The sequence below is a fragment of the Phocoena sinus genome, chromosome 1 (genome assembly GCF_008692025.1).
Source record: "Phocoena sinus isolate mPhoSin1 chromosome 1, mPhoSin1.pri, whole genome shotgun sequence".
NCBI classification, from domain to species: domain Eukaryota; kingdom Metazoa; phylum Chordata; class Mammalia; order Artiodactyla; family Phocoenidae; genus Phocoena; species Phocoena sinus.
The window spans coordinates 18,261,226-18,401,597 of NC_045763.1; the positions used below are offsets into that span (position 1 = coordinate 18,261,226).

The 140,372-nt window shown below is 47.9% G+C and overlaps 3 protein-coding genes, 1 long non-coding RNA gene and 1 other non-coding gene across 11 annotated transcripts; 1 reads left to right on the plus strand and 4 right to left on the minus strand.

Annotated features, from left to right (window-relative positions):
* Positions 1-7,849: 7,849 nt before the first annotated feature.
* Positions 7,850-24,397, minus strand: ZNF436 (zinc finger protein 436). 5 transcript variants are annotated; one of them, XM_032625150.1, is made up of 4 exons: positions 22,666-23,187; positions 21,740-21,866; positions 18,032-19,321; positions 7,850-8,546 (listed from the first exon to the last, which is right to left on the minus strand). In XM_032625150.1, exons 1-3 carry the CDS (start codon positions 22,696-22,698, stop codon positions 18,069-18,071), a joined length of 1,413 nt encoding a protein of 470 aa, XP_032481041.1. In that variant the 5' UTR covers positions 22,699-23,187; the 3' UTR covers positions 7,850-8,546; positions 18,032-18,068. The 5 variants fall into 5 exon arrangements, with proteins under 5 accessions (XP_032481041.1, XP_032481033.1, XP_032481025.1 ...); XM_032625142.1 differs by lacking the exon at positions 7,850-8,546 and adding an exon at positions 11,730-12,287; XM_032625134.1 differs by lacking the exon at positions 7,850-8,546 and adding an exon at positions 23,394-23,434 and having other exon boundaries at positions 15,338-19,321; positions 22,666-22,760.
* Positions 24,398-32,060: 7,663 nt separating this feature from the next.
* TCEA3 (transcription elongation factor A3) lies at positions 32,061-68,294 on the minus strand. Its single transcript, XM_032622408.1, has 11 exons — positions 67,942-68,294; positions 62,936-62,998; positions 62,073-62,178; positions 61,457-61,592; positions 54,160-54,222; positions 45,741-45,904; positions 45,513-45,569; positions 42,126-42,280; positions 36,771-36,917; positions 35,048-35,119; positions 32,061-32,837 (listed from the first exon to the last, which is right to left on the minus strand). Exons 1-11 carry the CDS (start codon positions 68,008-68,010, stop codon positions 32,829-32,831), a joined length of 1,041 nt encoding a protein of 346 aa, XP_032478299.1. The 5' UTR covers positions 68,011-68,294; the 3' UTR covers positions 32,061-32,828.
* Positions 39,907-39,979, minus strand: TRNAG-CCC. The gene has a single exon. It is a non-coding gene; the product is annotated as a tRNA-Gly (tRNA).
* On the plus strand, positions 67,116-69,437 carry LOC116748882. Its single transcript, XR_004348420.1, has 3 exons — positions 67,116-67,154; positions 68,660-68,941; positions 69,191-69,437. It is a non-coding gene; the product is annotated as an uncharacterized LOC116748882 (long non-coding RNA).
* A 2,548-nt stretch (positions 69,438-71,985) lies between these two features.
* Positions 71,986-118,709, minus strand: ASAP3 (ArfGAP with SH3 domain, ankyrin repeat and PH domain 3). Of its 3 annotated transcripts, none has more exons than XM_032622341.1 (25): positions 118,485-118,709; positions 94,147-94,219; positions 93,912-94,057; positions 90,969-91,043; positions 89,741-89,790; positions 83,366-83,477; positions 83,047-83,132; positions 82,524-82,599; positions 82,253-82,339; positions 81,966-82,075; positions 81,012-81,081; positions 80,617-80,704; positions 79,243-79,291; positions 78,939-79,129; positions 78,727-78,860; positions 78,343-78,437; positions 77,982-78,159; positions 76,959-77,044; positions 76,684-76,799; positions 76,021-76,088; positions 75,819-75,926; positions 75,472-75,667; positions 74,383-74,608; positions 73,719-73,809; positions 71,986-72,781 (listed from the first exon to the last, which is right to left on the minus strand). In XM_032622341.1, exons 1-25 carry the CDS (start codon positions 118,611-118,613, stop codon positions 72,707-72,709), a joined length of 2,715 nt encoding a protein of 904 aa, XP_032478232.1. In that variant the 5' UTR covers positions 118,614-118,709; the 3' UTR covers positions 71,986-72,706. The 3 variants fall into 3 exon arrangements, with proteins under 3 accessions (XP_032478232.1, XP_032478228.1, XP_032478239.1); XM_032622337.1 differs by having other exon boundaries at positions 75,472-75,670; XM_032622348.1 differs by lacking the exon at positions 74,383-74,608 and having other exon boundaries at positions 75,472-75,670.
* Positions 118,710-140,372: the final 21,663 nt, after the last annotated feature.

The following is a 140,372-nucleotide window of genomic DNA, read 5'->3' on the forward strand; positions in this document are numbered from 1 at the left end:
CGGCGTTCGCCCCAGACACGCCCACCGCCACGCGGTCCGGCCTCCCTCTTGGTCGTCTTTTGGGCGCTAGTTAGAACACGGTGTAAGGATTTGGCTCGTCTGTTTTGTTGGAGAATTTCTTCGTGTAGAAAATCATCCCATGGAACGCTCGGAAAGCTGACTCCCGGGCTCTCTTCCACACACCGTTGGGAGCAGCTCAGAATGTGAGGGAAATCGCTAAAGTGGGCGTTTCTCAAGAGCAATGTTACCTACAAATGACAGAGCAGAGACCTTTCTTCACGGGGTTTGGAGCTAATGAATATTCACAAGGTAGATAGGGCAGATGTATGCATCTACGAAACCAAAGGAGCCGTGCAAGGAAAAGGGCTCATTCCCAAAGGAGACTAATCCCGTTATTCCTAAACATTTCTCACCTTCCACCCCCTACTGGTTTGTTCCCTGTCTTGCCTTAGTCCAAACCTATCTCATCCCACGGCCCTTCCTTCCCGACCCCATCTCCACTGCCCCATCCCTCTCGGGAATTGGAGGAAGCCAAGCGGGGGTCTGCAAGATTTCCAGATAACTTCGAGGATCGTTTAAATTTCCCAGAAGCTATCAACCAAAAATTAATTATGGAAAACCTATGTGCCCGGTACTGGGCTAAACATCACGGTGAATTCAACTTTTGTATTATGGGGTGTGAAACTTATACAAATGCTGGGATCCTTTAGAAAAATAATATAAAATGATGAGTACAAATTTAGGAAGTCTTGGAAGGGCATGGTAAAGGGACTTTGAAGCTTAACCCTTATTAGCTTCACATAAATCTGCTTCTAGCTCGAGGGTTCTTAACCTATTTTGTGCCATTCGACAGTCTGGTAAAAGCTACGGATCTTTTAGGTTTTTAAATGCATAAAACAAAGTAAAATACATAGCATTACAAATGTTGAAATACAATCAGGAAATACTTTTTTTTTTTTTTTTTTGTGGTACGCGGGCTTCTCACTGTTGTGGCCTCTCCCGTTGCGGAGCACAGGCTCCGGATGCGCAGGCTCAGTGGCCATGGCTCACGGGCCCAGCCGCTCCGCGGCATGTAGGGATCTTCCTGGTCTGGGGCACGAACCCGTGTCCCCTGCCTAGGCAGGCGGACTCTCAACCACTGCGCCACCAGGAAAGCCCGGTAATACATTTTAAAAACTCTTGTGACATAGTAATCTTTTTCTTTAAATATTAAATATCAAGATCGTGAAGCAGGTCGAACAACTACTGAAATGTAAGCAATGAGATATTTCAAGAAATCCCACAACTATAATGTGTATGAAAATATCTGTGATTCCTATTGGTGACAGAGTGAAAAGTACTGCTAATTCTCTGGTTTGTTGCCTACATTCACAATGGGGAAAAATGCTTAATTTTGGCAGTATATTAGTGAGAATAAAGTTGTTATTTCATTCCCTTCCAAGTTGAAGGGCCAGTGAATTCCATTCAGAGATTCTTTTAAGTCCGTTTAACACAGGATAAGAACCCCTGGACTGGATACTGTAATTAAAGTGATTCTATCATCCAATATTTTCTGAGATAATATTTCAAATATTCACCCATATGGTCCTCCTAAGTATTGTAAGGAACGGCACCAAGAAATGGAGGAGAGCTTAAACAAGCTTTATTTGGGAACGCTCCCGGGCGAGGTTCACTGGTCCGAGTGAAAGGGCCAGAGAAGTCGCGCCCGGGCGAGGGTTTGGGCAGAATTTATAGGGGAAAAAGGGAAAGGGGTGTGGTGAATCCGGGAGGGCGCAGGGTATTCCTTATTTGGTGGTCTTTTCGGGTATCGTGGCAATATCTGGTGCCGGTCGCATCAGTCTTGGGACCGTTAGTCCCGCCCCTCGAAAGGCGGGAAGGCTGGGCCGGGTGGAAAGTCCCCAGGTCAGTTCCTGGAACTGGGTGGTCCGGAAAGTCTCCAGGTCAGTTTCTGGAACTGGGTGGTCCAGAAAGTTTCGGTCTGATGCAACCTGTGAGTCTAATTGCGTTCCCCTGCCTCGGGCCAGTTGGCCTTACAAGTATACTACACCTTTTCAGACCATATATCTTGATTTTTTTGAATTGGAAAATATGGTCATCTGAGCTCTGCATTTCAAAAACTGTGTGTGTGTGTGTGTGTGTTTGAACGCAGTACTATACAGATATTTGTTGTACGCCCTCTACATATAAATCACTGTGTTGAAAGTAGGAAATATAAAATGAATAAAACAATCTCTGTCCTCTGAGAGCTTACATTCTAGCTGACAAGTCAGGACAAGTATACAAATAGATATAATAAAAATGAGTTGCTAGGGAGAGCTCCAGCTATATCTCTTAACCTTTTTTTTTTAAACTAGCTGTATTTTTTCAGTAGATGTTCTTTTATTTTATTTTATTTGTCTGTGCTGGGTCTTAGTTGCGACATGTGGGATCTAGTTCCCTGACCAGGGATTGAACCCAGGCCCCCTGCATTGGGAGCGCAGTCCTAGCCACTGGACCACCAGGGAAGTCCCAGTAGATGTTCTTTATTACTTTGAAGAAGTTCCGTTTTATTCCTAATTTGTTGAGAGTTTTTTAGAATGGATGTTGGATTTTCCCAAATGTTTTTTGTCTATTGATCATGTGGTTTTTGTCCTTTATTAGTACAGTAAATGACTTTGGATTTTAAACAAATCTTGTATCCAATTTGTTTTTGAGCTTCTCAGATGTGTAGATTAGTGTTTTCTATTAATTTGGGGATTTTTTTGGCCATTCTTTCTTTCCTTATTTCTTCTTTTTTTTTATACAGCAGGTTCTTATTAGTCATCAATTTTATACACATCAGTGTATACATGTCAATCCCAATTGCCCAATTCATCACACCCCCACCCCCACCCCCCCCGCAGCTTTCCCCCCTTGGTGTCCATACGTTTGTTCTCTACATCTGTGTCTCAATTTCTGCCCTGCAAACCGGTTCATCTGTACCATTTTTCTAGGTTCCACATATATGCATTAATATACGATATTTGTTTTTCTCCTTCTGACTTACTTCACTCTGTATGACAGTCTCTAGATCCATCCATGTCTCAACAAATGACCCAATTTCATTCCTTTTGTGGCTGAGTAATATTCCATTGTATATATGTACCACATCTTTATCCATTCGTCTGTCGATGGGCATTTAGGTTGCTTCCATGACCTGGCTATTGTAAATAGTGCTGCAGTGATCATTGGGGTGCATGTGTCTTTTTGAATTGTGGTTTTCTCTGGGTATATGCCCAGTAGTGGGATTGATGGATCATCTGGTAATTCTATTCTTAGTTTTTTAAGGAACCTCCATACTGTTCTCCATGGTGGCTGTATCAGTTTACATTCCCACCAACAGTGCAAGAGGGTTCCCTTTTCTCCACACCCTCTCCAGCATTTGTTGTTTGTAGATTTTCTGATGAAGCCCATTCTAACTGGTGTGAGGTGATACCTCGTTGTAGTTTTGATTTGCAGTTCTCTAATAATTAGTGATGTTGAGTAGCCTTTCATGTGCTTCTTGGCCATCTGTATGTCTTCTTTGGAGAAATGTCTATTTAGGTCTTCTGCCCATTTTTGGATTGGGTTGTTTGCTTTTTCAATATTGAGCTGCAAGAGCTGTTTTTATATTTTGGAGATTAATCCTTTGTCCGTTGATTTGTTTGCAAATATTTTCTCCCATTCTGAGGGTTGTCTTTTCGTCTTGTTTATGGTTTCCTTTGCTGTGCAAAAGGTTTTAAGTTTCATTAGGTCCCATTTGTTTATTTTTGTTTTTATTTCCACTACTCTAGGAGGTGGATCAAAAAAGATCTTGCTGTGATTTATGTCAAAGAGCGTTCTTCCTATGTTTTCCTCTAAGAGTTTTATAGTGTCCAGTCTTACATTTAGGTCTCTAATCCATTTTGAGTTCATTTTTGTGTATGGTGTTAGGGAGTGTTCTAATTTCATTCTTTTACATGTAGCTGTCCAGTTTTCCCAGCACCACTTATTGAAGAGACTGTCTTTTCTCCATTGTATATCCTTGCCTCCTTTGTCATAGATTAGTTGACAATAGGTATGTAGGTTTACTTCTGGGCTTTCTATCTTGTTCCATTGATCTATGTTTCTGTTTTTGTGCCAGTACCATATTGTCTTGATTACTGTAGCTTTGTAGTATAGTCTGAAGTCAGGGAGTCTGATTCCTCCAGCTCCGTTTTTTTTCCCTCAAGACTGCTTTGGCTATTTGGGGTCTTTTGTGTCTCCATACAAATTTTAAGATTTTTTGTTCTAGTTCTGTAAAAAGTGCCATTGGTAATTTGATAGGGATTGCATTGAATCTGTAGATTGCTTTGGGTAGTATAGTCATTTTCACAATATTGATTCTTCCAATCCAAGAACATGGTATATCTCTCCATCTGTTGGTATCATCTTTAATTTCTTTCATCAGTGTCTTATAGTTGTCATTGTCATTTGTCTCTAGGTATTTTTTGATTTCCTCTTTGATTTCTTCAGTGATCTCTTGGTTATTTAGCAACGTAGTGTTTAGCCTCCATGTGTTTGTGTTTTTTACGTTTTTTTCCCTGTAATTCATTTCTAATTTCATAGTGTTGTGGTCAGAAAAGATGCTTGATATGATTTCACTTTTCTTAAATTTACTGAGGATTGATTTGTGACCCAAGATGTGATCTATCCTGGAGAATGTTCCATGTGCACTTGAGAAGAAAGTGTAATCTGCTGGTTTTGGATGGAATGTCCTATAAATATCAATTAAATCTATCTGGTCTATTGTGTCATTTAAAGCTTCTGTTTCCTTATTTATTTTCATTTTGGATGATCTGTCCATTGGTGTAAGTGAGGTGTTAAAGTCCCCCACTATTACTGTGTTACTGTCGATTTCCACTTTTACAGCTGTTAGCAGTTGCCTTATGTATTGAGGTGCTCCTATGTTGGGTGCATGTATATTTATAATTGTTATATCTTCTTCTTGGGTTGATCCCTTGATCATTATGTACTGTCCTTCCTTGTCTCTTGTAACATTCTTTATTTTAAAGTCTATTTTATCTGATATGAGTATTGCTACTCCAGCTTTCTTTTGATTTCCATTTGCATGGAATATCTTTTTCCACCCCCTCACTTTCAGTCTATATGTGTCCCTAGGTCTGAAGTGGGTCTCTTGTAGACAGTATATATGTGGGTTTTGTTTTTGTATCCATTCAGCAAGCCTGTGTCTTTTTGTTCAAGTATTTAATCCATTCACATTTATGGTAATTATCGATGTGTATGTTCCTATGACCATTTTCTTAATTGTTTTGGGTTTGTTGTTGTAGGTCCTTTTCTTCTCTTGTGTTTCCACTTAGAGAAGTTCCTTTAGCATTTGTTGTAGAGCTGGTTTGGTGGTGCTGAATTCTCTTAGCTTTTGCTTGTCTGTAAAGCTTCTGATTTCTCCATCGAATCTGAATGAGATCCTTGCCGGGTAGAGTAATCTTGGTTGTAGGTTCTTCCCTTTCATCACTTTAAATATGTCATGCCACCCCCTTCTGGTTTGTAGAGTTTCTGCTGAGAAATCAGCTGTTAACCTTATGAGAGTTCCCTTGTATGTTATTTGTCATTTTTCCCTTGCTGCTTTCAATAATTTTTCTTTGTCTTTAATTTTTGCCAACTTGATTACTATGTGTCTCGGTGTGTTTCTCCTTGGGTTTATCCTGTATGGGACTTGCTGCGCTTCCTGGACTTGGGTGGCTATTTCCTTTCCCATGTTAGGGAAGTTTTCGACTATTATCTCTTCAAATATTTTCTCGGGTCCTTTCTCTTTCTCTTCTCCTTCTGGGACCCCTATAATACGAATGTTGTTGCGTTTAATGCTATCCCAGAGATCTCTTAGGCTGTCTTCATTTCTTTTCATTTTTTTTTCTTTATTCTGTTCTGCAGCAGTGAATTCCACCATTCTGTCTTCCAGGTCACTTATCCGTTCTGCCTCAGTTATTCTGCTATTGATTCCTTCTAGTGTTGTTTTCATTTCAGTTATTGTATTGTTTATCTCTGTTTGTTCTTTAATTCTTCTAGGTCTTTGTTAAACATTTCTTGCATCTTCTCGATCTTTGCCTCCATTCTTTTACTGAGGTCCTGGATCATCTTCACTATCATTATTCTGAATTCCTTTTCTGGAAGGTTGCCCATCTCCACTTCATTTAGTTGTTTTTCTGGGGTTTTATCTTGTTCCTTCATCTGGTACATAGCTCTCTGCCTTTTCATCTTGTCTATCTTTCTTTGAATGTGGTTTTTGTTCCACAGCCAGCAGGATTGTAGTTCTTCTTGCTTCTGCTGTCTGCCCTCTGGTGGATGAGGCTATCTAAGAGACTTGTGCAGGTTTCCTGATGGGAGGGACTGTTGGTGGGTAGCTATCTCTAACCTTTTAAGATGAAGTAACACAGCACGGCTAGACGAGTCCACAGCCCTGCCCCGTGACAGACCAAATCTGTGGTCTGACTGGTATGTCAATGAACAACATGCTTTTGCTTCTTAAAACAATTACAGGGCACCAGAATATTCAAACTGAAGCTTTGACTTTTACCACTTACAACCTGAAATAACAAAGAATGTTTAAAATTACCACACCTTTTTATTGGATCCTTAGATTAATCTTCATCTTGCTTGTCCCTTTCATGATTCTAAAAGAAACAGTCTATTCCTCAGACTCCAAACAAGATTACATCAATTCAGCCTCTTCAAAATGCCTTCACTTGCTACTAACAAGGTTAAGCCATCCCAGACACAGTTTGAAGTCACACACAGGGGAAAGGAAAAAAGAAATAATATAGAGGGACTTACCTGGTGGTACAGTGGTAAGGGATCCGCCTTACAATGCAGGGGACGTGGGTTCGATCCCTGGTCAGGGGACTAAGATTCCACATGCTGTGGGCCAATTAAGCCCACATGTGACAACTACTGAGCTCACACGCCTCAACTAGAGCCCGTGTGAGGTAAACTACAGAGCCCACGTGCTCTGGAACCCATGTGCCACAACTAGAGAAGAGGAAACCTGCACGCCACAAGTAGAAGCCCACGCTGCAAGGAAAGATCCTGCATGCCTCAGCGAAGATCCCATGTGCTGCACCTAAGACCCAACGCAGCCAAAAATAAAATAAATAAATAAATAATAAATGTCTGTATTTACCATTTTCCAAAATGATAGTGCTCCAATCAAGACTGGCCAGAGCTGAACACTGTCTCTCACTTTTACCTCCTAGGATTATGCTTCTTTTAAAAAATAAATTGCCATATGGGTGGCTTGCAATAGCTTGTAGTCAACCTACCCCAAGGCCTGCTTTATCATCATTTTTGTGTGCCTGCTTTATCATCAGTTTTGCATTTGTTCTTTTGAAGATTATCCTAGCTGGCCCAATGGGTTCCCTTCTAATTCTCAAATTCATCAAGCTGTTTTAAAGTGGAAAGAGTGTTTCTTCATCTTAGTGACACAACGTTTTAAACAATAATCACTACCATTTATGGAGCTCTTACTGTGTTCCAGTGTTTTACAAATGCTGTTGCTGATCCTCTCATGAAATCTTAAAGGCTAGTAATATTACCCCATTTTATTGAAGAAACAAGGCTCAGGGAGGTTAAAACTTGCTCAAAGCCACACAGCTGAACAAAGACTCAAACCGAGTTGTTGGTTTTTTTTGCAGTACTAGGGCCTCTCACTGTTGTGGCCTCTCCCGTTGCGGAAAACAGGCTCCGGACGCGCAGGCTCAGCGGCCATGGCTCACGGGCCCAGCCGCTCCGTGGCATGTGGGATCTTCCTGGACTGGGACACTAACCCCTGTCCCCTGCATCGGCAGGCTGACTCTCAACCACTGCGCCACCAGGGAAGCCCTCAAACCGAGTTTTGAGCTACTTCATCAAGCTCCTTTTCAATTAAAGTCTTATTGTTGGCAGATTCTTCGTTTGTAGAGGTAGACATTTTTATCAGTCAAAAACCCATCATTGTCAATCTGATGAATAAGTTAGAAAATACTATTTAGAGCCCAAAGCAAACTGTGATATAAGATAACGAGAACATTTTCCTTATGTACTTTGCAAATTGGCTCTGCAATGCAGTTTGAACATGTTCTGAGAAATGACAGTATCTAAGAACAAAACTGTGGACTCACAAGGTCTCAATATTGAGGAGCAACAACCGTTTGGGTAGCTTTGCTAGAAAAGAAAACATCCCATGGAGATTATACCTACATAGACTTCATAATACTAGTTAGCGTTTTAAAGCATTTGCCATGCTATCTCATTTAATTCTCACAATATATGAGGCAAGTACCAAAAGGTATCATCTCCCTTTTGCAGATGAAGAAATTAATTCCCAGGTCAGAGTTGAGACTCAGACTCTGATCTAACTCCAAATTCCAGTCTCATAATCATTATCGTACACAGCCAGAAGAGATGAATTAAACCAAATAAAGTTAAACCTTTGTTTTTTTAAGCCTTCATATTTCCAAACCTGAAGTTGGTAGTCTCTGATTTTGAAATTATTTTTGTCCTTCTTTTTTAAATGAATTCTCTGCTCTCCTTGGGTTCTGTTGAGGGAATATAGAAAAAGTGGGGGAAAAAAGTGAAAAAGAAAGTTAGCAAAATGAGCTCTCCTTTCCAATCTTCCATTTCATCAATCAAACTCAGGAAAACAAGAATTGGACTTCCCTCGTGGTGCAGTGGTTAAGAATCCGCCTGCCAATACAGGGATAGGGGTTCGAGCCCTGGTACGGGAAGATCCCACATGCTGAGGAGCAACTAAGCCCGTGAGCCACAACTACTGAGCCTGCACTCTAGAGCCCATGTGCCACAACTGAAGCCTGCAAGCCTAGAGCCTATGCTTCACAATGAAAAGCCACCGAAATGAGAAGCCCGCTCACTGCAACTAGAGAAAGCCCACGCGCAGCAACGGAGACCCAATGCAGCCAAAAATAAATAAATGTATTTAAAAAAAAAAGAAGAAGAAAACAAAAATCAGGAATTCCCTGGTGGTCCAGTGATTAGGACTCCGCGCTTCCACTGCAGGGGGCACGGGTTTGATCCCTGGTTGGGGAACTAAGATCCCGCATACCACGTGGTGTGGCAAAAAAAAAAAAAAAGAATCAACTTTCAAGTTCAATTAGGTTTGTTAAGTCCAATTTAAGAGTGATGAACACTTGGTCTTTGGAAGAATTTAACACCACATTTTCCCGCTTAGCAACAGCAGGATTCCCTGGAGACTCACCATCAGCACCTTGGTGCATCTACCCGCTAACACTGAACTCTGCAGCCGTTAAAGAGACTGGCACAGGCGGTGGCAGCAGCTGCCACCTAAAGTCCAGAAATCAAATTCTAGGAGACTGTTGAACATAATATTTGGTCCACTGAGTTTTAATTATTTTAAGGCTTCCCTATAGGCAGACAGAAGAGTTATGTGTGACAAACCTTAGGAAGTGTTACTGTAAGCTTTTAACCAAAATCCAGTAGAATTCTACGATTATTACCCATATACCAATATACATTATACTGTTACATTATACATTATACATTATACTGTTACACAAATCAGATTTAACAGGGAGTCCTGCTCCCTCAGTATAACTTACTTATGTTTGTTTTGTTTTGAAAGTGCAATAAAATAGTAAGGATTGATTATAAATAGACTAAACTAAACTTTCATTACCTTTAAGTTAAAATAACCATTAGAGGAAGGGGGAAAGTGCTCTCTAATTATCATTAATACTAACAGTAATATAATACCTATGCTTGCATGGAGTTTTTCCGTTTACAAAGAGTTTCAAATACAGTATCTCACTAGACATCTGCTACATTTGGACATCTTGAAATGTGTCACGTCCTTTGCCCTCTGACCCTCCTCTCCGGATTTTTCTCTGGGTTCTGTAATACTCCTCTCCTCTGCCCATCATTACCTATTGGTGCTCCCAGGATTCCATCCTTGATGCTGTTCTCACACTCAGTCAGGGCCACCCCATCCACTTGCATGGTTTTCACTGCTCATTTCCATACTCACTATTCCCATTTCTTTATCTACAAGCCCATTTGGGCTCCTGAGCTCTGGACTCATATTTTCAACTACCTGCTGGGCATATGGACATGTGTTTGGATGTAACAGGTGCTTCAAACTCCTCAACAAGTCTCTAAGGATGGTTTTTATCTCCCACCATTTGCCCCCTTCCTCCCTGACCTCCACCCACCCCAGGCTGGTTCCTCCAGTATGCCAACCGCTGCCTAGCACCTTACATTTGCTCTTTGGTAAACTAAGTACTTAGAACACTTTCCTCCAGATATCCTGACAGCTCCTTCAGAACTCTGCTCTAATGTCACCCGTTTAGAGAGTCTTGACCATCCTGTCTAAAATAGCATTCCCCCTTCACTCCCCTTCTCTTACTCTATTTTTCTTTATTGTACTTGTTACCACCTGATGTTATATATACCTTTGTTGATTGTCCATCTCCCCCACAGGATACAAGTTCAACAAGGGCAGAGTCTTTGCCTCATTCATTCCTATGCCAGGTACATTGTTGGTGCTCAACAAATTTTTGTTAAATGACTTAATTAATTTCTATTCTTTATACCCACCCCAGATTCCTCCTCTTTGTGTGTTCTGGTTCCATCCATAGCATACTCGTCCATCCAACAAATTACTCACCTCAGGAATCTGGATATCATAGGTTCTGACTCCTTATAAGTCACTGGTAAAAACAGTTGATAGTATGCCTGGAGGCTAGGACGAGGAGTTGAACAAGAGTACAAATAAGGGACTTCCCTGGTGGTACAGTGTTGAAGACTCCACGCTTCCAATGCAGGGGTGTAGGTTTGATCCCTGGTCTGGAAACTAACATCCCACATGCAGCATGGCAAAAAACAAAAGCAGATGAAGGCTTGCCCCCTTCTTTTCCTGTTCTGGCTTTGTCCTATTCCAGGAGGGCCCTCAGGTCCACGTGTGGCTGCAGGTCCAATCTCTGTCCATCCTCCCAAACCAAGGGCTATGGGTACACACATGGAGATCGGTTTGCCCTCAAGAGAACAAACTTGGGGAAGAGGCTTGAAGTGGGCTGTCCGGGCAAAGAATTCCAAGGTCCTAGATAGTTGAGGTTTGTGACCTAGAAGGGGAGGGGGGAGAATGAGCTCTAGATGGGCACATCCCCTTGGCCTAGTGGGGAAAGGTGCAACGTTAAAGTGCAGGGCTCAGGGAGATGGCCCTGTTGCTCTGGTATAATGGCAGTACTACCTGGGCTAAAATCCAAACTCCAGTAGAGTGGACATAACCAAATGAGGGTGAAGTCTAGAAAGCATTCTTCTTCCCTCTCTTGTCTAAAAACCAAAGATTGAAGTCTTGTAACTCAAGAACTATCAGTATGGAGATTTAGAAACGGAAATCTTGGGTAAAAATCCTATTAGAAAACAGGACTTCATCAAAATTTAAAACTTTGGTTCTTTGGGTTTTTCTTTTTTAATATAAATGTACTTATTTATTTATCTTTGGCTGCGTTGGGTCTTTGTTGCTGCGCATGGGCTTCCTCTAGTTGTGGGGAGTGGGGGCTACTCTTCGTTGTGGTGCGCAGGCTTCTCATTGCGGTGGCTTCTCTTGTTGCAGAGCATAGGCTCTAGGTGCACGGGCTTCAGTAGTTGTGGCACGTGGGCTCAGTAGTTGTGGCTCACAGGCTCTAGAGCTCAGGCTCCGTAGTTGTGGCGCATGGGCTTAGTTGCTCCGCAGCATGTGGGATCTTCCTGGATCAGGGCTCGAACCCTGGCGGTTCAGAATCAGGCGGATTCTGAACCACTGTGCCAAGAGGGAAGTCCCAAAACATTGGTTCTTTGAAAGGCACTGTTAAGGGAATGGAAAGCCAAAGACTAGGAAAAATATTTGCAAATCATATCTGATAAAGGACTTGTAAGCAAAATAAAGAACGAACTCTCAAACAAAAGATCTAAAACTTTCATTAGATTCTCAAAGGAATCTGAATCCTCCTGAAAATATTAACAACTATTGGCTTATGTGCTCAGCTTGGAGAATTTCAGAGGTTGACCAACAGCCAGACCTGCAGCTGGGAACTTAGAATCCTGCCCAAGCTTCCTGTATTGAGAGCTTGCCTTGTAACATGTCACCAAAGTTGCCATGATGTCTAATCCTAGATAACTCTCCAAAGATGACAATGATTCAAGTACTGGAGCGTGAGGGGCCGGTGACTTTATCCCAGCTTTACCTTGGGAGGGGGTGTCTTAGTTGGGCCACGTTGCCTTTACCTTTAGGTGCCTTTTTTCTCTTGCATTAGGCCTCACCAGATCTGCAATGAGAGAATATCTACCGTTTCTACAGAATTTCTTTTACAAATAGCTTGTGCAGTGACAAATCAGAAATAAAGTCACCAGTCCTGATGAAGGGAATGAAGTTTATATATATTCTCCTCTCATTTATCCAAGAAATATTTGTTGCCTGCCTACTCTAAGTCAAATATTTTGCTAGGGGCTGAAGATACAATGATGAGCAAGACAGTGATTTCTTCAAGGATATCAAAGTCTAATGGAGGAGATGAAAAAGTGAACAGGCAATTACAAAATGAATAAAGTACTTTCAGTGGGATAATCCCAGGGAACACTGAACAGAAACACCTGATCCAGTCTCATGAGATCAGGAAAGGTTCCCTAGAAAAAGTTAAGTATGAGACCTGAAGGATGAAGAGGAGTTGACCAGAAGAATGGAGAGAAAGAGATGCAGCTTGAAGAGCGTTGCAAGTACAGGGAAAGTGCAGAGAACTGAAGCTGACGAGGGCAGCAGAGGCCAGATCTTGATGACCTACAACACACTGTATGCTGCTGGCAATGGAAAGCATGAGAAAGTTGAGTGGCAGAAGAGTGGCATGAAGGGATTTGCCCTTCAGAAAGATCATTCTAGCTGCAGCAAGGGAGAATAGATGGAAGGGGGTTGAAAATAGATGAGACTCATTAAGAGGTTGTTTCAGTAAGCAGGATGTGGCTTGGTGATGGTCTGAATAACTGCAGCTAATATTTTGAGCCCCATTATTTAATTTAACCTTTGCAACTCTGTGAGATGGATATAATTACTCCCATTTTACAGATGGGCAATCCAAGGAACAGAGAAGCTAAGTAACTCGCCCAAGGTCACAGGATAAGTGGTGGCAGTACATAGAGCAGGTAGACAGATTTGAGAACTACTTAGGAGGTGGTATGTCATAAGACTAATTATTGAAGACTAATTATTCAACTAATTTTCATTATTGATTTTGGGAAGGTGGCTAAAGGAGAAGTTTTCAAGTATGATATGCAAGTTTCTAGCTTGGGTGACTATGCCATGACTGAGTTAGGAAATAACGTGAGAAGCAGGTGAGGGGGGATGGTGATAGAACAAAGTGGTAAATTCAGTTTGGGGTCTGCCTGGGTAATTTCCAAGTGGAGACCTCTACAGGGCAGCCTCAGGGGCTGGTGTGAAATTCAAAGTGAGATTTTGATGTTATCAGCCTCAGTCTCTGCCAGAGGGGAAAAAAGCACCTTTGAAGAAGCTGAAAATGATACAAACTTCGAATATGAAGCATTTAGGAAAACAGATAATACAATGGGATTCACCATGAAACCGTTTTAGGTCATTACAGGGTAATTTTCTTCTATTCATTTTACTCAACTGTTTTTCACTAACAACTTTTTATTTTCTCCAGTCCTTTTCTCTCCACTAATTTTCTCCCCTTTGCCTATTCACATATCACAGTGTTCTCTGTCCTTAAATGAAAACCTTTTCCATTGCTTTTTTTCCAGGACTTATTCCTTACGTCTTTTCATAGTCTTATCTCTCATCTTCACAAAAAGTTTGAAGTAATTTCAACTGGCTGCTTCTGATTCCTTATCTTCCATCTATTTTTTTTTTTTACATCTTTATTGCAGTATAACTACTTTACAATGTTTTTTTAAGATTTTTTTTTGATGTGGACCATTTTTTAAAATTTTTATTTAATTTGTTACAATATCGTTCCTGTTTTATGTTTTGGTGTTTTGGCCGCAAGGCATGTAGGATCTTAGTTCCCCGACCAGGGCTCGGGCCCACACCCCCTGCATTGGAAGGCAAAGTCTTAACCACCTGACGACCAGGGAAGTCCCACACTAACAACTTTTTATCTTGAAGTCTCCTATAGATAAGCAGGTCCCAGTCGGCTACTCCATTACAGAGTTAGGTATCTAACCAATGCTTCAAAGAGGTGCATTTCTCCCAGGGCGTAGGAACTCCTTTTTCAGCAGGAACACTAACCTTTGAAACACTAGGGAACCATTTAACAAATTATCATTTCAGTAGACTCAGCGGGGTCCTAATGGGCTGGAAGCACAGCCATAACAAAGGGCTAGCCTCCTAGAGAAAATTCAAAGAGGGAAATCTGCCCCTACTATAATAATGGCGAAACATTAACATGTTAAATGCCCTGAAGGAGAGGTTCCAGGTGAATTTCTCCAGCATTTTCCTTAAACTTTCCTACCCAGAAATAAAAAATGCTGAACATGTTGAAAGGAGAAAAGGAGTTTTAAAAAATGTTTACAGGAGCTCCCTGGAGGTCCAGTGGTTAGGACTCCCCGCTTTCACTGCCAAGGGCACGGGTTCGATCCCTGGTCGGGGAACTAAGATCCCGCAAGCCATGCGGTGCAGCCAAAAAAAAAAGGTTTGATAAAATCTCTTTCTTTTTCCAGTCTTGGCGATAGGGTTAATTAAAACTTTTCTTTCATATTTGTATTTTTCCCCAACTTAAAGCACTTCCACTCCCTACCTCTGCCTAGACTGGCCTTCCATTTAAAAAAATGTTTTGTAAGATAAAATTATGTGTAAGTAATTTGAAAATCATAGCCACACCCTAGTAGAACATAACCACAGCCTTAGGCAGACTGCACAATCATGTCATGAATATAGAGCCTTTGTTTCTAAGACGTATCTCTGTTCTGGGATCCTAATACTAATTTAATAGAAATTATCTTAGTATCCTTAATAGATACTCAAAAATATCTCCTTAAAGCAATATGGCCTCCTCTCATTTTTCCGTTAGGATTTTTGTTTGTTTGTTTCTGTTTCCCTTCTCCAAAGCTAATGAGTTACCCATAACAAATATTTCCATGTTGCTTTGCCACCAGCCTAATCTTCACAGGGAACTGTCCAGGTTTTTGCACTTGCCAAATTTTGGCAATATCCAGAGGGCTCACCATATGTGAAGACACGGTATTCCCAAATTCCCACAAGAACATCTGTACAAATGCATCAATATAAAAACAATTGTGCCCAATTTTAATAAATCTGATGAAAAGCTGTTTTATGAATTGGTGCTGGATTACTAAAATAATTCTCAGCTTTTTGATTTTAAAAATTATACTTTTAATTACAGGATATTGTTAGAATAATACAGATATAGATAGACACAAGATAACTGTGACCAATACCATAAGGAAAACTGCTGTACATACTTACTTGTTCACCCACTCTCCACAACCATAGAAAACAGGCACAATGTGTTCAGGGTGTGTGCAGAAGCAGCCAGAGACTTGGGAGCAGAAGGCATGCAAAAAGCTTTAGCAAAGAGAGACTGAGGCATAACTTTACACAGAGTTCAACACAGCAAATGGGCAACAATTGGCAGGAAGAGAGGAGACAGAGCTGGTCTGGCCCTTGCCCTTTTAACTTCCCAACTGAAGTGTACATGTCTGGAGAGATGGCTGGGGCACTCAGAAGCCAAAAGCAGCAGAAAGAACAGCTTGGGGGTGGGGCAGGGGAGTAGGGAAGGAAAAGGGGGTGAAATAGGTCATGGAGATGCTGTCTTCTTCTACAGCCACTCTGCAGCTGATGCCCCTAGTGGCTCACAGAAACAAGAGGAGAACTTTGATATTCATTAAAACCACCAGCAACACTGATACGGGAAAAAGACATTTGAGTTTAGTCATCAAGAACATGTAAGTCATTCAACAATTAAAATATGAATATCCAAAGTCAGCTAAATTTTGTATAGAACAAAAAACATGCTCCCTGCCCAAGTTTGTATTTAAATAAGAGTGACAACATAAAGACATCTACTTGGTGGAGTGGTTTTTCATTGTTACTTTTGAGGTTGTGTCATTTGCAAGGGATGCAGACCCACGTGGTTGTGGGTCATAATAAATCACTATAGTACACTACCCAAGGGAGACCACTGGCTCCTTTAACGCCAAGTCCCAAAGAGCTATGGCAAAAGTTTTTCAAATGTTACAACACTCACAATACAGTAGAAAAAACGTGGGGCAGGCTCAAAAAATATATATTCCTCGCTCTAGTCCCATCTCCTGGCATCAGTTCCCTCCCACTCCCACCCCCAAATGCTTGGATGAGCATCAACATTTGGGATATTTCTTAGTTCCTATTTGGGCTGAGATAAGGAGAACTGACAGTACTGGGCTTAAATTGGGTCAACTCTTACATTAACCACTTAAATCTGTAGGCTGGGAGAATGGAAATACATTCCTATCTAGTTTTATTAATTCCCTGTGACTAGGCCAACGAGAAGATAATTCAGTCTGAGAACAGGACAATCAACCTATTTGTCTGGTAATAATCTCCAACTGACCGATACATATAAGCAAGTGCTTCGTTCTGTACAAAGACAGATCTTACAGGAGAGTATACATTACAGCACTAGTGTTTCAATTTTTTTTCATAAAGAATGAAAAAAAGGACATTTCTCACATTGGAGTTATGTCTGTAGTTCTGTCACATGATCAATATCACCCAAGAACATGCTAATTCAGTGTGAATTCAGTTTCTATTGGAAAAACAATAGGAATACACATTTTACATGTACATACACATGCCCTTATGCAAGCTAAGATAAACACTGGGATGTGGCCCTTATCAAATCCTAGAGTTAGCGGTATAGGGAGAATTGATTTTTTTTTTTTTTTTTTTTTTTTTTTTTTTTTTGTGTTACGCAGGCCTCTCACCGCTGCGGCCTCTCCCTTTGCAGAGGGCAGGCTCCGGACGCGCAGGCCCAGTGGCCATGGCTCACGGGCCCAGCCGCTCCGCGGCATGTGGGATCTTCCCGGACCGGGGCACGAACCCGTGTCCCCTGCATCGCCAGGCAGACTCTCAACCACTGCACCACCAGGGAAGCCCGGGAGAATTGATTTTAAAGGGTAGAGGGGAAAGAACAGAGAAATGACCTGCATTCCTTGGGAAGGGACTCTGTTTCCTTCCCTAAAGTGGTCAATTCCACTTGCTCCTTACACTCCACCATCACTTACGGTCCTATCTTTCCTTGAAGATATTTTCCCTACAATATTCCCTACAGTGATCCCCAAAGAAAATTAATAAATTCTGATTAATGGCAATAACAGTGGGCATCTCTTGCTAAAGTCACCACTGTTGATGAGTCCTTGGTCCCCAAACCTGTGTCTCATTTTTCCTTTTAATCTGTATCTTCAGTTAGCTTCCACAAACATGAAAGCTTTAAAAAAGTTAATTAGAAACAATGAGGCAAAAAGTTATGATCATTGCCTTCATCATGCAGAATCCTGCTCTTAGGAAGACAGAAAGATACAAATGCATGAGCAACTCTAGGAGAAAGCCCTTTGAAGGGAAGATGTGTGTGCCCAGCTACCATGGTGAGTGAATACATGTGGCAATTCAAGCAAAGTCTCTGGTTGTCTTTTACCAAAGTAGCTGTGACCACCCTATCACAGGTCAATATTTCCCCTAGCATAGTTCTTTGGGCCAAGGATGGGAGAAATTACTTTTAAAGATTTACTCCATTTCCAGGCCTGAGCATTTATCAGCATTTAGCACCTGGTCTTCAGATTTCCAGTTACTTGTGGGGCTGATTTTGATGAAATAATTCATGAATATTGGGTGAATAAAAATCACTATTTTGGAGGAAGGAATACCATTCCCAAAGCCATGGATCAGAATTTCAAGTGGCTTGTCTTCTTTGATGTTCTAAACTGTGGCCCACAACAAGGAAATTCAGTACAGTAAAAGCAGCTCAGTCTTGAGAGAGCTCTTTGATATCAAATAAAATTGTACCTTCAAATGAATCATTTCTCAGTCGTAATTACAGGACTTAGTCAGTGTGAACTCTCTTATGTTTAATGAGAGCTGAGCTCCGGCTGAAACTCTTCTCACATTCGGTACATTCATAAGGCTTCTCTCCCGTATGAACTCTTTGATGTGTGATGAGGTTGGAGCTCTGGGTGAAACCTTTTCCACACTGCACACACTCATAGGGTTTCTCTCCTGTGTGGGTTCTCTGGTGTTTAATTAGGTCTGACCTTTCACCAAAGCTTCTCCAACACTCGTTGCACTCATAGGGCTTCTCTCCAGTGTGAATTTTCTGGTGTGTGATAAGATGAGAGCTCCGGCTGAAGCTTTTCCCACAGGCGTTACATTCATATGGCTTTTCCCCAGTATGGGTTCTCTGGTGCTGAACCAAGTGTGAGATGCGGCTGAAATTCTCCCCACATTCATTACAGTGGTACGGCTTTTCCCCTGTGTGGGCTCTGCGATGGCGCACAAGGTCGGAGTTCTGACTGAAATTCTTCCCACACTCATCACACTTGTAGGGCCTTTCCCCAGTGTGGACACGGTAGTGTTTGATCAGATCAGATCTCTCACTGAAGCCTCTCCCACATTCGTTACATTCGTAAGGCTTCTCACCTGTGTGGGTCCTCTGGTGCTGAGCTAGGTGAGAGCTCCGGCTGAAGCTTTTCCCACACTCCTCACACTCATAGGGTTTTTCCCCACTGTGGGTCCTTTGGTGCTGGATTAGGTGAGAGAGCCGGCAGAAACTTTTTCCACACTCGTTACATTTGTGGGGCTTTTCTCCAGTGTGGATTGTCTGATGCTGAATGAGGTGAGAGCTTCTTCCAAAACTTTTCCCACACTCATTACAGTCATAGGGCCGCTCTCCAGTGTGTGTTCTTTGATGCTGAATAAGGTGGGAACTCCGACTGAAGCCCTTTCCACATTCATAACACTTATAGGGTCTGTCACCGGTGTGGGTTTTCTGATGTCGATTAAGGTCTGAGATCTGACTAAAGGCCTTTCCACAATGAGAACATATATGATATCGGATGCTTGTATGGACTTCTTTGTGGACAAGCAGATCGGTGACTTGTTGGAGAGGATAGCTTACCCACTCTTCTGCTGTTAGATCTCCCCATTGTCTTTCTGATCTATCCCTGTTTTCAAAGGCCTCTTCACTTTCAGGACTGTCCTCAGTATTACCAACAGGTCTTTCAGATGCAGTCCCAAATTCCACATCTTCACTAATCTCTTGCTTTGGATTCACCTCGTTTTCACTCCTGATTTCAAAATCTGTAATAAAAGGTGAAGAATAATACTGGTAAACACACACAAAAATTATCTACTGTGTGCTGGGCACTGTGCTAAGTTCTTTGTTTTTTCTTTTTTATTAATTAATTTATTTATTTTGGGCTGTGTTGGGTCTTCGTTTCTGTGCGAGGGCTTTCTCTAGTTGTGGCAAGCGGGGGCCACTCTTCATCGTGATGCGCGGGCCTCACTATCGCAGCCTCTCTTGTTGCAGAGCACAGGCTCCAGACGCGCAGGCTCAGTAGTTGTGGCTCATGGGCCTAGTTGCTCCGCAGCATGTGGGATCTTCCCAGACCAGGGCGCGAACCCGTGTCCCCTGCATTAGCAGGCAGATTCTCAACCACTGCGCCACCAGGGAAGCCCCATGTTTTAAGTTCTTTATGTGAATTACCTCAGCCACCCTGAGAGCCAGGCATTATGATGATTTCTACTTTATGAATGAGAGATTCAAGGCCCACAGAAGTGACTGGCAAAAGGTCATACAGTAGTAAATGGTGAAGCTAAGATTCAAATCCAGTTCTGTCTGATAAAAGTTCATGCTCTGTATCACTACAGTTAATAGTTCCTTATGAATGTTGTATATGTTCCTGGTGTTTCAAAAGAAGAAAACCATAAACAGAAAATATAAAAGACTCTAAATTAGAATTTCTAAAAGCCAAAAGCCTAGATATTTTATATGTGAATGAATGTGTGTGTATGTGTATGCTCTTGTCAAGCCTTCTTCATTACCATTATATAATATTTACTAAGAACCTACTGGGTTAGCATGGAGAAAAACAAATTTTTATCAATCTATATCAAGTCTCGGTTGACAAGAAAAATGACTGCCAAATGTTACCTGCTACTTTTCAGTGGCTTTTTTTTTTTTTTTTGGCTGCGCTACGTGGCTTGCGGGGAACTCCACCAGCGATCAAACCCAGGCCCAGCACAGTGAAAGTGCAGAGTCCTAACCACGGGACCGCCAGGGAATTCCCTCAGTGGGCTTTTAATGAAAATAGAGGTGGGAAGGTTGGAGAAGGCAAAAGAGATGCCTGGCTCAGAATATTCTTGGCATTGAGTAGGTAAAGACTTTAAATGAAAATCAAAATATACAAAGTCACTGTCTACAACAAAATTTCTAACAGACACTGCTTTTTCCAAGTTGTGTTTCTTGGTACACTCTTCAGAAAGAGATTACTAGGTATGCTGGGAGAAAAGGGTCCAGGGATAAATTAGTTTGGTAAATGGTGCATACAACATCATCTTCTTAGAAATTAAAAATGCCTGATATCACATTAAAGGTTCTGAAGAGTCTTGAGGTAAAGAAGCCTTGTAAACATTATCTAACCCACTCCCAAACTTATATGGGCAAGAAAAAAATATATATATATATTTTTTTGGTGCTTCCATCCTTCCAAAATGTGCTCCTTGGGCTGGACCACTGACATATAAATTCACATTTCTTTAAGATTCTCATTTCTTGCTTTTGTTGGATTAAGTGGAATATTTGGGTTACTGACTACAATAGATCTGGGTAGATAACTTCACTTCTGGCTGCATTTTGAAAGGAAGGATCCAAGGAAGTTGGGACATCAGAGAGAGCCCAATTTAAAAAGGAAACCCTTCACAGTTTGCCTTTTGTTTGTTAAAAGCTATAGGAATAAAGATTTCATAAAAAGGAATAATCCTAATGAATGGCAGATGTCCTAGTCAACCATACATGATTGCTAACTTCTGTCAAGTCCTAACAGGAGACAAAGTGAGTCAAAAGACTTTCAGCTCAAGAATACACTGTTTATTCTAGTTACACCCAGACCAAAGGATATCTAAGAGAAAAGACAGGTTTGCAGACCATCAAAAAAATTAGCTTCCCTCTCTAATAGAATTTGTGATCTCGTTTAGTTCAGGATTCTTCTGAACAGCATCATCTGACACACTCAAAATCTATGATCAACTCTGAAACGTCTCTAGACAAGTACCTGCTCTGGATAAATAAAGGACCTGAGTCAAAGCTACAGCTCTGAAGCCAAAGCAAACACAAAAAGGTGGCTTTTGCCTTCCCATGAACCTGGGTCAGAACCCCTTTATCTTCTAGTAAAAGCACCATTTACAGGGGCATTTATATCCTGGCAAGCACCATTATGTCAGACCTGTTTGGTCAGTGATCCGTACAGACAGGCTGGAGAATGGCAAATGACTCAGGGCGCAAGAAATCTGAGTGTTTCTAAAATGTGCAGGAACGATCTTTCATTTTAGACCATATGACCTTGATATTCCCGCATTCAAAGATCTGCCTGAGGACTCAACTCAAGCCAAAATCCAATTAAGAGCTTTAAGAATCAACTAACTAGGTTGTGTTGACAGAGCTAAGGCATTTTTGACAGTCTCAAAAACGTGGGGTGGAGAAAGATAGAGAATACTTACCTAATGAGACAACATTTCCATAATTCTCCTGCATAACATCCCTGTAAAGGTCCCTTTGTGTAGGGTCCAGAGGTCTCCATTCTTCCCGGGTGAGATACATGGCCATATCTTCAAATGTCACAGGTGCCTGAAATCACATATCGCTTCCTCAATACTTGGTATCTAGGAGGTTAGTACCAGTTTTTCTTCTCGAAATTAGAGACATGGCTAGAATTGTTGAGGAGGCAAAAGGTATTAGGTCTGATATGTAGAGTCCAAAGGAGAAATAAACAAGCAACAAAGAGATGTGGTAAAGGAGAGAGCAATTTATGAGCTGATTGCTTTGGTCCCATGGCCAGATAACCCTGCCCCACTCCGAACCTTACCCTCTAGCAGTACTTTTCTCAATACAACTAGCACCTACATCATTCCATACCTTTACCCACAATGTTCCTATTTTCTTGGAATATCTTTCTCAGGGTAGTGAAATCCTACTGTTCCTTAAGGCCCTGTTCCAGCACCGACTGTTCTTCAATGCACCCCATCTCGCTGCTCTGCTCCACCCTTACCTCCCTCCCACACCTCAGACAGAATTAATACTCCCACTTCTTGGTCCCCACAGCATGTTGCTCCTACAGAAAATAGTGCTCTTATCATGTAGTTTCATGGTTAACCGGATGCATCTGTCTTCCTACTGATTGTGAGCAGGCAGGGAGGGCATGCCTCATGCATCTTTTGTCTCCCCAGTATTTAAAGGCAAACAGCAGGTGTTCAGTAAATGCTTGTTTGTGGCTATACTGTTCTGATACTGGGTCTCTGGAGGCAGAATACCGAAGCAAGCGAATTACTAATCTCAGGGAATTTCCCACAGAGATTCGCGGAGCAAAGAAACGCAGGAACGAGGTGGGTAAGCACAGGCAGGGTCCGAGAAGCCACCCCCGGCTTACCTGGGACCCAGCCATGAGCAGGGTGGCTGCCATCTCGGGCTCAAGGATTCGCTTCCCAGGAGAGAGAAAGCAGGAAAAGCAGCTAGCAGACAGCGCTAAAGGAGGCGAAAAGCAGGGCGTGAGGCACAGAAACAGGCCCTGCCCACTCCCCGGGTCTGGAGTTCTGGCCGCCAGGCGACTGGGGAGGGCCCTGAATCCGGGCCGGGTCACTCTCCTCCCTGACCCTCGAGCGCGACCCGCCCTCCGTGTCTCCGCCACCAAAGGGTAGAGGCTCCAGGAATTACTAAGACAGCCCCCTGGCTCGGTCCCTCCCGGGACGGGGGTCAAGCCGAGGCTGTCTCAGGGAGGAGACTCTCAGCCCAGCCCACAGAACGCCTCTGCTCTTCCATGTCGAGGCTGGGCCCTTTCCGGCAGCTGCCTCAGCCAATCAGCGAGCGAAGTGAATACAAGGCCCGCCTCTTGTAGCAAGGCCGAGCACCTTTATCACGCCTGAGCCCGCCCCCGTGGCCTGTCGGGAGTTGGAGTTCCATTCGGGCGTACAAAGGCCAGTAAGAGGCCAAAAGCCACGGAGGGAAAAGAACAAAAGGGTGAAGAAAAAAGCGCATCCTCCTAGCCAGGGCGGAGTATCTTCCGCTCTCCTCTCTTGGAGACCACAGCCGGCTTAAGCCAGGGAGGTTGCCTTGCTTCTCTTCACGTCCCTACAAGCTTATCTTGAGTCGGATCTTAACTGCGACGTCGAGCCTAATTTAGGCGCTGGCCTGTGTTGAGTTCAGCTGGGATTAGCTCTCACTTGACATCCTAGGCCTGAGAGGAAAGCAGCAGCCGCCCACTCCCCAGGGGAGACTCAGCGGCCGCGCTGGAACTTTGAGCTCCACCCACGCACTACATCACCCAGCAGCGACTGCGGCATTCTCACACTGCTACGCAGACTACAACTCCTAGGGGGCAACGCGCCGCCCGTCTGCCAGCAAGTGTGTTCCGCGGCTGAGCCAGGCTTGTGTCCCGGCTCCATCGCTGTTAACCCTGTAGGGGCGTCCTTCTAAAGAGGGCGCTCCTTGAGGGGCAGGCTGAGTTGCGCCTAGCGGAGGGGACGCAGAAGCCGGAGGGAAATCAGAAGCGAGGGTGGGGTATAGGGGCGCGTAAGGTGGAGCGAGCCAGACCCCAGGGTTGGGAAGGACCGTCCTTATCATCCCTGAGGGCTTGCCTGCCAAAAGGGTTCCTGGCGGCCTCCCGCATCGATGGGATCGTGGGCCTCTAATGGCCCACGCCCGGCGGACCCTTAGGTTGTTAGCAGTCCCTGACCAACTGAAGGTGGGAAGCCGAAAACCCGAACTGGGAACGAACAGACCTACCTCCTGGCCCGCAAAAGATCCGCTAGGTCGCCGGCTCCAAGATCCAAGAGGCCTCAAACAGATTTCAAATCCGCAGGCAGAGTTCTCTGAGACTACAGACGTTCGGAAAGATTCTGGGGGTCACTGGCAGATCCTGTCTATCTTTAGATCTGCAGGTAGATCTCGAATCCGTAGACGTGCAGGCAAAGCCCAGAGATCGTAGGCGGATCCCAAAGACTCACAGATTCCCGAGACCTCAGACTCTCAGACAGCTCAGAGAAACCACAGGCTCATAGGCAGATTCCTGAGACCACAGCAGCTAGCCAAGAAACACCACCAGCAGCTAAGCTACATTCAACTGGAGTTCTTCCGAACGGAAGGACTTGCAGCCTTCCCTTTCCCCAGCCAGGATGAGAAAATTAGACAATGGAAGCCGAGCACTAGGGAAAGCAGGCATTCTGCGTGGGGAAGAGCTCTGAGCTCGCTGTAGCCTTGGAGAGGGAAGTGATGGAAAAAGAATATAGCAGCTTATTAGGGACTCCCACCCTCTTCAAGTTATAAATATCCCCAGAACCTTGGCTACGTGCCCAGAAGCCTGTTGTCTCTAACTGTACAGGAGACTTCTCTGCCTGGGCTGGGAAAGGGGCTTTTCTTTTGTTTTGCAGATATGTCCACCCACTAAGTGACTTGAATTTTTTTCTTCAAACGTGACTCTAGGCTATGCTTTTATTAGTGAGTGTCCTGTTCCCAGTGCCCAGTTATTTATGGTTAAATTACTCAAGTGTCTAAAAAGAACTAAGACCCTACCCAGCCATGAGGCAGACTCTCCCACGCCCGCTCCTCTTCTCACTCCCAACTGTGAGGCAAGGGATTTTTTTAGATACCACAGAATTGTACCATCCTACCCCATCTAAAATTAATATGGGAACCACAAAAAGTAGAATCGCAGAGGGTCCCCAAGAGGCAGTGTCCTGAGTGGGAAGTGTGTGGGCACCAAGGTCAGAGAGACCTGGGTTGGAATCCAGGCTGTGTATCCCTTGGAAAGACATTTAATCTCTCCAGGCCTATTTCCCTTTCTGTGAAATTGGGTAATTATACCTAAGGTGGTGGTGAGCAGTAAGTGAGATGACTTAAAGCATTCGACACAGAGTGAGCACTCGCATGGTAGTTGGTATTATTATTAATCCTGCCTTTGGTGGCAGGAGAGACTTTCAGAAAGGCCTGTGGATATTTTCACTGGTTCAGAACATCTGGGCAGTCAGAGTAGCTGGATAGCTTTGAGGATCTGCTGATGACCGTATTATCCATAGTGTTTCTGCTGAAAATCCAGAGGGAACTGGAAGTTGGGCCAGTTAGTTGGGTTCAAGAAAACTGGCGTACTGAGCCGAGTAGAGCAGAGGTACTTGGGGCTGCCAAAAACCCAGCAAGGTGAGGCCTTGCACTCCCAGGGAGACCTCTGGGACAAGAAAGAGGGAGATCCGTTCAGACTTTGGCCAAGTAATTGCAGGTTTCTAACTGGGCCGAAGGTGAGGTGAGTGCCTGAGCCCCTCAGCTCAGTGGGGCTCCCTTTTCATCCCTTCTCTGACAGATTGCTTTGTAAACTTTCTTAGGCCTTTTCTTTCCCCTTGTTCCAGAGCTTTAAGTCCTTCTTTGTCCCTCGCCATTCCTTTTATTCCTCAGGCCTGCCTGGGGGCAGGACGACTCTCCAAGCCCAGCTTGGCTGCTTGCCTCCTTCTGTGAGTAAGTGCTTTTCTCTTTCTTCACCTGGGACCCTCCAGAGGCTAGAGGAGAAGAGGGGCAGAGAGCGGATGGAAAGCATGAGTGCATTTGGTGCCCCTGGGTGGGGGTGGCCCCTGAGTGGGGAAGAGAGGGAGGAAAGACAGTGGGTGAGGGGTTTCCTGTTGCAGCCTTCAGCTGGACTCTGAGAGTTGGGGGTCACTGGAGGAGGAGGTGGCTTCCTGCCCCATTGTTCAGGACTTCATTGTTTCCCAGGAATACTTATTGTGTGTGGGTTTTCAATAACCAACTTGGAAAGCTGTGTTTGTTACCATTATTCAGCAAACAATGCGCACCTACTGTGTGTAGAGGCAGCAGCACAGCCTACTACTGGGGAAAGGGGGCAGGAGTACCATTTCATCAGGGTCTCCAATTTAGGCTTTTGACATTATCTCCAAATGGGGTTTTACATTATGTCAGATCCACTGACCAATTTGATCAAAGAGCCTCCTTGTATATCCTGAAGCTTTTTTCTTATTAACAGACCACTGTGCCTGGGGAGCGCTATAAATTATTATATTTTAATAAATCCTATAATTATCTTGTGAGCGGCACAGTTATAATTTTTTGTATTGGAAGCATTCATTTGCTAGACATTGAAAAATATGCCTCAGTATTTGAGATCTTGTTTTGTTATCTCTTCATTTTCAAATATACCAGGAACACTGAAAAAAAAAATCAGGGCTTCTCTTTACCCCTGCTCAGAGCCTCATCTCAGCACAAGGAGCTGGGGACATGGGGGACACCCTGACTTAAAAACTGTTATTGCAGTCCAACTGCTAGAGCATTTGGAGGAGCTAGCTAGTGGGCTTCGAGGAGGGGCAGGCTCACAGCTGCGGGGGCGGGTAGGGGAGGAGTCTTCACAGAGGAGGTAACTTCGGAGCTCGCTTGCAAAGACTGTAGGAGTCTCAGAGGTGGAGAACGAGGCGAGGGAAAGCATTCCAGGCTTCGAGAACAGCATGTGCAAAGTCACGGAGGCGTGAAAGGACAGAGCGTGTTCCAGAATGGTCAGGATTGGGTATGGTTAGAGGGAAGAGTATGGGGGTGGAGAGGCAGGGGGAGGAAGCAGAGCAGGGACAGTCTCTTATGTCCCTTTGCCTGCCTGCCTGTTTGTCTCTGGCTTTGGCTGTGGATCAGCAATGCTGGTGATGAAGTGCAGATTGGGGGGGGGTGGCCTGGGGTGAGAAGAGCAGATTTACTCTGCAGGAGGAGAGGGGAGTGGCCAGGATTGGGAAGCTCTTTATGACCTCATGCATTTCAGCTGGTTTTCTCCTTAGAGAGTCAACATTTTCAAATAATGTAAACAATTGCATTAAAAATGCAAAACAAACTTATTTAGTATTGTTTAACCTATTTAAAGGCATCAAATAGGCCTATATTCACTGAACATATTTACTGTCTCTGTCCTGTACCGGCACTGTGCTGGGAGTTAGGATACTGCCCCCTCACAGTGACTACAGGGCTGCTGTGAGGATTAAATGTGAGAATGGCTGCAAAATGTAAAATGCACGGGCACAGAGGAGGGCCTTGTCACACAGTGGCCATCATGCTTGTAGGAGAGGTAAAATGCGTTACAGATGATTTTTCACCTCCCATCTGTGAGGTGAAATCATGTTTCAAAGTGCATGAACGGAGGCCCAGGTTCAAGTCCAGATTCTGTCTCATAGAAGCAAATTACTCTCTGAGCCTCGGTTCTTTTGGTTTGTAAAAAGAATATAATAATACAGTTCATAGAGACAAAGTAAAATAGTGCTTGCCAGGGGCGGGGGAAGGGGGAAATGGGGAACTGTTTAATAGGAATAGAAGTTAAGGGTTTTTTAAAAAATATTTATTTTATTGACTTATTTGGTTACATTTTGTTTATTTATTTGGTTGCGCTGGGTCTTAGTTGCAGCAGGTGGGCTCCTTAGTTCTGGCTCGCCAGCTCCTTAGTTGTGGCATGGGGACTGTTAGTTGCGGCATGCACGTGGGACCTAGTTCCCTGACCAGGGATCGAACCTGGGCCCCCTGCATTGGGAACGTGGAGTGTTAACGATTGCTCCGCCAGGGAAGCCCCAGAAGTTCAGTTTTGCGAAATGAAAAGAGTTCCTGGAGATTGGCTGCACAGCAATGTGGGTGTACTTAACACTACTGGACTTTATGTACACTTAAAAATGGTTAAGATGGTAAAGTTTTTGTTACGTATATTTTCTCACAATTAAAATTTTTTATTTTTTTTTTTAAATAAATTTATTTTTGGCTGTATTGGGTCTTCGTTGCTGCACACAGACTTTCTCTAGCTGCGGTGAGCGGGGGCTATTCTTCGTTGCGGTGCGTGGGCTTCTCATTGCGGTGGCTTTTCTTGTTGTGGAGCACGGGCTCTAGGCGCATGGGCTTCAGTAGTTGCATCACGTGGGATCAGTAGTTGTGGCGCACGGGCTTAGTTGCTCCGTGGCGTGTGGGATCTTCCCGGACCAGGGCTTGAACCCGTGTCCCCTGCATTGGCAGGCGGATTCTTAACCACTGCACCACCAGGGAAGCCCTCCCACAATTTTTTTTGCACACAAGTTCATTTAATCTAAAACTCACCAGTTCTCAACCCACAAATTTTTTAAAAAAGAACCTAGTTCAGGGGGTCTGAGGATTAGTTGAGACAATATAAAGTACCCCTATACTCATAACAGTAGTTATGAGTACACTAGTCAGGTACTTTGTGTCAGGTATGATTCTAATGAATCCTCACAACAGCCCTATGAGCTATGTGCTATTATTACCATCATTTTACAGATGAAAGACGAAGGCATGGATTTACATAATGTGCCCAAGATACCCAGCTAGTAAATGCTCAAAAATTAATAGATGTTATTTTTTTAATTAATATTTATTCTGGCTGCGCTGCGCCAGGTCTTCGTTGCAGCACGTGGGATCTTCACTGCAGAATGTGGGATCTTTACCTGCGGCATGCGGACTCTTAGTTGCAACATCCATGTGGGATCTAGCTCCCCGACCAGGGATCGAACCCAGGCCCCCTGCATTGGGAGTGTGGAGTCTTACCCACTGGACCACCAGGGAAGTCCCCTTAATAGATATTATTGACACTGTCATAGAAAGGAATTATTATCATTATCATGGTAGAACGCGCTGTAACTACTGGCGTTTCACAGTGCTGTGGGAGTTCTGAGGAACCACCTCTTGTGGCCAGGGTTATCAGAGAAGACTTCGTAGAAGACGTGTATCTGAGGTGAGCCTTGAAGAATGGGTAAGATGTGGACTGGGGTGGAGGAGGGGGAATCGGAATAGGCAGTCACAGTTGGGAAGGTCCATCAGGTTTTCAAGAACAGGACAAATACCTCCCTTAGGCTGGAGCATGAGGGGCAGCAGGGGTGGAAGATAAATCACTAAAGACAGGCAGATGGAAGGGAACTTTGAAAGTCAGACCAGGTATAGCTGGTGAAAATCCACTGAAAATGATTGGGGGAATGATGCTCAGAGCCATGCATGGCTCATGCAGGTAAGGTAGGGACTGTTTTTTGTTTGCTTGTTTATTTGTTTTTGTTCTTTTGGCTGCACCATGTGGTTTCTTAGTTCCGAGACCAGGGACGGAACCTGCGCCCCCTGCATTGGAAGCGTGGAGTCTTAACCACTGGACTGCCAGGGAAGTCCCGGTAGGGAGTGTTTTGAGTTGGGAGACCAGTAGAAGGCCTTGGCATCAGTTGGAGAAAAAAGAAGACCTGAGAGAAGATGTTAATGGTGATGGCAATGGAGGGAAGGATTGGGTAAGGTAGAGACTATAAAATGATAAAATGAAGAGGGCAAGGGAAAAGGCTCAAAGATGGTTCTAAGTAATGAACTAGTTGACAAATAGAAAAGACAGAAGAGGGGATTTAAGAAAGAGAAGATGTGAATTCAGTTTGTGATTAATTGTATTGAGAGGGCCAGTGGGGTACTTGGAGTAGATATCCAGATAGGCACTTGGTGACTGAAGTCTCAAGCTCAAAAACATAAAAAACCTCAGAGCTAAAGACAGAAATTTGGTAGTCTGGATGAGACTACTAAGAAAGACTTCTCTGTAGTATTTCAGGTTTCTGTAACATTTGAAATCCTCTTTTAAACTGGTCATAGGATCTTTTTTTTTCTTTATTGGAGTATAATTGCTTTACAATGGTGTGTTAGTTTCTGCTTTATAACAAAGTGAATCAGTTATACATATACATGGTCATAGGATCTTGACTCTGGTTTTCAAGGTCATTTGGCCCTAACATTCCTGGTGAGACCTTCTTTCCTCCATCCCAACCATGTTGCTTCTCTGTTTCACCTAATGTCGTCTTTTTCCTCCTGTAAGGTAGCAGCTATCTCCCTCCCCCTAGGAAGCCTTTCAGGGAGGTAGAGTTAACACTAACTCCCTTGAAGCTCGCACCCTCTTCATCTTTTTTTTTTTTTTTTTCCTCTTCATCTTTGATATTAGGGAGGCGATGGGGTTAAACCATGTATTCTGGCCAACAGCATGTGCAAAGCCTGTGTGACGAGGAGGAACACAGCACGGCCAGTATGGCTGGAGCATAAAGTGTCGGGGAGAGGCAGAGGCCAGCCCTGCAGGGCCTTATAGGCCCTGCCAAGAGTAGCGGGAAAAAATGGAAGGTTGCAAATGGGGGTGGTGGAGTGGTGGGGCAGGGGCTGTAACATGATCAGACTTGCCATTTTGAAAAGCCTATTCTGGTCAGCGCAGTGGAGAGCATGAACTGGAGGGGGTCCTGGGCGGACACAGGAAGACCAGTGGGGAGGGTATTGACGCCTGCTGATGTGAACACAGTCTGAGGCCTATTCATGCTTTTCTGTGTCCTTTTGCGAATGTAGATGTGTACTGTATAGATGTGCGAACTGGAGCCAACTTGTTCTTCTGCTGTTTAATCTGACTCATGTCCTTTGTAAACAGTAAGGTTATTGAGTTTTGTATTTTTTCCTATGCTGTAAATCCATGTGACACCGGGAGCACAATGGACATTTAGACTGTGACTATTGAAGATCGCCCCAGGGTGGCATATTTAAAAAGCCCAAAAGTAACATTTATTGATATTATTATATTAATAGTGGTTGCTATTTTGTTCTGCTTTTGATTTCTAGACGTTTGGATGGAGGAATAGATAATGCAGAGAAAAATCTGGATGTCTCAGCCAGTACTCCTCAAGTGTGGTCTGTGGACCAGCCGCATTGGCATCACCTGGGAGCTCGTTAGAAAAGAAGAACCTCTCAGGCCCCACCCCAGACCCACTGAATCAGAATCTGCGTTTTAAGATGATCCCCAGGGGATTCCCACCTATATTACAGTTTAAAAAGCACCTGGGTATCTAAGCAACATCCTTCTATACTTCTGTGGGTAATATTCATACCTCAGGCTTTATCACACCCCATCTGGTATGGAAGTCTCTACCTGTGGCTTCTTCCCCTGCCAGGCTGGGAGCTCCTGGAAGGTAGAGGCCGAGCACTGTGTATGGCCCTGGATTTCTCATAGCATAAAGCACAATGACAGGTGGCAGGAGACCTGGGTTTCCATCCTGGATCTGCCATTTATGAGCTGTGTGTATTGTATCTTCTGTGAGAGGATTTTCAGTCCTTCCAAAGGACCCACCCCAAATCTGACCGCTGAAAACCTGGAGATGGTGGCAGGTTTCTGTACACAGTTTATTTACAGGCTTCATCTACAGGAGGAGGCACTTGGGTAGAAGGAAGAAGGTGATAACCAATTCCGCCAGGGCACGTAAGAAACTTGGGCTGAAGTTACCCCAACAGCTACCCTAAGTGTGAACCAAGGCAGATGGAAACTCTATGAAGCAGGCACTAGTACCACTCCCATTTTTGATGGGTAAGGAAATGGCTCAGAGAGGTTAAGTGACTTGCCCAAGCTCCCAGGAGTTCACAGGCTCTTACGCGTTAGTTATTTTAGAAAACACAGTCCAGGAGCCTCAGCCTGGGGCTGCTGGAAGGCCAGGGACAGTCAGCGACTGAGACCCAGGACAGACCCACCAGACCTGCCCCCAAGGCTTTTCCAGAAGGTTCCAGATTTGCCTAAAATTCCTATCAGCTTAAAAAGCAAGCCAATTGGGGCTTCCCTGGTGGCGCAGTGGTTGAGCGTCCGCCTGCCGATGCAGGGGACACGGGTTCGTGCCCCGGTCCGGGAAGATCCCACATGCCGCGGAGCGGCTGGGCCATGGCCGCTGAGCCTGCGCGTCCGGGGCCTGCTCCGCAACGGGAGAGGCCACAACAGTGAGAGGCCCGTGTACCGCAAAAAAAAAAAAAAAAAAAAAAAAAAAGCAAGCCAATTTCATCACGGGAGAAACACAACAAGGGCCCTTGTGCACTGCAGACTTCCTCTGTAGCTCAGGCCACAGTAGAGCTGTGAGGAACGCATTGCCTGGGCCTGGATGGGTTCCAAGGCTCAGGACCTCCCAGGGGCCACCAAACTCGGCTACCACTGTACACTTCACTCAGAAACCCTCAGCTCAAGATGATGTGTCCCCTGCCTAGAGGGACCAGGTCTGGAGTCCTCAAAGGCCCCCAAACAAGCTAGGAACAGGGAATAGCAGAGAGTCTGGGAAGAGATGAGGAGTGGGGAAGAAATCTTTCTACACGATGTGGAAGTCATATCTGCCTAAGCCAAACCATGTGCCAACTGTTCTGCACGTGTGATTCACGGTGGGGTGGGTAAGATTTGAGTCGGTCTGGTAGTTTCCAACTCAGAAAAGGCCAAGAGGTTCAGATGTGAAGGAAGGGACTCAAAGCAAAGGTCTACCAGTCACTGTCAAAGATACGGCACCTCAGCTCTGAGGCTCTGAGTTTCTACAAGAGGTCTGTCAACACGGACTAAGCATTGTACCCCAATTAGCCTCCCCCTATTAGTCAATCACTATTAATAACTGATTATTAATTTGTAAAAGAATTCTCCCTCTGATCCCTAATGCCCCATTCAGAGTTAAGTACTTTTCTTCGTTTTAATTTTTATTTTTCTCCAGTTACGATGGCTTAGTGCTTTCTCTTTGTTCTTCCTCACCTTGTTCACTGAAATCCTGGCTGGTGGTTCTATCAGCAGAACTACAAAACCAAAAAGGCAACAGTGTTTTAGAACTTTCTTTGCCGTGACTCAGGGAGGCTAGAGGCAGGTGGAGGGACATGAAAAGGAAGGTGGGGTCTGGAGCCACACAGACCAGAGTCCAGATCCCAGCTCTGCCATTATTAGCAGTGTGACCCCGAACAAATCACTCATCTCCATAACGGGATCATAATGCCGATCAACGCAGAAAAGTATATCAAGTAATGAATGGAGATGCGATGGCGGACATGCAGTAGGCTCTCAATTTATGGTCAGAAATAACACCGTGATTATTACTAATAGCTTGGTTAGACTTTAGGTCTCCCACATGGCAATGGACACTACCTGAAAATTTTGTCAGAAGCCATGTAGCTGCCACCTCTAGTGGGACCTGCCTCTCCAACTTCCGAATTCCAGTTTCTCTCCAGGAATCAGGGAGGAGGAGCTGGGTTTGGAGCTTTTGCCCAATAGTAACACAATAGCTACAATTGATTGAGCACTTACTCTGGGCTAGGCGGCATTAACGTATATTAACTCATTTCATCCTCACAGCCACCCTGTGAGATAGGCACTGTCATATCTCTTCCATTTTCACAGGTAAAGAAGCAATTCAGACAGGTTAAATGACTTGCCGAAGCTCCCATAATACTAATAGGTAACAAACTCACAATAATGAGAATGGTGGTTTCTATGTACCAGGCACGTATGTGCTCAGGGCTTTTTTGTATGGCTGTACAGCTTGTTCACTGCACAAGAGAGCTTGGCCAAAGGGGCAGGTTGGGGCTGAAACTCAGCCCCTGCTCATTGCCAAGCTCTGTACCCTGGTGCAAGGCTGTGTCTACGTGGAGGCAATGACACTTCTTTCTAATTTGACAAAGATACCACATGAGCTATCAGAGGCCCTGTTAATTCTTTATGTGTATTACCTTCTCAATCCTCAAAACAGCTCTGTGGGCTAAGTATTCCTACCCTTATTTTATAGATGAGGAAATCCAGACCTAGAGAGTTCAGGTCATTTGTAAGTCATAAAGCTAGGATTTGAGCCTGATACCAAAGCCCATGCTCTAAACCAGTAGGCCATTATACTGGCCCCATCCCTAAGTGAATAAAAGAAAAATACATAATTGTCTGACTTTTACCCTAAAATACATGGCAGTTCTTATGAGGCCCCATGGCTGTTGAGGCCCTACATAAAGTTGTAGAAAACTCAATCGATCAGGAATGTGGAGTACTGTCTTTCGGTGCTCGAAACTCTGTGACTTTATGCTTGTTAACCATTTCAGTAGCTCAATTTCCTCATCTGAAAATGAGAGTAATATTATAAAGGAACATTTCTCTTAGTTGTTGCAAAGTGTGTGTGCATATGTAATAATTGTCACATCACCCATGGGAGGAGAGTGACACGCTCAGGGTCACCCAGCGAGTAGGGCAGAGCGGAGACCTGAAACCAGGGCTCCTGACTCCCAGTCCCACGCTCAGTCCTTGCTAAGTACCTTACAATTTTAAGAGCACCTGCAGCCTGCCCGGTGGCCCAGACATTACACAGCACACATGCAAGTCAGATGGTACTGTAACCGTACATTAACCATGTGACCACACTCAGTTGTTTCAGAAGACGAGGCAGGAAGGAGCACTGTGAAGGGAGTCTTTGCTTGGCTCCCATGCCTGAAAACAAAACCGCTGCCTCTGCAGGGGCTGGGGCCCACCTGGGTTACAGCCTTGGGTAATGTAAGGCTTTTCCAGAGCTGCTCTAGGAGGGGAGGATGACCTGGGAGCGTCTGGGGGCAACGCTGTCTCCTCATCCCTGGCTGTGACCAGGTTCAAAGGAAAGACCATCTGTGGAACCACTTTGCAGAGAGGCGTGGTCCAAATGCAGAGTGCTATTGTTTTCCCTCCCCTCTGTGGATCCCAGGAGGCTGATTCCATCTGTGTTCGAATGACAGACTTGCCCTTCCTGTGATAAAATGCGGGCTGCTGTCCCCACCCCAGCTGGGTGCTTTCCAAAAAAAAACATGCACATACACATGTACAGTGTCCCCACCTCCCCAAAACAACCCACCACTATCTCCAGCTCTGCAGGCCTGCTCTGTGGAGGCTGGCAAGCCCCCCATGTATGAGGTCCCTTTTGGGCTGTGGGCATCCTACTCCTTATGTGGGCAGCATCTGTGGATGACAGGGAAGGAAGAAAGATACAGATACAGATAATACAGACCTTCCAGCGATTGCCACATTCATTGCATAAGACAAAGGTAGTCATGGGCTCATCAGCACTGCGTGTCTGCACCTGAGAGAAAAAGAGAGCAGAGACCACTCATGAAGTCACTTTCCTGCTCTAGGACCTGCTATGGCTCCCACTGTCTGTAGAAGTAGGTCCAAATCCCAGAGGCTGGCACCATTACTCCCACTCCACTTTGGCAATTCCCTTATCACTAAGAATTCCATTGTGTATTCATATGTTTTCCATCAGCTCACTTCCAGTATCTCCCTGGCTCAACCTGACCTTTGCACTCTCACTCTTTGTTGTTGATTCTTCCGAACTGATCTGTCTTCTCTTGCTTCAAGACTCATCTCCTACTGGAAAAATGAACACATCCTATTGGATGTACCTCTCTGATCAGAACTGAGTGAGCTGGAAGCAACCTTAGGGATCATCCAGTTTGTTGTTTATTTTACAGGTGGAAGAACTGAGACCCAGAGAGGAAAAGGGATTTGAAGATCATTGGGGATATTTAATATTGTTTTCTAGTTTCTCATCCCCTTAACCAGACCATTCAGGCGCAGAAACCAGGTTTCCCACAGCAAATCCCTGGTATTTCCAGATTTGACAATTGCTGTTCTGATTTTCTGCAGCCAACCCTGGATGGCCATGACATGTAGCAAGTTGTTGCTTTGTGGACACTCAGCTATGAACATGTCAGCTGGAGTCTGTGGAGTGGGGGGAAGTCCCCCTTCTAATGGGTGAGTCCAGCAGTGGGCCAGGAGGACACAGCCTAGCACAGCCTTGTCACTGCAGAGCAATGACACCTGAGGAAGGATACCACTGGGGTCTCTCTGTGGAGAGAGAACTTTGCGAATGGGCATTTGGCTTCTGGTGGGAGGCAATGCACAGGAGGCACGTCACTCCACAGGGAAACGTGCTTGGAAGGGAGCAGGAACTTGCACACACATCTCCAGATTCCTGAACTAGAATTCTCCAAGAGACTCCTGAAGGGCAAGGCTCACTATTTCTGCTGTAGCCACAGATCCCCAAGGGCAAGGTGCTCTGATAAATCTTGCTTGAGAGCAGATGGGGGAATGAACAGAGTTCTAGAGTGACAAAGCACCAGTTAGAATCCAAGAATATCGGTGCCCCAAGGGCATAACACATACAACCCAGAGACAGCTTTTAAGTCTCAGAGAAGAGGCCTCCACAGCCTCCCACGGCTCCCCATGCCAGGGCAGTGGTCTTCACCCTTACCTTACGACTCGGGGCTAAATCCCTTAGGCTTTACTACCAAGTTGGCTGTATTGCAGGCAGAAAGGTCTGGATCTGGGTTTATTAACATCTCTGCCACGGTCTTTGCCGCCTTAGACAAAGCCGCAAAACTTGTCCCCGTCTGGACCTCGGCTTCCTTGTGTGTAAAGTGAGCGACAGAGTTTTTATTGCTAAGTTCCCTTCCAACCATTTGTGACTGTACAGTTGTTCTGTGCCCTGTGAGTCTGGTCCCTCTTATTCTTGCTTCAGGGCAGGCCAGAACACGCTGGCCAAGCCTCACAGACTCAGATCTGGGTGCTTCTGCATGCATCTTTTCTAGAAGCCACAGATGTTGGTGTACCAAGACTTGCCCTTCTCTCTGCAGCCCAGGGTTTTAGCCCTTTCTCCCCGCTGGCTTGTCCCTAAGCTTCTCCTGGCCCCTGTCACCTCCTCCCCCACTGGCCCCTCCCCCACCCCATACCTGGTTATAGGTGCAGTTTTTCTTCTTGCATTTGCTGCACTGGAAGAGGTCGGTGGTGGTGCCGCCTGTCTTGGCCATCTGGTGCTCACGGATGGCCTCTTGGGTCATGGCGTTCCTCAACTCCCTCAGCTCATCACTGGCCATTTCCTGGAGAGAAATGAGTCTGCCCTTCAGGGCCAGGGAGCCCCAGGAGCCCTGGCCCTGTCCCAGCTGGGAAAAGCCTTTATCAGAAGAGTCCCCATTCTGCCTTTGGGTGGAAGGTCAAACTCGGGTGCTCCAACTGGGCCAAGTACAGTAGGGCACATATAGGAGGGTACAAGGCAAACAGCTTCCCCCAGGATCAACACTCTTGTGTACATCTCCTCAGGTACTCTTGTGTACCTTCCTGCTTAATCTGACTTGATTACTGACCACCTGATCTATGATGTTCCCCTTGTCCTTCCAGTCTGGACTTGACCCACTGCCCGTCTGAGCTGGGATCCCTGCCCGGCCAGGCCATTCTGCCTGGTGGGAACCTTGGTCTCGACTATTCATGACTTACTGCTGTTAACCCCACCCACGCAGGACCTGAAGCTCCTGGGTTCACACAACTAACTGCTCACCTGTGATTGCATCATGGAATATCTTTTTCTATAAGTTCCTACAGAACAGAGCCTCCTGTCTCTCGTCAGCTCACTGTAGGCACTTAGTGTCTGCATTATCCAGGTCCTCCCCTTTTCTGTCCCTCCCCTGGCCATTTGACTTGCCTTGAACGTCTTCCAGAAGAGAGCAGAGAGGGAGACACTCAAACTGGAGAGAGCTCTAGTTAGTGTTGGTTTGGGGGGAGGAAGATGGCTGAAGCTAATTTTTTTCCTTTTTAAGATTTTTTTGATGTGGACCATTTCTAAAGTCTTTAATGAATCTGTCACAACACTGCCTCCGCTTCTATGCTTTGGTTTTTCGGCCGAGAGGCATGGGGGATCCCAGCTCCCCAGCCAGGGATGGAACACACACCCCTTGCACTGGAAGGCAAAGTCCCAGCCACTGGACCGCTGGGGAAGTCCCGAAGCTAATGTTAAAAGATTTGGGGAGTTCCCTGGTGGTCTACTGGTTAGGATTCACTGCTTTCACTGCTGTGGCCTGGGTTCAATCCCCGGTCAGGGAACTAAGATCCCGCAAGCCATGAGGCACGGCCAAAAAAAAAAAAAAAACAACGAAACTTTTTTTTTTTTTTTAAAGAGGATTTGGCACTGGCTAAGCATTTTAATTATTGCCATCTAGCATGACCCCTTAAACTGTGGGGAACAGAGTTGGTACAAAGGTCAAACACATTTAGTATGCTGACTGCTACATTATCACCACTTGGGTTTCTTGACAAAATGCAGATTCCTATGAATCCAAAACTCTAAGGGCAGGTCCAGGAATATGCATTTTTATTAGTGCCCCCAAGTTATCCTAGTACACACACGAATGTCCTACTGTGTCAAATTCAAGGACTAGGTCCTAACCAATGGCAGGGGTATATACAAAAACAAGTCAACCCCAGGCCATATAAGCAAAACCAGCTGACTTTAATGTTGGGGGACTTTCCAGAGCATAATACATTTATTCATTCAAAATGTATTGGATGTCAATTTCTTGAATGCCTTTCACTGCACTGGTGTGCTGGTAGACTGGCTTTGGCTGCAGTGGTGGCTAATTTGTAGCATTTACCGATTTCCATGGTGTAAACACTCCCACCATGGCCATTTTCAAGCTACTAATGTGATATAACTGAATGCAGAGTTGGGAAGAGCTACACATAAATCATCTCTCCCGAGCTGGTAGGAGCTGGCTCCAGCCTACCACTGCCTCTAAGCCCTAAGGATTCAGACCTGATTTGGTTCCTGTCCCCAGGTAATGCTAATCTAGTAGAACAGCCAAACATTTAAGCAAGATTGCAAGATAGTGTAGGAGGTACTAAAGCAAAGGTATACAAAGTGTAGGGAAAGCCCATATGGGGGCAGGTAGGCTCATTAAAGAAGCTGACACCTTCACCAGTCTTGAAAGATAAGCAGGACTTCCTGAGGGGGATGGCACAAGAGAATGATAGATGCCAGAGATCAGAGGACAAGAATAACATGTTTGGGGAAGGGTACTCAGTGTGGGTCAAGGTGAGGAGTGTGGGAGATGTGGCTGTGGGTCAGACTGTGCCAGCTGAGAAATAAACCGGAAATCAACTATGCTTCAATTAAAAAAAAAAGAAAAGACAAGAAATAGAGCTCAGGAGAACTCTATCCACTTACCAATCCATTTACCTATCTCTTCCTGCCTCATTTAGGAGGCAGCATCAAAGACACACGGGGTCAGTACAGTAATATAGAAAATAAGGTCGAAAATGAGGAAAATAAGTGTAGAGATGACACTGGATCTTCACGTCATGTACAATGTGAATTTGCTAAATATTTGTTGAGTACTTATGACACACCAGGCACTGGCTTTGACGCTGGGAACAAAACCCCTCTCCTTGTGGGCTGCCAGTATGTCCACTCAACAGCTCTAATGGGTATCTCAGAATCTGCCCCATTCTTTGAATCATCTGGGTTTGAGAGAAAAAGAGAGGAGGAAGAATGAGGGAATCAGGTGGACCAGGAAAGAGACATAAAAAGGGAGTTAGGGAGACACAGGAGGCAGAGAGGGATGTCCACGCACTCACACAGGCATCAGCTGCCCCAGGCGCTGCCTGACGGGAGCCTCTGGCCTCTGAGCCACAGCACAGCAGGCAGCCCAACCCCAAGCTATTATTTTTCTTTTTTCTTTGTTTTTTTTTTTTTTTTGCGGTAAGCGGGCCTCTCACTGTTGTGGCCTCTCCCGTTGCGGAGCACAGGCTCCGGACACGCAGGCTCAGCGGCCATGGCCCACGGCTCACGGGCCCAGCCGCTCCGCGGCACGTGGGATCCCCCCCAGACCGGGGCACGAACCCGTGCCCCCCGCATCGGCAGGCGGACTCCCAACCACTGTGCCACCAGGGAAGCCCCATCTTTTAAAAAATATTTATTTATTTGGCTGTGTCGGGTCTTCGTTGCGGCACGTGGGATCATGCACTCGTTGTGGTGCACGGGCTTCTCTCTAGTTGTGGCGCATGGGCTTAGCTGCTCTGCAGCATGTGGAATCTTAGTTCCCTGACCAGGGATCGAACCTGGGCCCCCTGCATTGGGAGCACAGAGTCTTAACCACTGGACCACCAGGGAAGTCCAATCCTCTATTTCTTATAAAAGCTTCCTGCCTAGAGCAAAAGTTGACCCCAGGAAGGAGGGCTCCTGGGCCTCCGTTGCCTGGGTTGCGGGCAGGGGGCTCCTCAGCGGCTGGCATTGGCAGTCCCTGTGGAGGGCGTGATGCAGTCCTGGCTTGCTGCCTTTGGCCTGGTCAGCCTCTTCTTGGGCCTGTGTTGATCACCCGATTCTCTTGCCCTGTTCTAGTGAATAGTCCTTGGATGGGGCCAGACTTGGCCGGTTCCTTTGCTGAGACTTCTGGGGCCTGTCTTTGTCCTAATTCAGTCACCCAGCTCTGTTCTGGCCTCCAGCTTCTGGGAACTTGCTGGGTTTGGCTCACACCTGTGCCTACACCTTGCTCTTGGTTCTCCGGGGCCTGGTTTCCCAATGTTTCTGGAACTGCCTGTAAGACAGTCTCTTGATAGCATTCCCATGACACACACACAAAGAGAAGCCGAGGGACCCCAGAGCCACAGGGTGAGGGCCAGAGAGAAGGAAATGCAGGCTGGATTCCCATCAAAGTCACAGCTTCACCTCACAGGGAAGGATAATACTCTGTTAAGCCAAGTTGCAATTTGTAACTCTGGGTATATGTTGTCATTTGCCTAAAAAGAGCATATATTTTAGATTAAGCCAAAAGATATCCCTGTCCGCCGGTGCCAAGTTCCCCATTTTATCCTAAAGCCAGGGCTCTTTGTAAAATTTTGGGTATTTGAGGAAAGCAGCAAACCCTCTTCTCAGAAAAATGAACACGTACGTATTACATAACACACACAGCACGCACCTGCATACACCACACACTAACCACAGACACCACACACACAGACGCTACATCACACAAACCACACATACATACACATCACGCACACCATAAACACACAGAGGCACACTCTTGACAATAGTTTCAGAGGGTTCCCAGACACCCCAAGGCACACCCAGACTCCAGGACGTCAGTGCGTCTCCCCTCCCCTTCTCGGGGCCGCTTGGATTTAGTAGCGCTTTTGCAGTGCCATTGCCACGTGCTTGCGGGGAATCCCCTGAGTTAGCTCTGGCGGCAAAGAGCCACTCATACCTGAGGATGTACAAAGGTCTTTCCAAGACAGAGACTCTGAAATAAACAGATCTGGGATCAAATCCTCATCATCACTTATGAGCTGAGGGTGGCCTCAGTTTTCTCATCCACAAAATGGGGATAATATTTCCTCTTTGATAGCACTGTGATGAAATGGCCAGTGAATGGGCCTAACATATACTAATTCCTGGGAGGGCTTTACTTGCCTTAACCTTCTAAACACTTCACATGTGTTAACTCATTCAATCCTTCATGGGATAGCTGTTATTACTTCCACTTTACGGACGAGAAAACTGAGACACAAAGGGGTTAAGTGGCTGGTCTAAGATCACACAGCTAAGTGGCACAGGCAGAAGTCAAACCCGGGCAGTTCGGCCCAGGCCCCGTGCTCCTAACCACTGCACATACTTCCTCAAACAGGCTTGTTCCCTTTACCTTCCCTTACTGACCCCTTCAAACTGGGTCAATCCTTCCCTCCCGTAAGCTCCCGTGGTGGCTCTGTCATGGCAGCCACCACCTCTGTATCATATGTATTTGTATACATGTCTGTCCCCGCACCTTGGGCTGTGCTCCATGGAGTCAGGGACTCCGATTCTGGCTTTGGCCCAGAGCTGGGTAATGGGATATAGGACTGAACGAGGCAGAAGAGGGAGGCAGATCACAAGGCAGGGAGGAGAGGGTGCTCCGGGGCCAGACAGCTTGGCTCCTGGCATCGACCTTTTCTAGCTGTGTGCACGGGCAGGTCACTTAAGTCCTCTGAGCCTCAGTATCCTCGCCTATAAGATGGAGATGATAAACATTTCTGTCTCGGTTGGTGTGAAGCTAGAACTGGCCAGCACACCGAAGCGATTAGCACAGCGCTGAAGACATGGTAGCTGTGTTCACTGTCCTGATGGTCCAGGGGCCCTGAGGGATGGGGAGTCTTAGACGGTCCGGCTAGGGAAGCCCCTGGTTCATCACTGAGTTACAAGCCACTGCCTCTCAGACCTGGGCAAGGCTGGAGGGGCCCGGCCCCTTGTCCCACCACACAGAGGTCCCGGCCCCGACTCTCACCTCTGCCGTCATCTTGGCAATGAGCCCAGAGGAGATGGCCCCGCTGAGCACGTTCCGCCTCAGGCCGGGGTTCCTGGGGTCCTTGAGGTTGCTGATGCGGCTGCGCACGCGGTTCCGGTACTTCATATCTGTGCTCTTGAGCTCCTGGTAGATATGTGACATAGTCAAGGGCCGGCCAGCCACTTGCAGGGGAGCACAGAAGGACGGGGAGCCTGTCCCTGAAGGCCGAGGAGCTGCAAGGCCACCTCTTCCCTTCCTTGGACTTATACAAGTGGTCAGGCACCTTTGTGGCCTCTGATTCCCCAAGTAGGGGGTCTCACTTGGGCATTTGGGGTCAGCTGCATATCAAGGAAAGGAAATAGCCTCCAAGGTGACAGCAGGTCATCTCAAGCGCTGTGGTGTCAGGGACCCCAGGAATGGGCAGCCTGGGTTTGTCTAAGCCTCTTGTGTGACCTCAGGTGAGTCCCATGACCTCTTTTGGGCCTCGGCTTCCTTATTTGTAAATAAAAGGCCGTTATGAGGATTCCGTGAGCTAAGCTGCGTGAGGCACTAGCGTGGTGTCTGGGGCATGTCAAGTGCTCAACATTTAGGGGCTAAGATGACAGTGATGACGATAGCCTCTAGTTTGAAAGGGCCTCTGGAAGTTGTAAGTCCAGCCATCAGAGGAAAACATAAGATAAGATTAGGGGCCACGTGTCTAAGGCTCCAGGCAGTATTGCAATAAAGAAATCGTTGAGTTTTGTTTACTCTGGTGTTGCCAACATATTAGAGCATAGACCCACCTGCCTGCCTCTCCTCCCTTTTCTCTGGGAATACCTATCGTGGAACCCACTTTGGGAATTGCTGGTCAGAGTTACTTTGCTCATTAATGGATGAAGAAGATGAGGCTTAGAAAGGGTGCAGGCCCTTGCTCAAGGTCACAGGGCACATTCCCAGCAGAGCCAAGGCTGGAAGCCAGACCCCCTCCTAACCGTAATGCTCTCTCCACTCACCCCGCAGGAGGTTGCCCCTGGCCACCGACCACAGTGAGTTATCTGTCCAGACACTGCATCCCAGACAGGCCTCCCCCCCAAAACCTTCTCCATCCTCTGGAGGACCTCAGGGAACAAAGCCACATTTTCTTCGTCTCCTAAGCTAAGAAGAATCAGGAAGATGAAGCCTTTGCTGGGAAAAACCATATACAAGAAAGAGAACATGGGGAATGTGGGAAAATGGACACAGCTGGCTTTCTCGAAGTGGCGGGAGGGAAGGTGGTGTTATTTATGTTTTCCTTGATTGTTGTTTGCACAATACAACTATGAAAAGAAAGAATATGCCCTAATCCATTTGAAAGCCAAAATATTTGTTTAAAAATCTGTGTTTGAGATTCTTGGAGGTGGGGATTTGCTTGATATGTGGGGACAACAGGGCTGGCAATCCTTTCATCAGCCTCTTCCTGAGTCTGCCTCCATTTCCTGAGGTCACAGAGGGGGATGAGGTGGAGTGCAGACCTAGGGATCATAGGCCCCTACCCCCAAAACGAGCATATGTGAGCCCCACGGCTGCCATGTTAGTCCTGGGTTGCTCCAAAGAGGTCAGATCTTTTTTAGGACATAGAGCTTTCAAGCCCCCAAATTTATCCTTCCCCTGACTTCCCACCACCTAAGAACAAAGAGCTAAAGCGTTGGTGCAGCTTTGATTTCCTGTCCTTCAGAAGAGGGTCGTTCAGAGGAGGGAAGGCCAGCAGTGGAACTATGGACTGGATCATCCACCTTTGTCTCAACTGGGCTTGAAGGTGGAGGGACCTGCTTGGAGGGACAACTGTTTGGGAGAAAACAAAGACGAAGCTCCTGAGAGTTCTGATACCTCATGTTCTGTGTTACTGAATTAATTGGAAATTATGAAAATGTACTTGGAGAGGTGTTAGATTAGCTCAAGAAGTGCTGGTTAATAACTAAATGATGGTGGAGGGAAACTCCCAGATATGTTGAAAGATAATAGGGTGGTTCTCAGGCAGGAGATGGAAGCAGGAAGTTTGTTTTCTGAGATGGCCCCTGTACCTTCCCAACCCCAGCTGAGCCCCTAGGTAGAGCCCAGAAGGCCAGAAAAGGGCCTTAATGGGACACTCACACCCCTGTTCCCTGGGGATTCTGTTCCCACCCTCCATACCTTTTTGATATGCAAAGCTTTGTCTCCAGTAGAAGGAATTCCATGCATTCATTCAGTGGGGCACAGTGTGGAGGGATTCCCCCTCCAAGACAGAAATCTTGGGAATTCCCCGGTGGTCCAGTGGTTAGGACTCCACGCTACCACTGCAGGGGGCCCGGGTTTGATACCTGGTCAGGGGACTAAGATCCCTGAATGCTGTGTGGTGCGACCAAAAAAAAAAAAAAAATCTTTCGGTGCAATCGGCCATATCACATGGTAGTCACCTCCTCTGTCTAGACAAGGCTGCCTTCAGATAGTGGAAGCATGGTGCATAAGGGAAGAACTCAGGACATGGAATCCAAAGACCATGGTTTTCAGTTCAGCTTTGATACTCAGTAGTTCCCGAGCCTCAGTTTCCTCATCTGTAAAATGGGAACAACAGCCCCTGCCTCACAGAGATTATTGCAAGTATTAACAGAGGTAGGAAGTGTCAACTGCCCAGGACACAGTGCCTGGTACATATTTAGGGGGTCAAACATGGGAGCTGTTATCTTCAGAGGAGGAAGAGAGGGAAGGGCTGAGCACAAGGAATGCTGTCCTCTCTCTGTCTCGACTCATTGACAATGTCACAACCCAGGCACGTCAAGACACAGCCTGAGGACTTCCCTGGAGGTCCAGTGGTTAAGACTTCGCCTTCCAATGTAGGGGATGCAGGTTCGATCCCTGGTTGGGGAGTTGAGATCCCACATATCTCATGACCAAAAACCAAAACATAAAACAGAAGCAATATTGTAACAAATTCAACAAAGACTTCAAAAAATGGTCCACATAAAAAAAAAAAAAAATCTTAAAAAAAGACACAGCCTGTCTGAGCCCTCAGGTTCTACAGTCACATTTTCTGGGCTCAAATCGTCCCAACTCTGCCACTACTATTAACTGTATGAGCTTGGGTATGTAACTTAGCTGCTTTTAGCCTCAGTTACCTCATCTGTAAAATGGGATTAATCCCACAGGGAACCTACCTTGTGGGATTGTTCTCAACGTGAAATGATGTACTGCTCGTAAACAGCTTATCAAAAGGCCAGCAGGTGCCAAACTTAATAGATGTTAGCTAGAATTAAGAACTCAGGTTCAGGGGCAGAGCAGGGGCCTATGCCTGAGTCCTTCCACTGCCCACTCACTGTCCTGGATCCCTTGTACTTGGGAGACCTGCCGCTGGACAGTTCAGGCACCCACAGCCCTGGCACAGCTCAAGGATATGGTCTTCGATTTCTGATGCCATCTTGTCACAGTTGACCCCATAGTCCTTGTAATCGTCTAAAAGAGATTCGGGAAACACAGACATCAGCTGGAGATGACCTTGGCAGTGAGGCCTGCTTGGACAGGGGATTCTAACATCCTGTACCACTTTCAGGGTGCTGAGAAAGACCACCTCTCCCTGACCTTGGGAAGCCCTCCCTCCCCCATCCCTGGCCCAGGCCCTCTCACCATCCGCCTTCAGGGCTGCAGAGAGCATCTCCACACACTTGTCCCGGACAGAGTCCCCCGTGAGATAGCAGGGCGCCAGGACGCAGACAGAGGGGGCAAAGGTGGGGCTCGAGGGGCTGCTGGGTGTTCTGGGAGTCTCTCCTTTCGATTTGCCACTGTTTGATCTGAGGATGAAAATCAGTAATAGACATTTTGACATTAAGTGAATAAAGCATTTACTGAGCACCATTCTAGATGTTTTTATGGATGATCTCCTTTAATCCTCATAAAAAACATATGAGGAAAGTACTATTTTTTTTTGGCTGCACAGCATGTGGGACCTTATTTCCCCGACCAGGGATCGAACCCGAGTCCCCTGAATTGGAAGCGTGCAGTCTTAACCACTGGATGGCCAGGGAAGTCCGGAAGGTACTGTTTTAGGCACCTGACAAGGATCATCTCATTTAATCCTCCTAACAACCCCATGAGATCTGTACTATACGTAGCCCCATTTTAGAGTTATATTTTAAGTGCATTTTAGAGAGATGCATTTAAAATAATATGACAGGTCACATACCTGGAAACCAGAAGAACCAGAATTGAAACCCAGAGGGTGAACTCTGGTACCCAGGCACTTAGCCAACCACTGTGCTCTACTGAGAGGTTACAGAAAGTGTAACGATGCCAATAACTCTATCATCCACCAGGCGCCATGCTAGCTGCTCTCTCTATCTGCTCTCACAGAACCATCTATTCACTCATTCAATAAATATTAGGCACCTATTTTCCAGGTACTGTGCTAAGAACAAGGGATAAAGCAGACAAACCAGAAAAGTTCCCTCACTAGAGTCCAGTGAATAATGAACTCGCCACCACTTAAGAGAATTGTCTTTAACCATGTGCCAGGAACTGTGCCAGGCACTTCAGGAGCATTTTCTAATTTGATCCTCACAGCAGTCCTTGGAAGTAGATACTGTAAATCATCCCCGTTTGCAGATGAGGAAACAGTTACACTCCTGAGATCTGCCTAAAGTTACAACGCTAAGATTTGAACCTAGATCTACCTGGTTCCAATGTCTATGCTCTTGTCTCCTATGATACACTGCCTAAGAATGATCCCATTTTGGTTTTGGCTTAGAAGACCACAAATATATATGAACTGGAAGGATAACCATGTGTCTTAGCTCGGGCTGCCATAACAAAATACTATAGACTGCATGACCTAACAGAAATTCATTTCTCACAATTCTGGAGACCAGGAAGTCCAAGATCAAGGTGTTGGTTTATTTGGTTTCCGGTGAGAGCTCTCTTCCTGGCTTGTAGACAGCCTCTTTCTTGCTAAGCCCTCACGTGGTGGAGAGAGAGAGCAAGTGAGCTCTCAAGGTGTCTCTTATAAAGATGCTAATCCTATTGGATCAGGGTTCCACCCTCATGACCTCATTTAACCTTAATTACCTCCATAAAGGCCCTATCTCCAAATCAGTCAGATTGGGGGTTGGGGCTTTAACATATGAATTTTGAGGGATCACACATATTCAGACCATAACACCATGTTAATAGCAATTATCTCTCTGAGATGGGATTATAGGAGATTTTCATTCTCTTCTTTCACTTATACATATTTTCTAAGTCTTCTATAAAGAATATATCTATTGATACTTTTGTCATGAGAAACACTTTTTTTGTTTGTTAACATTTGACAATCGTGAATGGTCCCTCTGTGCTGATGGCTCAGACCAGAAGCTTCCTGTCTTCCTGTTCTCAAGAAGCCGCCAGCAAAAGGTGGAAGCAACCCAAGTGTCCATCAGTAGATGAATGTACGAATAAAATGTGGTATATAACACAATGGAATATTATTCAGCTATAAAAGGAATGGATTTCTGAAACATGCTACAACTTTGAAGACATTACGATAAGTGAAGTAAGCCAGATACAAAAGGACAAATATTGTAAGCGGCCACTAATATGAAGTACCTAGAGTAGTCAGATTCATAGAGTAGAATGGGGCTGGGGGAGGAGAGAACGGGGAGTTATTATTTAAAGAGTATAGAGTTTCAGTTTCAGATGATGAAGAAGCTCTGGAGATGGATGGTGGTGATGGTTGTACAGCAATACGAGCGTACTTAATACTAGTGAAGAAGATGCTGGGCTTCTGAAAACTCAAGCCCGAGAAATTGTGCCTGGGAGTGAGGCTGGCCGAGTAGCTCAAGCTTCCCAGTGTTAAAAACCTGGGGTTACAAGAGAATCCCATCTGACAACTTGCTGAACACTGATCAGTGTGAATTCTGCCGTCTGCCTCCTCGTCCCCCAACTTGTGCTATTTGTCCTAACCTTGGATCCCCTCTGTCACCATAGATACCCTTGGACCACTGAGAGTTTTGTGTTCTCTGGAGCCCTGAGGTTCCTCAAAGTTGTCTCAGTGCTGCCACAGAAGTGGGGTGGTCTGAGGAGGGAAGGCTCTCCCCTTTTAAGGTTTATGGGTTTTTTTTTCATAGTTTCCCAACCTGAGATTGAACCCAGACCCAGGGCAGTGAAAGCACCAAGTCCTAACCACTGGACCACCAGGGAACTCCCAAGGTTTACATTTTGAATTCCCAAAAATTTTGTCCGAAGGGATTCCTTAGCTTTTATTTTTTTTAATGCAGTTTGAACTTTACTCTTCTAGATTAATTTACCCTGGATTCTACCCAGCTCTGTCTGACAAGTGGGTTGCCTGGCAGCAGAGCACAGGGAGGGACAGGGAAGCTGAGATCCAACCAGCTCTCTCCTGTAGTCAGATTTCAGCGGGAGTAAAGGTGTGGGTGCGGGAAGGCTGGGAAGGGTATAAACTCTAAAGTCTAAGGGCTGCCTGCGACCAAAATGAATCCCCCTGCACCCAACCCTGGTCTCAGTCCCTGGGCTCTCACCTGCACAGCCACAATCGCCCCAAAGCTGGTCTCCTCTTGCCCTCCTTACAATCTACTTGCCACACAGCAGCCTGGAGGGTTGCTGATCCCATTGCTCCCCTGCTTCTGACCCTCTAACAGCTTCCAATCATTTTCAGCATAAAGTCAAACTCCTCACCATGGCCTCCTACCCTCCCCCTCTACATCTGGCCCCTGTCTCCCCTGCTGACCTAATCTCATGCCCCACTCCCCTCACAGTTCACTGAAGTCCCCCACTGCACTGCTGCTTTCTGTTTCTTAAATACACCTATCACTCCCACCACAGTGCCTTTGCACTGGCTGGTCCCTCCTCCTGGAAGTCTCTTCCTCCTCCAGCTTTTCCTACAACTGATGACTGGTGCTTTCCCACCAGGCAGGTCTCAGCTCAAACGTCATATCCTCAGGGAGGCCTTCCCTGACCACCTCAGCCAAGCCGACTGTCCTGCCCTGTAACTCTCTAGCACATGACCTGATTTCTTTCATTCACAGCACTTATCCAAGTCTAAAATTAACTTGTTTATGTGTTTATAAACACTGTCTGCCTCCATCTCCAGATTACAGGTCCCAGAGTATGAGGACCCCATCAGCTGGTTCACCACTGTCTTCCAGCACCTGTGACAAGGCTCTAGGTAGACACATGATAAATCTCTGTCAAATGAATGAATAGATGAGGAATTGAGGGAGTTGGCCACAAAGAGATGAAAGGCACATCCAGGGCTCTAGACAGAGCTGAAATGGGCGGGGGCAGGTCCTGTTTGGAAAACCAGCTGCCCCACTTCTCTAGGCTTAAGAGAGGGATCTCCCTCTGAGCCAGCATCTGTCAACTCCCACAACCTGGGCCAACCCATCTCCTACAGCTGGGATGGAGCCCCAGATTCTTCCTGGTGCTGCCCTTCACTGACCTGTGTGCCCATCACCACATCCTCAATGTCTAGCACTCACAAACGGGGAGCCACCAGGAGTCAGTAGCACACTGTTTGGAAGGAGGCATAATAGTAAGAAACATTAACAGCAGTTGTCATTTTGGGGACAGCCACACTGGGATGGTATATTTATTAAGAACCCAGGCCCCAGAGTCAAACTCCCAGGTTCAGTGTCCGACAGCAGCACCTAGTAGCTATTTGACCTTGGGTCAGTTCCTTAACCTCTAGGTGCCTCAGTCTTCTCACATGTAAATGGAGAAAACAATAGTACCCACATTACAGAGTTGCTTAGAAGAATAAAGCACCTAAGGGAGTTCCAGACACAGACTGCTTACAGAGGTTGCCACATTAAGTGTGAGTATTATTACTAAGCATTGCGCATCTACTGAGTACTCATTTGGGTTAGGGATGGTGCTAAGCATTTCGTTATCTCATGTGATCCTCACAGTGACCTTGAGAGGTGGGGTCATAGTTATCCCCATCTTACAGTTCAATAGACTGAGGCTCAGAGAGTTGAACTGACTCTCTCAAGGTTATCCAACTTGCAAATGGCAGAGTCAGACCACACATCTAGCTCTGCCTGCCCCTCCAAATTCTTTTCAACACATCTCACTGTGTCTCTAAAAAGCGCAGAGTTTTCCAGAGTCCCCTTACCTGGACCAGGCTGGGCTGCCTGCTGTATTTTCCCCCCCGCACCTTCCTGGCAAGGCACTCCCAGCCTTAGTCCCTCCTCTTGGCTAGGAGCTGGCTGGCTGGCTGGGATTCGTGTCTGGACGGCATATCAGGCAGCCACGCTCACTTTGCTTTCAATACACATGATTGGGAACTGCGCCAAGCTGCAGAGAGGGCATCATCGGCGGGGGCGGGGGTGGGGGTGCTGGATTTGTCGGCAGCTTCCTTCTGCTCCCCGGATGTGGCAGTGCCAGCACCAGCCTGTGGTCTGACATCACCAATTCCTTAAAAAATCCTCCTGCCCCAGGACTGAGCAGAGGCCCCTGGAGGCCCGTCTTGCTGCTCCTATGCGCCACCTCGAGGGCATTTTGGTTACTGCACCACCACCTTGCCGAAACTGCTCGGTGGGGGGAAAACAAAAGTCAACCGATTAAGACAAATGGTCCCAAGGGCAGCTGGCAAAGCGCAACCTTATTCTCTGTCACAGTGGTGGCCTTTGTGGTCTGTCCCCTGGTACTCCAGCTACAGTTCCCCGAGCACCATGCTCACTCATACTGCCACACCTCTGCACGTGCCATTCCCTCTGCCTGGGATGCCCTCAGTCGGCTTGTCTACCAGGCAATTCATCTTTCACTTCTCAGCACAAATACTCTCTCTTCCCTGAAGTCTCCTTTGACTTCTCCAGTCATGTTGAGATACTGTGTTCCCAGTATGCGTTATATCTTCGAAAAACAAGCATTTTGGTGTCTGCCTCCACACTAGTGATTAGCTGTGTGAAGGCAGAGATCGTGAGTTTATATCTTTGCCTGGCTTTAGAGGCCACAAACTGGTGGGCTACAGATGTGTTTTGTTTGCCCTACTGTGTCTTAGAAAAATCTGAATATGTTGCCAATATATAAAATTGAGTGTTTCTTATGAAAATCGAATTGGCCAGCTTTCCTTTAAAAATTGGAAGGCATGGCACTCTGGGCCTGCATTTCCATAAAAGCATCAACCAGCTGGGGTTGGGTAGCGGGTATCCCCTTCAGACGGGCAGGTACTCTCCACTAGTCACCCAGTGTGTAAACATGCCCTTGACCCCTGCGGGATGTTGAGTTTGCAAGAAGGTGCTCAACAAATATGCTTGTTGAATGAATGAATGAATGAGAAAGATAAAATAGAGAGGTAGGGAGTGCAGGAAACAGTCTGGGGAGTGGATAAAGTGAATTCACAAGACTTGCTTCTCTTCCTTTGGGTTGCCCACCCCCAATACTGAACCAGCAAGAAATGGCACAACTACTGGAAGGCCAAACATACTCTGCTTGACTGACCTTCAGAGAAAGAATGCATTATGGGAAGGGTGCCAAGAGACTTCCAGGCCACAAGGCAAAGTAAGGAGAGGAGCCTGAAGGTATAAATCCTTACACAAATGCCAAACGTGTTTATTATAACATCGAACCCAGAAATGGGTTAGTGCTCAGTGCTTCATTTTCGGATAGGACAGTCCTTCTTTATGCAGGGCCGTCCTTCACATCCGGGACATTTAGCATCTCTGGCCCCTGCCTACTCAATTCCAGTAGTGCTCTTCTCTTCCCTCCCATTATTACATTATATTATAGACCAGATGTTTGTGTCTCCCTCAAATTCATATGTTGAAGCCCTAACTGCCAGAGTGATAGTATAAGGAGGCGGGGCCTCTGAGAGATTATTAGGTTTAGATGAGGTCACGAGGGTGGGGCCCCATGATGGGATTAATGCCCTTATAAGAAGAAGAGAGGGCTTCCTTGGTGGCGCAGTGGTTGAGAGTCCGCCTGCCGATACAGGGGACACGGGTTGGTGCCCCAGTCCGGGAAGATCCCACATGCCGCGGAGCGGCTGGGCCCGTGAGCCATGGCCGCTAAGCCTGCGTGTCCAGAGCCTGTGCTCCGCAACGGGAGAGGCCACAACAGTGAGAGGCCCGCGTACCGCAAAAAAAAAAAAAAGAAGAAGAAGAAGAGAGAACACAGACTGAAAGCTCCCTCTCTCCGTCATGTGCAGTCACAGCGAGAAGGTGGCTGTCTGCAAGCCAGGAAGAGGCTGCTTTAGAACCAGAATGATGCTGGAGCCTCAATTCCTAGGCCTCACCCATGGCAGACGTTGCTAACTGACTACAAAACTCCTTTCTTCTGACGTAGGATGCAGCCTCAGATTCGCTCTCCAAGCACTCCAGAGAGCCTCCACTCAATGGCTGGAGCTGGCACTCGGCTGCCAGGGTGGGGTGATGCAACACAGCAGCCCCATCAACATCCCGGACCTGTTTTATCTTCATGAAACCTTAAACGACCTAATATTTGCGCCTCTTCTTTTCTTTCCAATGTCAGTCTTACTGGTGCGTTAGGCCTAACATACCTGGGCAGCTCCCACACATGCTCCACTAGAAGCCAACACCCTTACCACTCCCTCTGGTCATCCCAGCATCCAGTGCGGCCCCTGGACCTTAATCATTTGCCTTGATAGACCTCTAAGCCACTTCCTGGTCTGCCTTGCTCTCCCTTCGCCCTGCTTCTCCTGCTCTGACCTCTGACCTCCCTCCTGGACGACAGTTCATACTCCTCTCTCCATCCACAACCTCTCCTTGGTGATCTCATCCAGGTTTGTGGCTTCAAATGCCATCTACACATTAATGACTGAAATTTATATTTCCAGCCCAGGATTTCTTCCTGAATTCCAGCCTCGTTTAAGCTATTGCCTATTCAACTTCTTCACCTGAATGATTTATACACCCCTAAATCCAACATATCCAAACCTGAACCCTTGATCTCCCACCTCAAGCCTGATGTACACACAGTCCTCCCCATACCAATCCATGGCGACGCCATCCTTGCAGACGCTCAAGTGAAAAGTCCTGGAGTTATCCTGTCACGTATTCTTCTCTCATACCCCACATCCAGTCCGTCAGAAAATCCTGACCGCTCTCCCTTCAGAATATACCCGGGGTCCCCCACTTCTCCCCACATCCACTGCTGCCACTCTGATCCAAGCCCCCATCATATCTTGCCTGAATTATGGAAACAGTCTCCTGGCTGGTCTGTCTGCTTCTGCCCCTGGCCCTAACAATCTAGCACAGCAGCTAGAGGGATCCTGATAAATTCGGTCATAGAATTTCCAGGCTCAGCAGCCTCCAGTGGCTCCTGTTTCACTCCATCTTCCAACTCCCCCCTTCGCTTATTCACTGCGGACCCACTGGCCACCTCACTGCTCCCTGACCCTGCCAGGCACACTCCCACTTCCGAGCACTTGGTTTGGAATGACCCCGATGTCTGCCAGGCTAATTCCTTTAATTTCTTTCACCTCCTCAACGAGGGCTCTCCTGACCACTGCAGTGACCATCCTTCCCCAATCCCCCTCACTCTGCCCTATTGTTTTCCAAAGCATTTATCACCTTTTGAACCATCGTGTGATTTACTTATCATATGTATTACCTGTCTCCCCCATGAGAAAAATAGGCCTCATGCCTGTGGGGATTTTTGTTTCTTTTGTTCACTGCTATATCCTTGGCACCTAGAACAGTTCTTGGCACATAGTAGGCCCTCAATAAATATTTGATGAATGAGTGACTTGATGATTTAGGGTAGATACCCTAACTAGTTCTGCCCAAGCCCTGAGATCCCAGTCCAGGTACAGTCTCTCAAGACCCGTTCTTCTCATTGGGTTCGACTTGACCTTGAGAATGTTCCCCAAACAGTGATGGGGCAATAGTGATTGGTCAGCCACCCCAGTGAAGGAGCCACACCTCTGATTCAGAGGCCCACCGAGTCTTACTGTGTGGTCTTAGAAATCAGAGGCAACATAAGATATGACGTTTCCTCCTCTCCCCTGCCTCGGGCTTCCTCCAGTAAAACAGAGAGAGACAAACATGCTGAACAGGACTGCTGGGGTGGAGAAGTCCATGGTTTCCTTTACCTTTCCATCGATGGCCTTTTTGGAGAGGAGGTGGCCGAAGACTTGGAGTCCACAGAGTCTCTCCTGAAAGAAAAGAAACTGGAGATGAGATACTCTCGTAGGCTAGCATGAGTACTGGTCTAGAGAGCTCAGAGGCTGGAGAGAAGGCATCCTGGAGCCAGGCCTGCTGCGCTGAGGATGACGAAGCCCACCTGGGCCACAGCCGCCTGGGAGTGAGAGCTCCGGGAGGTGCTGGCTGGTCACCCTCCCCTACCCTCCATTAAATGAAGTAATACGAGGGAAGGAAACCAAGATCTGCCAAGCACCTAATACGTGTCAGATATGTTACACGTGTTATGTCATATGTTACTAATTATTAATAACTAATTCTCAGCAGGCCCTTCCTCCTTGCTGACAGGCAGGCCTTGGCTAGCTGGAATCAATGGATTGGAATTCCTGGGATTGTCAATTCTCATGAGGAGCTGGAGAAGAACAGCTTCAGACTCTCCTGTGGGCACCTTAAGAGGAGGAGAGAAGCACGTGGGCCTTGGAGCTAGAAGAGCTGGGTTTAAAACGGCAAGTGAAAAAGTAGGATACAGGACTTTGCTAGTGGTCTAGTGGTTAAGACTCTGTGCTTCCGCGGCAGCGGGGCACGGGTTTGATCCCAGGTTGGGGAAGTTTCGCATGCCACACCAGTGCGGCCAAAAAGATAAAGAAAAAAGCAGGGCACACATTTAGATGCATACTGTGTCTTAAGTCAGGCAAGAAAAGTAATGCTTAGGAGGGGAAAAGATGAAAAGAAAATACATCCAAATGCTAACCATGGTTATATCAGGGTGATGGGATTAGAAGGGAAAAGTTTCCCCCCATTTTCCAAAATACATGTAGCCAGTCTTTATACGGTAGAATGCATTTTCCCCTTTTTTTGGTTTTATCATTTTAATCTGCTTGTAAATTGTAACTCCCCATGTCACTTACCCAGCTCTCCTTTTTATTTATTTTTAAATATTTATTTATTTATTTATTTATGGCTGCATTGGGTCTTTGTTGCTGCACGCGGGCTTTCTCCAGTTGCCGTGAGCGGGGGCCACACTTCATTAGAGTGCGCAGGCTTCTCATTGCGGTGGCTTCTCTTGTTGCGGAGCACGGGCTCTAGGCACGCGAGCATCAGTAGCTGCGGCACGCAGGGCTTAGTAGTTGTGGCTCGCAGGCTCCAGAGTGCAGGCTCAGCAGTTGTGGCACATGGGCTCAGCTGCTCCACGGCATGTGGGATCTTCCCAGACCAGGGCTCGAACCCGTGCCCCCTGCATTGGCAAGCGGATTCCCAACCACTGCACCACCAGGGAAGTCCCCCAGCTCTCCTTTTAATTCCAGCACAAGTATCACCTTCTAACAGACTATTTGTTTACTTATTTTATGCATTGTCCGAGCACCTCTCATGTAAATTTCGAAAGAGCAGAATTTGGTGGGTTTTGTTCACTGCGGTGAGCGCTGTCTCTGCTAAGCCCACGTCATTCCTTGGGCACTCCTTCTCCCAAGTCCACTGGGGCCCAAGGGCTTCCTCCTGCAAAATCCCCTGGGCCTCTGCCCCAGGGAGTTCTCCATGCCAGCCAGCGCCAGCAGACCGGTAGGCAGGAAGTGCTGGGGAGTCAGCCCCAGGAGCAGCCCTCAACCAGACACGTGGAAATAGGTGGGCAAATACCCCAGCTTCCTCGGCCCTCCAGAGGGTGAGTTGAGGTGTGTTCTCCACTGCTCTCCAGCGGGATGTAAGCCCTGGTGACCCAGGGCAGTTACCTGCCCACGAACGCACCCTGTGCCAGTTCCCTTCCCTTCCCTGTCTCACTTCCTCACTCCTCTGTCTGCATTTCCTGAAATCACTTCCCAAATAAGCCTCTTGCACTTGAATCCGTGTCTCAGGGTCTGCTTCTGGGAGGCCCAATCTAATATATTCAACTGACTTCTCCCGAGTGAACAGAACAGTGCCTGGCACACAGTAGGTGCTCTATAAATGTTTGTTGCTGAATGCTATGAAGTCGAACAGTAAAGAAATATTTTAAAAAGTGGAAAAAGAGGGCTTCCCTGGTGGTGCAGTGGTTGAGAGTCCGCCTGCCGATGCGGGGGACACGGGCTCGTGCCCCGGTCTGGGAGGATCCCACATGCTGCGGAGCGGCTGGGCCCGTGAGCCATGGCCGCTGAGCCTGCGCGTCCGGAGCCTGTGCTCTGCAACGGGAGATGCCACAGCAGTGAGAGGCCCGCGTACCGTAAAAAAAAAAAAAAAAAAAAAAAAGTGGAAAAAGAAACCTGCCCAGAGGTAACAACTGTTAGGTTTAATGTCCTTCCTCCCAAATCTTTTTCTACACGCATACAAACATATATGACATTTCTCATTCTAAAAAGGGAGGCAACGACGACTTGACTTGTAATCCCAGTCCTGCCCCTGGGCAGGTCATGTTCTCTGAGCATCGGTTCCCTCATCTGTCAAATGGAGAGTAAAGGACCTATGTTTGGGGGCTAGCTGGGAAGAAGAGTTTAGATCATTAACATCCCTACAGCAATTCCCACCACAAAGCTGTCCTCCATACTCCATAATCCTAGGTATCTGATTTCTGGTCTTCCAGATTATGCAAGGTTCCTGCATGGATTTCCAGCTCCCATCTCATCCTCCAGGTGGTCCGGGAGACAGTGGGTGAGGAAGGTTCAGGGGCCAGCTCTAATTATCCTGTGGACCAGACTCATCCAGCTCTGGACCTTTGCCCCAGCTTAAACACAGGGAGAGGCAGCAGAAAGGGAGAGGGGCAGAGACCCTCCTTCACATGCCCCTCCAGTCCCGCACGGGGCCCTGGGAGTTCCTCTGCAGGGTTCCTCCCCGAGTGCCCCATGGGGATGGACAGGTGCAGGCAGAGCCGGAAGCTGAAATTCTTGCAGCGGGAGAAAGGAGGGAAGATGTGAGCCTCTCCCCACAACTCCCGAGACTCCCCATTTTCTGGCCCTTCCTCATTGCTTTTCCTTTCAGAACAAACCAGAAATATTTCGCAGTTTTTGCAAATGATTATGAAAACTATTCAGGAACATGAGAAAATGCCTAGAATATACTAGGAAGATAACTGAACAGGGACGTAATAGTTTGTAGACTCTGCCTACAGGAATTGGGAAATTATGTATGTAAGAAGATCAGGACAGGGAGGGAAGAGAAGAAAATGAAAGCTGTTTCATTTGTCAGAAGTGGCAAACTGTGAAGAAATATTTTAAGTTCTTACTTTACATTTTACTAATGTGGTTATACTGTTTATATAATAAATAATGATAATGAATTGTCATTAAGAAAACTAAAAAGAAAGGAAGTTCATCAACTGAGCTGAAATAGGACCCCTGCCCACTAGATTCTCCCAGCAAGGTGGGGGGACCACTGTCTGCTCAGCCATGGTGACAGCTTCATCTCATAGCTCCAGCTGTGAAAAGTGAGCTGGCATTAACAATTCAATGCCCCAGGATGTTGTTATCTGTAAAATGCCGGTTACAACACAGTACATACAGTGAGGTCCCAATTTTATTAAGAAAATACAACTCTATGTTCTTAAAAAAGATGAGAAAGATATACATCAAAATGTTAACAGTGTTATTTGTTATTTTCTTCTTGTGTTTGACTTTCTAAACTTTTTATAAAAATGTGACTCACCATTGAAATAAATAAATATATTATGTGAAAATGCTACAAAATAGAATGTAGAGTTTAATTCCATTTTATGAATACAATAAGTATTTCATGGGTAAATGCATAGGAAAAATTCTAGAAGGATATATATATGTGTATGTATACACACACACACGCACGTACATTTTATATATAGTGAGATAATGACGCTTAGGCCATAATACTGAGTCTCAGAGTCTAAGGGTGTGTGTAAGTGATTAAGTTCAGCCCAGAATTTGGCTTTCTGCTTTCCAACCGTCTCCTTGCCATTACCTATTGTCCTCGTAGGCCTTTAAAAGAAATCCCTTTGCTGATCATTCGGTGGGATTTGGGGACAGAGTAAAAGGAAACACCTGTGTTCAGGCTGCCATCTGTTCCCAGACATCTGCACTCACTATTCCACAGATTAGTCCCGTAGCCCATTTGGTCTCCTCAGCCTCTGTCTTTCAACTACATCTCACAAGATCCTGAGGCTTCATTTGCTAAGGTGCTCAGAACCAAACAGTGGCTCCAGACATGGCCAGACCAGCCAGAGCATGAATTTTCCACAGGGGACTGCAATGGTACAGCCGGGCCTAGCAGTATTCAATAAATGCTCACTCCACGCTGGGCACGGTGGCTCACAGGATCCCTGGCAGCCAATCTTCTAACCCATTTGGGAAAACCAAACACACCATGTGAAAAGTTAAATGCCAATCAGGATTTCTCCAAGTGGGATATAATTGCAAAATTAGCAAAATGAAAGGAATAGAACATACAAAAGATTACACAATCATTTGACAAGTACTGCATTTTAAAAAGCAGACTATAAAATTGATGATGACTATAGAAAACAAAGAGAAAACAGAAAGAAAAAACATATACCAAAATATTAATAGTGATTGTTTTGGGGTGGTGGGGATGTGAGTGATTTTTTTTCCTACTTTTTATTATTTATTTATTAAAATTTATTTTAGTTATTTATTTTTGGCTGCATTGGGTCTTCACTGCTGCATGTGGGCTTTCTCTAGTTGCTGCGAGCAGGGGTTATTCTTTGCTGTGGTGCGTGGGCTTCTCATTGCGGTGGCTTCTCTTGTTGCAGAGCATGGGGTCTAGGCACAGGGGCTTCAGTAATTGTGGTGCACGGGCTCAGTAGTTGTGGCTCGCAGGCTCTAGAGCGCAGGCTCAGTAGTTGTGGTGCACGGGCTTAGTTGCTCCGCAGCATGTGGGATCTTCCCGGACCAGGGCTCAAACCTGTGTCCCTTGCATTGGCAGGTGGATTCTTAACCACTGCGCCACCAGGAAGGCCCTAAAAGTACTGTTGTTCTGATTTCAAAAGCAATACAGAATCATTGTGAAAAAAACAATACAGATGAAAAAATTTTATTGTAAAAACAGATGAAAAAATTTTATTGTAAAACATAGAATATGAAGCTCTTCTTAATTACAATCACACAGATACAATTTTGTTTTTTTAAAGATGGTTTCATTATTTTTTCTCATTTCAAATTGGTACATATTTATTGGGAAAACATTAGGAATACAGAAATTTGCAAAAAGAAGAAGAGGGACTTCCCTGGTGGTCCAGTGGTAAAGAATCTGCCTTACAACGCAGGGGGCACGGGTTCAATCCCCGGTCAGGGAACTAAGATCCCACATGCCGCGGGGCAACTATGCCCGCGTGCCACAACTACTGAGCTCGCGCACCTCAGCTAGAGCCCGCGTGCCGCAAACTACAGAGCCCACACACCCTGGAGCCTGAGCGCCACAACTAGAGAGAGAAAACCCGCACGTCATAACTAGAGAAAAGCCCGCGCACCGCAACGAAAGATCGTGCATGCCTCAACGAAGATCCCGCGTACCGCAGCTAAGACCCGATGCAGCCAAAAATAAATAATAAATAAATAAAAATAAATCTTAAAAAAATTACATCTTAAAAAAAAAAAAGATGAAGAAAAAAACCTCTCAATCTTACCACCCAGAAATAATCACTATTACCATCCTGGTATATATCCTTCATGTCTTTTTTCCTATGCATGTACATAAAATTCACTTAATTAATTTTTATAAAAATGGAATCAAACTATATAGTACACTATGTAGTACACAACTTCACTTAATACTTAGTGAATATTTTTCCACGTCATTAAATATTCTTCCATTCTCTCCATGGGGGCCCTATTGGCATTTTGAACATAATAAATGGTTCTTTGGTGTGTAGGACTATTCTGTGCATTGTGGGAAGAGTAGCACGGAGCATTTCCTCTGCCCCACAGTTATTTTTACAACTAAAAATAGGAGTAGTGTGGTGGAGGTATATCTTCCTCCTGGTCAAGAAACACTCCTCTTATAGCATCATTTCCTAAAAACACTTATTTCATAGAATTATAATAAACATTCATTTAAAAAGTGTTCAGAGGAAAAAATGTTTCAGAAATGTCAGTTGAAAAATGTTACACACAGAACATAACATCTGTATGTTTAATCTGATTAATTCCTTAAAATGAATACCTTGTAGTGGATATACTTGGCAAAAAATGTATGTACATTAAAAATGTTGGTATATCACGATACTATCTGTATTATCTAGTACCATCAGGTACCATTCAGTGTTATCTAGTCTCACCCCCTTATCTATTAGATGACCCCCTCCCTAAGGAATTAAGTGATCTTTCTAGTCACACAGGGCATAGGTAGGACTTACTAATCCATCCATGAAGGCTTTTATCTACTGTCATGGATAAGGCATTTGGGTCTATCAGAAAGTCATGTATTTTGGGGGACCCTGGCTGGGGTGGGCAAAGGGGAATGGGCATGGTGTTGAGACCTCAGCAGAGGTCTGGGGGCCTGACAGACAAAGACGGGAATCCCACTCTGTCACATAATGGCTGAGTGATATTGAGAAAGGCCCTGCTCCCCAACCTTCAGCTTCTGCGTCGCAAATTGGCAATTTGAATAAAGAGCCAACAAAACACTTTTCCTTCTCTGTGGACAAGTTCCTAGCCCCATTTACCTGGAACCCTGCCAAAGGTGGAACGTCAGCTGTACTACTAGGCAGCGTTGCTTCTAGTGCAAATGAGCACTGATTGGTAAACTGTGTCTAGACAGGAAGGGCTATGAAAGAACTATAAATGATTAGTGGAAAACCACGGCCTTTGGGCTACCCTGAGTGCAGTGGTCATTGCTCTTGTAAGTGGTCATTGCCCTTGCTGGGATCCTGGACACTTCGTCTATGGGACTGTTATAAGATTTAGGACGTGGGGCTTCTAAGTCAGGGGGCTCCTACCCATTGTGGTCTCATTCTCTGCACCTGAGAATGTCACCTGGGTGGGCCAGAGAATAGCTCTGGACGCTGCGTGGTCCCCTGTGAGAACTCTTGGTGATGAGAAACACCTGAGGCTACCCTGCTGGCACAGTGCATCTCCTGTCCCCGAATCCTTCTAGGCAAAGCCTATGTCAGGGATGGCCTGTTTGGGTCTTGTGAGTCTATCTGGTTGAGCCAAGAAGACCCCTGGAGGGGGCACTGTAGGAGATAATAACAATAACCACCTCCTGGTGTGTGAGGATTAAATGAAGTTATATAAACAGAGGTGTTGCCATAGGACGTGACAAGTGTCAGCTCCCTTCTCTCCATCCCAGAAAAAATACCTGTCTTTGGGCTCTTCCACTCGTTTTTTCCTTGGTGGAGAAAGGCTTGTCTCTGGCTTCCAATCTGAAGAGTCAAGCCCTTTTTCCTTCTTCTTTGCTTTTACTCTTTCCTCTCCTTTTTCTCCTTTAGGGGGTGCTGGGGAGTGTAAAAACAAAATGGTAGCATTGTTCCTTAACTCTCTGTCTCAGCCCAACCCAGGACCTGGGGAAGAGGGAGCAAAGGTCAGGGACTGAGATAGCCTCCACCTCCCCCAACAAATACCCGTTTAGAAACAAGCGCATATCCGATATGTACATGTGTGTGCAAACCGAAGCTCACACATGGGGACAGAAAGACCTTTGCACACACCTATGCACATATTCATATCAATGTGTATATACAGATATGTACAAACACACAAGAACACAGATATATATACATAGGAACATGTACAGGAAAACCCACCCATCTACAAATCTCCCACTTGTTTAGACAAGCACTGGCAGTCCCACTAGAGGCCATCTGTCACTTATTAAGTCATTCAACAACCATACACTGAGTGCCTGTTATAAGCCGGGCACCGTCCATCCAGGTGCTGGGAGGAAAACTTGGCCCAAGCGACCCTGCCCCTCTCACCCAGCAGCTGCTTCCAGTTTCTGATGAGGACTTTGGCCAAGGACACCACCTCCTTGTCAGAGCAGTGCTTGCGGACCCCATTCACGGCAACTCCAATCCTGGTGGTCTGCAAAGCGAGAGGGTTAGTGGCCGGTCTGGGAATTAGGACCCACTGGACTGGCTGCCCTAACTGGCAAGACCTGCCCCAGCTCAATCACCCCCTTCCCCTGGCCCAGCTTCTCCCGAGTCCCAGCCTGGACCTGTGGCTGAGGTAATAACCCTGACCTTATAACTGAGGCCCTGACCTGCTGTCCTGAGTGAGGTCAGTGCCCAAGGCCCAGCGCCCTGCAGGGATGGGTAACTGTGGCTCTGGTGAAAAGCTGGAGCAGTGGTGGTGGGTCTGGCTGATGACCAGGACTCCTCTCCATTCTCTGGCCCCTGGTGTCTTTGAGTTCAAATTTCAGCTTAAGACACAGCTCTGGCTACTACAACTTGGGTATTGCTGATTTTTCAGGGCCAAGAGCTTCTGGTAAAGTTTGGGGGCTACGTGGGTAACACATGGAGGATCTAAAAATGGGGGGCTTTTCCCTCTCCCTGAGTCACTGGCCTCTTGGATCCCACAGGCCCAGGGCCTTGGGAATTGGGGTACACAAGGAAAGCAAGTCAGTCTTTCCCCCAGACCCAGAGGCCCCGAGGGCTTAGAAGCTACCCTGCCATCATCTAAAGGCCTGGGTTCCCACCCCCAGAGTACCTCAAGATCCCATCCTGCCGCCTTCCTTTCAGAAATTCCTCCCAGACCCCATCCTTGGAGGGTTCCCCCCCAAGGGTCTTTCCCTGCCCCACTAAGTCACCCTCCACTCCAGGCACTGCCTATCCCCACCCACCTGGAGTAGCTGGATGGACATCTGCCAGCTGTTCAGCTTCTTCAGAAGGTCGAGGGCCCCTTCCTGTGGGAGGCCACAAGGTGAGGGCTGAGGCCCGTGGGGTCTGCCCCAGGCCTCTCTCTGACCGTTGTGTGGTCTCAGTGGGAAGGAGGGTGGCAGGAGGTAGGGAGGAGACTCTTCCAGTGACAGGAGACAGGCAGCCAAGTGGTCGAAGAACAGGAGAGAAGGAGAAGCTTCTGCCCCAAACCAGCTCTCTAACTTCACCTCCCACCACCCAGCTGGGTTCAAGCCCCTCTGAGCAAGGGTCCAGCCCTACCCACTCACCCTGACCCCTAGCCATCGCTTCTGCTGTTCCTTCCACTGGGCATTCTCTTCCCTTCCCCATCTCTTCCTCTAAAATTAATTGCTTCATGGCCTATTGCTTCTGCTTTTATGTCTGTATATGCCTCCCCTCACTTCCCAACTGGGAACGTCTGTAGGTTGAGGACTGTGGCTTTTTCTGAACAGCTTTATAGAGGTATAACTGACATACAATAAAACGCACATGTTGTAGGCTACAATGGGATGAGTTTTGACATACATATACTCCCCTGAAACCATCACCACAGTCAAGATAAGGACATAGTCAGCATCCCCGACATTTCCCTTGTGCCCCTTTGCCACACATCCCTCGCTGCACCCCCAACCCCTCTAGATGAGCTTGCATTTTGAAGGATTTTATAGAAGGTGACTGTAATGGAATTTCGCATCTGGCTTCTTTCACTCTGTAATCATTTTGAGATTCACGCACATTGTAGCACAGATCCACAGCTCCTTTTTATTTCTGAGTTGTTTGCCATTGCCTGTATATACCACAATTTATCCATTCACCTGTTAATGGGACTGTTAGGTAGTTTCCAGTTTGCAGCAATTACAAATAAAGCTGCTGGGAACGGTCATGTACAAGTGTTTGTGTGGACATGTGCTTTCTTTTCTCTCCGGTGAAGAGGACTGTTTAATCTCTGAGACCTCCGGGTTCAGCATGCTGAACTCATCACTCAGGAAGCATCTCCCTGACTGAATGAATAAAGCAGAAAGCAGAAGGCAGGGGGGAGAATGGGAGGGGAAGAAAGGAGACTCGGATGTGCAAAGCTGTTGGCTGCCAGGCCCTGAACAACCCCTGACCCATTTCAGCCTTCTCTTTCTTTCCACCCACTTCCTAGAAGCCAGCCCCGGTCTCTGGTGCTGAGATGGGTTCCCTGGGGAGCAGCAGCTGACTGTGTTCTGTGTGCCCGAGCCCTGGTCCCACGGTGCACTGCCAGCCACCAAGCCCCTCCCTATTAGTCTTCCTGGGCCACGTCCCAAGAGCTGCCCCCTGTCAGTCCTCAGCCTCCCTTAGAACTTGGGTTCATAGTCTGTTTTCCAAGGTGTGACCTGCGGATGTGTGCGCACGTGAACTTGTGGGCATATAAGCCTGCATGTATCACTAGTTAAAGGCTTATTAACTGCTGGACACGGTTCTAAGTATTTTACATGCATTATCTCTTCTAACTCTCTCAATGATCCCATGAGGTAGGTCCTATTACTATTCCCATTTTTACAGAATCATTATCCCATTTTCAGAGAAGAGAAATAGGAACTGAGCTGGGATTCAAACTCAGGCCCTTTGGGTTCGACCCAATATACAACCATGTAGGTAGGTATGGACATAGGTCTGGCTAGACGTGTGCAATCATGAAATACCAACACGGGTAAGTGGGTCAATGTTTAACAACAAGTTCTCAAAGGAAAAAAATTGATTTGTAGTGTTTGCCCATTTCTGTGGTGTCAATACTCCTCCCATGGCCAATGTCAAGATACCAACACGCTGTGACTGACCTGAAGGAGGTATTGGGAAGAGATATGTGATGTGAAACCATATTGATATAACAGAAGTAAATAACCTCCAGACCATAGATGACAGTAAAATGCAATAAAATAATAAAGAAGTGATGATTTTGGAGTATTTATGACCTTTGTGTTTTTTTGTTTTTTTTTTTTTGCGGTACGCGGACCTCTCACTGCTGTGGCCTCTCCCGTTGCGGAGCACAGGCTCCGGACGCACAGGCTCAGCATCCATGGCTCACGGGGCCCAGCCGCTCCGTGGCATGTGGGATCCTCCCGGACCGGGGCACAAACCCGCATCCCCTGCATCAGCAGGCAGACTCTCAACCACTGCGCCACCAGGGAAGCCCTATGACCTTTGTTTTTAATATAATTTATTTAATTGTAAACGTATAATTTAATGTTAAAAATAATGGCTGTATTTAACAACTGGCTTGCAAAATTCCTGAAAGTTCAACAGTGTTAAGCCAGTTCCAGCTCACCACTGGGCGTGTGCCTCTGCATATCACACTGTATAACTGGGTCATGTTGGAGAACAGCCGTGAGCCTGGGTTGTAGCTGGACTCACAAAGCCTCGTGCAAATGTTGCCAGCTGTGTCTCTCTGCATGCGCGAATGGGATGTTCAGCCAGCAGTATCTCTGGTCCAGGTGGGGAGCTGCTGTGTGTACGCTGCTCGAAGCATAACGTGTTTGTCTTTGAGGGATGATGGCCGTGTCATAACATGTCTGAACACGTAAGTGTGGCTGTCTGCTAAGTTTGCATGTCGGGGTGCAGCTTATTGTGTGCATGCGCACGTGTAGGCATGTGTGTAGTTGTTTTTGTGTATCCTTCTGCAAATATAATGGTCAGTGTGTCAGTCATGCCAGGGTCAGTAACCACGTCTTTTATGTAGTTATGTGTGATATATGTTCATATATTGTGTGTGGCTGCATGTATGTAGTTACGTTTGTTGTGTGTGATCATGAGGATGTTTGGCTGTAAGTCTGAAGCTGTTACAGTTGCTGCGCGCTCCCAGCATCTGACAAAAGCTCTAAGTTGCTGGGACTTCAGTAATTGGCAGTAAACCCCGGGCCTGAGCTGCAACGTGGAAGATCCGTCTTATTACAGGAAGTGTGTCCTCCTCTCCCTAACCACCACTGGGCGGGCCCACTTTCGCTCCCAGAGCAGGCCCCACCTTTCTAGGTCACATGCCCAGAGCTCTGTGCCCACCCAGATGCTGCCAAGAACCCACGCGCAGACGTGGCTGCAGACTGGCTCTGTGCTACAGGGACCCTGAGGCCAGACTTGCATCTTTCCTGGAGAAAGCTCTGGGTACTTCCACAGGAGTCCTCGCCAAGGGACACCATTTCCTCTTCCCATTTCACAGAAGAGGAAATCGAGGCCAGAGAGGGAAAGTAGAGTGGTGGGTCTAGGTCCATAAAAGGAGTGAGGGGAGGCCAGGGCAGGTCCCTTCCTCCTCAGCCAAGCTGCCTTTCTCAGGTCTCCTAAGCTGCCCCCACACCCCTCACGCAGAGGTCCAGAATCTCCTGGCCCAAACCTGGGGTCAGCAAGGGGCAGGGCTGGGATAACCCATCTACTTGAGTTGGAATTTGGTTCAGGAGCCCCGGGTTGGGCTCTGCCGCCCCCAGTTGAGCCTGATGACTTGAGGCTCAGTTTCACTGACTTTGGAGCATCCTGGAATGGGGGCTCCCAACACTCTGCAGGTTTGTGTGTTTCCTCTGGAGGAAACAGGTTTGTGTGTTTGTGTGTTTCCTCTGTTTCCTCTGGAGGAGTCACTCTCGAAGCCTTCCCAAGCACCAGTCCAGGTCTTCCTAAGGGTTTGACATCTCTTCCACCCTCACCACCACCAGCAGAGACAAAAATCCAGTGACATTCCTTCCCAGGAGGTAGGTAATCTCATCTTCTTACAGATGAAGAAACTGAGGCTCTGGTCTTCATATGGACACCAACTCATTACTGCTCATGTCTACTGGAGAGCTCCCTGACACTCCATGGATCCAGTGACCTCTCCCTCTTCCCTGCTCTAAAACCACCCTTAGGGTCCATCCCTCTCTCAAGCTCCTAGGATTACAGAATGTGCTGGAAACGCAGGTCCTGCTCCAGCATATGCCTACAGATGGTGGGAGGAGGAGGGCTCTGGGACAGGGCAAAGTGAGGGACCTGCCTGCTGGCCTACCCTCCTCTCTCTTCCCTCTCCTGGTGAGCTCCAGCCCTCTCCGTCCCAAGGCCAAGTTTGCTTGTCTAGGCAACAGGGCGGCAGCCAACTTGAGGCAAAGATCGCAGGGAGGATCAAACATTAACTTCAAGTCGGCCGGCGCTGAGGGCTCCTGGCACTGAGCGCTCAGGGATCCGCAGGTAAGGCCTCCATCTCTGATTCCCCGCAACCTCCGGGCCCCTCTCTCCCCCCCCCCAACCCCCGGCCTCCTCCGCCCCGCAGCCCAGGCCTGCAGCCGGTCCCCCTTCCCCCGCCCCGCGGGCCCCATGGGCGCAGCGGCTGCCCGACACCTGTTCGGCCCCCGCCCGCCTGGGCCCCAACCCTCGGCCAAGGAAAGGGAGAGTTGCAAACAGAGCAGCTCCTGGAGCCTCAAGCTGTGGGGTTCCGGGATCCGAGGCCCTTCGCTTTTCTCCGCCAGATCCACTCCCGGGGTGCGGCGTAGACGCGGCTCAGCACCCCTCATCAGTTCAAGTTTCTTTGCCCCTTCTCGGGTCACCCAGGATTTTGTTTTCCCCAGTCTCCGGCTCCCCCGTCCCGCAGTCACCGCCGCTCCCTGGGCTTTGCACACGCCGAGTCCCGGGGCTTCGAAAGTCCTTTTCCAGCTGCCGGTCTCTTCACTCTCTTTCCCGGGCCCTGCACAAGCTACCCAGGGGCCCCAACCCTTCAGGTCCAGGCGTACGTGCACAAGCCCAGTCTTTGGGGCCGGCACGGTCCACCCCGGAGCCCCGGGCCATGCACACGCCCACCCCGAAGTGCCAGCAGTCCCCAAGGGGCGCTGAGCCCTGCCCCGGCCGTGCCTCCCTCCGGTCCCCGAGTCCCGCACGCGCCTCCCGGGCGTCCAGCCAGCACGGGCCCCCGGGACTCCCGGGCTCGCACGCGCCGCGCCTCCCGGGGGCTGGGGCTGTTGCCCGAACTCTGCAGCCTCACCGTGTTCTTCCTGGCCACCATCTTCTCCAGCTTCTTGGCGATCCTCAGCAGCTCCTCTTCCTGGCCCATGTTGGCCCGCGACGCGCGGCGGGACGAGGGGCGCAGGGGCGGCAGCCGGGTTTCGGGTGCAGGAGGCGCAAAGGCTGAGGGCGCGCAAGCCGCGCGGGCCCCAGACGCACCCGACACACACGCCCGGCGGGGGCGGGGCTCTCCCCCCACACCCCCTCGGCCGCCTGCCTCCCGGCAGTGGGGGAGGGGTGGCGTGCACTAAATATAGACTTCAAGGACTCGCCGGGGCAAAGATTGCCCGCGCCCGCCAGTCGGGCTACCCGAGAGAGGGACGAGGCTGCGAGAGCGGGCCCTCCACCTCGGGCCGGTCCTGGGGCGCCGGGAGCTGAAGGGAGATTTGGGAAGGAGGGCTCTCTGGCGAATGGGGAGGCCGTCGTCCCTGGCCACAAGAGGCTGTTGCGGCGAGGAGCGCACCCGAGGGTGCCCCGGGAGCTTCCAGAATAGTTCTGGGCTCCCGTGTCTCTGCACCGTTGCAGCTCAAAGCCGGCCGACCTAGTTCATGCCTATGCCCGAGTGCAGGCAGTTTGGTATGCTTGAATCACATTATTTTGCATGCTCATTAAATCCAATTGTGTCCTACCCTGTGCTCACTATTCGTGCACACGCGTGTATCCAGGCCCACTGTTGCCCTCAGTTTTGTTTTTTACAGTGAGGTTTTGCATTTCTAACAAGCTCTCCGAGTGCTGCTGGTCCCACGGACTACACTTGCAGTAGTGAGGGCTTGGGAAGTTCTTAAGCGCACCAAACTTTGAGAAATCCGTGTCCAGGTGCATGTGCCCCTTATTTAGTCGGGGTCAGGACACTGCCTCCCCAGTGGGATTGGATCTGGAAGGGAGGAAACAGAATCATGCCTCCACAGCTGTGCACACATCTGTGTTCCTGTGGAAGGACCTTCCAAGTGTCCCCAGCAGACCCAGATCCCTTCCTAAACGTGAGTTTAATTGATAGAAAATGAACTGTGTGTGTGTGTGGAGTGTGTGTGTGGGTGCTTATGGGCCTGGAAGGGAGGCATGAAAACTGGTCCGCAGTGTGTGGGGATGGGAAGTCGTGGCTTGGAGTGTTCAGTGAAATCTCCAGACTTTCCTGAGAGAAACTTAGAGAACCTCATCCTGCATCACAGGGTGGACTCACCTGTCTTCTGATGACAAATTGAAATTAACACAGAGTGATCACAATTCAGGCATACAAAAATGGAGTCCGATTAAAAAAAAAAAATGGAGTCCGGTAGCAGTTGAGGATCTGGTTTCAGACACATCTCCGCATCACTGAAAGCCTGAACTTTCTTTGAGCTGTACCAGATCCATGGACATCACCAGAGTACTCAGAACAACACTTGCCAGCTGCAAACCTTATGGTCTCAAGGTCTCCCGTTGTAATTATGCAACTATTTCGGACCCCAACCAATCCTTATTAAATAAGCACCTTTACTTCTGGCCAGCTCCAATTGTAATTCTCGACAAACAACTCCTGTAACTAACTGTAACCTTGCGGTTTCTGTCTTTATAAGCCTCCCCATTTTGTAGTCCTGGAGAACACAATTGAAGAGCTTCTTTATATATACATATATATATATATTTAGTTATTTTTTTAATTTATTTATTTTTGGCCCCCTTGGGTCTTTGTTGCTGCGGGAGGGCTTTCTCTAGACCCGGCACGCGGAGGCTACTCTTCCTTGCGGTGGCTTCTCCTGTTGCGGAGCGCAGATTCTTAACCTCTGCACCACCAGGGAGGCCCTGAAGTGCTTCTTGAATCTGTGTCTCCAGGAGTGCAGTGCTAGCAAACCCCAAATAAGCACCTTGTTTTTCAATCAGGTCTCCATTTCTAAAATTTTGGTTAAATCTTCTAACTGTGCTGGGACCAAGGTAGGAAGGGGTGGGTTTCTCATTCATTCAACAGATACGTATTGAATGTCCAAGCAATGAATAAGACAGACCCAGTCCCAGCAAGCTTGAGACTCAGTCTATGGGTAAGAAAAACCTTAAACAAATACGTACACCATCAATTCTGTGTTATCACAACTGGGGTGAGGCTCAGGAAGAAGTAGAGGATAACTTGCAGACATCTGAGGGGACTTGCACCATTTGGGGTGTCATGTTCTCTGAAGAAATGAAGTTTAAACTTTGGGTGAAGTGCTGAGTGGGAGTTGGGGGGAGGAGGAGGAGAGTGCTAAAGTAAGAGAAGAAGAAACATTTATACATATATTTATTGAGCACCTACTAGGTGCCAGAACCTTTAGCCCTGAGCATCCTGAGAGGTACAAATCAGTCCTCCTGGAGTTCCGAATGTGCAAACTTGGGGAAGGGAGGGTGCTTCACGTGTCGGGGGTTGAAGGAAAAACTAGTGTGGCAACAGCACAGCGATGAGAGGGGTGTTCGGAGGGGAGGGGCAGAGAGTCAGAGGTGGGTGGGGCCTGACCATGAAAAGCACTGTAGGCCGCTTTTAGGAGGTTAGACTAAAACTTCTTGGCCAGCCCCCAAGCAAGCCCCTCTGGGTTGAAGAGACAGCTGTCTGCAATTACTTAGGATTGCCTTTTAGAAAAAGCAGATTTGAGTTTCCTCAAACTTCCACCCAGCTCCCACTGTGAGTTGAGTGACATCAAAAGAAGCCGACTTCAGGGCTTGAAGGACCCTAAGAAAACATCAAGTCCAACCCTTTCTTTGTACAGATTGGAAGACTGAGGCCCAGTGAGGCCCAGGATTGCCCTGCTCAACCGTATCAGACACGTCAGTACCCTCTACATCCCCTCTGCCTACCCATCCACCTTGGAGGTCACCAGCAGGCAATTCCTGGACACACCTCTGACAGCTTCCTGCATCTCTCTGACTGAGGGCTTCAGGGCAGCCTGGAAGTAGAGAATTAGGAATTGACACCCCCAGAAAGGACCCTTGAACCAGCGAGAGACCAGAGTTGGTAGTAAATACACCAGTTTCTTCACTCCTGATGGGATAACTTGATGGCACATTCCTTTTTTTTCCACATCCCTACTACCCATTGTGTTTCCTGGGATCACCTCACAAATAAGCAGGGACTGTGGCAGAGTTAAACTGCAGGTCTCCAGACTCCTAGTCCAGTGCTCTTTCCTCACACCAGGGTTTCTCAACCTCGGCACTATTACCATTTTGGACTGGATAATTCCTTGTGCGCAGGGGCTGGCCTGTGTATTGAAGAATGTTTAGCAGCATCCCTGAACTCTAGCCACTAGATGCTAGCAGCACCCTCCAGTTGGGAACAATAAAAAATGTGTCTTCCTTGTCATATGTCCCCTGGGGGAAAATCACCCCTGGTTGCAAACCACTGCTGTACACCAGGCTGTCCCTCTTAGCAGGTCTAGAGAAAGAATTCCAAGCCCTAAGAATCCCTCCCCTTCCCGACGGCTCTTCAGAGAACATAAATGAAACCACTGAAATTTACTCTGAAAAATCTTTTATTAGAGATGAGTGAAATAACAAGACACTGGGGGCTCTGAAGACAACCTCGCTCCTGTGGGATCACAGACCTGTCAGGTCTCCAGGGTAAACAGCGCAGCCTCCCGGACCAGGCTGCTGCATTGGCCATTGGCATCCTCTGGCCTCCCCTGTTTGTCCTGGTCCATCCCTGCCAGGGCCCAGCGCCCAGGGCCTATAAAGCTGACCTGTTAGAGACTGATGGTGGCTTAGGTGTATCTGTTTTCCAATATGGACCTGAAAGCGACGGTGGAATTTCTGGCGCTGGGAAGTAGAACCTTTAAGTCTCCACCCTCCATTTCTATCACTCTCCTTTCTCCTTTCTTGGCCCTTTCCTGCCCCGAGACTGGAAGATTCCTGAGTTGACTGACAGAAAGAGGAGAGAAGTGAGGGTAATCATTCCAGACTATTCCTTTCATTCTTGCTAAATCAAGGAGAGTAAGCAAATGGGGGTGAACCCTCCTCTACTTCCTGGCTGGGAATCTATTATAACAGAGGTCCCTGGCAAGGCTGTGCTGTCCCTCAAAAGGAGTGATATTCAGAATATTTATTTAACAGCCAGTACAGCATGGGCACTAAGAAACCAGAATGGATACAGGCTGTAGACAACTGCAGTGCTATTCAGGTGTAAGCCAGCTGATTGTCAGTCTGCCCCTAGGCCCAGGACCATCCTCTGGAATCTAGCCCTGTCCATTTCCAAGCCTAATTCGTGGGACCGGCTGCCCAGAAAGGGACCACATCTTTAGGACCTTTGTCTTATTCCTGTGACATCTGCAGTGCCTAGCACAGGAATGGACAGAGCCAGAACTCAGTCAAAGAATACTAGGCTAGTGAATGGCTGAGAAGACAGTCCCTAGTCTGGCAGAATCCCTGGCCTGCAGAATAATGAAGGCAGGTTAGAGCCCCCCAGACTGATGGAAGAAACACAGTCCTGGTCTGATGAGGGACTGGAGGTTCTGCAGTTGGAGCTGGGTCAGGAGCACTTGGGTCCAGCCATAGGGCTCCCTGGTCCCTGGCAGGTATGAGATGGAGACAAACTGCCATCAGCCCTAACATGGAGGGGCCCAGTGTCCTTGGCAGGGGCGTGGGCCCATGTCAGGGAGGAAGGCCAGCCACAGAGGCACAAGGGACAGAGACAGCAAGACCCCAGGGCATAAACACCTCAGCTCCCCAGTCTTGTGGGCTCAAGTCCTAGCTCTGAATGCTGGCATCCAGCATGGGGGTGGTTCAGGCGTGCAAGGGCTAGTAAGGAGCTAGTCTTGCAAAAGCTGCACAGAACTTGCTGGGAGAACCCCAGTCCTTGAATCGTCTCCTTCAGTGAAGCCGACCTGGGAAGAGAAGGATGAAAATTGACATTTCTTAAGCACCTGTTATATACCAGCTGTTTATCTCACTCAGTTTCAAAAGGTCCTATTGTAGGAACATGAAATTATCCCTATTTTACAGATGAAGCTGAAGCTTGAAGAAGTGAAGCCACTTTTCCAAGACCTCCACGCTTCAAAGCCCAGGCTCTTATTATCACACACGTCTCAACAACAGGCATCAACTAAATGCTGGGTGATGGACACCTGGTTGTAGACACACATTTGTGTCTGGTACCTGACGCTGACAGACTGAGGATGATTCCCTAGAGAGACCCAGCTCCTTCCATCCCCTACTCTCTCAACACAGACAACCAAGGCCAACCCTGACAAATCCCCAGGGGAACCAGGAACTGAGATGGCTTCCTTCTCGGCACAACTGCCTCTGTCCTATGCCCACTCCCAGGCTCCTCATCTAAATATGTATGATTGTGCGAGACTGTGATTCAGCAGGGAGAAGCTGGATTAAGGATGACAGCTCTTGCCTTGTCCCTGTCACATCCCTCTATGCCTGGAAGTTTCAGTGGATTCCAGGAGACTCCTGTATAAGAGGAGAGCTGTGCAAACCAATGGCTGGTACACGGCCACCCTAACCCTTCCTCGTCTGCAGGGAGTGCTTCCTTCTCTGAGCGACCAGCCTGGCTGACACAGCTTTGCTCACCCTCCTTTGGGGAACAGTCAGAGCTTGGGCCTTGTCACCTCTGCCACCTCTCAAGGCCTGGGCTCTCCCCAGCTGCACCCATCCTGGACTGGGGAGGGAGGAGCAACAGGACAGGGACTGGGCAAATGATGGCTGCCCCCAGTCCTGGACAGAGGTCTGCCACCCTAATACACTTATTCTTGACCAGCTCCGCCTCCCACGTACCCTTTCACCGCCCTTCAAACCACAGTCCCGGAGTCTTACCGGCATGTTCCTTCTGGGTAGAGGCTGCCGGGCTGAAGGACAGTCCTCCAGGCTCCGGCCCCCCCGCCGATAGGAGCGAGTGCTCTCAGAGCTGGAAGACAGGGAAAGGCCAAGGTGACCCCTGCACCCAGAGAGCCCCTTAGAGTAGGGGGAAGGGTTCAGGAATAGAGCAAGGCTGGGGGCTTGGACTGGGTGGGTAGAGAGTCCACGAGGCCCCCAGGCTGGGTGCATCACAGGCCCCAGAGGCCCAGAACTGACCTCCACACTGAAAATTTCACATCTATTCCCCAAACTCCAAACTGAAAGGGTTTGCAAGGAAGAGAGGACTGGATCCTGGGCTGGAGGTGGGGACAGAGTGAAAACCCCACTGTGAACCTCTAGAACAAGCCACAGTTGGCACTAGGCCTTCGCTCTTCCAGCTTCAGCAGCCTGAGCCCCAGACTCCTCCCCAGCTCTCCAGGCCAGAGGCAGGAGCAGGTGTGTGAATGGGGAAGGGGTCCAATCACCTTCCACTTATGGTCTAGCATTTCTGCATTGTTCATGGGCCTCAGCGCTGGAAGGTATCCCAGGCTACAGGCAGGCACCGTTTAGAGGTGGCGAAGTAAATGGATGCTCAGAGAGGTCAGGAGACTTGCTGAGACTGCACAGGTGGGCTTTCACCAACCTGAACCTAACAGGGGGATACATCTCTGAAGGGGTGGTTCCAGATGTCAGGCTGGGTCGGGAGGGGCCCGGGGGCTCCCAGAGGCCCTCTTCAGAGCTGGGTAGGGTTTGGTTGGGACCCCCAGGTTCCACGGGGCTTGTGAGACTGCAGGAGGAGGAGGCTGGACTGCTCAGGTTCTCAGGGACCCCAGCAGACTCCGAGCTCAGGCTTGGAACTTCGGAACGATCTGAAATCAGAAGTGATAAAGCCTGTCTTTATCACTTACTCTGTGCTCAACTTCAAAGCAGCTTTTGGCCTCTGGGATCTATCATGGTTTTCTCCCAATTCCCCAGCTCTCATCTACCTGTCCAGCACTCTCCTTCAACTCTTCACCATCATGCTTCAGTCTCATGGTTCATCATGTTCATTCCTGATGGCCAGGGCCACACTGACTAGCACTGTTCACTTCTGCTCCCACCCTCTCCTCAATCTGGACTCTCCTGCTTGTCCCTCAGGCTCAGCTCTGATGCTGCCTCCACCAGGAAGCCTTCCTAACCCCCCTACCAATCCCAGCAGGAGACTCTCCCTCCCTCTCCCGAGTTCCCAGAACAAGCCTGTTCATTCATTCAACAAATAGTTCTTGACAACAGCCAAGCACTGTGCTAGGTGCTGGAGAAATAGTAGTCAACAAAACTTGCTTCTGTCCTTTGGGAATTTATCTTCTATATCGCACTGTGCCTTATATTATAATGAATTACATTCCAGTTTTTATCTCTCCCACTAGACTGTGCCTCAGTAGCCCCCAAGGGACTCAAGACAGTGCACGCTTACAAAATGCTTCTCTCTCTTTTTATTTCAGTGAAGCATTGAGGAATTTGGAACAAGACGGACCTGGGTTGGAAGCCCACATCAGGGACTTAGCTATGGGATCTTGGACATGTTACTTAATATCTCTCTTCCTTTACCTGTGAGGGGGAGATGATAACCCCTACCTGACGGGTGACAGTGAGGACAGTATGGACTAACACAGCACTCTGAGCTCAGTGCTCCAGCACATAGCAGGCCCTCAACGAATGGCATGAGAGCATTTTTCTGGGCAGCCAACCATACCTCCACTGGCATGTCCCGCACGCCCTTGGGCCATGGTCCGAGAAGGGTTTTTGACCGGCAAAGGTGGGGGGCAATCCTCACTCTGGATCTTAGGGGCAGCTGGTCCCAGGCTGGCGATGGTCTCGTAGGTCTTGTTGCTGATGTCCAGCCTCCCACTGGCCCAGCGGACCTGGGCTGGGGGCTTCAGCGGGCAGCGCTGCTGGGGCAGAAGTGTGGGAGGGAGGATGCCCTTGGTTCCTCCAGCTCAGCCCCGCCCCTCCCCACATCAGGTCCCATGTGGACCTGGAAGACCATCAGGTCTTCCCTTCGGCTGTCTGGAGGCCTGAGAGGCGAGGGCTGGGACGCACCTTCTCTTCCTCATCCTCCTCACTGTCAGAGCCAGGCTCTGTGGAGATCCCCCAGGGGTAGTCCAGGTGCAGGGGGAAGGTGAGGGTCCCGGCATGGGCCTGCTCCAGCTGCCAAAAACAAAGCCTTGGCAGTTCAGAAGGTCAGGGGCTCAGCAGAGAGACAGAAAGGGTCAGGGGCTCCCTCTCCTTCCCTAGACCTCACCAGCTCCTCACACTCTTTGTGCTGCTTCTTCCTGGCTATGTCCAGAGCTGTCTCTCCTGCCTCGTTCACTGTGAGGGATAAAGTCAGGGGTCGTGGTCAGGGTCAAAGAGGCATTATAACTTAGAGGTTAGGATGAGCCTTTGGGATCAAGATCGTCTGGGTTTGAATCCTGGCTCTGCTACTTCCTGGCTGTGTGACTTTGGACAAGTGACTTAACCTCTCTGGGCCTTAATTTTCTCATCTATAAAATGAGTACGATACTTGGAACTACTGACGAGGTTGTTATGAGGATTAAATGAGTTAATATACATAGAGCACTTGGCACATTACCAGGTACACATTAAACAGTAAATCATAGGATTACAAGCACTATTATTCAGATTCAGTTAATGTTTATTTGTCTAGGTACTTTAAGAAACGTTGTTTTATTTTATCCTTTCAGCAGGTCTGCTAGGTCAGTGGTATTATTCCCATTTTACAGATGAAGAAGCTTAGGTTCGAGAGATGAATGGACAAACCCCAAAGTCACAAAGGTGGTCAGAAGCAAGCCAGGATTAGAACCCAAGTCTGTGTGCAAAGTCCATGCTTGTTACCAGTGCAGGAAGTCCCCCAGGAGGGGTAGTCAGGAATGGGAGTCTGATGGAGGAGTTGTCGGAGCCCCACCTGTGCCAAGTGAGGCTCTCCCTTTCAGCAGCAGCTTGAGGCAGTCGGGTTGGTTGTAGAGAGCAGCGCAGTGCAGGGCACTGTTCCCGTCAGCAGCCTTGGCATCCAGGTGACCACTGTGGCGGGGTGTGGGGGGATGGGTCAGGGAGGAAGGAAGGGAACAGACAGGTGAAGGGGTCAAAGTCAGGGGGAAAAGAGAGAGAGGAAAGGAGGGAGGAGAGGGGGAGAAGAGGAAGGCAAGGGGAGCATGAGGAGGTGGGCAGGGAGGTTCTCACCCGTTTTGGATGATGAAATCCACCAGGGGCAGGGAGGCCTGGTTGGTGACTCTGACAGCCAAGTGCAGGGCGAGCTCTCCAGGTGCCTGAATACATGTCCACACCTCTGAGTTTACCCCAGTTCACCTGCCCCCCAATATTACCCTCTTAAACTCTTGCTGCCCCCTGACACCTCCAGATATGAAGCTGCCAGAACCCCTGAGAGAGGAAACTGAATGCGGAAACCTCATGTTTGGGAGGAGGATGAAAGGCCATTCCTTCACTGCTTCCTTCAGTGGTTCTACCTCCTCCTCCCCAGTAGAAGGTGTTTCCCAAACTTTGTTCTTGGCCTTGGACTCTTCTCTCTGCTCCTCTCTCACTGCCCCCAGAGACGTCGAATAACCTCAAGCTTTCAGTTAACACTCACGTGTAGGCTGCTCCAAATTCTTACCCCGTCTAAGTGCTACACCCACCCTGCCCACTGGATAGCCCACGAGATATCAGGCAGACAGCTCAAAGACATGGCATCCAATTTTTGATGTCCAATCAGTGTCAATTTATTCCTTCAAATGTCTCTGATATCCTTTCCCCCTTGGCTCACGTGATGTTTGTTACTAGAATCACCAGTGCAATAGCCTTCCTTGCTCTGACCTGACCCACCCCTCCCCATTTCTAAGGCTATACAAGGGAAAAAAAGATTCTAACGTTTATCGCACATATATTATGCACCAGGCCCTTTCATACGGGACTTAATTCTCACTTCAACCCCATGGGTGCTATCATTAACCCGTTTTACAGATGAGAAAATGAGACTCAGAGTTCAGTAAACTGCTCAGGATCACACAGCTAGGAAAAGACAGAGCCAGGATTTTGGCTCGGGACTGCCTGACTTAAGTTGTGCTCTCTCCCATTTACCCCTCTGATGGGTGGGGTTTGAGCAGACGTCAGAGGTGGGGCAGGGGGGAGTAACAGCCAGCCCTGGAGGAGGACTGGGGCGTGCTAAGTGTGGCTGGGTTATAAGTGGCCCTTGGAGAGGGTTCTCACCTGCCCCTCAGGCCCCGGCAGTGGCTGTCCAAAGTCCTGCCCATTAGCGAAGGCCTCCAGTACTGACAGGAGGTCCCGGTTGCAAATGGCCGTCCAGAGTCTCTGAGGCTCGGGGGTGGACCGCCGGGCAAACCTGTGTTCCACATACTTGGCCACGATATAGTCCCGGCGGGTGCTCCTGTCAAAAATAACCGCGGGATGTCAGAGCAAGGCCCGTTTCTACTCAGCTGACCCTTGAAACCACCCCACATGTCCTGGACTCTTCCAGATCCGAGGCTCCCCTCTCCCCAGACTTCTCCCTGGGAGCCGGGAAAGCAGAATCCCCCGGCCAGAATCTGCCCCCAGCTGAGAATCGCCTTACATGTCACTCTCAGTTGAGGGTTTAGGGCCGCCGTGCGAGGGCAGCTGGGCCTCCATGACCTCATTGAAGCGAGTGTTTCCGATGTTCAAGGCCAGCTGGGTTCGCGGGAAAGTAGTGGGGGTAAGACGCGGTGGTTAGGACAGCGCCCCCTGGAGGATTGAGCTTCCAGAGGTCCCGCCCCTCAGCCTCCCTCCTGGTCCAGGCTCGGCTCCGCCCCGCCCATCCTCTTTTTGGCTCGTCTGGGTCCTGCCGCAACTTGGCCCTGCCTCACCTTGGCCCCGCCCCACCCGACCCCATAGGCTCCAGCTGAGTCCTTCGGGCCCAAGCCCCGCCCCCTCATCAGACCACGCCCCTGATCGCCCTCCGGCCCCGACCCGCCCTCACCAACAGCTCGGAGGGGCCCAGCAGGTCCAAGGTGAGGGACTGCATGCGTGAGAAGCGCACGCCCAGCTCGCGGTGGACGCCGGAGCACTGGATGCAGGTGAGCACGCCCAGGTTGGTGCTGAGCCAAGTGGGGTCTGCAAAGTAGCGCAGCTCGTGCCTGGAGACGCGGGCCCCGCCCCTCCGTTTCTACCTCCCTCCTCGTCCGGCCCCACCTGCAGCCCCGCAGTCGCAGCACTGGCCATTCCCGGGCCTGCTCTTGACCTCGGCGATGAGCAGCTTGGTGAGGTCCTGGGGCTCCCCGTCCAGCCCGGCGCCCCCCCAGGGCCCCGGGCCGCCGCTGGGCTCCCCCAGAAAGGCACTACTCAAGGCTTCGTCCTTGCTGTTCTGCAGCACTGACACCCACCTGCGGAGAGTGCGGCGTGGCGTGGGCATGACGCCCGCGGTGGTGCGGTCCTGTATCGGGCCGGAGGCTGCTCCCCTGCCCCCACCCCCAGGCTAGCCGTGGGGGACACTCACGCCTCACACTCATGTTCGTCCTCCGCCTGGAAGTGGTATGTCCTGTTGTCTGTGGGGAGAGGGGCGTTGTCTGGCTCACAGAAATCCTGCTGTCCTTGCTGCCCTGGGCCTGGGAAGCCCTCACCCCCACCGCCGGCTCCAGACGGAGGTTTTGTTCCTTGGAGCCAGGCTCTGCTAAGCTACAGTGGGCGGGTAATGACAGTGGCCAGCAGAGGGGGCAGTTTCTCAGAAGAAACCTCCAGAGTAGGACCCCAAGAAGGCCCTCTGTGTGAAGCCCAGCTTCCAGGGTCAGGCGAGGTTTCCCAGGGCACAGGGCCCCCCTCAGCTCACGGGGAAAAGGAGCCTCTGAACCTACGGCCCCCTCCCCTCCCAGCCCCACAGCCTCCCTTCGGGTCTTCCTGCTCCCCACCTCTCCACCTCGTCCCCCAGCCCGCACCAGCTGCCAGATTGCTGGGCCAAAGGTTCCACTCAAATCACGCCACTTCCCTGCTCCAAGGCCTCCCATGGCTCCCTCCTGCCAGGAAATAAGGTCCAAACCTTTAAGAGGCGGTCCCAGGCTTCATCTCCCACTACTGCTATGGGAACCCTGCACCCTGTCTAAACTGGAGGACCCACTCTCCTGGTTCCATGCCTTTCATCTCCTGAAACATCCTCCCCCAGACTCTATGTTCTGTGTCCTTCAAGGCTAAACTCCGAGAAGGCTTTCCTGATTCCTCACAGCAGGGCAGGCCTTCCCTCACTCTAATATATCTTTTAAATTTTATTTATTTATTTATTTATGGCCACGCCGCATGGCTTGCGGGATCTTAGTTCCCTGACCAGGGATTGAACCCAGGCCCTCGGCAGTGAGAGCGCTGAGTCCTAAACACTGGACCTGACAGGGAATTCCCCGCTCACTCTAATCTCTGATGGTGCTATATCTGCACTTCTCTTCTGGACATTCCCCATCACCTTGCAGTTCCAGGTCCCCACCTCACAACCCTGCCAGACAGAGCTCCCTGAAGACCAGATCTAGGTCCTTCTCAGCCTGCGCTGGCGCTCATGAAAAGCCTGTCACCAAGACCCCAAAAGATGAAAACTGAACATTTTAAAGTAATAATTTTGAAAGCCAAATTACCCAAATCCATTTAAATATGCTTTACAGAAATAATCATATTTAATGTGGGGTGTGGGTGCATTTTAATGTTTAATGTGACATGGGGTGAAGCCTCTGAAAAGTGTCCAGAGCTTAAGGAGTCTTATGCCTGCCATAGCAACTATTTTATAAACACATGTGGAATTGTACACAGGCCCCTAATTGGAGCCTCCCAGGAGCTGACAGGTCTCTCAGAGAAGCCCTGGGCAGTTGCTGGGTAGGGGGCAGGGACTACTCACGGGTCACCAGGTCAAAGCACTTTTTCTCCTCGGGGTTTGGCCTCACTTGGCACGTCAGCAAGGTCAGCTTCACTGGTGGCCGGTTTATCTGTGCGAAGTTGGGGATGGAGGATGTACATGTTACCCTCTGGGCCTCCCAAACTCTTAGGCTTGTTTCCCAATCTGTTAAATGGGCATAATAATCGTGTTCCAGTGTATGTCTCCCCTCTCCTAGCACCTCAAGGATGTGGAGTGTGAGGCTTTGGATCCCTTCCTCCCTCCCACAGGGAGTCTCCAGTTCCCTGGATCCAGGTTTGCAGCCAGTCTTAGAGGGAGGGTTTGACATCTGTCTGCTCTGAACACCAGGAGGAGAGGACCTATCATGTCCTGAGACCCACCAGCCCCCCAGGCCTCACCGTGCTGTGCGAGATGGTCAGGCAGCCATACTTGACCCCACACTTCCTTTTCTGCCAGACTCTTCGAATTCTAGGGCCCAGAGGGATAGAAAGATAGTCATCAAGGCTCACACCTAATTCCCCCGTATCAGTGAACAGAGTCCTGGACCAGGACTCACTTCTTCACCTCTTCTGTCCCGTGACCCCTATGCCCCTCACTCCCTGGGCTCCCTTCTGCTGGAGGGGACACAGCCCTGCCATTAGGAAGCTCCCAGTCAGACAGCCCCACTCTCTAGGAATCTTTATTCTAAAGGGGCATGTGACCTTGGCCCTCTGAGACCTTCCAGTCTGATGGACGAGACAGTTCCCAACCTTAGGGACCTCCTAGTCTGAGAGGAGGAACAGGTTCTTGACCACAACAGATGAATTATGGTTAAAGACAAAGCAAGATAAATATCGAGCCCTCAAAAATAAAATTAGCAAATCCATGATCAAAGCTACTTGGCACTTTTCCTGTAAGAGGTAAATATTAATCGGTTTAACAAAGGTATTCTTCTCTGATAAAAACCGATTAGTAAGTAAAAAAAATTAACGGATTCCCATAAAGCCCTTTGCATTTCACAGACTGATTTTTTTTTACACCAGGGAGCAGGGCACAGTCAACAGTTTCATTTCCAGGCAGTCAATATATTATAGAGATTACGGGTGAGGCCATGGAGACTGTCTAGTGCATAATAAGTGCTCAGAAATTGTTCGCTGCTGCTCTTCTTCTTTACGTTAAGAACAACCACCAACTTTAGCAGAAATTCACGAGCCCAGGATTCTGATGATTTTGCACTGCCAGAGTGGAGGGTCCCGGAACCCTCAGGGTCTACACAGATGATAGGAACAGTCCCTTCAGGCAGCTCACCCAACCCTATCATTTACTAGCTGGGTGGCTTTGGGCAAGTTACTTGAGCTCTCTGAGTCACTTACCCATCACTTTTCTTGTACAGAAAGCCCACCTTCTCTGTCCCAAACTGCTTGTTGCCTTGGTGCTGGTGGATGCTGTAGCCACCTCCTGAGTTCTTCCGGCTCAGAGTCTCCTGTTCCTCGGACATGCAAAGGAGACCTCAGGGCATGTGGGTGGGAAGAGCCCCAATCTGCAGGGGTCTCACTCAGGGAGACTTCTCAAGGGGACGCTATGGGGTCTTCCTTCTCTCCCTCCCTCCAGGGTGGGCCTTGGGAGTGGGCACTTGGTTGGGTATGATTCAGGGGCTGACTTCTCTGCTCTCAAGCTGCAGCGTCCCTCGGAGGGAGTCCCGGAGCTGGGTCAGCTTCTGTAGCTCCTCCTCCTGGGCTTGATGCAGCTATGGGACAAAGGGCAGGACCCCATCATCAGCCAGCAGATGTGCCAGGTACAGAGCCCAGACCCAGAGCAGCAGGGCAGTAGCCGCCTTGCTCTCTGGACAGAAGCCAGCAATTCCACAGCCACAGATTCTCCCGGAAGGACAGGGGACTTGACCACAAGCTCAAGGGTGAGGCCCAACTTACTGCGTGTACTGAGGCTGCCAGCTTCTCAATGAAGGGGGACAGGCTCTGAGCAGCCTTCCAGCCATCTTGGAAAAAGCTAAGGGTGTGAGGCCAAACAAGGGACCAGAGAGAGAGATGAAAATGAGAGGGGAAGTGTGGGAGAAGGTGCTCTAGAGATCACAGGGCATCTGGGGGCAATATAGTGTGACGGCCACGAGCAGGCACCCCGGAGTCAGAGTGTCTGGGTCCAGATCCCACTTCCTAGCTGTGTGACCTTAGTAAATCTGAGCCTAAAATTTCTCATCTATAAAATGGGGATACTAGCAGTAGCTGCTCACAGGGGTGTGTGTAGGGTACGTAGTGCTTGATACGTGGTGAGCATTCAATAAAGAGCAGCCGTAAAAAGCATTACGAATGAGGTACAGACACACACGGAAGCCTCAAGGGTCTGCCAGAGCCTGGGGATGGCCTTGTTCTCGGTTGCCTGAAGGGTCAAGGGGCAAGCGACCGTGGGGATGGGGGTGGCACACGGGGAGAAACCTACTTGTGCTGGGCGTGGAAGAACTTGATGAGGCTCTGCAGGAAATCAGGACCTTGCTTCATCTGGCTCTCCCCGGCTTTCAGCAGATACTGGGGAGAGGGCAGGGAAAGGTGTGTGATGTGAGCAAAGCTGAATCCTGGGCACAAGGGGCTGCCGTCCCCATCCCAGGCTAATCCTTTTGGCCATGACTGGACCTTGGTGACCCCTCAAGGGCCATCTGGCAAGGACCTGGGCTGAGACTGTGACTGGGACCCCGGGGACGTTCAGGGATACAGACAGGAAGACACATCCCACCCCTCCCTCGGCCTGGGGCACCCCTTACCTCACACATGTGCAGCTGGAAGACGCGTCGCTCTCTCTGGGTGTCCTGCACCACCTCCCCGGCACTCCCTCCTGTCACCCTGGCCCGGTCCCTCTCCTTCTCCAGCCTGGCCCTAGGCCCCCAGGAAAGAGAGGCCTGAACAACTCTCACTATCCCTTCGCATGGCCCACCATCCCTACATGCTCCTGTCTGTACGGGCACACGAGAGTGAGGGGACCCTCCTCTGTGCAGCTGTGTGGTGGGGCTGGGGTACAACGGTCAACAGTGTGGATTCAGGGAATGTACAGGCTGGTGAGGGGGGGAGTCAGCCCCGTGAATCAAATCACAGCCTTGAAGAGAGCAATGGGAGAGTAAAATGGGGGATCCGACCTCATCCAGCTACTCAGGAAGTGATGCTGGAGCTGGGATCTGAAGTCAGAGGAAGCTAGGGCTGGGTGGGAGGATCAGACCACGGGACAGCCCAGAGGCAGGAGAGATCAGGGCTCATAGCGGAGACAGAGAGGGAGGTGGTTCCACGTGAGGTAAAGAGAGGCCAGACCACGCAGGGCCTGAGTCAGACCGTGTTGACGTTCTTGGTCTTTATCCCAAGAGCAATGGGAAGGAGTTGATGGTTTCTAGGCAGGGAGGGGATGGGCTCAGATAGGGCCAGATGGGATCGGGGGTAACCAGTTCTGATTTTTCTGGAAGGGATTTAGGACCATGTGGGTTAAAAGACCACAAGGTGCCTTCATTCTTCTGAGCCATGGAGCTTCCCATTTAAAGCTTAAAAAACCTTGATTCTTTTCTTTGTAGGTGAAGACGGAAAGCGCTTCCCATCCTGTAGCTAAGAGTAACCTGGGCTTTCTCCCCTAAGGATCTCAGAGTTGGTGGTTTCTCCTGTTTGTGGATGGGTGGAACTGTGTATAAATGGTTTCCTGGAAATCCCACACCCATCAGACCACCCACTTCCAGCCAGGAGAGTATTTCCAAATCTGGGGCTGGACGCATGAGACTGTGAATCCCGTGTAAAGGAGACAGCTTGTGTATAGTTTTGCTCCCAGTGGGTGCCAGCCCTGAACAAAGAAAAGAGACGTGGGATAACCTTACATCTGCATTACTTCCCCTCTCCAAGCCCCAGTCTCCTCATCTGGAAAATGGGGACCTCTATCTGTACCCAGATGAGATAAAGTATGCAAAAGACTTAGCAGACAGAAGACACTACAGTATAATATTATAGGCCCCTTTAAGCTTCAGTTTTCCCATCTGTAAACTGAGGAAGCAATGACCCAGACTGAGTTCTCAGGCCCCTTCTGGTTCTAAAGTTCTAGACCTTACTGACGTCAGACCTCTGGAATGGTGTTTATTTGCAGAATCTGTCCCTGAGACCCAGAGGGCAGTTTCTCAACCTTGGAACTAAAGACATTTTGACTAGATAATTCTTTGCTGTGGGGGGTCCTCCTATGCATTGTAAGATGTTTAGCAGCATCCCTGGCCTCTGCCCACTAGATGCCAGTAGCATCTGCCCTGTTGTGACAACCACAAATGTCTCCTGGGGGTGCAAAATCACCCCGGGTGAAAACCACTGCTCTAGAGCAGAGTTCTGCGGGGTTTGTGTATGTGTGTGTGTGTGTGTGTGTGGTTTTGTTTGTTTTTAATGGTTTAGGTTTTCCTTTAGGTTTTCCCTAAAGCTTTGTGATACCTCAAGAGGGAATCTGTGGCAGGGGCGTGGAGTTAGGTGAGGACTGACCCTGTGAACGGGCCTGGGGGTCAGGGCAGATGCTTTTTTGGGATCTGAAGATGAGCAGCAGAGAGAGGAGTGGTGGCCAGGCCTGAGCAACAATAAGCCTGGCAGCTTGCTAAGGAGACCTAGGGGGAGACTGAGGGGGCAGAGCAGCTGGGAGAGGGCAAGGGCAGCTCCCATCTACATTGTTACCATATCTGCAAAAAGTGAGAGGGACTTCCCTGGTGCTCCAGATTTAACAGACTCTGCGCTTCCACTGCAGGGGGCATGGGTTCGATCCCTGGTGGGGGAACTAAGATCCCGCATGATGCATGGCATGCACCCCCCCAATAAGTAAATAAATGGGGAGAAATGAAAAAATAAGCTAAATATTTATCAACAGGAAGTAGTTAAATAAATGATGCTATGTGCACATATAGGAATACTATGCAGCTGTTAAAAAGGATGGGGGAAATCTATATATACTGGCATGGAAAGAAGTCTGCTCCAGAGTATATGGACAAAAAGGAAGCCGCAGTATAGTACAGTGGCTAGAAATGTGGATTCTGGATTTGAATGGCAGCTCCCTCACTTACTTAATCTTATAAATCTTTCTGGGCTTCAGTTTCCCCATTTCAAATACGAGGCTAATACTGCCTAGTTCTCAGATGATTTAGTGCGCTGGAAACACTTAGTGCAGTCCCTGGTGTACGGTGAGCCCTCAATAAATGACAGGGTTATGATGGTGCTAGTGATACTGATGTAACTTGATGATTCCCTTAGATCATTTATTTTTATTTATTTATCTATCTATCTATGGCTGCTCCATGTGGCTTGTGGGATCTTAGTTCCCCGACCAGGGATTGAACCTGGCCCCCAGCAGTGAAAGCGCTGAGTCCTAACCACTGCACCGTCAGGGAATTCCCTAGATAATTTTTTTAGTGTAGCATACTTCCTATTTATTTATTTAACATTTTTTAATGCAAGGTCTAGTGGAGGTTAAAGGACAGAAGCTACTTAGCTCAGGATGAAGATAAGCTGTGAAGTATGATACATGGCCTTGTGAATTACCATAGCTCTGTCCCTCAGCCTCAGCTATGGTAATTTACAAAGATTTCCCTACGAAATGACCTGATACACCTCAGACTAACAGCTGGGAGTGCTTTCATTCCACCGCACACAACCCCACACAGAAAATGGCAAATCCCATTCCCTCCCTGTCCTCAAAGTATGACCGATGTTTCATAAACATTTCAAATGTTAGGAATATTTTTATTTTCTTTGAATGGAGTTGCAGCAGGAATGAAAAGTGCTGAAAGGCTAGTTACTAAGAAGATAGGGATAACTGGAGGAGGGGACCACAGCCACAGCCTAACACTGTTCAGGGAATGAGGAACAGGTACCAGTGGAGTGAGGAGGTAAGGGGGGAGGGAGACGGGAGAGGAAAAGAATCAAAACGAATCATGCATCTGCCAACCTGACACCTTGAACCACCTCTCCTGTGATGCCTTTTCCAACCACCCTTCCCTCCACCCCAAAACTGCCTGCCTGTTCTGCCACCTCTGTGCTGATGCCTTCATCATAGCACTGTCACTTTCTATTTTCATTATTTTGGGACCCACCTCCCTTCTTGCTTACAAACCAGTGGGATCCACTAAGGCAGGGATTGTGGTGATATTTTTTCCCTCACGACTTACTTATAAATTGGGGATAATAGCACCTTTCCCTTCCAAGATGAATAACTGATGACAGACGTAAAGAGCTTATCACAGCAGTTGGCACAAAGGAAGCTCTTAAGTAAGTATAAGTATTAGCTGCTATTATTAATAATTATTTTTAAGTGCTAATTTTGTGCTGAGTGCTCTGCTAGGCCCTTCACACACTAAAGCAATGATCTCATGACGCAGGAATCATTACTCCATTTTACAGATAAGTCACTTGTCCAAGGCACACAGCTGCTAAGTACTAGAGGATCTGAACCCAAGTCAGCCTGATGCTAGAGCCTCAGGGACAGCAGTGGTAACAAACACTGTGGCTCAGATTTGTTCCATCCCTCCTTCCCTGCCTGGTTCCCCCAGCTGGTGACAGTCACAGTGTCTTTTCTGATAGATCACGGTCAGGGACTATTTTCCAAAAGATGAAGCTGAGATCCAGAGAAGGGAGGTAATTGCCCAAGATCCCAGGCTGGTCGGGGAAATGCTAGGAGCAGAGGTCTGGGCTTTTGCCTCTGAACCCCTTGCTGTGTTATTCTGGCCCCAGTTCTGGCTCAGAAAGATGGCCAATAAGTACATGTTGAACTGCAGTGCCAGGTGCTTATATGCACTGCACTTATTTCATCTCCACATCAACCCTGCAAGGTATCGTTGGCCCCATTTTTCAGGTGAGGAAACAGCCCTGAAAATGGAACAGCCTAGATAACTGTGTCCCCTGCACAGGGCCTGGGATGCCTTCCTTAGCAGCCCCAGGTGGAGAGGGAGACCCCCTATATGAATCCCGGTGAGAATTCAACAGATACTATCAGGGCCCCTGGGCCCTTGCAGTTGCTGCCCAGACTGGTTTGGTTAAGAATGAGTTTGGAATTACACAGCAACGCATGGCTCGCTAATATCTAGCTATACCTGGAGCCCTCATAAAACGAATGTACACAGACACCTGTGCCAGGACATGTAGCTCGATCTATGTTATAGAAGCAGGAGCCAGGAGACCACTGGAAGAAGAAGGCCAGACTCAGAAGTCCTGGGTTCTAGCCCAGGTCCTATCGATCACTCACTGCGTAACCTCAGACAAGCCCCTTTCCCCATTATTACACACAGTCTTTTCTTTAAACGAAACCTTACAGGCAAGATCAATATATCAATCTGGTAAAAGCAGAGCTACTTGGGGAAGGTCAGCAAGGTAGGGCTTATTCTTTCTATTTAGTAGATGATGCCCTGAAAGGCTAAAAGGCTAAGGGCTTAGTCAAGGTCACTCAGGAAGATGAAGACCATGTGATCACACATCAAATCATAAAGAGAAAGATCACCTGCCTGCCTGTCCACACCCCTCCCTAGGCCTCTGATGAGAACAGATGGCCACGCTCATCACAGCTCCCACACCCTTCACCACAAGATCTACACCCACAGCGGGAGTGTAGATGGAGATCCTCGTTGGTGGGGAGGAGTTTCGGCCTCCTTCAGACTCAGGGAGTTCCCCATGGTGCTGGGAGCTTGAGGAACAATAAAGCTCCAGGATCTACTTCTTGGAAGGATTTTACAGCAATAATTATGGGTGGGAGCAACGATTTAGTTCCAAGGATGCTTCCCCAACAACAGGGGCAGATTAAATACATTGTGGATTATGCATACGTTGACACACAGCGCACCCGTTTAAGTGACGTTGTATAAAAATATGTAATGATGTAGAAAGATGGTCACAATGTATTTTTAAGCAAAAAACCCCCAGTATGATTATTATGATCTCGGTTTTGTAAAAACATTTCTTTATATATAGAAAAATGACTAGAAAGATGTTAATACTTTAGGCTTGGAAATGAAGGATCTTCTTCCTGGTTTTTGGTAGTTTCCCCTCCCCCCGCTTCCCCCTCCCAACCCCCGGCCTCAACAGGCCACTTGTGGGATCTTAGTTCTCCGATCGGGGATTGAACCTGGGCCCCGGCAGGGAAAGCACCGAGTCCTAACCACTGGACCGCCAGGGAACCCCCCCACCCTCCACTTTTTAAAATGATGAAGTTACAGTGTTACACACACTATGTAAAAAAACTCTAACAATAGAGAAGCACTAGATATTCCCCCACATGACCCTCCTCTTCTAGAGAGAATTAAAAATGTTTCCTCTTCTACTTCTCCATATTTTCTAAGTTTTTCATAATGAACACATATTGCTTTTGCAAAATGCAAGAGAAGCCAAAATTTTACAAAGAAGAGCAAACGGTGCCCTGAGGTACAGGGGGCCCAGCTGGGTCCTGGCAGAGGGCTGGGGCCAGGACCTGGACAGAGTTTGGCAGGCAGAGCCCGAGGGGTCCCAGCTCAGGGGCAGTTGGTTACTGGGTACCTGGGACTCCCTCTGTCTCCCTAATGTCCCAGTAGCTAGAGAGAGAAATCTGGAGTATTGTGTGTTGCACACAAGAGGCCCGGGTATGGCCTTTCATCCTCTGTGTCCAGCTAAATGTTTATAGATACTGCCTGGTGCTGCAGAAATAGGATCAACGAACGTGAATCCCAGCTCTGCCTCTGCCTAGCTGTGTGGCCTCGGGCAAGTAACTTAACCGCTCTGAACCTCTAATTCCTCCTCTGATAATTGGGATACTCATATCTCCCTCACAGGGCTGGGTGAGTGTGAGGATGGATGTCTGGCACATGGAGGTGTTGAGTAAATGGATGCTCCTTTCCATCTCTCTGCCCATGTCTGGCACCACTGAGCAGATGAGTCTCTGAGAGCAGCAGCTTGGGGTCCCTTCACAATAGCTCCCCTTTAGTCATCTCGTGGTCCAGCCCCCAGACTCCCGTCAGGCCTGGGCATAAACCAGCCCCCATAAACATTTCTAGAGAGCGAGGTGCCATGTGCTTCTGGGTGACGTGCCCTGCCTGGCAGCACTTAGGTTCTTCCCCATATCCAGCCTCCCACTGCAACAGAAACATTGCTCTCCTGGACAAACCATCCTGGCTGCAGCCACTTACATTTTGGCTTCGTAGTCCTTCCATGCCTTCTCCAGTTGCTTTTTAGAATCCTGTATTTCAGAAAGAACAATTTGCCCAAAGGGGCTCTTGGGGTCTGGAATCTACGGTACACTTTGCTACCATTAGGGGGACCCTGCACTTGCATGCTCCCCTGTGCTGCTCAGAGCCACAATCCAACCCCCCGCTGCCCACATAGCCCTGACTGCAAACCTGACCCCCCCAAAATAGACCCAACCAACCCCATTTCTCAGAGCTGAGCCCCTTCTTCCAACTGACCTCTTCCCGCAGTTGCCAGTAATCCATCTGAATTGGTAGGCTCAGGCCTAGGGTATTGGGGAGATTTTGGGGGGTCTGCCCTGAGTCCCCTCCCTTAGAAGATGGAGATCACCATGAGGAAAAGGATGGAGGATAAAGATCAGAATCCTCCCCTAACTTTGCCCCACTGTTTTCTCCTGCCTGGTACTTGCTCACCCTTTCAACAGGAAGGTACAGGTGGAGGGACATATGCACAGAGAGGCTAAGAAGTCTACCTGAGGCCACACAGCAAGCCGGAGAGACCTGGCTTATCCCTGGCCTAGTTTGCCTGGGCCTCATCCAGCAGGCTACTCACACCCTTCAGAACAGCCCCCCTGCCCCCACCCCTAAACTTCCAAGGTGCCCCAGTCTACCAGGCGAAAAAGCTGCTGGTCTGGTTTGGGTGGTTTCCGGGGCGAGGAGGAAAGCCTCTGCGGGGAGAACCTCTCAGGGGCCTTCTGGGGCAGACTTCCCAGGGAGATTATTCTGTTACTCTCTTTGAGTTCTACTTTGCCTCTAGCCAGGAGCTGCCTGCTGCAGAGAGAGCAGCCAAGCATGGGAGTCAGGAGGCCTGACTCTCACACCGGCTCCTCCACTGACCAGCTGTGTAAACTGTAAGCAGGTACCAAACTCCCTGAGCCTCAGTTTCCTCAACTGCAAAATGGGGATAACAGCACCTACAGGACCCCCGCCTCATTGGGTTGTTGTAAAGGGCCCTGGCAGACAGTAAGTCAGCCATCCTAGGCTCACCCCAGGGCCAGGTCCTCCTGTCACCCTGAGGGTCAGTAATGTGGGGTCAGCACACCCACTGTGACAGCCTCGCTTGGCTTCCGTCCTCAGCCCAGCCTTGCCTCCCCTGTCGTCTCCTGCCCACCCCTGTCTTGCTCCATCCCACCACCTCTGCACTCCCCCTGCTGCCCATGTGGAAACTCACCTGTCGCCCGTCCCTCAGCTGCCCCTTCAACAGACTGTCCAGGGGGAAAGAGACAATGTTGTTCAGGTTCTGAACCTGGAAAAAGCAGAGACCCCCATACCCCACCTTGGGTGACTGTCCATCCAGCCCCAAGGGGCTCAGGGTACGGTGAAGCAGCACAAGGCCAAGGACGGCACTGGGGTAAAGGAGGCAGGGGAGAGAAAGACGAGAAGGTGAAGGAGTACAAGGGGTGGCGGGGTCGGCCTCCTGTGGACGCTCTTCCCCTCCCCTGACTAATCCGCCTTATCACCTCACTGCTCAATCCATGGCATCCATGGTCAGCCTGTCTTTGTCCCTTTGCCAGAGGGACACCCTCACCTCTCCTCTCTGACCCTCTGAGGTCCACCTGTAGCGCCATCTGTTGTTTCTGTCTGGCTAGTTCCTCGACTCCTCTTATAATGTGGGGAACCTATTCCCTATGGTCACATGGGGTGAACACAGGAGTCAGAGCTGACCAGAGTGCCCCACCCTCCGGCTACTGTGATTGGATCAGAAACAGGCACATGACCCAAGCCAGCCAATCAGGATACCTCCTGGGACTTCTCTGCCAAAGTCATGGGAGAAAGATTGTCTTTCTTCTGTAAGGTGTGAATCTGGGCCTGCCCACTGAGCAGAGACAGAGAGAAACTCTTTAAGAGAAAGAAAAGGAGCCTAAGACCAGCTGCATACCTGGACTTCCCATTACAGGGGCCAGTGAATTCTCTTTTTAAAAATTAACCTAGGGAATTCCCTGGTGGTCCAATGGTTAGGACTCAGCGCTTTCACTGCCAGGGCTGGGTGGGCCCAGGTTCAATCCCTAGTCAGGGAACTAAGATCCCACAAGTTATGTGGCGTGGCCAAAAAAAAAAAAAAGATTGAAAGAGAGAAAAAGACATATAAAAAGAAAAAAATTAACCTAGTTTGAGTTGAATTTCTGTTATTTGGCAACTCAAAACAGCCTATCTAATATTTCAGCCCACCTTTCAAGGTACAGCTCGGGCCTCCCCTCCTCCAGGAAGCCTTTCTGACTATTTTCTCCTGTGGCCTATCCTGACCTCCCCTTTTCTGAGCCATGGCAGCCCTAGGCCTCTGACCCAAGCCACTGGGTCCTTGAGTTTGTGCCACACTGCTGGTCTTGCTTGGTGTCATTTCACATCTCAGTTCCTCGACTAGGCTGTGGCTCTCCAAGGCAGTCTGACTCTTCCCCGTGTCACCAGCCCCTGGTACACCACCCACCACTGAGGAGACGCTCAGCAAACACTAGTTTGACTGAAACAAGGGGAGGAGAGGTAAAGACAAAAGATGTCACTGATTCAGTTGAACCCAAACACTGTTAAAGGCCTCTACGTGCAGGACAGGGCGCGAGGCAGTGCTACGCAAAAAGACAAAATGATGACAGATGGCAATATTAGCTAATGTTAACTGAGCGCTACCCTGGAACAGGCACTTAACTTGCGAAATCCTCATCACCACTCTGTGAGGTGGGGACCACTGTTATCCCCATTTTACAGATGAGGCTTGGGCAGACTGAGGCACTTGCCCAGGGTCATACACCTAGTGAGCAGCAAAGCAGGGATTCAAGGCCTGAGTCTAAGCCTGAGGTGTGGGTGCTTGATCACTAAGCAAACTGCCTCGTAGAGATGATGTGGTCCCCGCCAGCCAGGAAGGGCCCTGGGTGGAACTTGAGCCACGAAAGCTGGGCCAAAAGCTATGAAGCCTAGAGGGAGACAGGCTTTCCTGGGAGGTGGTACAGCCAGGCTTGTGCTCGGATGCTGGGTTCAAATCAGCTGTGTGACCTCGGACAAGGTGCTTAACCTCGTGTCTTAGTTTCCTAGCCTGTACAGGGGTGGACAATAGTAAAAACAACCCCACAGAGCTGTGCTCCAGGATGAAATGTTAACACATGTGAAGTACTGAGAACATGCCTGCACCAGGAAAGAGCTCATGTCTTGGGGTAGCCTTGAGGCGGGGACTTGGCGGACAGGGAGGAGGCCATCTCAGGAAGGAACCTGAGGCCACTGGGCCACGTGCAGGAGCTGAGAGGCTTGCTGAGGCAAGGCACGTTCTTGCCTTTGAGGACAAAGCAGGTATGGCTGGGAAAGCAGAGGACAAAGAGGGTGAAGGAGAGGCAGTGGTGCAAAGACAGGAACCCGAGCCTGCCCTCCCTTGAGTGGGGCTCCTCCCCACTGTGAGACCCCCTCTGCTCCTGGGTGCTCACCACAGAGGAGAAGGAGGAGGGCAGGGAGGGAGGGAGAGAGGGGAGAGGAGACGCCGGCCGGAAAGAAGTCAGAGAGGAAGAAGAATGCAAATAGGAGGTCAGAACTGGGAAGGGGGACCTCCCTGGTGGTCCAGTGAGTAAGACTCTGCGCTCCCAATGCAGGGGGCCCGGGTTCCGTCCCTGGTCAGGGAACTAGATCCCACACGCACGCTGCAACTAAGAAGTCCGCATGCCGCAACTAAAGATCCTGCGTGCTGCAACTAAGACCCGGCGCAGCCAAAATAAATAAATAAATAAATATTTAAAAAAAAATAAAAGAACTGGAAAGGAACCTCAGGTCATGGGTCAGAGGTCAAGGGAGACTAGAGGTCATGGGAAACCTGAAAGAAGGGTGGAAACCAACCCTTTCCCAGTCGGGTTTTTTTTTTTTCCCCCCCCGTACGCGGGCCTCTCACTGTTGTGGCCTCTCCCGTTGAGGAGCACAGGCTCCGGACGCACAGGCTCAGCGGCCATGGCTCACGGGCCCAGCCGCTCCGCGGCATATGGGATCTTCCGGAACCGGGGCACGAACCTGTGTCCCCTGCATCGGCAGGCGGACTCTCAACCACTGCACCACCAAGGAAGCCCTCTCAGTCGGCCTTTTAAGTCACTGATTAGATTTGCCTGAGCCTGGGCTGAGGCTGAGTGAAAGAGGAGCAGGGCCTCACCAGGTTCTTGAAGAGGGCGGCCACCTCACGGGTGAACACGGCCAAGTTCAGGAAGCCAGTGGACAGCTCGTGACTGTTTTGAGACAGGTGGCTGTTGCCCAAGGACTCCACGGCCTCTCGGTACTGCTCCTCGTTCTCCACGTGCCCTGTGGAGCAGGGAGGCGCAGAGTTAGTTCCAGGCTGGAGCTGGGGAAAGGGCTGCCTTGCCAGGCTGGCACCAAGCAGGCTCACTCACCGAGGCCGGAGCTATGGATCGCCCGCACAGCCTTCTTTATTCTCTGTAGGATGGCCTGGTCTCCTTCCAGCATCTGGAAACAAATGTGGACAGAGGTTCAGGGATGCTCAGCCAGGAGGGGTGCCTGACTCTGTGATCCCACCCTCCAAACACACACATAGTTCCCTTCCTAGGGTCCCCCTGCACCCCGACGAAACATAAAACAGGCCACCCTCCCCCACCCAGACCACATGGGAAGCCACAGACCAGTCATACCACACCAGGAACGCCAGGCTTTCCTCCTCATGCGGGACAAGTAAACAGCAATTCCAAGGCACGTGGCATAGTGGGGTATACCAGGCCAGGGTCTGAATCTCGGCTCTGGCACTAACTAGTGTGTCAACCTAGATAAATCTGTTCGCCTCTCTGAGCCTAGGGTGCCTCTTCTGCAAAATGAGGATGACACTACAGAGTTGCTGAGAGAGTGATTTGACGAACACATACACGACGCTTAGCAAAATACTAGAGGAAAACATGGACATCTCTATAATCTCAAAAGACTCAGATGGGGAAAGCTTGTTCCCCAAACCCCAGGCTCAGTAAGCAGCCACGTGAGGATAAGGAGGAAGAGGCTGGGACACCATCGGTGGGAAGTGAGATGAGGACAGTAGAGGTGGACACTCAGCCCCCCCTGGAGAGAACTGCTGGGACGTCAGGCAACCCCAAATTCCAGGGGTTGCAGAACAAACAGCAGACTGTGGGGAAGCCAGAAGATGTGACAGCATCACGTGCAGGAGACACGTGCCCCGGGCGGCTCAGCCCGGATGGAAACCTCCCAGACACACCCCTCTCTCAGTGGGGTACAGAAGCTGCCAACCTCATGAAATGCATAGTTAAGTGGGAAATTATAGAATTAGGGTTGCAAAGGGCCCACAGAGCCACAGATGAGGAAACTGAGGCCAAGAGAGGGGTGGGTCTTGCCTAGAGTCAAATAGTGGGGAAGCAGCAGAGCTGGGCTTCCAGGGGGTGCCCTAGTACAGCGCTCCATCCACACACGATGGCTGCACCCTGACCCCAGCCCCCCCTATTTTGTCCAGTGACGATAATGGGATCAAAGTTTGATCGCCAAAGAGTTACTTCAATGTGGCAAGAGTTAGCAAACATTTGGAATGGTATCTGCAAAGATTCTAAACCAAACTCCCAGGAGGACAAGCACAGGGCAGTCCCTGGAGGCGATGCAGAGTGTCTTCAGACGCCCTGGGCACACGGGAAGCCTCTGGAGGGAGAGGGGTCTGGTTCTGAAGCCCAGCTCCATTGCCCAGATGTTGTGTGACTTTGGGCAAGTTGCCTATTCTTTCTGAGCTCCCTGATTAGCTATCTGTAAAATGAGGGAAATAATGCCTACCTCTCAGGGTTATTATGAGGACTGTATGTATGAGATGATTCACATAAAGGGTTTAGTTTGGTGCTGAGCACAGAGTGTGTCCTAAATGAACAGTACCTCTGATTGTCAGCAGTTGCTCCTGATGCTAAAAAGTACCCATCAAATTCTGGGTACTTTTCCTCCAGCGAATAGAAACCTAACAGTCTCTCCCCTGAGTATGACCTTGAGATACTTTCATGTTTGGGACCAGTAGAGGCCCATCCCAAAGCTGAAGAAAGAAAGTTGAGGACCTGGGGAGATTGGGGAGAGGGGGCCATAACTGACTCAGCTAAAGAACTAAGACGTTTCTATCTGAGAGACAAAGAGAAGAGGGGAGAACACGGACATGTCTGTAGCTCCCAAAGAGCTAGACAGGGAAACACGTGTTTGCCAAAGCCCTTGACTCCCACCTTGAAACTTGAAAGGGAAAGATAAGAGTTGATTAATTTAAGGAGCTAGGACTCCAAAAGACAGTGCAGGTTAAAGATATGAACAAATTCCAAAGAGGTTTAGAAAACTCCCTAGAAGGGAGGTCCATGTGCCTAGCATACAAAAGGTGCTCAATAATTGTTTATCTAAATGAATGATGGTTTGCAAAGCCCTGGGACACAGACCTGAGAGGTCTATGTCCATGCTCTAGATACCCTTTGGGGAGTCTTCCTATCCCATGACACCCGTTCTCTGAAAACCCCTCTACAGTTGGGCCCTTGCTGCCTGGTTCCCCAAACACCTAGCCAGAGTTGACTGGGCCAGGGTTGACACCTGACCTAAGCTGGGCCAATCAGATTCTCTTTCCAAGGAATTTGGAATCGGGCTCTGGAAAGCTAGCTAATTGATTGGAAGTGTTTAAGCAAAGGGAAAAGAACAAAGTAGATGTGTAGAAAGAAGCAAATGAGACCCATGCTGCCACAGAGTAGCGCAAGAGAAGAGCTGCCCTGGTGTCTGGCAACTTTTCAGATCCTTCACCCTCAGAGGCCCTTCCATACTTCCTGTCCTTGGGCCTCCATGAAATACCCCTGAACCTAGCAAACAAATTCCTTTACTGCTTAAGCTAGTTTGAGAGGATCTCTCTTCCCTGCAGTGTAGCAGAGGCTGCAGGTTGGCTCCCAATCCATTCTTTCTTCCTCCTTAGCAATCAGGACTCTGACTTTTCAGATGGCCACTTGGCCACTCACAATAAAGACTACATTTCTGGGGCTTCCCTGGTGGCGCAGTGGTTAAGAATCCGCCTGCCAATGCAGGAGACACAGGTTCGAGCCCTGGGCCGGGAAGATCCCACATGCTGCAGAGCAACTAAGCCCGTGCGCCACAGCTACTCAGCTTGTGCTCTAGAGCCTGCAAGCCACAGCTACTGAGTCCATGTGCCACAACTACTGAAGCCCGTGCACCTAGAGCCCATGCTCCGCGGCAAGAGAAGCAGCTGCAATGAGAAGACCGCGCACCACAACAAAGAGTAGCCCCGGCTCGCTGCAACTAGAGAAAGCCCGCGCGCAGCAATTAAGACCCAACACAGCCAAAAAAAGAGAGACTACATTTCCCAGCCTAACTTGCAGCTAAATGTGGTCATGTGACAGTTCTAACCAATGGTATGTAATGGATATATCATTTGTTAGCTTCCAGAAAGTAGTTTTGAAAGGAAGGGAGGGGACTTTCCTGGTGGTGCAGTGGTTGAGAGTCCGCCTGCCAGTGCAGGGGACGCGGGCTCGAGCCCTGGTCCAGGAGGATCCCGTGTGCAGCGGAACAACTGAGCCCGTGCACCACAGCTGCTGAGTTTGCCTCTGGAGCCCGCGAGCCACAACTACTGAAGCCCGTACTCTGCAACGAGAGGCCACCACAATGAGAGGCCCGCACGCAGCAACGAGGACCCAATGCAGCTAAAGATAAATAAATAAAATAAATGATTTATAAAAAAAAAAAAGGAAGGGAGGGATTACACACCTATTAGGATGACCAAAACCCAAAACACTGACAACACCAAATGCTGGTGAAGATGTGGAACAACAGGAACTCTCATACATTGCTGGTGGGAATGCAAAAGGGCACAGCCACTTTGGAATCCAGTTTTGCAGTTTCCTACAAAACTAAACATACATTTACCATATGATCCAGCAACTGCTCTCCTTGGTATTTACCAAATGAGTTGAAACTTATTTCCACATAAAGACTTACACATGGATTGTTTGTAGCAACTTTATTCATAACTGCCCAAACTTGGAAGACAATGTACTATTACTTAGTGCTAAAATGAAGTGAGCTATCAAGCCACAAAAGACATGAAGGAAACTGAAATGCATATTACTAAGTGAAAGAAGCCAATCTGAAAAGGCTACAGACTGTAGGATTCCAACTATATGACATTCTAGAAAAGGCAAAACGATGGAAACTAAAAAATCAGTGGTTGCCAGGAGTTGGGGGAAGGGAGGGATGAATAAGTGGAGCACAAAGGAGTTTTAGGCAGTGAAACTATTCTGTATGATACCAGGATAGTGGATACATGTCACTATACAGTTGTCAAAACTCATAGAATGTATAACACCAAGAGTGAACCTTAAGGGACTTCCCTGGTGGAGCAGTGGTTAAGAATCTGCCTGCCAATGCAGGGGACACGGGTTCAATCCCTGGTCCAGGAAGATCCCACATGCCGTGGAGCCACTAAGTCCGTGTGCCACAGCTACTGAGCCTGCGAGCCACATCTACTGAGCCCATGTGCCACAACTACTGAAGCCCGTGTGCCTAGAACCTGTGCTCTGCAACAAGTGAAGCCACCACAATGAGAGGCTGGCGCACTGCAATGAAGAGTAGCCCCTGCTTGCCGCAAATAGAGAAAGCAACGAAGACCCAATGCAGCCAAAAATAAATAAATTAATTAATTAAAAAAAAAAAAAAAAAAAGAGTGAACCTTAATGTAAACTATGGACTTTGGGTGATAATGATGTGTCAGTGTAGGTTCACTGATTTTAACAAATGTACCATGCTGGTGTGGGATGGTAATTGTAGGGGAGGCTGTGCCTGTGTAGGGCCAGGGGTGTTTGGGAACTCTCTATACTTTCCACTCAATTTTGCTGTGAACCTAAAACTGCTCCAAAAATAAAGAAAAAAAATTAATAAAGAAAAGAAAGAAAAGGCAGGGAGGGGTGTCCTGTCATACTTTTCTCCTATCTAGAATGCATTTGTGAGGTCTAGAGCTCAGGCAGCCGTCTTGGACCATGAGGTAGAAGCCACACGTTATGGATGGTGGAGCAGCAAAGTAGTAGCCTTGTCCCTGGTGACTGTGGAGCCACCCTATCAACTTTGGACTACTTATCTATAGGCGTCTTTTACATGAAAGAAAAGTAAATGTCTATCTTATTTGAGCCACTGTTATGCTAGGTATTCTGTCACTTGTAGCTGAACCTAGCTCTTACTGGTACAAGCAGGCAAGTCATCCTAATCACCCACAAACTGTCCCTTGATGCCCTTGTCAGAAATGTATCAGGAAATGGCTTCCTGGCTAGATACCATTCCTGCCCCTACTGCTCTTAGCAACCAAGGTTCACACAGCTATTCATTCATTCATTCAACTAGTTATTGAGTGCCTGCTATGTGTTCACATCCTGCATAAGAGACACAATCTCAGCTCTTAGGGACACCACCATCTAAGGGAAGAGCAAGACAAGTAAATAGATATTTATAATGCAATGTGATTAGGGTTATAATGGAAGATGGACAAGGTACCTCAGAGCCCAGGGAAAGCAGAGCTGTGTCTGCTTAGGAGGAACAGGGAAAGCTTTAAGCTGTGGTGCTTGGCTGTGAGCACTGGACTAAGAGGCTGCGCTGTGACGTCGTGTGGGGGAGTACTAGGTATAAATGGTAGAAATGCTAGAGGAGGGAGGCTCGCTCTGGGAAGGATGGGCAAGGAGAGGATCATTCATTCATTTCAACAAGCATCTCCTGGTGCCTATTTTATGGCCCCTTCCTTCAAAAGGCTCACAGACATATAAACACAAAGTGTCCGAAGGGGAAACAAAGAGGGGGGAATTCTAATCACCCTTTTCTCAAGAAAATATTTGAAAATCATTCGAACTGGGGTATAAATGACTGATAACACCTACCCTCTATGATACAATGGGGCAAAAATTTAAGCTAAAGAAATACCGTTTTAAGGAGAAAATTCAGACCAAAGCCTGGGGATGGGAAGGGATTTGGAGAAAGGCACAGAGGTTTTTAGAACTCCAGTAATGAGGCAACCACAGCACGATGAGTCCCAAGCTACGATTCTAGCCCCAGTCTCCCAAAAACTATCTCCCTGGGTGATAGTAGTCCAGCCAGATCTCTAAACCTCCCCTTCTTTAAAATGGGAGGAAGATAATATCACATGGGGAAAAAAATCCATTCTCCACTTAACTCACAGAGTTACTGTGAGGCTTAGATGAGATCACAGACATAACAGCATGGTGCCAAGGCTTGGGGCATTTGGAAAACATGAGTATGATTTTTACTGTGATTTGTTTTCTGCCTCTGTATGAGATCAGCCCTCTTTCCTCGTGCCTGTGACTGGATAGGTTAACAAAACCCCAAAATCAGCCTCTGGACTCAGGGAGTCCTTTTAATCCCCAGTAGTCAATGATTCTCAAAGTAGGGTCAGCAGCAACAGCTTCACCTGGGAACGTGTTAGAAATGCAGATTCTTCAGCTGAATCAGAAAATCTGGAGGTGGGGCCCAGCGATTTGTGTTTCAACGAGCCCTCCGGGTGATTGCGATGCATGCTCCAGTTTGGGGATCACTGGTCTAATTCCACCTTTCAGAGATGCAGTAACTCATCATTGCTAAAAGTATGAGGCTGGCCCCAAACTACCTGGTTTTGAATTCTAGCTCCATTTTGGTTATTTGCTATGTGACCTCTCTGTGCCTCAATTTCCATTCACGAAATGAGGATGATAATAGTTTCTACTATATAGGGTTGTTGGGGAGACTAAATGAACTCACATAGGTAAAGTGCTTAGAACATTATTATTTGATTGCTAATGATGTTATCCATTGCAAAATTAAATGGAATTTGATTTAGGAATTTCTCAACTTTCCTTGAGCTAATTAAAGATACCTCCCCCGACCCCCATGACCCTGCTCAGCAAGATGTGGGAACCACAGGTACAGAGCAACTGCAGTGAAACCTCTGTCACTGGGCAGACACAGAATGCAAGATGTTACATGTCCTGAGTGCCTGAGTAAGGGCTCTGGGCCAGACTCTTACTTGTCACCCTCCCAGCCACCATTTGAGACAGGCATCACCATCTGCATTTTTATAGATGAAGCTGTCAGGGGAAGGAATATGTCCAAGTATGTCCAGGTCACATAATGCTGAACAGTGGCAGAGTCATAACTTAGACCCAGGTCTGGTCAAATCCAGGGCCAATGTTCTTTCCATAACACCAAGCTGCCCCACAGAGGTTAAGGGACACGGCTTCTTTGACCCTGGGACTGGATCTGCCTCTGAGCGTGAATTGCAGCTCCACCATCTCTACCATATCCCCTCAACATCCCCTCACACAGGAAGGGAGGAGGGAGGGACAGAGGGAGACCTGTCCAAAGAAAAGGGAGTTGACAGCAGTGTCAGGGCCCCAACTGCATATACTCCAAGGGCTGTCCTACTAGAGAGAGAACAGATTTATTGAAGTTGGCCCTGAAGAGGATTTCCAGGACTGAGAGGTAGAATTAGAGAGACAGAAACAGATTTCAGCTCAAACACAGGAAGAAGTTCCTAAGCAAGAATAAGTGACCCTGGAAGGAGTGACCTTGAAGTATTTAGGGACTTCAGGTGGTAGAGCATGATTCAGGCACCAGATTTTGGATTAGTAGTGATGGCCATTTAGATTTCTCTCAAAGCTAAGAGTCCATGCAAGAGCCTGGGCAGGCACTGGGCAAAGGCAGGTGAAACTCAGAGTACCAGGGACATGTCTGAACTTGGAAAACCAACTGGAGTCCTTCGGGCAGCCTTGCCTGGCTAGGCCTAGACAAAGTCTGAATTCCAGTTGGTGATACTGCCCTTTGTGCCCCGCCACCCCCTACACACACACACACACACACACACACTGTGCTCTTGCTCTCTGCAGGCAAAAGATCATAGATGGCAGCACTAGGGCCATGCCCAGCTGCCTTGCTTGGAAGGGCCTTCTGCATGCCCCCTTCCTGGGTCAGGATTCATCAATAGAAGCCATTCTTCATTCCTGTGATTTCTCAGAGCCAGCTGTGGTAACCATGGTGACCCAGCCCAGGGGGCAGAGCTGCTAAAGCTAAGGCCTTGAGAGCTGCAGATTAAATTTCACCATTAGACATTCACTCCTTTGGACTATTATAATACAGGGCATGGGCACCCCTTTTTGTGGCATCCCATGACCATTGGAGCCATCATTAATCAGTCACAGTATTTTTCCCACTGACTCTGGTTTTGTTCCATCATTTTGTTGAGGCAGCTCTTCAGGTAGCCTCTACCAATTCAAGTATAGTTCACACAGGAGAAGAAAACCAGTTTCTAGCTTTGTTTTGGACCCTGATGTTGTGCCTTGAGAGACTAAATCACAGAATATTGGAGATAATCTAACATTACCTCCTCGTTTTACAGACTGCAAAACAAAAGCTCAGATGAGTTTCTTGCCCCAGGTCTCATAGGAAATGCAAACAAACTAAGGAAAGAATACAATCTAAAACTTGCACAGGGCTTTACAGTTTGTAAAGTAATTTGACATCCACCCTTTAAGACTCGTAGCATCCTGATACGACAGTCATTGCTTTTATTCCTATCTGGCTGATGAGTTAGCGAGGCTCAGAGAACTAAAGAAAGTTGCCTGAGCTCACACAGCCAGGAAGTGGCCGAGATAGACCTGGGACAGTTGGACTCTAACTGTTGGACTCTAACTCCCTTGTTTATTCCCAGTCTGTGGGCCCCAGGCCCTGGAAATCCAAGGAGTTACTACCATGGCCCTATGAAGGCACACTTATATAGAAAGCACTACAGACCAATAAAAAAGTCTCACGAAAAAAAAAAAAAGAAAAAAAGTCTCACGAATTAGTATGACCACATTCCAAATATGAATGCAGCTGTTACGATCAATAAGACACAAAACTTTAAATGTATTTTTGAATTCATGGTAGCTTTTTGTCCTTTTCCATATTTCTTAATCCATCAATCAATCAATCAATCAAAACTAGAAGTACAAGTGTAAAGGAAAGGTCAGTGAAACCTTGACATTAAAAAGGATTCCTTCTGTCATAAAGAACAGACTTGTGTTTGCCAAGGGGAGAGGTGAAGGAGGGATGGGCTGGGAGTTTGGGGTTAGCAGATGCAAACAGTTATATATACAATGGATAAACAACAAGGTCCTAGTGTATAGCACAGGGAACTATTCAGTATCTTGTGATAAACCATAATGGAAAAGAATATGAAAAAGAATATGTGTGTGTATCTCTCTCTCTCTCTCTCTCTCTCTATATATATAGATAGATAGATACGTATAACTGAATCACTTTGCTATACAGCAGAAATTGACACAACACCGTAAATCGACTATACTCGAATAAGATAAATTTTTAAGAAAGGGGGTCCTTCTGTGAGGTGGCAGAATCCTGGCTCCTTTGATCTTTGATGTCCGAGAGAAGATGAAATTATATGTACTACATGTTAACTGTGAAAAATAAAATACAATATTTTAATGAGCAAACCAAGTTACACTTCAAATATTTAACGAAATGACAAAAAATGCACAGAAAACCCTGGGGCTTTTCATTTCTAACTGCTGATTTATTTACAGAAAGTGCAGAAGATGGAGAAACTCGTTAAACCGCACCTGGGGAATGCAACAGTGAACACAATCAGTTGATGTGAAACTACAGAATAAGCCACTGGTTTGTTTTCCTGTGGACTACAAAAAATGAAACCAAAAATGATGGAGGGGGAATCTTAGGAGCCTGAAAACACCCATCAACAAATGGACTTCACTTGAATCCTGCTTTTTAAAAAATAAACTGTAAAAGAAGTTAGGATAGTTATGAGGCAACTGGAAATTTGAAAACTGGGTAGTTGATGATTTCGGGATTATTAATGTTTCGGGGTACGAGAATGGCATCCCATTTTAGTTATGTAAGCAAAAAAAGAAGTCCTTACTGTTTAGAGCTACGTACTGAAATATTTAAGGCTGAAACAATATGACGTTTGGGATTTGCTTCAAAACAAGATGAGAGTTGGGGAAGCAGGTTGGGATGGGCACGGGGCATGACTGGGTTATGAGCAACTGGAGGTTCATCATTTTGTTCTGTTTTCTGCGAATATACCAAATTCTCCACAAGAAAAGATGAGGGCTAGTAGAAGAAAACATAAAATTGGCAAAATAATAGTTGTTGAATCTGGGTGAGTCTACTTTTGTGTTTGAAAATTTCTACAACGTGAAGTTAATGAAAGAAGACAGGGGGTTCCTATGTTCAGAAAAGTTGAAGACCACTGCACTGTTACCTGAAACCCCTTGACACCTTAGTATATGAGCGGGCTCCTTTCAATGGACAGCTGTCTGGGCACAGCTTTTGATAAAAGGAATGGGATGGGAGAGAGTGGGGTTTGGAGAAGTCGGCCTGAGAGAGGCAAAGGAGGGCAAGGGCCAGGCGTGAGGGTCCTTGAGAGGCAGACAGGAAGGGCTTAAGGCTGACATGCTGGCTAAAGGAAGGTGCACAAGCTCTGTTGCTTAATTCCAAAGAGGGCACGTAGCAGAAAGAGCACAGGATGTAGAGAGAGGAGACTGGGGTTCTATTCTGGACCCAATACCAAGACCCTGAGCAAGTCTGCAATCTCTCCAGTCTCTGGGCCCCAGGGTCCGCATCTGTAAATGGGAACAATAGTCAGTGCCGTTCCAGCCACCTCTCACTGGGAATCGAATCAATAAGGACTGGCTAAGTTTGTAGCCCTTGCAAACGTGAGCTGTCCTGTTCACATCATGCTCAAAGTTTGCTTTTGCTCACCCACCTGCCCAATCAGCAGATCAAAAGAAAGCAGGGAGCCCCACAGGGCCCTTCGTGGGTGGCCAGCAAGGAGGGGCAAGGGTGGGACTGGGAAGTACTCGCTAGCATCCCTCCTCCAGGCAATCTCAGCTCAGCTCTACTCCCTGAACAAGCATCTCCTCAAATCTGCAAGCCTGCCCCTCTCCACCCAGTGGGGTAGAGGGAGGGGCTGGGGCAAGGTCTCCAACAGAGTCACTGGCACACAGTAGGGGCTCGTCCTCACATACTGAGTGTCCGGCTGTACCTTGCCTGGCCGTGAAGGTGCTGGGAAGAGAGGGAGGTCAGGCTGGGCCCTGCCCTCAAGGTGCTCACAGCCCAGTGGGGAAGACAGAACATAGACAAGGATGTGCTTGCCAAGGGCTGAGGAGGCCTGGGTGAGGCTGCAGCAGAAGAGAAGCCTGTGGGGGGCACAGACCAGGAGCACCCACCCCACCCTGGGATGAAACAATATGACGTTTGGGATTTGCTTCAAAACAAGATGAGAGTTGGGGAAGCAGGTTGGGATGGGCACGGGGCAGGACTGGGTTATGAGCAACTGGAGGTTCATCATTTTGTTCTGTTTTCTGCGAATATACCAAATTCTCCACAAGAAAAAATGAGGGCTAGTAGATGAAAACATAAAATTGGCAAAATAATAGTTGTTGAATCTGGGTGAGATTCACCAGAGCCTTGAAAAATGAGGAGACACTGGTGGAGCAAAGTAGGACAGGGAAGGTGACTCTGAGAGAGGCGCCTCGGTAAAGTCCCTGGGTAGGAGTGTCAGCACATTAGGGGAGCATCCTGGAGCTTATGGGGCAGGCACCTACCAGCGCTGGTGAGGAAGTGGTGAGCAGTGAGGCCTCAGGCTAAGCAGGGCCCCGAATGACCCTCTGGGAGTCCATGCTCCTAATGAGAGGCGAGGGGATGCTTTTATATCACCGCCACATGCCAGGCTTCTTCTAAGCACCTGACAGACTTTGCATTATTTCACCAAATCCTGTCAACAACCCCAGGAGGTTTTACAGATGAGGAACCTGAGGCCCAGGGTATGGCATCTGTCCAGCTCACACAGCAGGGTATGGCATCTGTCCAGCTCACACAGCCGATAAGTGGTAGCACCTAGGCTCCAGCCCAGGGTGTCAGGCTCCAGAATCCATGCTTTTAACCCAAAACTCTAGGTTTTATCCCACAGGTGATGAGCTCCTGCAGGGTTCTGAACAAGAGAGGAGTGATTCAATAAATTCTCATGGTAGATGGGACTGCCCCAGCGGTCCAGTGGTCAGGACTCTATGCTTCCGCTGCAGGGGGCACAAGTTTGATCCCTGGTCAGGGAGCTAAGATCCTGCCAGCCGTGTGGTGTGGCCAAAAAAATTCTTGTGGTAGAAAGACTGACTCTGGGGCTCATCTGCAGACCCAGGCCAAGTGGGAGAAAGGGGGTGCAGCCCTGAACCCCAGGCTCGACTGGGTGACGGAGAGCACAGCCCAGCCCAGCCCAGCTCAAAGCAGATGGCCAACAGGAGACATTCGGATTCCAAGCTCCCAGGCTGATCTGATTACATGAATCCAATCGCCACCCCACTTGCTAAGTGCTCGTTTTATTTTTGTTACCTTGTTTATTCCTGTGAGGTAGTTAATATCTTCCCCATTTTACAGATGAGAAAACCGAGGCTGGGGGAGGCGAGGCAACCGGCTCAGGGGCATGTCAGTAGCTCTAGGAAGTGTAGAGCCCTCTGCCTCCAGAGCCTTCTCTCACTATCACACCTCTCTGAGCCCCACTTATCTCTGTAAGGATCACTGTGAAGATTGAATTAGGTCATATTTTTTCTAATGGTGGAAGTCAGGCATCTTCAGAAGCAGTGCAGAAACACTTTGGGGGAAGGGAGGGGAGGCACTGAATTTTAGGCTTGCCTCTGCCATTAGGCCCTCTGTATCCCTCTGAGCAAGTTCCTTCCTCCGTCTGTGCCTCCGTTTCCCCACCTATACAATTCAGAGCTGACAGACATGACCCTTCCAGGTCAAAGCTCCAGGACTCAGAGGCGGGGTTAATCATATCCTGCAAGACTGCCCCAACCTCAGCCACCAGCAGGAGCAAAAGTCTCCAAAGGGTTTTCATCTGGATAAGCCCCCAGCCCCAGCCCCCAAGAGTCCAGGCTGGGACAGTCAGGAGGAGCTACACTGCAAGGCCTGCAGCAGGACCTGGGGTCACCCCGGGTCGGCCCTGGCCCCTGGTGTGACCTTGAGCAGTCTCCTTCCCTCCCTGGGCCGACTCCCTGTCTGGAACGAGGGGTTGGGCGGTGATGTGGAAGGCTCCTGCCAGCTCTGACATTTATTATTTCAGGATCCCTCAGTCTCTCGCTGTTTTCCTTCCTGCGCTGCTGGAGCCTGTGGCGGGCTGTGCGCCCCTTCAGTTGGGCCCCTGAAGCCGTCTCCCCAGCCCGGGAACCCGGCCAGCCCTGCCAGCTCAGCCTCAGCAGCTGCCCCTTGCAGCATGGTGGGAAGCGGGGAGGAAGAGGGGTTGCAGGAAGGGAGCCGCACCCTCTGCGTGTGCTGAGGCCTCCACAAACCCCAAGTTTCCTGGCTGGGATTTTCCTCGGGAGACTGCTTGGCGGTGATGAGCTAAGAGACCAAGAACTCTGCAGTAGGATCGGTGAAGATTCCCATCTGACCCCTGGCCCCAAGCCCTGAATTCCACCCAACCCTGGGGAGAACCAGCCTGCCCTCCTGGACACAGCAGCAGAGGGTCCCATGCCACCCATCCTCTGGGTTTCCTTGTTGGCCTGGATGAATCCCTCCCTGCCCCAACTCGATAGTCATCATGAATCCCTTAAACCAGGGGTCCCCAACTCCCTGGGCCGCAGACCGGTACCAGTCCTCGGCCTGTTAGGAACCGGGCCGCACAGCAGGAGGTGGGCGGCGGGAGAGCCAGCGAAGCTTCATCTGCCGCTCCCCGTTACTGCCTGAACCATCCCCCCGTCCATGGAAAAACTGTCTTCCACAAAACCGGTCCCCGGTGCCAAACAGGTTGGGGGCCGCTGCCTTAAACCCCAGTCCTCCCCAACTCTGCAGTTTCCTCAATGTGCCACGCTGTTTCCAGCTGCTAGACCTCTGCCCGGAAAGCCTTTTTCCCATTCTGCCTAGTAAACACTCCACCTTTCCCTTCTCAGCTTACAGGGCACCCCCTCCCCATCACAACAAAACTGACTTATGCCACCCTGTGCCCACTACAGCCTTCTATCAGAGCATTCGTGGCCCTTATTTACCACGTCTGACTCTCTATGGCGCTGAAAATGCTAAAAGGGCAAGGATTGGCTCATTTGTCTTTATAGCCACAGCACCCAGCACAGGGCCTGGCACATGAGTAGCAGTAAATGTTTGTGGAATGAATGAGTAAATGAATGAATAGATACTAGCAAGGCCCTGTGGGAACACAGAAAAGGCAGCAGGGGTTAAGAATTCAGGACATCACACTGTTCTATGGTCCAAATTCTACTTCTAATACTCTTAGTTGTGTGACCTGCGGCAAGTGACTTAGTTTCTCTGAGCCTCCATTTTCGCATCTGTCAAATGGGATAATAATAGCACTTATCTCATGAGACTGAATGTGATCGGGCATTTAAGTACCTAGCCCAGTGCCAGGTACACAGGGAGGGCTGCATGATAGCCATCCTGCCCAGCAGACATCTCTGTATTCCCAGGCCCTGCGACACATCCCCAGGCAGCCAGGGGAATCACCTGGGGTGCTTAAAAAAATAAGGGTTCCAGAGCCTCACTTCAGACCTGTTAAGTCAGAGTCCCTGGGGAGGAAGAAGAGGAGTGAGGGTAAGGCACTCGAGTGTGCTTTGAACTGCCCAGGCCCAAATCCTGGCTCTGCCACTTACTGCTAGCAGAGTTGCCCAATTTATCAAAAATAAATACAGGACATGCAGTTATATTTGAATTTCAGATAATCAGTGAATAATTTTTAGTATAAGCATGTCCCATACCTTGCATGCACATCCTGTATGTTCTTTGGCAATCCTGTTTACTGAGTTATTTCATCTCTCTGTGCCTTTGATGGGGATTACATGAGTTAAAATGTATATGGGAAATGCCTACAACACTGCCTAGTGTGTTTGCTATTCCTATTTTTATTGCTTTAAAAGCAATCCAGACGATATGGAAGAAACTTGAAAACATTATGCTAACTGAAAGAAGCCAGACACAAAAGTCCACATATTGTAGGATTCCACTGACATGAAATGTCCAGTATAGGCAAATCCATAGAGACTGAAAGTTGCCAGAGGCTGGGGGAGTGACAATGGGGAGTGACTTCTTTTTTTTCTTTCTTTCTTTTTTTTTTTTTTTTTTGCAGTACGCGGGCCTCTCACCGTCGTGGCCTCTCCCGTTGCGGAGCACAGGCTCCGGACGTGCAGGCTCAGTGGCCATGGCTCACGGGCCCCGCCGCTCCGCGGCATGTGGGATCCTCCCGGACCAGGGCACGAACCCGTGTCCCCTGCATCAGCAGGCGGACTCTCAACCACTGCGCCACCAGGGAAGCCCGGGAGTGACTTCTAATGAGCACAGTATTTCTTTTTGGGCTGATGGAAATGTTCTAGTATTAGTGGTAATCATTGCACAATACTGTGAATAAAGACTGCCGAACTGCACACTTTAAAATGGTTAAAATGGTACATTTTATGTAATATGAATTTTATCTCTATTTAAAAAAAAATCTACCTAAAAGCAACCCAGGGGATTGTAATGTGTAGCCAGGACTGAGAATGGGGTAGGCTCTCAATGAATGTTTGATGAAGAAATGAATGGATGGGAGAGAGGAGAGAGCAAAGGGCAGAGCAGAGGGGAGAACCTGCCTTGTCCAGACCTAGGCTCAGCTATTCATTCCCGGACACCCACAAGGTACACAGATTTCTCTTTTTGCTCTGGTGCCAGGACTGCACAATTTTAGTGTTTACTCACAGTAATTACCTCATCCCTGTTGCAATTATCTTCCCCTTTTCTCTGTGGTTCCTAATCTATTTAACCATCCTATATGCAGGTGTACTTGTGTTTTTAGTAAAAGGGAATTTTAAAAAATGAAGTATCTGTTATGCGCCAGGTAGATGCTAGATGCTTTACATGTAATTCCCTCAAACAACCTCATAAAATAGTGATTATCACCCTGATTTGCAGATGGGGAAACCGAGGTTCAGAAAATTCAAGTCATGTGCCCGAGGTCACACAACCAATAGGAATTCAAACCCAGGTCTGCCTGACTTCACTTACGGGACAGTCTCCACAGATCTCAGCCACCCCCCTCTATGCTGCGGGCTGTCAATCATCTTTTCATGGGCACAAGTCTTTCTTCCCAGATGGGGACCTTGTCCTGTCATCTCCATCCCCTCAGAACCCACCATCTCGCCTTCATACACAGCAGGTGTTCAATAAATAGTGTTTAATGAATAACTAACCTTAAGGGGGCATGCAATAGCTCACCACAATAGTTTTCCCTCTGAATACTCATCAGAGTTGCCTGGGAACCTTCTAACTATTCCCTTGCCCAGGCCTCACCCCTGGGAGATTCTGATTTGTAGGTCTGCATGGAGCCAACAGCACCTGAAGTTCTTAAAAGCTCGGTCAAGGTCAAAACCCAGCCCAGTTAGAAAACCTTTAGCAGCTGTTCCCAGCTCAGACTCCTGTACCCTGCACAGTGAGGCCCACTCTCTGACCCCAGTGACGCCCACTCACAAAGTTCCCAGGACAAAGGGGGCCCAGGGCCCTGCCCCAGACTCTGGAGATCTCATTGTGCCTCCGTGGGCTTCACTGCCTTCATGTACTCTGGGCCCATCAAAGGGACTTTCTAGCAAAGATGAATTGCTTCTGAGGAAATCATTTTCCTTCTGCTCTGGCCTAAAGCTCCAGTTTCTGTCCACAAATATGCCACCTCGGTGGCCAGAAACAGCTGAATACCAGGCAAGGAAGTTGGGCTCAAAGACGGCCATTTAGGGAGGTGAGGAACCTTTGTGAGACTGGGCTTGAGGCTGACACTCCAGGAGGACCCTGTGTCCTTGTGCAGAGGCAGCCTGGAGTGGGAAGAGGCTGGGCTCAGATGGAGCTGGGTTCTAAGTCTGGCCTGGAAAACCCTCTTGGCCCAGGTCCCTGGCCACCATCCCACATCTCTACTTCCCTTCTCAGGAATAATTCTTACCTGCCTCCTCCTCAAATCCAGTCCAGGCCAGTGTGGAAGGGAAAATAGCACTAACTCTGGTTTGTTTGTTTTTTTCCCTAAATCAGTTCTCAAGGTCATCAAGGACCTCGGTGTTGCCGACGTCAGGGGTCGTGTCTCTGTCATTTTCTTATGTGACCTCTGGACATTTAGGCAGCATCCGACAAAGCTGAGCGTGGGGCTTCCCTGGTGGCACAGTGGTTGAGAGTCCGCCTGCTGATGCAGGGGACACGGGTTCGTGCCCCGATCCGGGGAGATCCCACATGCCGCGGAGCGGCTGGGCCCGGTGAGCCACGGCCGCTGAGCCTGCGCGTCCGGAGCCTGTGCTCCGCAACGGGAGAGGCCACAACAGTGAGAGGCCCGTGTACTGCAAAAAAAAAAAAAACGCTGAGCATGGCTCCCTCATCGAAACATTCCTCCCCTGGCTTCTGAGGCATGGTCCTCTCTTGATTTCCTTCCTTCCTCACTGGCAGCTCCTTCTCAGTCTCCTTCATTAACTACTCTTCCCATCCTAATCTCTCGATCCTGGGCTCCCCAGAGCTTGGGCCCAGGTCCTCTTCATTCCTTTCCTCGGGTGATTTTATCCACTCCCACTTCTTCAAAACCAGCTAATGTACTATACGCATTATGTGGTTCATGGACCACCTGCATGAGCAACCCTTGGGGGTGCTGGTTAAGATGCAGATTCCCGAACACCCTCCTGCAGGCTGGTGAACCTGCCAAGGACATTTGTTGTTTTTAAAAATTAATTAATTATTATTAACTAAATAACAATTTATAATTAATTATTTATCTTTGGCTACATTGGGTCTTCGTTGTTGAACGTGGGCTTTTCTCTAGTTGTGGTGAGTAGGGGCTACTCTTCGTTGAGGTGCGTGGGCTTCTCATTGTGGTGGCTTCTCTTGTTGCGGAGCACGGGCTCTAGGCGCGTGGGCTTCAGTAGTTGTGGCACATGGGCTCAGTAGTTGTGGCTTGCAGGCTCTAGAGCGCAGGCTCAGTAGTTGTGGTGCACGGGCTTAGTTGCTCCGCATCATGTGGGATCTTCCCGGACCGGGGCTTGAATCCGTGTCCCCTGCATTGACAGGCAGGTTCTTAATCACTGTGCCACCATGGAAGTCCCAGACATTTGTCATTTTTGCCAGACTGGTATCTGAACCTCTCTCCTACATCTGGGAAACTACTTGTTGCGCAAGTCTCAGCAGAGCTTGCCTCCTACAAAAGCTGACGAGATCAAATTCATGCTTTTCCAGACTCCTTTGCAGCTAGGGTACAGGTAAGTATGAGCTAGCCTTGGCCAATCAGAGAGGCACTCACTACAGACTTTGAATCAGGAGCAGAGAGAGTGGAAGATCATTCTTATACTGATGGCAACAGCTGTGAAGGTGCCCAGTCCCCAGGGGACAGTGGTGGTATATGCTGTGGCATTTAGTGTGAGGCAGCAGTGTCCTCACCAGACTGGCTCAGTGGAGTGATTTTGGCTGAGATCCCCCCTGCTGCCTCGCCCCAGTTCTCTAGCTTCCCAGAAATCCTGTGAACTACTGAATATTCCCTTTCAGTGAACTCCTCTTCTGTCTAAATCGGCTCAGGTTGGTTTCTGTTACTTGCAATAAGAAGCCTAAGTAAGAAACAGCTACTGAATTGGACTCTCTGGGAATGATACCAGGTGATTCTTACACAGATCCGAGCTTGAAACCCACTATCTCAATGCTGACAACTCTCAAATGTGTATCTCCAGTCCACCCACTCCTTTGACCTCCAAACTCATATATCTAAATGTCTTCTTGACTTCTCCACTTGTGTGTCTCAAAGACCTGTAAGATGTAAAAACAGAATTCTTGACTCTCCTCCAAACCTGTTCCTCTCCCAGATTTTCCCTTCCTAGGAAGGGGCAATGGCATTCTTCCATTAGGAATTTGGGAACCATTCTCGACCACTCCCCACATGCACTCCATCAACAAATCTTGATGCTACTACTTATAAAATACTTCTAGAATCTGTCCACTTCTCCACCAACCACGGCCCTACCCACAGCACCATCGTCTCTTCCGTGGACAACTGCCAACAGCCTTCTTGGGTCCTCTCCTGCCCCCTCCAATCTCGTCTCCACACAGCAGCTGATATGACTGTCCTAAAATATAAATTGGATCATGTTGCTTGCCTGCAAAATAAATAAAATCCAAACTTGCCACCAGGGTCTACAAACTTGAATATGATCTGGCTCCAGCCTACCTTCCCAAACTCATCTGTTGTCACTCTTCCATTTGCCATCACTATGCTTCTGCTCCTCTGGCCTCCTTTCAGTGTCACAGATACTTTAGGTTCTTTACTGACTCAGGGCCTTTGCCTAAGATGTGCCCTCCAACTGGAGCACCCTCACACCATTATTCTCTATTAATGCTCCTTTTCAGGTTTCTTCTTTTCTCTATTTGTTACTCCCATTGATATTTTCCGAGCTCTGGTGCTGTGGTAAATACTAGGGATAAAATGGTGAGATAGGTTATTTTCTCATGGAAGTCAAAATCTAGTGAGAAATCAGATTTTAATAAAGTAATTATGCAAATAAATGTAAAATTTATCTAGGATGTGTGCTGCAAAGGAGAGAGACACACGGTGCTATTAGGGAGAACTGAGCTATAGAGTAAATGTGGAAAGACAAGTTAGGAGGCCAGTGCAGTGTTCCAGGGGAGAGGTGACGGTGATGTGGACTAGGGTAGCGATGTAGAGAAGTAGATGGACGGCAGAGATGTTTAGAAGGTAACACTGATGAGCCTTGGTGAGGAAGGGTGCATGTGGAGTTTCTGGCTTGCTTACCAGAAGAGAGGGAGGGACCACTCTCTGAGAAGGGAACACCAGAATGGCCAGCCTGGGGGGGAAGTCATGAATGTGGCTTTGGACACATTGAGATGCCCAAATGAAACAGCTGAGTGAGCAGTTGGACATGAGGGTCTGGGCTAAAGGTACAAATGTGTGAGTCACCTGAAGATGGAAGAGGACTGAACCCATGGGTGTGGATGAGATTGCCTGGGGAGAGAGGCTAGCATGCCAAGAGATGAGGACCCAGGACCAAACCTCAAGACAGGCCTGGACAGGGAGAATGAGCCTTCATGACATTTATTACACGTGCAATTGCTAACTTGTTTGTTTACCTGTTTACTGCCTGTCTTCCCCAGAAGACTGTAAGCTCAGTAGAGCAGGGACTGCGTCTCTTTAACAAGCAATGTGTCTACCCAGTGCCTAATACAGGGCCTGGCATGGAGCAGTTCCCATGCGTGATGCTGGCCACTGTGTCCCTCGGCAGGGCCGGCCTCATCCATTCCTTAGATAACATGGTCTACACTGGTTTCCACTGTCCAGCAAAAAGCCCAAATGCCTAAATGACATTCAAGGCCCTCCAAGTCATGCTGTACCCCCTGAGCTCTCCAATCCATCTTTTTAATTCCACTACATCTGAGCTTTCCAAACTGGGGTTCCTTTACACCTGAATAACCAGAGGCACAAAACAGCATGGACACAGTGCCTCTCCCTGGAGCCTAGATTGTGCCAAATGAAGAGAAATGGCCATGGACACATGGGGGTGCGGGTGGGGACTTTCCAGGCCCTGTTCCTTTTCTCCAAGACGTGTCCCCTCCCACAATGTAGGTCTCTGTGGCCATGTTTCCCTGCCTGAGTCGATCCCTCCATGACCTCTGCTGATGAAACCAGGGGTGGGGACCCAGCTTCTGGAACCAATCCAGAAGCTGGGCTGGGCCATCAACTTCTCTGCCAGGAACTTGGACGCAAGACTGGCTTGGTTGCCTTTAGATGCTGGACCAGTGAGGTCACGTGAATGTGGGGGCTGAAGATGCCTGACTTCCCCAGAAGACTGTGTGATACCCTTTGGGGCCTGTGTGATGACAAGTGAGCAAAAGCACTGTTTAGCTGTGCAGAAAGAAACAAGAGGCAAGAGACAGTGGGAATGAGGAAGCAGCTGCCTTTGTTCCTGATGATTTCCCAGATTCAAATGAGGCCCTGGTGAGGCCTGGGTGAGGTCTACTTTGAACTACTATTCTTCAGTCCCATGAGGCACCTCTAGATCCTTAAAACAAATTTCCCTTCAACATAAGCTTTAGAGGGTTTCTGTTTCTTGCAGAAAAAAAAAATCTCTAAGATTACATAATTTTTATTATTTTTTGCAAAATAAAAATGTTATTATTTTGGTAAAACAAACATCAACACATGAAGCAGAATGGAAAATTCACAAGAATATTAAGAATTAAGAATGAAATCCTTTCTAAAATAAGATTCAAAAACACTAAAGTCACAAAGGAAAAGATAAATCTGACTCCAATGAAACTTAAAACTATGCATTATAAGACATGATACCGACTTAGGCAAACATTCCTCTTAACCACCACCCCTTTATTGATAATACATTTTCTCTGAGGACAGACATTGGGAAGCATGCACATTTCCATAGCAGTTACCTCTGGGGAGAGTACAGGAATCGTGAGACATGGTCAGAGGTGACTTTAGTCTTTTCTGTTATGTATTTTAAATTTTTAATTAAAAGTCAGTATGTCTTTTGTTCAATTAAAACTTCATTAAATCTCAAAAAATATATATAAAACACAAGCCTTTGAAGATCCCCTGTTTGTGGTGGACTGCTTCATCCAGGACCCACTGGGAGATTTAAGTTCACTAGGAGTTTGAGACACATGATATAGCATGAATTCTCAGCACTGTCACAGTGGCTCACTTGGTTCCTGAATATGCTTTCTTCCCATCTGTCTCCAAATTCACTCACTTGCCCTCTCCACTTAATGGAGTTCTTGCATCCTTCAAGACCTATCTGGAAGTGTCACCTCCTCCAGGAAGCTCTCCCTGACTGCACCAGTCCTCACTGCTCTCTCTCTCTCTCCCTCGCTCCACTGGCCTCTTATAGCACTAACCATACCTTCTCTGTATACCCTGGACAGACTCCTGGGGTTCCACTTATCTCGCTAAGACAGGCTACATCTCCCCAACCAGCCAGCAAAGCTGAGCAGCATCTTTATGTCCTTGGTGCCTAGCAGAGAAATGGCATGGAGAACTGACATAGCACAGGCCTTAAAGTCAGACAAAGACACTTATGTGGCACGATGCAACTGCCTTAACTTCCCTGGGCTCATTTTCACCTGTGTTATTGTGAATATCAATGAGATGATAGATGTAAAGGGGCCCAGGACAGGAAGACGACGGTTGACAGAATGATCATCTGTCTTAATACTCCCTCACATTTGAGCAGCTTTTAATTAAAAACAAAAAACATTTAACAACCCAGAGAGGTAAGCAAGGAAGGTAAAATAGGGTGAAATTTTAAGGGTGAAATAACTAAGGTTCAGAGAAATTACATTGGGACTTTAGAAGGAAAGAGAACAGGACCAGGGGTTAGAACATTTGGGTAGAAATGCCAGTTATTCCACTACCCAGCTGTGGGAGCTTAGATAAGTCTGTAGCACTCTCTGGACATCAGTTTTCCCATCTTAAATGAGAGAGTTCCTAGTTGATCTCTATCTTAAAGGGTCCCTCAGCACTGACATTCTAGCTTCCTGTAATCTGCCCAGGGTCCTTCCTAGCAGGACTGCAAAAAAAGACTTCAAGTCCCAGGACAGAGTCCCTAGTTACTCCCAGGAAACCAGCTGGGACTGGAACACTTGCTTTGAGAATCAGTCAAATTTTGATTCTGCCAAATGGAGCTTCAAGCCTGGGGGTTAGTCATGCCCAGAACTGAGATCGGGGTAATGACAGCATCAAACTACATGTAAATATAAACACAAATGCAAAGCCTAACAGGAAACCTCAGGAAAGTCCAATCCAAAGGTCAGATTCTAACTTTTGAGGCACTGAAATGCTGAAGAGAAAAACTGTATTTGGGTGTCAGAAACCTTTCTATTGCAAAAATGAACCTTTGCGCGCACCAAACTAAAGTCCCAAAGGCAAAGGAGACTGGGTTTTGTCTGGCCTCACCTGGGGTAAAGCTAAGCCCTGACGGGAGTCTGCTGTGGCCTCCAGATCCATCCTAAGGGCTCTCTCCCCCAGGCACGCACAAGTGCTTACACACACGAAGCCAGGCAAGGCCAGATGCACGGGCATAAATGGGCATTTCTGTCCCTGGAGAAGGGCTCATAGTACAGCCCTTTCTCCTGATCCTGCTCTAACATTTTAATGAACAACCCAGAGAAGAGTGTGAACTGTGAAAGCCCTAAGGATGCTGATCGTACTGACCTCTTCCAGGTCACAAGATGAAGACAAACCTCAGGAAGCTCTCTCTCCTCAGGATGAGGCTCTGAGGCAGTTTCCCTGTGAGCCTCCAGTAAAATACAATCTACATTCATAGGCGGTGGACTGTAAGCTACTGGTTCTGCCCAAGGAAGGAAGCCAAAGCTTCTTATTTTAATTAAAACATGACCCCAACTATATGCAAAGCACTAGGCTAGGCTCTGTGAGAGAAATGAGGACAAAAGAGACCCAGTCTCTATCTAAAGAGGTCTGTCAATTAATCCCATAATCATTCCACTAATCAAAATGCATGCCTTACATACATGGCCTCATGTAATACCACAGTCCTGTGAGGTAAACATTATCCCCATTTTACAGATGCCAAAAGTGGGGCACAAACAGATCAGGTCACGTGCCCAAGCTCACACGGCTGGCAAACTGCAGAGCCAAAATTTGAACACGGGTCTGCCTTCCCCAAAGTGGGTGATATTTCCACTGTCCTCTATCACCCTTACCAAGTGATACACACAGACTGTGGGATGGGGGTTCAGACTGCTGCGGAGAGGAGGAGAAGAAGAGATTTCCCAAGACATTGGCCCAGGGTAGTATGAACTATAAATCTTTGTATCTACCACACAGTAGGTGCTCAATATTCTTATGGTGAAGGATGGAAGGTGAGAGCTGCTGTTGAGGTCCAAAATGCCACCCCAATTCAGGGCATCTTCTGAAAGGGAGCTGCAAAAACACATTGTTCTCCTTTGGCCCAAAGCCTCAGGGTGTCTGCCCTAGAATATTCCTGTAGAGGAGGCCGGGGAAAGTGCAGCGGGTGTGAAGAAAAGGAACTAACTCCAATGAGCAGGGGAACGGGGTGGGGCAGCCTGCAAGGGCCAGAGAAAAGGCCTGGGATGCATTTCTGGAAAAGACAAAGAGGAGAGGGGAGGGGAAGGAGACTGTAAACTTGTGAACAGCCTGGCCAAGGTGAACCCCGGCTCCTGGCGCCTTCTCATTCGCATTCATTCCACAAACACCGGCCAAATCTCAGAACCAGCAGTCTGGGGGAGGGCGCCTCACTGCTCACAGGGAGAAGTTAAGTTCAGGACTGAGGCTGGAAGGTCTGATTCGCAGAAGGGGAGTGACTTGGGGGACGAACTTGTGGGGCTCCAAAGATGAAAACCCAAACAGATTCAGTGAGGCGCTGAACAAACCCACAAGCGACGGCGCGGCAGGTCACGAAGAGCACTGGGGGTATGTCGCTCGACCTGTGAAGTCTGTCGTCGAGGTGACCTCGAGGACCCCCAAATGGTCCCTCGGGCCCTCCCCCAAACACTCGACGGTGAGGACGCAGATGTTTGAGATGCACTCTGTTCTCACAGCTCTAGGGAGGGGGAAGGTTTCTGGGGCGCGGTAAGGAGGGCCATCGCAGTTCCGGTCACGCCTGTGAAGGTCAAGGCGAAGCCCTGCCGAGACCCCAGACCCCTCCCGCCTCGGCCCCCTCACCTCCTCCCGCGCCAGTGCTGCCCCGCGGCACCGGGGCATCTTGGCGGCGAAGGCGGCAGCCCCGGCCGGGGAGCTGAGGTCCTCTGCAGTGACGGCCAGGAACTCTGCGACGCTGAGCTGCTCGGGCATGGCGGGCGCGTGGTCGGGGCGCCGGGGCTGCCGGAGTGGGGCCCGGGGGTCGCTCGCCGCAGTGCTCTGGGCCGGCCTCCCAGCCAGCCGCGGGCGCCGTCCTGGCCTCCGCGCCGCCCCGCCCCCTCCGCACCGCCCCGCCCCCTCCGCACCGCCCCGCCCCCTCCGCACCGCCCCGCCCCCTCCGCACCGCCCCGCCCCCTCCGCACCGCCCCGCCCCCTCCGCACCGCCCCGCCCCGCCCCCGACCGCCTTTGCTCCTCACAGCCGCGTCCCCTCTCGTCCTGGGAGCCCAGACCTTTCCCACTCCACCCGCTTCTCGGCCCCGCCCACGGCCTTCCAGTCTCTCTCCCCACCTTAGCCTGGACCGCCCGTCCCCCGGCCCTCGCGGGCCTCCCAGTCCTAAGAGTCCCACCCCTGGCCCCTCGCCCGGCTCCTCGGCCCAGCCCTCTGGCCTCCCATCCCCAGAGAGCTCCGCCCCTGGCTCACTGCCCCGCCCCCGGCCCATTGACCCATCCCTCTGGCCTCCCATCTCCAGAGAGCTCCGCCCCTGGCTCACTTCCCCGCCCTCGGCCCCTCACCCAGCTCCGCGGCCCCGCCCCATGCCTCTCTGCAGGGTCCTTTGGCCTCCCTTTCTTAAAGCTGCCTCTCTCTCGGCGCGTCCACGGCTCTGCCCCTTTGTCCCGCTCCCACGCCTCCGAAGTCACCCTGCCTCCCAAAGCCTCGGTGCCCTATCTCCGCATCCCTCCTTAATGCGCCTTGCGTTTCCCTCTCCTACCCATTAGTTCCCAGTCCTCATGACCTCACCCCTTGAGCTTCACCCTCACGCAGCCCCTCGTCCCTCTCCCAAGCCCGGGGTGGTGGCGGGGAGGATCTCGGTGCCCCGCTCCGCCCCGAGTCGCCCCACCCCTCCCTTGCTCCGCATTCCCCGCTCTCGGCCTCTGCTCCGCGTGCAGCCAGGGCCGCCCAACCGCCCCTTCGCTCCTCCCCTCAATAGTGTGCCCCGCCTCCAGGGTCTTTGTGGCTCGGCGCCTCGGATAGCTGTGTGAGTTGGGGAAAATTACATCCCTTCTTGGAACCTCAGTTTTCTTCTCTGAAAAATGGCAAGTCTAATGCTCACTTGGTTGTGATGTTACGAGGAGGGAACCTTACACGTGCGTGTACCCAATAGGCGCTCAGGAACTGGCTCCCTCTTATCCGGCCTTCTCACCCACACCTTCATTCTTCCTGGGCTCAGTCTCCGCATTTCACTCCTCAACCTGGCTCACCAACCCCACTGGGCTAAAGATTGCCACTCCTGCCCACCCACTATCTTCTGCCTCTTGGGAACCACCTATATATTTGGGTGGATGAGGGATGGTGTTCAGGATAAAAATCCACTTAGATTTAGTTCTGGAGCCTGAAGTCCTCTGGAAAATATCAGGGAAGCACTGCGGTGAAGAACATTGGCTTTGGAGTCAGGTAGGTCTAAGTCCCCATCCCGGTGCTGCTGTTGACCAGCTGTGTACAAGCTGAGTAAATTGCTTGCTTCTCTAAGCCTGAATTTTCCACCTCTTGAAATGGCCTAATGGTATTTCACCCCACTAAGTGACTGAGAGGATTATGTAGTTTGCGTGAAAAAAAAACCCAAAAACTGAAAAGATATACACTAAAATATTTCCAGCTGAGGATGTTATGAGTAATTTCTTCTTTTAGCTAATCTGTCTATCCTAACATTTTGGTAATGAATTTATACTATTTGTAGAATAGAATTCAAAGTTGGAAAAAATGTGTACAGTCTGGTGGAGGAGACAGGACCAATAGGCTGTGAAATACAACTCTGGTTCACCCCTCAGTCACCCTTCAACCCACTCTAGCCTGTTTTCAGCCCAAACTACTGCAAACAGTAATTTCATTTTTTGAAAAAGGACCATTTTCCTCGGTGGTCCTCCTCCTCTCTGACTGCTCCTTCTTAGGGCCCTTTCTGAGGTGCACTTCCTCTGCGTGTATCTTAAATGCTGGACCCTCTGCTCTTCTCACTCTACTCAGGCTTCCTGAACACCTTCATCCAACTCCACCAGCTCTCTTTACACCATTGGTGTTGATGTCTCCTGTATTCGACTCCTCTGTAACAAATTAATGCAAACTTGGTGGCTTAAAACAACACATATTTATTCTCTTAAAATCCTGGAGTTCAGAAGTCTGAAGTGAGTTTCACTGGACTGAAGTCAAGGTATCAGCAGGGCCACACTCCCTCCAAATGCTCTAGGGGAGCATCTATTTCCTCACCTTTTCCAGCTTCTAGAACTGCATTCCTTGCATTCTTTGGCCTGTGGCCAAGTTCCTCCATCTTAAAGGGCATCTTGCTTCTGTGTCATATTACCTTCTTTTCTGTAGTCAAATCGCCCTTGATCTCCAATTTATAAGCACATTTATGGTTACATTTTTGGCCCACCCAGATGATCCAGGATAATCTCCCCAGCTCAGGAACCTTAAATTAATCACATCTGCAAAATTCCTTTTGCCATATAAGATAACATTTACAGGTTCCAGGGATTAGGACCTGGGTATCTTTGCGGGCCATTACTGAGCCTACCACATTTTCCAAGGCTGAAGATCTATGTATCCAATCATTTATAGGATGGTTTCATGTGACTATCTCACAGACAGTCTATATGTCCAAAACCGAACTGGGCATCTTGTACCTCCCTTCTGGTCCCAGCTCCTTCTCTCTGTCCCTGTCTTGGTGGAAGGCACCACTGTGCACTCCCTGAGGATCATCCTCCCCAACTCCTTCCACCAACTTACACTCAATCATTATCACTACCTCCTGAATGTCTCACAGATATAGCCACCTTCTCCAGCTCCTGGCCAACCCCAGTCCAGGCCACACTATCTCTTACCTCCTCACCAGTCTCTCTGTGCCCAGTCTTGCATATCTGATCTGTTGCTCCCCTGGTTAGAACTCTTCAATGGCCCCCATTGCCCTCTGGATGAAAGACAAACTTTTTTCATGGCTACCTGGTCCTGCATGATCTTTTGCTCCTGCCGTTTTCATTTTCTTCCTTACCTCTCACCCCTCCTTTCCTGCCATGAGCCAAGCTCTCTCATTATTCTTCCTTCTGCCCATAACACTCCCTGACCTCCTTTCAACTGCTCAAATTAGATGTCAATTCCTCCAGGAAGCCTTCCCCAATGTCCTGCTTGGAACTCCCACAGGACCCGGTATCCCCTGCCCCAGCACTTCTCACTGAGAACTGTAATCACCTGTTTGCTGGTCTGGGTCTCTGGCCCACTTATTTATTTATTGAGCACTTACTATGTACTAGTCACAGTGCCAAGGGCTATACAAGCAATAGCTCACTCAATATCCACAACAACCCAAGGAGTCGGGGAACATTATTCTTCCCAACTCTGTGTTATAGGTGGGAAAACCAAGGCTTAGAGGGGTTAATTTGTATAAAGTCAGAATGAAAATATAACCAAGATTTCAACCAAAGTCTGCATGACTCCAAAGCTTTTGTTTTATTATTAAGCACCAAACTATGCTACCTAACTAGAAAATATTGCCTCTTATAAGTAGATATACATGTTCCATATATTCTCTCCTATAATTAAAACATGCCACCAACCACAGGCAGAATACTATCATAATATCTTGCAGGCTAACAAATTATTACTGTTTTGTAAAGCAACTTCTTCAATGTCAAATCCTTTATCAGATACTCAAACCAAGAGACACATACTGCTGAGGGTGGGCCACTTTCTGAAGCATAATTTTTATTTCAAGACTTCTGGGAGAAACTGAATAATAAATGGTAAGTAAATGACACTATTATTTGGAAATAAGATAAACCCAGAGCTATATCAGGGTAGGTTGCAAAATTTTTAGAGAAAACATGTGCCTTCAAGGAAATTTCAGTTGCTTCTAGGTATTTCCCCAGACCATCCTACATAAACATTCACTTTACTAAGGCTATTTCAAGGAAAGAATTTGAGACACACTACTTATAAAATTGTTGTTTCTAGGTCCCTGGACCAGCCAGTGCAAATCCAGCTCCCTGGAATTCACTTGTTCACTCAATAAACATTTATCAAGCAGTTCTAGGTGTATTCCTGAGTGGAAAATGACAAGTGGGGAGGCTTTGGATACAAAGGTGGGCAATATATGGAGCAGTTCTCAGGGAACTTGTACCCAAATAATCATACAATGCAAATTATAAATGCCCTTAACGAGGTATTAGGGAATTAGGGGTGGGGAGGGGAAAAGAGTCCTTTCCCTGTCTGGCTCAGGGAAGATGGGGCAGCTTCAGAGAAGAACGGCACCTGAGCTGAGCCCTGAAGGATCTGAGGGAGTTGGGACAGAATGAGCAAAGAATAAAACAGTACAGAAAAGTCCGTTCCCATCAGTGTGGGAGCGGCTGGGCCCGTGAGGAATGACCGCTGAGCCTGCGCGTCCGGAGCCTGTGCTCCTCAACGGGAGAGGCCACAGCAGTGAGAGGCCCGCGTACCGCAAAAAAAAGGTAAAAATCCGTGTTTGATGTACCTAATGCAAATACTCTCTTTTAGCTTCATAACATTTATTTATTTATATTATTATTTTTTAAAAATTTATTTATTTAATTAATTTAGTTTTGACTGTGTTGGGTCTTCACTGCTGTTCGCGGGCTTTCTCTAACCTGTGGCGAGCGGGGGCTGCTCTTCGTCGCGGTGCGTGGCTTCTCATTGCAGTGGCTTCTCTTGTTGCGGAGCACGGGCTCTAGGCACGCGGGATTCAGTAGTTGTGGTGCACGGGCTTAGTTGCTCCAGGGCATGTGGGATCTTCCCGGACCAGGGCTTGAACCTGTGTCCCCTGCATTGGCAGATGGATTCTTAACCACTGCGCCTCCAGGGAAGCCCTGCTTCATAACTTTTAAAATAGAACCTCTTAAGATAGCTTCTCTTTATTTCTGCCTGCAACCAGTAGTATAGAGTCTGGAGCAGCTGCTTGGACAACTGTTCACAGCATCATTGGATTATTGTGCTTGATTTTGGGTCATGGGCAAACTGCCATCTGTCAAGAGGAGAATCCAGGATGTTTCTGGGACTGAGCAGCAGGGAGGGTGAGAAATGAACTCAGAGTGGCCCTGGAGGCAGCTCCAAGGAGCCAGTGGGCAGAGCAGTAGGAGTTTAGGAAGGAGGCCATGCCTGTACTCTGGTATTCTCTTAAACTACCACTGATCAGGCTTTTGCTCCCACTAACCACTGAAACTGCTTTCATCAAGGTCACCAGAGACCACCACGGTCCTGGACCCAATAATCACTGCTCAGTTCTCACCACGCATGGCCTCCCAGGAGCTTCCTCCATGCTACACTTTCTTCATTTGGCCCCCAGGACACCACACTATTTTGATTTTCTTCCTCCCTCACTGATGCCTCCTTCTTGATCTCTCTTTCTGGTTCTTCCTGTACTTTGTGATTTCTTAACACTGAGGACCCAGTCCTTGGTCTTCTACCCCCCTACCTCCATGCTCACTCCCTTGATGATCTCATCCAGTCCCATGACTTTAAATACCATTTAGATCCTGATGATTCCCAAACTTATAACTCCAGCCTGAACCTCTCCCCTGAACTCCAGATTCCCATATCCCACCACCTCCTTGACACTCCCACCGGGAAATCTAATAGTGCATCTTGAACTTAATATGTTCAAAGCTGAGCTCCTGATTTCCCTTCCCAAACCTCTTTCCCCACATCAGGAGATCTGTTGGCTCTTCCCCCCAAATAGATTCAGAATCCACCACCCCACATCACTGATCCAAGCCACATCGTCTCTTGCCTGCATTCCTTCGGGTGCCTTCTGATTGGTCTCTCTGCTTCCACCCTTTGCTCCTCTACAGGCTATTCTCAACAGAGCAGCAAGTGAGCCTTTGAAATGTCATGTCAGGGGCTTCCCTGGTGGCGCTGTGGTTAAGACTCCCCCTGCCAACGCAGGGGACATGGGTTTGAGCCATGGTTGGGGAAGATCCCACATGCCGTGGAGCAACTAAGCCCGTGTGCCACAACTACTGAGCCTGCGCTCTAGACCCCATGCGCCGCAACTACTGAAGCCTGTGCACCTAGAACCCATGCTCCGCAACAAGAGAAGCCACCACAATGAGAAGCCCGTGCACCGCAAAGAAGAGTAGCCCCTGCTCGCTGCAACTAGAGAAAGTCCGCGCACAGCAACGAAGACCCAATGCAGCCAAAAATAAAATAAATAAATAAAAATTAGAAATATGTCATGTCAGATTATGTAGTTTTACACCTCAAAACCCTCTAATGGCTCCTCATTTCACCCAGACTAATAGCCAAGTCCTTGCATGGCCTGCAAGCCCTATATAATCTGTCACTCTCTGACCTCATCCACTCTTCCCCATGTTCTCCACCTCTGTTCCAGTCACACTGACGTCCTTGTTCCTTGAATGCACTAGGCACACTCCTGCCTCAGGACCTTTGCACTGGCTGCTCCTCCTGCCTAGAATGCTCTTCCCCTGGATATCCACATGGCCAACTCCCTCTCTTTTTTTCAAGTCTTAGCTCAACTGTCACCACCTGACCATCCTATTTAAAACTGCAATCTCCTGCCTCTTCTGCACACTCTCGATCACACCCTGCTCTATTTTTCCCTATTGAGCACCTTTTACTACTTGTACCTTTTCACATGCTGCTTTTCTTATTGGTTTATTGTTTGCTCCCTCCATTAGAATGTAAGTTCTGTGAGAGTAGGAGCTTCTTTGTCCTGATTAGGGCTTTGTGGGGAACCAGGTTATGTGCCTCGGCTTTGGAGCCAGACTGCCTGGGTTTGAATCCTGGCTTTGCCATCAACCTTGGGTAAATAACTTAATCTCTGTGAGCCTCAGTTTCCTCATCTGCAAAATGGGGGAATAATGGTGCCTCCCTCAAAGGGTTATAGAAATGATTAAGTGAGATAATGGATGTTCAGGATTTAGCAGTAGTGCCTGGCATACAGTATGTGTCTTAGCTCAATATGTGTTAGTTATTGTCCACTGCATGTCTGGTCCGTAGGAGGCATGCAATAAATATTTGATCAATCGAGTAGGTGTTACTAACCCCCATTTTACTGATGCCCAAAGTTACATGCCCAGTGAGTGGCAGGGGCAGGTTTAGAATCCAGGCTTATTTGTGGTCAAAATCCCTGCTTCAGGGACTTCCCTGTGGCACAGCGGTTAGGAATCCGCCTGCCAATGCAGGGGACACGGGTTCGAGCCCTCGTCTGGGAAGATCCCACACGCCGTGGAGCAACTAAGCCCGTGCACCACAACTACTGAGCCTGCGCTCTAGAGCTCACATGCCACAACTACTGAGCCCACGTGCCACAACTACTGAAGCCCGTGCTCCTAGAGCCTGTGCTCCGCAACAAGAGAAGACACCGCAATGAGAAGCCTACACACTGCAACGAAGCGTGGCCCCCGCTCGCCGCAACTAGAGAAAGCCTGCACGCAGCAACGAAGACCCAATGCAGCCAAATAAATAAAATAAAATACATAAATAAATTTATTTTTTTAAAAATCCCTGCTTCATCCACTGATCCATAAGCTACCTTCTGGTGGTAGGTTCTAGGCTCACCTCCAGGGCGTGGAGAGCTCATGTTTCATGTCATGGACGAGATGAGCAGAGACCAGAAGAAGTGAAAATGAGGACTGCCAAGGGAAGTGGATACAAAGAGGGGCTCCACCTCCCCCTTAGGATCGAGCCCATGCTCCTTTGCGTGGCCACAAGCCCCTTCCCCACCTAGCCCCATCTGCCTCTCCAATCCTCTCTCAGGAGAAGAAAACCAACCTCAGTCCAGTTCCTGAGGCTACCTCTCTTCTCATGCACAGCCTGTTCCTTCTGCCTGCATTACTTTCCCAGCTTCTTTGCCTGCTGACCTCCTATTCATTCTCATAACTCAGATGTCACAGATGTCACTGCCTCAGAAAGCCTCTCCTGATGCCCTGAGATGGTTTGGTGCCCTTCCCTTTGGTACCCCTGTGCCTCCTCATCATGTCTCACTTTGTTTCCTTGTTTCCCCCTCACTCCCTGTGTATGAAGACCCACCCCTATCTACCCTTCGCTAGAATGAGAGCTATATGACCCTGTGGCCTCAAGTTGCACAAGATGTTTTCTACCCAAAGATCCCCCAGGAACTGGAAAGTACCCAAGAGCCAAAGGAAGCTACTCTTCAGGGCCAAATGGTCTTTGTTTGCATATCCTCAGTTCAAGCCACCAGCAGAGACTAATCTCAGAATCTCAACTCTTACATTCCCTTGAGAGAGAGTTGGATGGCCCCAGCCTGCCGCAGAAGAAGCTCCCAGGCGTCCCCGCTGCACACTTGACTGTGAATTGCCGTCTACATCATGGCGCCCCCTAGAGGGGAGCAGTGCACAGCCTGCCCAGCTGGAAGGCTGGGCACAGTACCACTGAGTGTCCACTAGGGTGGGCCAGGCTCCCTGGGAGCTGTGGGAGCTGCCTACACCATATAGACTACAGGGCACCTACAGGGGCAATTTGCAGAGAAAGGTGTGGACTGATCAGATATACAAAGATCTGTAGTTGTCATCAGAGTCCCAAAGGGTTCACAAACCCATAAGAGTTTTAAAATTCCTAAGGAGATATTTGGTGAACACATAAAAATATTCATATTAAAAGGGTATGTACGTGGGCTTCCCTGGTGGCGCAGTGGTCACGAATCCGCCTGCCAATGCAGGGGACGCGGGTTCGAGCCCTGGTCTGGGAAGATTCCACATGCTGCGGAGGAACTAAGCCTGTGCGCCACGACTACTGAGACCACGTGCCACAACTACTGAAGCCCACACGCCTAGAGCCCGTGCTCCACAACAAGAGAAGCTACTGCAATGAGAAGCCTGTACACCACAACGAAGAGTAGCCCCTGCTCGCTGCAACTAGAGAAAGCCCGTGCGCAGCAACGAAGACCCAATGCAGCCAAAAATAAATAAGTAAAATAAATACATTTATATATTTAAAAAAAGGGTATGTAGTGAATCCATCTGCACAGCCTGCCACCACCATTGTTTCTGAGAAGGGTGCTTGAGATGGGGTGGGTTTCCCAGGATATGAAATAAAAATGAAAATAATGGGACTTCCCTGGTGGCGCAGTGGTTGGGGGTCCGCCTGCCGATGCAGGGGACGCGGGTTCGTGCCCCGGTCCTGGAGGATCCTACGTGCCGCGGAGCGGCTGGGCCCGTGAGCCATGGCCGCTGAGCCGGCATGTCCGGAGCCTGTGCTCCGCAATGGGAGAGGCCACGACGGTGAGAGGCCCGCGTACCGCAAAAAAATAAAAAAATAAAAAAATAATAATGATATCAGTTATCAGATTTACTCAAGTGTAGGTACTTTTCTAAGCCCATTACATACAATAACTCATAGAATGCTCTCATAGGTAGGTACTGTTATTATCCCCATTTTGTAGAATAGGAAACTAAGATAGGAGCAGTAAGGAACTTACCCAAGGTTATCAGCACTCAAGTGATGGAACCAGGGGACAAACACAGGGAATGTGGCTATAAACCGGTGTCCAGTGCCTGCGCGTCTATCTCCCGGCCTAGATGAAAGCAGATTCAAGCCGGGGTGGATAACTAAGTCCATGTTGTCTTCACCAACTTCCTCACTGGAAGGGGAGGATAGCCAGTCTTCCAACCGTCTGCCCCTGCTCCAGTCCGAAGGGCCCCCAGCACTTTTGGCTGAAGCCCATCCAGGCAACTTGGAGTAGAGACTATCATGTAAAGTCTTTTCTCAAGCCTAGTGGGGACAACCTTTGGAGACAGGCCTGCATTTCCATCCTGGCTGTGCTCCTTATTAGCGTGGGCAAGGCTCCATTTCTCCAATGGAAAATGGAGAGAATAGTGCCTGTCTCATGGGGTTGTTGTGAGGATTAAAGGAGAGCATATGCTCATAAAGTACACAATGCTGTAAGCACTCAGAAAGCAGTCGCTGCTCTTTTCATTCACCTCCGGTTGAAGAAAAGAAAACGCCTTACAATTTTTTGGAGGTCTACTTATAGCTCTGGAGGTTGGAAGTCTGAAATGGATTACTGGGCTACAATCAAGATGTTGGATGGACTGTGTTCCTTCTGGAAGCTCTAGGGAAAAATCCATTTCCTTGCTTTTCCAGCTTCTAGAGGCTGTCTACATTCCTGGTCGTGGCCCCTTCCTCCATCTTCAAAGCCAGCAGTTTAGCACCTTGAAGTCTCTCACTGACTCTGACGCTGACTCTCCTTCCTTTTTCACATATAAAGAATCTTGTGATTCCATTGGGCCCACCTAGGTAATCCAGGATACTCTCTCCATCCCAAGGTCAGCTGATTAGCAACCTTAATTCCATCTGCGATTATAAATTCCCCTTGCTATGTAATATAACCTATTCATAGGCTCTGGATTAGAGCATGGACACCTTTGGAAGGCCATTACTCTGTCTACCACAGTGGTAAGTAAGAAAACAGTGTTGTTGGGCAATGACATACTGGGACTTTGAGCTATGAGCACACCTGTGCTCAAAAACCTACATGGCTCCCACTGCCTCCAGGAAAAGGGCCAGACTTCTCAGCCTGGCAGGCAAGGCCTGCGTGAACTGGCCTCCATCCCATCTATGAACAGGCACTTTCTGGTCTCCTTGCCTCTGCTCTACCTGAAAGGCCTTTTCTTCCAGTTATGATCATTCAAGTCCTTCCATTCACCATCGCCAAGTTCAAATCTCATCTTTTCCATGAAACCTCTTCAGAACCCCCAGAACGACTCTCCCTCCTCTGACACTATTACAGAATGTCTGGGCTGGAGTTATTTGTGTATGTCCCGGTTTGGGTTGGTCCCCATCTGACTGTGGGCAGCTGAAGTACAGAGACTACTGTAGCAACGGTCTGTGGTTCTCACACTTGAGTGTGCATCAGAATCACCTGGAGGGCTTGTTAAATACAGGCTTCAGGGCCCAACATCAAGAATTTCAGATTCAGCAGATCTTCAGTGGGACCTGGAACTCTGAGTTTCTAACAAGTGCCCAGGTGACCCTGATGCTGTTGGTCTGGGGAACACACTTCAAGGGCCACAAGCATGGAAGTTGAGGTGATGGCATGAGGCTAGACTTGGATCTCAGCTCTGCCTTTCATTGCACGACTTTGGATACATCCCTTGCTCTCTCCGAGCTGCTCGCTCATCTCTAAAAGGATTCCCTGCATTTGGATTCCCTCCCTACCCCAGTGGGTTGATGTAAGGAGAAACAGGCTTAGGACAGAGCTATGCACCTTTCTGGTACTGAGTAAATGGCATAGAGCTCTATGTCTATAATTGCCCTCTCCCTGTATTTTGGCTTCCTAGTGGGTGTTCAATAAAAACTTGTGAGTTGGTTTTAGGGAAGACTACTGACTTGGACCCTGATGAAAAATGTTGGCAAAATGAGAAGAGCTAAAATAGCCAAGTTGCATATGTCTGGGTCAAAGGAATCCTAATTACCTTCACACTGGGGAGCATTTTCCTTTCATGACTGGTGACCACACAGTCCAATAACAATCATGTGTATCGTCACAACGGACTTCAGATCAACTGTGTTCTAAGTTCATGGGCATTTATCCAACAAATGCTTCCCCAGCACCTCCAAGGAGCCAGCCTGGTGCCCACTGGCTTGGCTCAGGGGATGCACTGCCTGGAGAAGAAGACTCCTTGTGGCTGGGACATTGCCTTCGAGCTTCGCTGAGGACCTGTTCCCTTAGGATGCCAAACACACACACACACACACACACACACACACGCACACACACGCACACACACACACACACACACACACACACACACACACACACGCTTCTTTTGCGGCTCCTGGAGCAGAGCATCTTCTCCCGACTTACATTTGTCGGACACAAATCTTGATCTTCATGGGCAAAGGACTGTGTCTGTTTCCCCAGCATCTAGCATTGTACACACAAAGGAAACGTCCAAGGTCAGAATGCAACCCCCACGATGCCAGCCAGGAGACTGGGCACATGATGGTTAAGACCATGAGTCTTGGAGTTCAGTTGACCAGATTCCAGTCCCATCCCATTTTCTCCCTTGCCTCACCCTAGTCACAATCCTGTCTACTACATCTAGCTGTGAGACCTCAGGCAAGTAACTTCATCTCCCTGAGCCTCACTGGGGATAATAATACCTATTCTTTAAGGTTTGGGGGAGATAAAACAAAACGGGTCCTGAATGGTCTCCATAGGGAGAGTTGTTTTCCCAATTTCGGCTTTTGGCAGAGTGGCCACCAGAGGGCAGTGGTCCCCATGCTGGGAAAATAACCTGCCTGGTGATCTGTGATTCCTTTGAAGGAACACACACACACACACACACACACACACACACACACACACACCTGCACACGCGTACACAAGGAGGGTATGTGGCCTTGATTGGGTCAACACAGCCACTGGCCGACAGATGAGCATCCTTCTGGTCACTCTCCTCTGTGGTCACTTGAGGATTGGCACGAGCCTGAGACCAGTGAATTGGCATTTACTGGGACATTCTATTCTTTATACCCTAACCATGGGGACACCTGGCCTTTTCCAAAGTGGTTTATTCTGCTTGCTGTGCAGCCTTTTCCCCCTCTTTGCTTTGGCAAATGTCCTATTCAGGTCCATCCCACCATGCCCTCTCTGAGTTCATTCTTCCATAGATGGGGTCCATCTAGGTTCCCAAAACACTCTATTGCCTCCTTAATGGTAGCATTTAGAACACCCATTAAATCACTTATGTGCAGTTTAACTGGAGGTTAAGAGTAAGGACTCTTGGGGACCTGCAGCCTGGGTTCTGTCACTTACTGTGTAACTGTGTGCACATTACCTAACCTCTCCTAGTCTCAGTTTCCTCATTTGTAAAATGGAGCTAATAACAATATTCAGCACGTAGGGTTTTCCTGAAACCTACACAATATTATGAATGCAAAGCCCTGGTTTGATGAACAAATGAATGAGTGAGTGAGTGAATGCCTATTAAAACCCATGGAGTTGTGAAAACTATAAAACATTGATAAGGGATATTGAAGACGATTCAAAGAAATGGAAAGATATCCCATGCTCTTGTGTTGGAATAATTAATATTGATAAATATTAATACTACCCAGAGCAATCTACAGATTTAATGCAATCTCTATCAAAATACCTATGATAGGGCTTCCCTGGTGGCACAGTGGTTGAGAGTCTGCCTGTCGATGCAGGGGACACGGGTTTGTGCCCCAGTCCGGGAGGATCCCACATGCCGTGAAGCGGCCTGGCCTGTGAGCCATGGCCGCTGAGCCTGCGTGTCCGGAGTCTGTGCTCTGCAACGGGAGAGGCCACAACAGTGAGAGGCCCATGTACCGCAAAAAAACAAAAAACCCAAAAAAAAACCTATGATATTTTTCACAGAACTAGAACAAATAATCCTAAAATTTATATGGAAACACAAAGGACCCAGAATTGCCAAAGCAATCCTGAGGAAAAAGAACAAAGCTGGAGGCATAACCCTTCCAGACTTCAGACTATACTACAAAGCTACAGTAATCAAAACAGCTTGGTATTATGGCCAAACGCTACATGAAAAGATGCTCAATATATATACATAACTGAATCACTTTTTTGTACACCTGAAACTAACACAACACTGTAAATCAGCTATACTTGAAAACAAACAAACAAAATAACCAGCATGGTATTGGCACAAAAACAGACATATAGATCATTGGAACAGAACAGAGAGGCCAGAAATAAACCCATACACTTATGATCAATTAATCTACAACAAAGGAGGCAAAAATATACAATGGAGAAAAGACAGTCTCTTCAGCAAGTGGTGTTGGGAAAGCTGGACAGCTATATGTAAATCAATGAAATTAGAACACTCCCTCACACGATATACAAAAATAAACTCAAAATGGTTTAAAGATAAATATGGGACTTCCTTGGTGGTCCAGTGGTAAAGAATCCACCTTCCAATGCAGGGGACACGGGTTCAATCTCTGGTCAGGGAACTAAGATCCCACATGCCATGGGGCAAATAAGCCTGCTCGCCACAACTACTGAGCTCACATGCCTCAACAAGAGAACCCGCATGTTGCACCCTACAGAGCCCATACGCTCTGGACCCACGCACCACAACTAGAGAGAGAAAAAAACCCTCATGCCACAACTGGAGAGAAGCCCACATGCCGCACCAAAGAGCACACGCTCTGCAACGACAGATCCTGCATGACTCAGCGAAGATCCCGCATGCTGCAACTAAGACCTGACGCAGCCAAAAAAAAAAATATATATATATATATAGAGAGAGAGAGAGAGAGAGGAAGAGAGAGAGAGAGAGACATGATACCATAAAACTCCTAGAAGAGAACATAGGCAAGTGTTCTTGGACATAAATCATAGCAATATTTTCTTACATCAGTCTCCCAAGGCAAAATAAATAAAAGCAAAAACAAACAAATGGAACCTAATCAAACTTAAAAACTTTTGCACAGCAAAGGAAACTATCAACAAAACCAAAAGACAACCTATGCAATGGGAGAAAATATTTGGAAAAGATGTGACTGACAAGGGCTTAATATCCAAAATATACAAACAGCTCATACAACTCAATATTAAAAAGAAACCCCAAACAACCCAATTTAAAAAACAGGCGGAAGACCTAAATAGACTTTTCTCCAAAGAAGACATACAGATGGCCATCCATCAGGTGCATGAAATGATGCTCAACATCACTAATTAGAGAAATGGAAATCAAAACCACAATGAGATATCACCTCACACTGGTCAGAATGGTCATCATCAAAAAGTCTACAAATAATAAATGCTGGAGAGGGTGTGGAGAAAAGGAAACCCTCCTACACTGCTGGTGGGAATGTAACTTGGTAAAGCCACGATGCAGAACAGTGTGGAGGTTCCTTAAAAAACTAAAAATAGAGCTACCTTATGATCCAGCAATCCCATTCCTGGGTATATATTTGGAAAAGATGAAAACTCTAATTCAAAAAGATACATGCACCCCAATGTTCATAGCAGCACTATTCACAATAGCCAAGACATGGAAACAACCCAAGTGCCCATCAACAGGTGATTGGTTTAAGAAGATGTGGTATATATGCACAATGGAATATTACTCGGCCATAAGAAAGAATGAAATATTGCCATTTGCAGCAACATGGATGGACCTAGAGAATATTATACTTAGTGAAGTAAGTCAGACAAAGACAAATATTATATGATATCACTTATATGTGGAATCTAAAAAATATTACAAATGAATCTATATACAAAACAGAAACAGACTCACAGATAAAGAAAACAAACTTATGGTTACCAAAGGGGAAAGGGAGGTGGGGAGGGATTAATTAGAAGTAAACAACCAAACAAACCCTATGGAACTGTAACCTTCTCAGGGGTAGGAAGTTTTCTTTCTTTTTTATATTGTGTAATGCCTGAAACCCAGTGTGGGCATGTTACTAGTGCAATGGTTCTCAAAGTAGGGTCCCCCCTGACCAGCAGCCTCAGCATTACCTTGGAGCTTGTCAGAAATGCACATTGTTAGGTCCCACCCCTGACCTACTGACTCAGAAACTCTGGAGACGGGGCCCAGTAATTTGTGCTTTAATTAGCCCTCCAGGTGATTATGATGTGTGCTAAAGTTTGTGATCCACTGGCCTAGAACATAGAGGCTCAGAAGTGTTTCTTTAAACGGATGTACCAACCTGTAAAATATGTGATTTGAATTAGAATAGGCTGTAAGCTCCATGAAGGCAGCAGGGACCATGGTTTCCCTAGCACCTAGCAGATGCAGGTACATAGTAGGTGCTCAAAAAATGTTTGTAAAACAAATAAGTGAAAATCCCTTCCAGTTCTTTACGTGGTTCTAAGTATCTTAAACTTTCCAAATTTCAGTTTTATTACCTGTTCTCTCTCCCAGGATTGATGGAAGGATCAAGAGGCAAATGAAATATATGAATATACATAACAAAATAGTATTGTCATACTGCTAAGCCCCAACAGAAATTCTCCTTTACAACCCCCTGAGAGGTCTGGGCTTCTATCCATGCTCTAATCTAGAACTTCAGGCACCTTAAGAGTTCTGTGTGCAGACACACACCTGCCAGGCCTTGTCCATTCATGGAAACAGGAAGCCAGCTCCTCAAGCAGGTCAACACTCTTGACAAGGAAGTAGCAGTAGTTATGACCCTTACCTTGGCACCCTGGCAGAGTACACTGTAGTTAATTGCATGGGTTTTGAGCCGTCAGATCTGGGCTTTTTTCTTCCTCTTGTCCTATTGCTTTGTCCAGGATCACCAGGATGATGTTGAGTTGTAGGTGTCCTGGTCTTGTTTCTAAGGTTTTACTCTTAAGTATGATATTTGCTGTGGAATAGTAATTACTGTGTATTCTGATTTACCTATCGGGTTTCTAAAAACCATAAATGAGTGTTGAATTTTTCCAGTGTTTTTCCTGTATCTCTGGAGATGATTACATGAGTTTTTCCTTTAGTTTGTTAACGTGGGGATTGCATAGATTGCTTTCTTTCCATTTTTGAGGGCAGGAGTTTGTGTTATGCGTGGTGTCAGAACAGCACCCAGCACTTAATAGGCACCTAAATATGTTTGCTGAATGAATAAACGAGGAACAGATTCCTAGGAAAGCTTCCCAAAAAAGCATTTCTAGCTCATATTCTTCACATAAGAAAAGCTTGGAGTTTTGCAGCAAATGTGCTGACATGTTTGCATGCCTAGGGTCAATCCAAGTTGGCTGTGATTTATTTTTATTTTGCAAGGCTATATTTAACAGGCTAATATGTATTTAGGATTTGTGTCTGTACGTTTGAGAGAATTCCTCTGGCATTTTCTTTTCTTGCATTGTCCTTGTGTGGCTTGGGGATCAAGGTTATCCTAGCCTCATGAGACACATTAAATGACTTTTGTTTCTCATTCTCTGAAAAATGTGTAAGTTCAAGATTAAGGTTTAATAAAACTTGTAAACTCTATCTGGCTCTGGTATCATTTGGAGTCAGAAACTCCTGAATGCCCATTCAAGCTAGTTAACGATTTGTATTTCTTCTTGAGCCAGTTTGGGTAAATTTATTATTTTCTAGAAAATTTTCCCTTTCACATACATTTTCAGCTCTGCCTCTCATTGGCTGTGTTATCTGGGAACTCTTTTTTTTTAAAACAACTTTATCGAGATATATATATATATATATATATATATATATATATACACATATATATATATATATATATATTTTTTTTTTTTTTTTTTTTTTGCGGTACGTGGGCCTCTCACTGTTGTGTCCTCTCCCGTTGCGGAGCACAGGCTCCAGACACACAGGCTCAGCGGCCGTGGCTCACGGGCCCAGCCGTTGCGCGGCATGCGGGATCCTCCCGGACCGGGGCACGAACCCGCGTCCCCTGCATCGGCAGGCGGACTCTCAACCACTGCGCCACCAGGAAAGCCCTATTGAGGTATATTTTACATAATCTAAATTTCACCTATTTCGGGTGTACAGTGCATTGATATCTAGAAATTGTATCAAGTAACTACAACTATTACCATAAATTTTCCTGTCCCTATGTCCACTTGTAAAACAATAACTTTGTTGAGATATAATTCATATACCATACAATTCAACTACTTAAAGTATACAATTCAGCGGCTTTTAGGGCATTCGTGGAGTTGTGCAATCATCACCACACCGATTTTCGAATATTTCCATTGCCCCCTCTCAATAAATCCCTGTACATTAGCAGTCATTCCTCTTCCTCCTTCCTCCAAAGCCTTAAGCAACCACGAATCTACTTTCAGTCTCTAGATAGGCCTACTCTGGACATTTCATATAAATGAAATAATATCCTATGCTGTCATTTGTGTCTAGCTTCTTTCATTTAGCATGTTTTCAAGGTTCATGCATGTTGTAGCATATATCAGTAGTTCATGTCTTTTTATTTGCTAAATAATGTTCCATTACTATATGAATATACTATATTTTATTTATCCATTCATCAATTGATAGACATTTGAGTTGTTCCACTCTTGGATTATTATGAATAATGCTGCAATGAACATTTGTGCACAAGTTTTTGTGTGAATATGTTTTCAATTCTCTTGGGTATATATGGGGTGGAATTACTTCCGTTGCATCGTGGTTTTATGTTTAAACTTTTGAGGAACTGCCAAACTTTTTCCCAAAGTGGTTGTCGTATTTTACATTCCCACTAGTGGTGTATAAGAGTTCCAATTTCTCCACATCCTCACTGGAGCTTTGTTATTATCTGTCTTTTTGATTATTGCCGTCCTAGTAGGTATGAGGCATCTCTTAGTTTTGATGTGCATCTCCCTGATGGGTGGCTAATGATGTTGTGAATCTTTTCATGCACTTAATGGCCATTTGTATATCTTCTTTGGAGAATAGTCTATTCATATCCTTTGTACATTTTTTTTTTTAGTTTGGTGATATATATATTTATTATTAAGTTGTAAGAGTTCATTCTATATTCTGGATACAAGTCCCTAATTAGATATATGATTTACAAATATTTTCTCCCATCCTGTAGGTTGTCTTTTCACTTTCTTGATGATGTCCTTTTCAACAAAAAAAACTTCCAAGTTTGATAAAGTCACATTTGTCTATTTTTTTTATTTTGTTGCTTGTGCTTCTGGTGTCATATCTAAGAAATTATTGCCTAATCCAAGGCCATGAAGATTTATGCCTTTTTTCTAGGCATTTTATAGTTTTAGCCCTTATATTTAGGTCTTTGAGTTAAATTTTGTAGATGGTGTGTGTTAAGGGTTCAACTTCATTCTTTTGCATATGGATATCCAGTTGTCCCAGAACCATTTGTTGAAACAATTATTCTTTCCCCAATGAGTTGTCTTGGCATCCTTGGCAAAAACAATTGACTGTGAATGTGAGGGCTTATTTCTGGACACTAAATTCTATTCCATTCATCTATCTATCCTCGTGCTTGTATTGACTACTGTAGCTTTGTAATAAGCCTTGAAATGGGGAAGTGTGAGTCCTCCAACGCTGTGTTTTTCCTTTTTTGAGATTGTTTTGGCTGTTCTGGGTCCCTTGGATTTCCATGTTAATTTTAGGATCAGCTTATTGATTTCTGCCAAGAAACCAGCTAGAATTTTGATGGAGCCTGGGTTGAATTTATAAACCAATTTAGGGAATATTGCCATCTTAACAATATTAATTCTTCCAACCCATTAACATGAGATGTCTTTTTACTTATTTAGGTATTCTTTAATTTCTGTCAACAATGCTTTGTAATTTTCAGAACATAAGTTTTGTACTGCTTTTGTTACATTTATTCTCAAGTATTTCATTATTCTTGATGCTATTCTAAATGAAATTGTTTTCTTAATTTTGTTTTTTGCATTGTACACTACTAGTGTATAGAAATATAACTTATTTTTGTACGCTGATTTTGTATCCTACAACCTTACTGAACTCATTTGTTAGTTTTATATTTTTTAATGGATTCCTTAGGATTTTCTATACACAAGATCATGTTATCTGCAAATAAAGCTAGTTTTTCTTCTTTCCAATCTGGGTGCCTTTTATTTTCTTGCCTAATTGTCCTGGCTAGAACTTCCAGTACGATGTTGAATAGAAATGGAGGGAGTAGACATCCTTGCCTTGTTTCTGGTCTATGGGAAAATGCATTCAGTATTTCACAATAAAGTCTGGTGCTAGCTGTGAGTTTTTCATAGATGTTTTTTTTTATCAGACTGAGAAAGGTTCCTTCTATTCCTAGTGTGCTGAGTTTTGTTTTTTTTTTTTTTAATCATGAAGGGGTGTGGAATTTAGTTAAATGTTTTTTCTGCATCTATGGAGATGATCATTTTCGACCTTTATTCTATTGATATGGTGTATTCCATTACTGATTTTCAGATTTTTAACCAACCTTGCCTTCCCGGGATAAATCCCATGGTATATAATCCTTATTTATATGTTGATAAATTTGGTTTGCTAGTATTTTGTTGAGGATTTTTACATTTCTATTCAGAAGAGCCCTTGTGCCCATTTACCGTTCATCTCATTCCCACCTCCAGTCTCAGGCAACCACCAGTTTACTTTTTGTCTCTACAGATTTGCCTATTCTGGACATTTCATACAAATGGAATTAACAATAGGTGCTCTTTTGTGACTAGCTTCTTTCACTTAGCATATTGTTTTTGAAGACAATCTCATCCATATTGCATCAGTACTTCATTCCTTTTTGTGGCTGAATACTATTCCTTTGTCTAGATCAAATAGTTTCTCTCTTCACCGGTTGATGGATATTTAGATATTTCCCATTTGGGCTATTATGAATTATGCTGCTATGAACATTCGTGTGCAAGTCTTGTCTTTGCATGGACACGTTTTCATGTCTCTTGAGCAGACACCTAGGAGTGGAATTACTGGGTCCTACGGTAGTTTTCTATTTTTGAGAAACTGCCAAATTTCAAAACTAGCTTCTACCATGTTACATCCCTAGGAGCAAAGTACAAGGGTGACCTGGGAACTTATTCAAACTGAGTGTTTCCTCATCTATAAAGTGGTGATAATAATAACACTGACTTCATAAAGTGAACGTTAAATGAAATTATCATATGTGAAGGACTGAGCACACTGCTGTGTCCAGACACACGTGAAGGCTTAAAAAATGGCGTCTTTTTTGTTCCTTTGTCTATGCTAATGTCTCAAACCTCAGCCCTTGCTTTGCTTACATGGATGAGATTGTCTCCATGCCCTCCATGTAAACTGACATCTTGGTGTCAAGTTCAAGACCCTCCTCATTAATCAGTCCCCTGTGGTCTAACAGGACCCCCCAGACCTAGTTTCCCGATCCCACTGCCCTTAAGGTCTGTGTTTCCCCAGGGCAAGAGCTCCAAATTGGCAGAGTTGGGGCAGCAGGCAGTGCTCTGTGATGCCACCCTTGTCTGCTGGATGGCAGGACAGAAGGTATTGATTGCTCTGCTTGGAAGGAAGTCTCCCATCCCTCATTTACCGTTACTCCAGGCTAGTCTTATTTATCTGTTAAGACATAATTTGGGCATCACCTCCTCCAGGAAGCCTTGCCTAATGACTGCCCCTCCCAACTCTTATAATGTATATTATTGCAACTGACACATCATTTGTGATTTTTTTTGGCCATGCTGCACGGCATGCAGGATCTTTAGTTCCCCAACCAGGGACTGAACCCGAGCCCCCTGCAGTAGAAGTATGGAGTCTTAACCACTGGACCGCCAGGGAAGCCCTGTAATTATATTTTTACGTGTCTGTGTTTTGTGAGCATCCTGAGGATGGGGACTATTCTTATTTATCTCTATCTCCCCAGTTCCTAGCACACAGTAGGTATTCAATAACCCATAAATGGCCATATCCGTGTACAAAGTATTAACGGCTACATATTAGTGTCAAGGAAAAACTCTACAAAAAAACTGAACTGGGCCTTGAAGAATAAGCAGGAGGGCTTCCCTGGTGGCGCAGTGGTTAAGAATCCACCTGCCAATGCAGGGGAGATGGGTTTGAACCCTGGTCCAGGAAGATCTCACATGCCGCGGAGCAACTAAGCCTATGCGCCACAACTACTGAGCCTGCGCTCTAGAGCCCGTGAGCCACAACTACTGAATCTCGCGTGCCTAGAGCCCGTGTTCTGCAACAAGAGAAGCCACTGCAATGAGAAGCCCGCGCACCGCAATGAAGAGCAGCCCCTGCTCGCCGCCGCAACTAGAGAAAGCCCGTGTGCAGCAACAAAGACCCAACTC

What these genes read in the sequence shown, in the direction of transcription:
- ASAP3 (XM_032622337.1), bottom strand. Translation starts at nt 118,613, where the DNA reads ATGCCCGAGCAGCTCAGCGTCGCAGAGTTCCTGGCCGTCACTGCAGAG. An exon ending in TGCAGCTTGAGAGCAGAGAA is followed by an intron (nt 82,076 to 82,252) that starts GTCAGCCCCTGA and finishes TCCGAGGAACAG; the next exon opens with GAGACTCTGAGCCGGAAGAA. An exon ending in TGGGCCCCTCCGAGCTGTTG is followed by an intron (nt 78,438 to 78,726) that starts GTGAGGGCGGGT and finishes CCGCGAACCCAG; the next exon opens with CTGGCCTTGAACATCGGAAA.
- ZNF436 (XM_032625150.1), bottom strand. Translation starts at nt 22,698, where the DNA reads ATGGCAGCCACCCTGCTCATGGCTGGGTCCCAG. An exon ending in TGCTCATGGCTGGGTCCCAG is followed by an intron (nt 21,867 to 22,665) that starts GTAAGCCGGGGG and finishes ATGTGATTTCAG; the next exon opens with GCACCTGTGACATTTGAAGA. An exon ending in TGGAAATGTTGTCTCATTAG is followed by an intron (nt 19,322 to 21,739) that starts GTAAGTATTCTC and finishes CTTTTATTACAG; the next exon opens with ATTTTGAAATCAGGAGTGAA.
- TCEA3 (XM_032622408.1), bottom strand. Translation starts at nt 68,010, where the DNA reads ATGGGCCAGGAAGAGGAGCTGCTGAGGATCGCCAAGAAGCTGGAGAAG. An exon ending in AAACTGGAAGCAGCTGCTGG is followed by an intron (nt 61,593 to 62,072) that starts GTGAGAGGGGCA and finishes TACACTCCCCAG; the next exon opens with CACCCCCTAAAGGAGAAAAA. An exon ending in AAAAGGCCATCGATGGAAAG is followed by an intron (nt 45,905 to 54,159) that starts GTAAAGGAAACC and finishes TTTCATCCTCAG; the next exon opens with ATCAAACAGTGGCAAATCGA.